The sequence below is a fragment of the Perissodus microlepis genome, chromosome 6 (genome assembly GCF_051167445.1).
Source record: "Perissodus microlepis isolate ML-2025 ecotype Zambia chromosome 6, ASM5116744v1, whole genome shotgun sequence".
Taxonomy (NCBI): domain Eukaryota; kingdom Metazoa; phylum Chordata; class Actinopteri; order Cichliformes; family Cichlidae; genus Perissodus; species Perissodus microlepis.
The window spans coordinates 16,422,849-16,542,277 of record NC_140466.1 but is presented as its reverse complement, the minus strand read 5'-3'; the positions used below and the strand labels follow the sequence as shown (position 1 = coordinate 16,542,277).

Below are 119,429 nucleotides of genomic sequence, written 5' to 3'. Positions count from 1 at the left end.
AAGATTTCTATTGTTCGTGCAGAGAAATTGGCATCTTATTAGCACCATCTATATAAACTACTGTTTCAAGGTTTGCTGCCAGGAAACCTTCCCAAGACCAGACAGCTGCGTTCTCAAGGGAAAGTTATTATTGTTGTTGCTCTCCTCTGTCAGTTTACACAGAAGTTTGGGGGCTTTTTTTTTTTTTTTTAACTTTTCTGTCATCATTCAGGATTTCCCCTTTTCGTCTGTCAAGCATTTCATATTCGAGCTCATTAAATCTAAGCCTCCAGCCAAGATAATTCATGCATATTAAATATGATCAATTAATTAAACTCTTATTTTACTCACTTTATCATGGCAGCTGAGATTGTGATTTAAGAAACACAGGTTATCGGAAACATCGCGATTTTAAAGCCATAGTGATTTGAATTCATGTCGTTTAAACTCTTGTCATTGCTTTTAGTGGTCTGCATTTTCAGTAAATTGCTTACATCAGTAATTGCTTTCCGGTAGGTCTCCAAGAGGCATGGGAAATCTGAAAATTTGATCTAAATACTAAACCGCTTAAAAATGGGTTGGAACCTCTACAGTTATTTTAATTGTGGTGAGAGCTCCTGACCCAATGCTCAGGACAAAATGTAGTCTGGTGCCGAGTTTGTTTGTGTAAATGAGCAGTCACAATGCTCCACACGTCATTTTGTTTTAAGTTCACCTTTGCAAAGTAAAGAAGTAAAGAAAGTGGACCAACCTATTGTTAGATATACAAGGGGGAGTTCATTTTTCTTAGCTAAAGTTCAGTTTTACATCTATAATCTATTGATATTAATTATACAATCGATACACGGAGGAGGAAATTCCCGTAAAAAAGAACCTGTTTGGAAGTCATGTATGGGAATGAAAACTTTAGTCCCTTATTTTTGTACCTGCCTACAGAGAAACTTCATTGGAAGCAAAACTCATGTATTCATACTTTTTCTCAGGAAAAAGGAAGTAAGGTTATCTGCACTATTTCATGCTGGGATCAAATAAAACAGAATATGGTTTATCTTTTTCTTTTTTTTCTTTTTTTCTTTTTTTCTTTTTGCCTGTCCCGTTTGGCTCTTTTGCCATCAGAATTATTGTCTAAAGGCGAAGAAAGATGCCCAACGGATTTACTTTACCAAATGGACCATCCCAGCCTTGCCGTAATGGTCTATTTGATTCACCTTTTATTGTTTATTTTATTTTATTTTCACTTGCTAAATACGGGACAGACTTAACTGGGGAAAAGAAAGGGGAGAAAGAAAGAGGGAAAGAAAAACAGCGGGGAAGAGGGACAGGGATAAAGGGCAAAAAACAACAAAATAAGCAGACAAAAAATACATATATCAATCACCTGGATCACCTGTTGAGAAAGAAAAAAGAGAAAACAAGCAGAAGAAAGAAAAAAAAGAGCAACATAATAAACAACATCACGATGATCTATGGGAATATAACAGTAAATACTAAATATTAAACATTATTGTGCAGCACGTAAGATCGACAGCGCACAGTGTGCTTTGAGGTAGGAGCCAAAAAGGGTGTAGTTTGTGTGTGTGAGTCCCCGTGTGTACACATGAGCATGAGCGCGCTTGTATTAAAAGGTTCCTTCATGTAATGATCTGCTAGAGGGTGTGGGGAGCCACAGCCCAGTCCTCCAGGGCATGAAGCAGGTATGGAGGAGATCAAGACTCCAGACATCCAGAGGCCCTCAGAACACAAGAATATGGTTTTTCAATATTTAAGTAGAACTTTATTGTAGTAATTTTGAAAACTGTGGTGTGATTAATTGTCAGTAGTTTCCTGTTGATGGCAGATAAAAAGAAAATGTGTAGAAAATAGCATTTCAACACAAAATAATTATTTTGTCAGGCTTAGAACAAAGAACGAGTGAGAACAGCTTAAAATTGAGATTTAAACCCTTAAACTTTAAATACTGAAGACCCTAACACAAACTTAAAATCTAAACCTAAAGTAGGCCAGTGAGCCTTTTTTTTACTGAGCGCTGGTGCGGCAGTTTCTTCTGCGTCAAACAATGTGGGTTTTACAAGCTCATCTCTTCATCTGCGCTTAGTTAATGCTGGTTGTGTTCTTCTGTGGTATTGGTTTATGTGGCTCTGATCTCTTCAGCTAAATGCTCCTTGAGCAGCCAACTCAACTATAAATCTCACATTTTAAGTGGATCTTGAATCTAGAGGAGAATTTTGCCACATCACGGCTTGAGCAAAGAGTAATTGGTGTCTGGAGAGTTTTAATGAGACAGTCATTAAGGTTGCTTATGCTCCTAATGATACTAATGTGGTTGACGTCTGTTTGCATAGAGCGTAGCACTGGTTAAATGGAACTAACTGCGCTGCGTTAAACAAGAAGTGAAACAGGAAAACAGCGCAGCTTTCTAAGATAATCATCCTTCCACTTCTAAAATTGTTTTAACACATTTTCATCTGCTTAGAAACATCCATTACATACTTTAAAGACGGTAAAACTGAATACTAGTAGACTAGGTGGCAGAGACTTTGTTGCCCAGAGAAGTGCAGACAGAAACTGAGTGAGACTGACGATAAGCCTCCATCACTGCTTCAAATCCCCGCTTCTTACTCTCTGCACCAGTTTAGACATTTTCAAGACAGAGTGTGTGCTGGGAGTGAAAGTTGGCCACTGAAGACCTTTGACCGTGACTGACACTAAACAAGGGAATGACGCTGGTTGTGATAGCATCAAAGAGTCCACTGTTTAGATTAACAGCTCTTCAAGTGACCCAGATCTGTGTGATGATGTTTTAACAACATGGAATTAATGTCAGGAATGTAACATGTTAGACGACAGACAAGGACTACATGGTCTTTAGGTGATGTCACATCCTGCTGCTAATGTGCCCTTTAGAGACACAGCACAGGCATTCCTTGCATTCTCGTCAGTGGAGTAGAGTAATTATACATCTTGTTTACATTCTGCAGCAGCTGTGAGTATGTTCACATTTCAAAGTAATGAAGTTACTTTTTGTTGTTTTTGTGTGTAGAGTTACCCACTGAATTATTTTCAATTCTGGGCCAGAAGAGGAACCACTTGTATTTTATCTTGCTGTTATCTCACCCGTCTGTAGTGGAACCCCCTGCAGACAAGCCATTCTCCCTTTTTTCTCTCATTATCCCGACCCTTGTGATGATATGCTCAGGTAATGCATAGCCAGGAAGCAGCCACACGCTTGTCTCATGCTCTTTCAAAATTACCTGGCCAACCTGTACTCCACTTGTGTTTCATTGTTTTGGTTTGTCCATGACAAGCAGACCTTCAGCTGAGCAGCACTTTTTTTGCTTGCATGCACACCTGTCATAGGTGTTTCTTAGTTAGGCAAATTTCTTAGTTAGGCAAACAAAACTTCTCACTAGTGAAGTTAAGCTTCAGCTGTCAGGCTGAGGTGAGCTTTCCAAGCTTTGCTACTGAAGTAGCTTCTGATCTTTGATCTTATTTTGAGGGTTCATTTGCATATCTCACTGCACTTTATTGTTGGACCATTAGATCCTTAAATCTCTGTGAATCCTAGGCTGCATCCTTACCTCTAAGGTAGGAGCATAACATAATTCTGATCACAGACAATCACATTTTATGTTTTTATCTATGAAACTAATATGAGGAGATTAGAATTGTACAGTACTGTGGTTCAAAAGTCCTCAAGCCATATGTTTTTATTTTGTTAAAAGAAGAAGAAGAGGGAAACAGATTTGCTGCATTCAAACTTGAAGCATCTCCAAGTTTCCTTAATTAATTCCCATAAATTCAGAAATTTAATATTTCGTTTATTATTAAGCAACAAGTTGTTTGTGCCACTTATAACTTCGACCTCAGGGTTTATTTTTTTAAACTCTGCCCACTGCTTTTGCAATCATGATGAAATCTGACATACAAATTCCTTCTGTTTAGTCCAAGCTCAAAGCACCAGAACTTCACTGAGCAACATTCTTGGATTTTTTTCTTTCTTTCTTCCAGCTTGTCTTGCTGGTAATTTTGGATCCAATCAAAAACCAGAAGTTAAATGACCAGTGAGCCAATCCATGCTGTCATCAGAGATTCTTGTGAAGCAAGCTGCAAAGTGAGCGTGTCCTACTACTTTGTGTAAACAAACTGTGTTGTTCAGTCCTGCTCCTAGACAACTGGAGCCATTACCAGCCACCGCAAAAACCCAAGGCTCTCTGCTTATTAAAGACTGCCTTAATCCACAGTCAGCTTCATAAGCCCCTCTACCCCTTCCTCTCCGTCCCTTCCTCCCTTCTCCCTCCAACCTCATTCTTTGTGGGTTTGGGGTTGGCGTCACAGAGATGGAAGCCAGCTCTTTCTCCCCCATCTCTCAAATTTTCCTTTTCTTAGTACTCCCTCTGCTTCTTCTCCATCTTCTCTCCTTACTTCCTCCCCTCTTTCCCTTTCTCGGGACTAGGCGTTCACATTTTTTGAAACGGAGACTTTGCCAAAGCTCATGTCACACTGAAACAATGAGAGTTGATTTGAGAGAAAACACAGGAAGTCAAGATGTATGGACTCCAGCAGGCCTGTGCCAGCCAGAGTGCGGTTTGTTGGTACGACCCAGCGGGTGATTTACCTCACACAGGGAGAACCCACTGAACTGAACACACACAGTAAAGTTCACCCAGACACTTGCCAGAACAATAATACACACATACTGGCATTCCAAATCCTCTACTTCCTTTTATTTTCCAACTGAACTTCAAGAAAGCAGCTCATCATAAATGGTCCAGAAAATTCCTGTTTTTTTCCAAACGTCTTTAACTTCAGCATGAGGCAGATCAGGATACCACGCAGGAAAAATTCAGAAAAGAAACAAGTATGGGAAGCAGACATGCATTTTATAATCAGTGTTTGTGGGGGTGTGTGTGAGGGTGGATTAACTCATCCAGACATCTACAAAGGAGGGTCAATTGAGCCTTTGTAGATACCACTTGAGAATGATCCTCTTTAGCTCATTTAGTTGTTGATGGTATCTGTTTATAGAGATCTAAAAATGAGTGTGGGGGGAGATGGCCACACTCCATTTATCAAAGCGAGGAACAGAAGAAAGAAGCATGGAGGCAAGGGAGATATACCAGTGTTTGACCATAACTATTTACTGTGTGTTCTGATCCTTACATGGGGCTTTCCACCAAAGGCCTTTCAACATAGCAACATGAAACAAATTGTGGAAATGGGAGTTGGGAAGAGAACAAGAGTAATCATTAACACGAAGGAGTCTCAGAGTCAGCAGGGAGCACACTCTGTGTAAATGGCATATCCTCCCATTCTGCGGTTTAATGTGAATCATTAGGAAGAGTTTGCAAAACGAGTTTTTTTTTTTATTGTAGCTGCTGTACAGTCACAAAGAGCGAACCTGCAAAAACGGCACATTGTGCTTTTCCTCCTGTCTCCTCCTCGTCTTTTAATTCCTGGCACTGTGGCTTCTCATCAACCATAGCTCCATATTTTGCACATATGGCAAAGCTGACCTCTTGCACTGAGGCAAGTCAAGCCAACAAGCACAAAGTTGTTTGTTTTATTCGGTGAATGCAGCATTAAAGAAACATCTGTTTATTTCACTTCATGCTAAGCTCGATGGCTTTTGATTGAGAGCCCACCACCAACAGATGCCATGCAGCAGGCTCCTTCAAACACTTTGCCAGCAATCGTGACAGTCTGCAAACATTTGCACTCAGAGACACTCAAAAATGTATTAAATCCATTTTAAAAGTTGAACCAAACACATCAGCTGATAATTATGTTATTTAACAGGCCAGCTGTGGTCTGAGATGTATAAAGACAATGTTATTATGGAATCCTGAGACCAACAAAGCAACTAACTTTGTGGGTCTCATCCTGTTTGCTAAACTTTTTCAGCAAAATGTCAGTGTTGGCCCAATGCTATGACAGTAGTATATGGAGTATAGGTTAAAATTGGCTTTGCTCTGCCTGTTCCTGCCGCTGCACACAAACATTGCAGTAAAAAAATAAAAACTGCACAGAAGGTTATGTGCAATCATAACACAAACAGATAACGATCAAATGGCAAAGAAATTGGTAAGTGACACACGAGAAGATTAAGAGAAGAAACTTCTACGAAAGTAGGAGAGGAAATGCCTGGAGGAAAGTGAATGAGCAGTATGTAATGAATTCTTTCCATGGAGGGAATTTCCACATGCATGTAGGTTAGTATTAGACTTGTCTAAATTGTATATCTTCTGTGTCAGTATCCCCCCCCCCCCACCACCACCACCACCACCACCACCACACACACACACACACACATCTGAATTGCCCTTCCTTACAGTCTTGACTATGACAAATCCACAGCTATGCAGCAATGGTAATTAAAAATCACATGCTAATGGATTAGGGGCAAATGACTATGTGACCATAAACTTGGCAGATGCTCTCTGTGGCATTGTGGCTTCCAGTAAAGATGCCGTCACCAGACTGTTATCAACACATTTTTTTCACTTTTTGGCGCTTGTAGGTTTGTTTGCACTGCAAACTTTACGCGTCAAAGTTATGTATTTATCTTCTAATTTTCCCTGTGTAGTTATCGTATTTCAAAATTCTCTGCAACTTGTTTTTCATTTTTTATAAAGTGATAACTTTCACTGGCAAAGAGTCTGACTGGTTGTTTGAATGTGTTTGCAGATTTACTTCTTGTCTCTATGAAGTGATATGACGACTCGCTGCCTTCGGTACAGACTTGAGAAAATGGATGAGGGAAGTGTATGAGGATAATTATAGCACCCTTTGTGTGAGTTTGTATGATCATTTCTCTGTCTGTCTGCTTCTGATGGCTTGTTTTGATGTATACAGTGTCAGCTATGAGTGTTCATGTCCTGGAATGCGTATGACTAAACCTGTATTATGCCACGGTGACACACACACACACACACAGTAGCATCAGACACACCTGTTCACACCACATCACCTCACGAAGTGTCTGATTTTTTTGGTTTGGTCTCTTATCAGGGCACAAGACGGCTATTATCTAAGTCTGCATGAATTCTACACTATAAAGTGTTAAAAGAGGTGACTAAAAAAACCCCTCCTTTCCTCCGCATTTACATTGCAGCGTATACATACATCATGCATGTGGCAGCATGGCTGTATATGTGCTTTGATGTATGTGCTTTTGACCGTGACAACAGGAAACCACAGACTAATAATTCACACAGTGGGTGACAGAAGCTCTGCAATGCCCAGTGCAGATACACGATCTCGGCTGAGAGGGTGCCGCTAACAGCTGCGTCATTTCCAGGAACAATCCGACCAGACCGTTCAACTGCCACCTGCCAGGCCTTTATCATCGCCTCACTGGCCTACATGTAATATTGTGCGTGTGTTGTTGTGTGTGGGACAGAGAGAGTGTGATGGACATGCCGGGTGAGGGGTGCTGAAATGTGTCAACTGGTAAAGGGAAAGTGAAGACATGACTAACATAGCATCTCTTCACTGTAACGACAGGTTCTACTAAATGTGTACGAGTGGGCTGGCGATCAAACCATCAACATTGCAAGTGGTGAGAAAAAAACCCACACATATGCTCATATGCATATGTGTTAATTTCCATAATGAAAGTCATGCAAATAATAACATCTCCACAGAGTAGACAAATTTTTAGAATATGAAAAGTGACTTGAAGTTCATTTACTTAACAAAATATGTGATATAAACCCTCAACTCTTCTTTGGAATACACTTCATGTAATTGGATATGTCTTTTCTGAATTCATATTATAATACAAATTCGGTGCCAATTTGAACAAGATGACTTTTCCTGATTTTGATTAGATGCAGCTGGGTTGTTTCTCTTGCACAGTCCTTGATCCATCTCCTCATAAATCTGTCCCCTCATAATCTTCCTTCGGCCTGCTGCACAAACAATGTAGATGTAAAAAGAATGAAGGCTTTGTTTAAGTTTGCTTAAGCGTAGCTTAAATCTTAAATCATCACAGCTTTCTTAGAGCTCAGAGAGACTAATCTTCTCACATGTCTTCAACCACCGTTGAGCTTTGGGCCCTAACGCCAACCAAAGAGAAAGACCAGATTAAATCTGAAGTGCACTAGAAGAAGAAGAAGGGGAAAAAAAACTTGTCTGCATCTCGCTCACCCTCAGTGGTTGCAGATTTAATTTCATGACTGCAAAACAAATTTACTGAGGAGCTGTTCGTATGGCAGAACTTTGACTGATTTCACACATGTTGAGATCCTTGAAACCATTGCAAAACAGATCTCTTTGCAGGAGGTGCTTTTATTCTCTTTTAGTAGTTTTTCAAGTTTTCTAGACTAGACAGTGATGGCCTGCATACAGAAAACAAGCGTTTGACTATTTAAAAAAGTTGTCAGAAAGAATTTAACTTGATTTAACACAACTTCTTTAGACTCTGTTCGAATTCGCCCATTTACTTAACTCAGCAGCACTTTTATTTATTTATTTTTTTCTGGCTTAACCCCAATATATCAGTTTAATTTGTGGCAAATCATATAAAACTTTTCATCTGTAAATGTGGTCCTACTTTAAACCAGCTACTTGGGGATAGCAAGCGCCACTATGAACAGTCATAGTAAGGACAGCGACATATCCATGCTTGGCCTACACAGTGTATCTCTTATCATCCCTGCTCTGCAGTGATAACACGTCGAGCTCCAGACACCAACACCACACAGACAGGAGACGCTGACGTTAGGATGTATACTCCACACACAAATGGCACGTACCCTCACACGTGCAACGATAAACTCCAGACATAAAAGATTTAACTTATTATTTCATATCAGAACAATCACTTAATATCCTTTATTACAAATAATTTTTAACAAGCCATTGTTGACCTTGACCAAATCTAGATTTCATTAACAGCCTGACACGATGGGGGTTTTAAATGTTTTCCTGCAGACTTTGTGGCCTTTAAAGGAAATAAAGTATTAATACATTCAAGTCTCCCAAAGCGGCCGCTGTGTAATCTTAAAAATTAAGAAATACATTGTTTGTATAAATAGTCTGATATCAAGTCACGCAACTATAAAACAATAGCAGAGCCACACACAAAATAAGTTTCCTGTCTCATGATTCCCTCAGTCGTTCCAGTCTGCCAGCTGCACTGATAACTCTGTTTAGACTGGTTATTCTGCAGATATGTGTGTCTGACGTGAAGAAAAGTTGTGCTCATGTTTGTTTTTGGTCATTGCTGGTGAGCCGGTGAGAGATGGGGGTTTATTTGAGAAAGGGTGAAAGGAGATACGTAGAGTTTGAAAGCGAATGACATATAAGTGAGGTATGCTGGGTCATGCAGAAATAATGTCTAGAGTTTGTGCCCATAGTTCACTGACACGTTTTGTAAAAAATTTGCTGAGATTAAAAAGAGAAAGTGTTCAATTAATCTATGGAATATAAATAACATTTAGACAGTCAGAACAATGTTTACCTTAGTGATATACTGGGAAAATGTTGTAGTCAACTTCCAGGTTTAATCATCACAAAAGTAAAATTTGAGCCTTAGTTACTTCAACCAAATCATTTGTTTACCTGTCTGTGCTTTGAGCCTACGGCAGAAGCTGACGCATGCAGTTTAACTATTAAAGAGTGTGAACTAAAAAGACGCACAAAAACGGATGAATGCAAATAAGAGGCTTAGTAATGCATTGATGTTTGCCTGGGCAAAACAGGCAAGAGCCTGTTCATGCTGGTTGAGCCAATAAAAAAACCATCTGTCTTGAATTCAGTGTGACATAACAGTTTGAGAAATGTTAATGTTCAACAAAGTCAAACACTAACCACATATAGATCGTGCATTAGGTTGGACAGAGTGAACACGTGCTGGCAAGCACCCCTTTATCCTTCTTTTTTCTATTATTATTAAATAAAAAACTGAAGCTAAATTTATAATGTGACATGTAAGAATGATATTTGATACAGGCTGATCCTTCATTTTGAAATATACTGTTGAAATGAGGAAACATTTACAGCTGCAGTAAAAATGGATTCTTGGAACGTGTGGAGTGAAACAGAGTCCAGTTTGTCACAGAGTTAGCGCCTCTCACTCCCCGAGGAGACGTCGTTCTCTGACTAAATGCTTAACAGAGGCCAGGTCTGGAACTCCAGGTGGGTCAATTATGGTCAGTTACAACCATATCTCAACAGCAGCACACTAAACACCATGGACATACACACACATCACACACAAATAGCCAGTCTTTGTCATTTGGACTTAATTATCTGCATGTCTTTATGTGCGAGTTGATCTGATTAGTGTCATATGCACCTAGTAAAGTTAAATTTCATTTATATAGAGTCTTTCAAGATAAATATCCAAAAGTGCTTCACAACAAAAATGCTGGAACATGAAATCAAAAAATTGCCACAAAGCAAGTTTTAAAAGATGAATTTTTAGCTGCCTTTTAAACGAGACTATTGAGTCCACAGATCTCAGGCTCAGAGGGAGAGAGTCTGGGCGCCACTTTTACAAAAGCTCTGTCGCCTTTAGTTCTCAACCTTGTATGATGGGATGGGAACGAATGGATGCAAAGGTTCACTGACGTATGTGATAAAGTCAAAACCAGAATCTTAAAGTGGACTCTCAAGTCAGCGGGGAGAGAGTGCAACTGAATTAGCAAGGATGTGACATGTGAGTACTCCTCGCAATGGCATCCCGAATAACCTCAGACGTTCCAAGGATGCTTTGTTAAAACCAATGAACAATGAATTACAACAATCCAGATGTGATGACATGAAGGCATGGATAACAATTTCCAAATCAGAGTGCGATGCAATGGAATACAAGTTGGCAATTTTTAGCGCTGTTTGTTAAGTGGCAGTCCTATAAGCATGCAGATGAACACTCCCTACTAGAGACTTTAAACAGATGTAACATTCAAATGTCCTGAAATGGGGCAACATAACTGTCAAACATGCAGTTTTATATCCCACTAACCACTGAAATTTAAGCTAATTTAGATAATGCTTCATATTAACTGCCCAAATATGTGGCTGGAGGCTTTATCAAAATGGCTTCTCAGTGGAGAGACATGCTTTTAGAAGCACATCTGTCCTTACTTAATGTTATCAATCATTTTGCTGCCTTGACAACAGGAAGCAGTCTGTTGGTTCACAGTCTGATGTTCCAAGTTGGAGATTGATGACAATTCCGTGATGACCACTGTGTGAATGACAGCTCAATTTGCTTTAGCAGCTCTGACAGAAGAAGAAGCTGAACGAGATGGTACACTCAATCCTGTGAGGTGTTTTTCTTTTAATCGGCAAAATCAGTGACAAGAAGCACATCAGTGCACCGCGCTCTTGCACGGTCCTGCTTCTGTAAATAGACCGAAAAAGAGGAACAGGGTGCTGGTTGTTTTGTTTTCCACAGTTCTGTGTGGCATAAAGTTCTCTTTAAACAATATTCTCTGTGATACTTTACACAGAAATATGTCTCTACAAGCCTAAAGTTTGAATCAAGATAGCCTTGACTATGTAAAATCTAATTTTGGCAAAATACGTTGGCATGAGCCCCAGCCATCCTTGCAGTGGAGCAGACAGAGAAAACAATATGTTGGAAAAATCACATAATTGCATTATCCAGAGCTGGAATCTAGAATTTGTTTAATCTGAATGTTGCATTGCCAGTTGCATTGTCAGTATAAATTAACTGGGCTTTTATTTCTCAAAAGAAGAACGTCAGAAGTACCTCCTCCCACTCTTCAGTTGCAAGAGTACCAAATGAAATGTGTGTTCATTAGCCACAACAAACTATCCCCAGCAGCTCCACCGTCTACTCTGATTGTTTGCTAAAAGTTAATATGTTAGACAGTAACAGCAGATAAAGTAGGAAACAAAATACAGATTTCGTGGGCCAGGAGATGGGTGTCACATGCAAGGAAAGCAAGTCAGAAACTTTTCTGTGTGGACTAAAAGATTTCTGGTGACGCTCTTTTTATTGGATTCATTGACAATGACAAAGGATAAGCATGGAATGATGTGATCATGCTGTTGACACAGCTGTTCTCTCTTTAAATCTCCATTTTATGTTCATAATATTCAAGCCAAATTAGAGCAGATCTAATTTCTTTGTGTATTCAGATTTGGTGACACACTTTGTTACACCTCCATCACCTCAAGCTTCTGACCTAACTCTGCAGCCTTTCTTTATCTGGTGTCAAAGGTCAACAGCCAGTGGTCAATGCTGTCTATCAGAGGCCAGACAGAAGTCGAACAGAGTTCGAAAACACTAAACTGCGTCTAGACATCAAACTAAACCAAACGTTACATTTGCTGGCCTCTGCACAACTTTTGTGTGTTGCGCGTAAAAGGTCATTAATCAAAAACAATGCAATACAGCGTCAGGCCCCAGGGAGACTCTTGAAGTTTTCTCACATTTAAATGTTTGACATACAGTACATAAAGAAAGAGTCCCGGAAGCATTAAGCTCTCCCAGACACTGAGTAAGAAAGCATTCATCATGCCGTGATGCCAGGTCCCAGGCTGTTGCCGTGTTTACTCAGATTATGGTAAGTTTCCTTTTTGCCTGGCTGAGAAACAAGCTTTCCCACACTCGTGAAGCATGAAAGGGCATAAGGGCACTTTCTTTCTTTTTTAACCTGCTTCTAATTAGTGTGTGTGACTCATCGGAGAGGATGGGACAATAACCGTGCTGCTCATATGCAGGCATGCACTTGAAATGAAGTATGCAAACACACACTGGTTTCAAGCTTTAAGATGAAGATAAGATTAAATGCAACTCAATTACAAAACATAGTCAGCAGCGATTCAGCAGTGATGATGAAACTAATCTCGACATTTCATTTTAACTTAAAGGTCTCATTTAGCCGGGTACTAAAAGCTGAAGGAAATAAACGCATTCTTTGGCTGCATCATTCAAAGCTGCTTCAAAGCCAGTGCTGTTCCATAAAGCATTAAAACTGTTCACTTCCTTAAAATCGCACATCTGACATCCATCTAACTCTAAGCAGATTGGTCCCAAAGGAGTGCAATAAAACATCTGAAATCAAACAAAATTGCTGCTGTCATTCAACTTAGTGGCCCAATAAACAACACCACAACTGATGATACTGACAATAAAGCCAGAAACGACATTAAATGCAGGAAATGAAATGTGAACAGAAAGCAGACATTTTCAAGCGAAATCCTCCAACACTCGCAAACATTCAAGAACTTACACTTTCTTTTATTCTTAATGGAAACAAACAATCCAATTTGTTATTCTATAATCTTCCTATTGTCAGTGATCTAAATTCTTTCTGACTTACACAGTCGGTGGCGCTCATCCTCCATTTGTTACTGCTTCCATAACAACACCCACATGTATAGCTCCATTTTTTTTTCCCATTAAGGCTAAACTACGTTTTACAAATGCTATTCGGAAATGAGCAGCCTATGTGCTGAAATTCGGGGGACTATTTTCCCCTGTGGTTAAATACTCATTGGGTAACTTATGCATGACCCTTATGAAATAAATAAATAAATAAATAAAGGGACGTCATCCAGCTCTTTGGCTGTTATTGATCACTTTTGAATAGCTTGGAGATCAACGTGGAAAGCAAGATATACCGTATGGATTTACCTGCACGGCAAATTTTTGTGTTAAGGGTGAATCTTTTATGCTATTTTTTCTAGCAGTGGCTGAATAAATATACATAAATATACATTCACTGGCCACTTTATTAGGTACAGCTTTTTAGTACTGGGTTGGACCCCCTTTTGGTTTTGAAACGTCTTTAATTCTTCATGGCATAGATTCAACAAGGCGCTGGAAATATTCCCGACATTTTGACAGCATCAAACAGTTACTGCAGATTTGTCACCTGCACATCCATGATGGGACTCTTCTCTTCTTCTCTTGGCATGATTTGAGCTTTGTGATTATCCTGCTAAAAGCAGCTAGCAGAAGATGGTTATGCTGTGATCATGCAGGGATGGACATGGTCAGCAAGTAAAGGGCCCAAAGTGTGCCAACAAAAACACCATTACACTACCACCAGCTTGAACGACTGTTGCAAGGCAGGAGGGACCCATGCTTTCATGTTTATGCCAAACTATAACCTTGACACCTGAATATAGCAGAAGAGACTCCTCGGACCAGGCAATGCTTTTCCAATTTTCTGTTGTCCAGTTTCATTGCTCCTGTGTAGTCTTCTGCTGCTGTAATCGATCTTCTTGAGGGTTTGCTGTATTGTGCATTCAGAGATGCCCTTCTGCATACGTTGGTTGTAATAAGCGGTTGTTTGAGTCACCTTCCTGTCAGCTCGAAAGAGTCTAGCCATTTTGCTCTGACCTCTGGCAAGTCATCAACAAGCCATTTCCAGAGAACTGTCGCTGACTGGATATTTTCCTTTTTTTCTGACCATTTTCTGTAAACCCCAGAGACGATTATGCGGGAAAATCCCAGTTTTTTGTTTTTTTTTTAACATTCAGACCAGCCGGTCTGGCACCAACAACAACCATGCCACATTCAGAATTGCTTAACTGATGCTCAGTTTGAACTTCAGTGAGTGGCCTTCATCATGTCAAAATGCCTAAAGGCACTGAGTTGCAGGTGATTGGATGATTCGAAATTTGCATTTAACAAATAAGTAGGCTGTTCGTGTGTACTTAACAAAGTGTCCAGTGAGTGTATGTTATATAATAGGACTTGTTTAAAGTTAAAAAGAGGGAGGGAAAAGCTGCATTGTGGTGCATTGGAGAGAGGTGGGAGGGTGGGGTGTCATTAACAAGGAAAAAGAACAGGGGGAGTGCTGATAGGAGTAATTGAAAGCACCCAAAGTACTGCAGAAAAAAAAATTTGTTTTTCCATGTCCCTGGAAACATAAGCAGCACACATATATGCATGCTGTAGTTCCTGGAGATTCACCAGTTCACTGCATAACTGCAAAATGCCTCTGCACTATTCATAATGTCTCTGCTTAACTCTGGGTTAGCAACATTTGTTAAGAGAGGGGTTTTTTTTAATCCGAGGGTGTGTGCTGTGTGACCACATCATTTCTAAGAAGTGCCTTGTTTAAATATTACAGTTGTGAGTAGATTAAAAAAGTATGAATGTGGGGGTGTTTGGGTTTTTGCACTGCATAGTCATCAGGAACCAAAGAAAATGTAATCTTAAGGAACAGCTACAGGCCACCTAGCTAACCAAGTCAAGCGTTAAGAAACTCCACCCAATACATGTCAATACACACTCAAACATACACACACACACACACACACACACACACACACACACACACACACCACAGCAATCCTGCAGGACCTCAGGACAAAAGATGTAGTAGGGGATCTAAATTCACAGACTTCTCGACTTCTCAGACACACAGCTAAACTGTCCCTTGAAGATAGTACTGTGCAGGTGTGTGTGTGTGTGTGTGTGTGTGTGTGTGTGTGTGTGTGTGTGTGTGTGTGTGTGTGTGTGTGCGTGAGTACACACATAAAAGTGTAACAGTGTTTCATTATGTGGATTTAGAGTACATTAAAAGTTATAATCTATATGCCAGCGAGTTGAGTGCAAGGGCTTACTATAAAATAAAGGGAAAAAAGCAGACAGAGGTCCCCATTTACTTTTTATTGCCATCCACATGGGAGGAACCTCCACAGCCAGAACCAGATGGGGGGTTTAGTGTGCATCTTAAACCCACTTTAAGTTTCTGCTTTTCCCCAAACCATAGTTCATTATGACACAGTGAAGGAAAGATAAGAAGTGAAACAAGACTTCTAGTGATATCACGCAGAATGAGCTCATCGTTTTTTATTATAGGGTCCCTGAGGCCAATAAATTACACCTCAAGTATCAACGCAGTGCTTTTCTGCAAAAGGGTTACATTTTTAATAGCAGCTGACTTTTTGCTCGAGTGGAAGTTGAGCACAAGAGACAGAGCAAGAGAGAAACAGAGCGGCTGAGCCTTTAACCTGCCTCTAGTCATAACATCACGTCTTTGTCTTTACACACAGTGGTCTCAGTCATACAGGGTCCTGCTGCCAGCCTGCATCATTTCTTATCTAAGATTGCCTTCAGCACATGCAGAACAGGGCAAAACATGAATTTATTGTTGTGTACTGTAGGCCATTTACAGAGGGAAGCACTGGGGCAAAACTGTCTAATACTTCTGAAATATAACCTGCTTCCTTAATCAGAACCATATAATTTTAACAGGCTTAGACTAGTCAAAGCTGCAGCTGTGTTGCGTAAGTATGTTATATAAAATGTCTTCTTTTAAACAGATTAAAATTTACTGCCATATTTTTTTTCACATTAGGACGTTATTTATATTATAACACTGAAGTATGTTTTGCATATGTGATTATAGCGCCTAAGTGTATGGAAAATGTATTTCTACAAGACATTTTGTTTAAATAGAAGGTAAAATAAAAAACCTATATAGTCTATAATAACTTAGATGTGCTGGTGCCTAATGGAGGCAAACTAATCTTGCTGTTTGTACTGAGTTCAATCTATTCTTTTTTTTAACCGTTAGTTGATTTCAGTTTATACTGAGTCTCCTGTGGTTAAATGTAATTTGAAACACGTTGTCAGTTTTCTTTTTAAGGTATTAGTTCTTCAGTATTGTCTTTCAATGCTAGTTTATACAACTGTATAAAAGTCTTTAGCAATGACTCAGTGGAAAGACAATACTTGTTGAATATCTACTGAAACATTTGAAGACATAAATGGAAATAGAGTATATATGCAAAAACATAGATAGTAAAAGTCTAGGGAGCTTGAAAGTCAGCTTTAGGTATGATCACCTTTATTTCTCAACATGGCCTGTACTTTCATAGGCAAGCTTTCTTATACTTTCTTTAAGTAGTCTTCAGGAATAGTTCTCCAGGCTTCTTGTATTAAATTCAAAGCTCTTCTCTGGATGTTGGCTGCCTTTTGTTCTGTTCTCTGTTAAGATGATCTCACGCTGCTTTAATAATGTTGAGGTCCAGCCTCTGGGGAGAAGCAGGGTAAGAAGCAGGGTACACCTTGGATGGGTCTCCAGTCTGTTGTTTGTCTGTTGTTCAAAAACCATTCACACTCACATTCACTAATTAAACTAATCCCACTGACTGCATGTCTTGAGACTGTGGGAAAAAGCCAGAGCACCCAAAGAGAACCCACGCACACATGTGGAGAACATGCCAGGTGAGTGGATTTAAACCCAGGACCTCGCTATGATGACTCAGTGCTAACCACCACACCACTGTTCTCCCATGTTCCATTGTGTGAGCGTGTGTGTTTTGCTTTCTGTCCCAGTTTGCTTTTACTGGACTGACAGAATGTTTGGAATCATTTTCATATAAAAAATATATTATATTGGCTCTCAGATCCTTCCCAGACGGTTTTGCATGGTGGATCAAATTATTATTATTATTTTTGCATTCTGAATTCTATCAGCTTTGACATTTAGACTCAAACTGACAGTCTCCACTGTGGTTTACAGATGGCTGTAGATACTTTATATCCTATATATGATGACGATTTGAACCAGAAATGTCAAATTCAGATTCATCATTCCATAAGACCTGTTGCCATCTCAGCCTTTTCCCCCTGTTTCCCTTCCTTAGCAGTTCCTTCTTCACATCCACCCTTTCACCGAGACCATTTCTGTTGAGGCTGAATCAAACAGCAAATGCAGAGGGGCAAGATGCACCTCTCACGTCCTGTGTCAGGTCTGTGCTGGATCTTCTTCTCTTTCTTAAGTACATGACTTTCCGATACTGTTCATCTGCTGTGGGTAGTTTTCTTTTAGGCCTGCCACTTTTTTTGTCATTCACTTGTGCAGTTTCCTCATTTTAAAGAATTACATGGAAATCTGCCTGTGTGAAAGTAAAATATAAATAAATGAGGGATGGCTCGAGACTTTTTCGTGGTGCTGTACTTCAGTACAAGTTCTTGTGGTACTTAATTACATACGTACTTCAATTTCTAAAATATATGAGAGCTTTATGTGCTGACTTTTTATAGTAAGCTGTATCATAAAATTATTCATATGTGCAACCTGTTAAACAGATAAGCAGTGAAAAGAAAGTTCAAAAATGCAGCATTCACATATTAATACAACAACACTAATGACTATCATAGACAGTCCCTCTCACAGGCTCCTTTCAACATAATGAGCTTTGCCACTTTTAGCACTTTCACTAAATTTTATAAGTTCATTTAGGTCCACGTGTAAACGTTTGTAACACAGACATAATCGGCCTTCTCTCACGTGCAGCTGGTGACGCGGGGGCACCCTCTGCTGTCAGAGCAACTCTACACAGCAGAAATGTCGCCGCTCCGTTGCTCGTTTCCTATTGGCTGCGTGCAGTCATGTGACCAAAACAGAGTCATGGCGGCCTCTGTTGCAGTCCGGTCGAGCATGGGACTGACTTTGAGGCTTTCTCGAGTTATCCCGGACTGTAGCACGTGTCCACTGTTCAGGTTAAAGTGTAATGCGAAGAATGTGGCTAATTTACAAAGGAGGGGGTCCTTTGATAGTCTCCGGACGATAAACCGACACTTACAGACGAGTACAGGTGAGTGATGCAGCCTGCTAACATTTAGCCTAAAGCCGGTTTTCCTGTCAGGACTGTTGATTTACGATAAGTCTGAATAAGTGCTCATAAGTTTTCTTCTTGGTGAAGTTTCAGTCATCGGCGATGCCAGCCAAGTTTGGTCAGTAAAATTAGCAGTAATCTGCCTGGAAAGTCGGTTCAATAACACTTGCGTAACTTCGTTTCTGCAATCGCAGTTAGGGATGTGAAATAGTGATGGGATTTCCGGCTCTTTTTAGAGATCCGGCTCTTTCGGTTCGGCTCACTAAAAAGAGCCGGCTCGGCTCACTAAAAAGAGCCGGCTCTTTCGGCTCCGAACCGGCTCTTCAGGTTGTTTTGTTGCTTTAATTAATTTATTATTAACAATAATATAAAATTATGCACACAAGGAATTACTAACGTAAAAAAAAGTGGTTTTATTTATATATGTTTATATATAAATATATGCGGTGGCCCCTAGAGACAAAACACATACAAACTCCAAAACACATTTCTAGCATGAACTGAACTTCCAAAGCAGAGCTACTAGATCACTTAAATTACACAATTGAAAGCATGTGTGTATTGTTTGTGTATTTATACACAGGCACTCATATATATTCAAATAATTTAAAAAAAAGTTCATTTACCTGTTACTACCACACACCAAATCCGGTCGTTGGTACTTGCTGGCTTGTGTAGCCACAAGATAACAAAAGCTCAACACTGCGCCCAGCATCCTGGAGCACTTCTGTTGTCTTTTGTACGTGTTTTGAGTTTTTATGTGCTTCTGAGTTTTTACGTGCTTCGGAGTTTGTACGTGTTTTTACGTGTTTTGGAGTTTTTACGTGTTTTGGAGTTCGTATGTGATTTGAAGTTTGTATGTGCTTTGTCTCTAGGGGCCACCGTAAATGTACTTTTATTTATTCACTCCACATAAAATGTAATAAATAAATCATATAATACAAAAATCAGCTATTCACATTTCAACTTTTAACTATTTAAATTTTCAGCTTTTTCCTTTTACAAATTTAAAGTGAAAACAACACAAAACACTGCAAACCACAACACAATTAAATATAAATTATAATATGAAAACAAAAAGAACATGCATATTCTCTGTCATATGGGCCCGCATGAATAAACTTTCTGAATCCTTTATCATCTGCAACCAAAAATAGTTGTGGATGATTACTATACCTTTCTAATGTGACGTTGTTGTCCCTGGCTCTCTTTCTCTCTCTCTCTCCCTCTGGCTCTGTTCCTGTGCTACTGAGTGTAACTACCGCCCCTCCCCCCTCTGCCCAGCGTAAAGTAGTGATGGTAAATTTGATTCTTTTTACTGAATCGAGTGTTAATGAGTCACTCACCAAAGTGAATCGGGTTTTTTGAGTCATTTGATTCACTGAGTCAGTTGACCAGAGAGTGCAAAAATTTTACATTTTCACTCAAACCTAATTTGTTTCCCTTTTCATGTAAATCCCACTGCTAAGATGAATGATTCAAAAAAAAAAAAACAACTATTTTATAGAGAAAAAAAAGAGCAAAAACATTTCTAAAATTAAGCAATTTCCTATCAAAATTGCTTAATAAACATTTATTTTGTTTATTTGTATTTTATTAGTATTTTCCTTAAGTGTGTCAAATATATATTTTCTCATCTAAATGTCCACTGCGCTGTGAGCCAGGGGGCGGTAATGCGCCTTAACATTGGTTGCCAACCAAGAAGAAGAAGAAGCTGTGAGTCAGGAGGGAGGGGGTGAGTGAGTGATTCGTTCGCTCGCTCTATGATTCAGCACAGGAGGGAGGGGGTTAGTGAGTCCTGAGTGATTCGTTCGCTCTTTGATTCAGCACAGGAGGGAGGGGGTTAGTGAGTGAGTGATTCGTTTGCTCTATGATTCAGCACAGGAAGGGAGGGGGTGAGTAGCTCAAATGTGTTGTTAGCATGTTAGCAGCGCGATGCTACTCTGAACCGAGGAGCTATTTTCTTGATGTGAGCTTCTACTCAGGGTTTTTCTTCCAGTTCAGAGCAGAAATGCTTTTGTTACGAAACTGGCTGTTGTTTTTTTCCTCCACAATTTTAATTATAAGCTAGATATATTTCTACTAATGGAATTAGTTTGCTAACAGCAACAGGGATGAGTCAGTGAGTCAGTTGGGCTTGTGAATCATGATTCACGAGTCAGTAAAGTGATTCTCGAGTATTGAACGATTCGTTCACGAATCGAACATCACTAGCGTAAAGCACAAGGCTAGCGTGCAGAGTGAAGCAGAAAAAAAGTGCGAGAGAGAGGGTGAGAGAAAGAAAAGAAAGAAAAAAAAAACCCACGTGACGGCTCGCGATAAGGAGCCGGCTCGCGTCGTTCACGTCAAAGAGCCGGCTCTAAGAGCCATTTCGTTCGCGAACGACCCATCACTAATGTGAAACTTGGGTGCAATAAGTAAATCAGTCCCATTATCAAAGTGAAGGAGCTGATGTCACCTTTGAATACTCTCACAGTAATGGTGGCTGTGTTGCTCTTTCCCCAGGTCTTTACCACAGTGAGGAGGGGAGCTCCAATGCAGAGGACCCTGAGGATGTGTAAGTCAGCTGAGGCTTTTATTGTGAAATAACAGGGTACGGTGAACTGCACATAAATGGATGCATCGTAATACTTTTAATAAGAATTGTTATCACAGCTACTTCTGTCAAAAACTAAAGCCGAAGTTGTAAATGGAAAATTAAAACTCACAACCAAGGCAGCGGCTGGATCCAGTTTAAAAGCACCCTAAACCATTAAAGAGTGCTTATGTGAGTTATTAATTTGAGAGCACATACTTAAAAATAAGCAGACCTTTTGTTGCATTTAAAGTTATTCTTATTTAAAAATAAATAAAATGCCAGATAAGATTAAAAAAATAGACCTCTGATACTTAATAGATAAAATCATTTATAGATTTTCAGACTTCATTATTTATATATATTTTGTATATTATAAGTTGAGAATGGTGGAATAAACACTTAAATTATGGCCAAACACACATAAATGTCCGTTTCTTTGAAAAACAAAAAACAAATTTACTTTAAAAGCTCATGTAATCTTGAATGCATCACAGACATGAAATGTTGTATCACCTGTTTGTTTGTTGCTTTTAATAGTTTGATGTCTTCTGTTCAGTGTCAACGTGGTGTATATAGATCGGTCAGGCCAGAGGATCCCTGTGAAAGCTAAAGTGGGAGACAATGTCCTCTACCTGGCTCACAAGCATGGCATTGAACTGGAAGGTGAGGGTCGTTACAGATGAACTGTAGATGAACACCATTATCCTTGCACCATTGTCATTGAGATATTTGTGTCTTGTAATATTTAGGAGCCTGTGAGGCGTCTCTTGCTTGCTCAACATGTCATGTTTATGTGAGTGCTGCTCATTTTGACAAACTGCGAGAACCTGAAGAGAGGTAGGACTGCTACCAGTGCCATCTTATTTAACCATGTCACATTAAGTTTGACAAATCTATGTGATGCAGTTCGAAAGAAAATCATTATTATTGACACATATATCCATTCATAGGGAGGATGACATGCTTGACATGGCGCCGATGCTGCAGGAGAACTCCAGGCTGGGATGTCAGATCATTCTCACTCCAGAGCTTGATGGGATTGAAGTCACCTTGCCCAACGTCACCAGGAACTTCTACGTGGATGGCCATGTTCCCAAACCTCACTGACAAGTGAGATAGGGTGTTCAGAAAAATTGGAGCTTTTAGCTTTGCACTAAGCACCATATGTTCTGGTTGAGTTTGGGAGGGGGGTACAACCATGAAGAAAAGCATGACAAGGATAGAAAAGTCCGTACCAACTCCCAAGATGTCTTAACAACTGACTAATTCTACAGTTAACCACTGACAGGACAGTCCTAGGCAGAGTCAGACACTACATCTCACAGGTGATGTTACTTCGGGGGAGAAAAGATGTTTAACAAATCCTGTATTTTTTGTTTTGTTTTGTGGGGGGTTGTGGCGTCTTCTCAGGCCAGCTTTAAGACACAATTCAATCAAACTGTTCTTTTTTTGGAAAAAAAGAGAACTGCAGGGGGAGACTTTATTTAACAGAGTTAAATCTTTGTGCTGATTAATGGAACATTCCTTGTTACAGCTCAAATACGCACAAGTATCACAAGATTGTTGTTATTGTTTTGGCTAGTCCATTATTATCAATATATGCATAGCATTTACTTTTGTGTGCACCATGCTCATTTATACATTTTTGTGTCTATGATGTAGAAGTACATGCTCACTGCCATAATCATCCTATTCTGCAAGGCAGAAAAAAGCCATAAACAGTCATGTTTGCCTGATTCTTAAACACGTGCTCCTAAGAAATCAAAGCAGAATTTATACTGTTGAAACTTGTTTTGCATTTGCTCCAAACATTTCAGAAACATTCATGTGAATTGCATTTCAGATAAAAAAAGTGTTTTCTTTGTAATTGTCAGTGATTAAGGCTTGATTAGAGGATCTGGTCCAGCTGGATCCACAGCAGGATGGTGGAAGTATGTCTGCTTGGAAGCTGGTGATCTTCATGTTACCATAGTTTAAGTTTACCACATCTACCTTTTACTCAAGTCTACTGTACTTGTCCAACTTACGCACAAGTGAATTGTGTATTTTATGTCTGATGAAATACAAATATTTTAAGTTGTGCAATAAAATCTGTTTAAAAAGCTATTTTGAGTAGTGAACTCATTACCTGGGCCTTCCCAAAAAGGTCATCGTGCCCCCTCAGCTGAATTCGACTGATTTCAACTTGAGTCATCCAGGTTATTGCTGCCCAAGCTGAAGTTAATTGGTTAACCAAAGCTCAGTGCTTCTGCAGCAGTTGCAGAAAATGGCATAACTGGGAAGGATAGTGAGGTTGGAGTGGTTGAGCCAAATGCAAGTCGGACTTCAGGAAGTATCCCTATGAATTTGGAGCTAAAAAGAACCAAAGTGCAAAAAAACTCAACTCGCAACCATCAAGCATGTGGTAAATTTAAATGTGGCTCTTGCTTTTGTACACATTTTATTTTATAACCTAATGTGTGTGACTGCTAGTGCAAATGCACATCTGTGAAAGGTTTTAATATAGGTTGTTAAAAGTGAAATGACGACTTCAACCAGATAGCCCCCTGTCAAAGTTGGTTACCTGGTGATGACCTTAACTCTTTAGCCAGCAACCTTACAATAACAACTCAAAGGCCACGACACTGACCTTATCACTGACTCACCAACAGTTAAATAATCATTACTGGCTGCATGACTAGCTAACAGTCATTGCGGGGGAAAAGAAAAAGGTTTTTCCACTCGCGTATCCAGGCAAGTAGTAGCTACAAAATGAACAGGAGTTAGGAGTGGCAAAGCTTTTATACCCAGACAGGCTGTAATCTAGCAAACGGAAAACACCCGCGTACCTTCTTCTGGCCCCAGAATCTGATCCAGTCATAGCAACCAGCTTCAGTGGTTCGAGTTCCCCAGCAAATCGACACGCTTAATTTTTTATTTGACAACGGATTGAAGATCACGGGTGAGCGTCGAGATTGGTACTCCACATGAATGTCAGGTAGAGTGGGCTGAACGCATGTAGTTAGAGTTAGACCACGAGTTTTAAACGTGTTCATCTCATGCCTCATGATAAAGACACTGTTAGCTAGAGGCCATCACAGGTCAAAAACATAGAAGACAAAGATCGATTATGGCAGGAGGTGAAGGTGATGCACGATTACAGATAATGGTTCGGAATATGCAATCATTTAACTTGACGGGTGCTTACTGAGATCTGATACTGAGTTTACATGAAGTGAGTCATTGCCTACAGAGTTTATTTAAATATAATCACAATGCTAAATTGTAGATCTGCTTGCATGCGCTGTAGAATTATGTATTTTTGATGAAACTTTTAGGCATTAGTTAATTCATGGCCTGTAAGAGGAAAAAAATCAGTGATTTCAAAAGCATTCATGTTAACGCATTAGTGGGATTTGCTGCTGCGCTCGCGACGGCCCGACGACCGCGAAAAATTTAGGCTACTCGACGTTCTAGAAGGCAGGAAGTGCAACATTTGACGTTCCCAAACACGTTTAAACGCCACAAAAAAGTTTTGTTACAGTCTTTCCGGTGAGTTGAACTAGTTACATTTTTTTAAGTTGTTTTTTGATACAAAAACAAACATAGCATTAGCTTATCTGCTGTAACTGCATGCATATAATTGGCCGCATTAGCTCAGTTTTAGGATAGCCTTAGGTAGCATGCATGGACCATTCTGCAATGGCATGACATTTTCTGTTTCACCTATGTGCATTAATCCATGCACAAAATACCAAAACATACGTTTGCTGTGTAAATTACAATTTTTTTTCTGCGACAAAATGTAATTTATAAAAAAAAATTATTGATCCAAATATAACAGTTAAAATAGTGTTGCGCCTATCTTGTCTGGAAAAGGAAGAGAAAAACAGTTAGTGACAATAAAGAGGATGTGATGAATGATTGACTCCGGTGCTAACACCAAAGGTAGACAAATGTCAGACCTCTTAATATAATTTGTACATTACATTTTTTTCTGACCAGATTTAATGTGTCGCTCTAATAAAACCCTGTTACCCAGTGTTACCAAAAGAACCTCCTTGACTTTGACTCTTACAATTGACTCCTAGTATCTTTTTCTGAGCAGAATGTGTGTATAAAAAACAGCATTTCTGTGATCCTGAGTATTTATGTCATTTGTTTGTCATTTGTATTACATAATGTATAAATAAAAGAAATAAATAATTATCTTGATAATTAATCTTGTGTAATATCATACGGTTACTGTATCAATTTTAATAACATGTTTATAAATTACTTTCTTAGCTCGCAAGAAATCTTTTTAATCTGTTTCCCTTGTAATAGACTTAATTATTATATGAATTGTGTATTTAAAAATATGTAAGAAAAATAAATAAATAAAAATAAAAATTTGAAATTAAATAGTGAAATTACTACAAAAAAGTGTGACTATTGAAAAGCTGGGCAAGGTAGATTTCAACAGTTGTTTATTTGAAATTTATTGAGTATTTATTAATGGTCAATAATTTATTAAAAATAAAGTGTTTTTCCTTAAATACGCAACAGAAAATTACATAGCGTCCAATTTAACCATTTTTGAACCCTAAATTGTCTTCCAGTTATATGACCCACATATTTAGGCCAAATGACACTATGCTATTATTTTACGTTATATAAAATATTTAGCTGCTTGCAGTCAACTTGTTGCTTGTGGACTATTGATAGAAACTAATATCTTTTAATGACCTGTGGTAGGAAGCATATTTGTCATGTCAGAGGTGTAAAGGGCTGAAGGTACAATATTTTGTAATAGAGAAAAGATGAAGACTAGAGGGAAAGTACAGGGAAAATATGCACAGATTTACCTCTGCTAGTCCTAAAGCTGTTTGTTCCTATTCATGTTGCAGACTCTGCCTCAGTATGAGTACGAAATCAAGGATGCAAGCTGACTTTATCCAGGGAAACCAGAGCAAAGTGGAACACGATTCACCCCAGTCTGCACTCTTCTACCTTTTCCAAGAAGTTTCCAAGCTTGTATCCCCTATCCACAACAGTTTCCCAGACTCAGATCTACCCAGTGAGTCACAGATTAAGACATATAGCCAGGATCCTTTAGTAATTAAAAAAGAAGAGGGTCCACATTCATTTGAAGCCTCTGCTAGTTCTGTCCAGGATACTTTAGAAATGAAAAAGGAAGGCGATGCACATTCATTTCATACCTGTAATGGTTCCTGCCACCATAGTTTGTCTTGTTCGCTGCCATGTAATGAGCTGAAAACGGTAAATGAGGAGTGTCAAAGCAGCAATGTCACAACTACATCACAGCGTGAACGCAATAGTCCCTGGAAAGTGCTGAGCCTGATCAACTTGCAGTGTGAAAAGCTGCTTCATTTGGAAAATCTTGAGGTGTTAGACCCAAGTTCAGCCTCATCTGCCACAAAATTAGGCTATTCAACAGTCACATTATCCACTGCAGCACCAGATGTTACAGAAGCTGCAATTGAAAGTGACACTCTAAGTGGTGAATGCATGTTAGGCCCATCTCCTCGTCTCTTTGAGAGACAAGAAATCACACCCTCTGTCAGTGCTGATGAAAAAGTGACAGGAAGACCCACAGGAGATGGATTTAAACTACAGTGCTGTGTGAAAGACTCCGAGATGGGTGTTCAGCTTGAAACTGCTGAGACAACAGACACTGACAGAGCAGACTCGCCAGGAGACAGTACAACAGCATCTCTGCATCCTCAACACAAGAGCAAAACAGAAGTTAACTTCACTGTCAACACACAAATTGGGTGCAGCCAGGAGTGTGAGAAGGATTGTTCTTCTAGCAAACAGGATATTTTAAATGCACCCTTTTTTGAATATGCTTTATCACAAGCACACAATGCATGTCTTAATACTAAGCTAACTTGTAATTCAGATGATGAGACTTGTACTACTCTATCAAAGCCAGTACTGTCACTAGATATTAATGCAAATCTTACTTTATCTGTGGAAGCCCAATGTGACAGCAGGCTGCCTCCTCTGAGCCCCATCCAACTTTGTTCACAATCACCATCACTTACATTCAGCGCTCCAGAGAATTCTCTCTTAGGTTCAAAACCAGATGAATGTGCAGATGCCCCCATAGATGGAGACACCCCTCCAACTGCCCCGATAAAATCTTCTTTACCATCCAAAGCAGAACTTTGGACAATGCAAAAGGAGGATCACGGTTCATCTTCGCACCAGTGGAGAACTAAGACTCCTAGAAAACAGCCTCGTCCCAGTCGTAGTGTTGATATTCAAGACCCAGACTTCCAGGGAGTGACATTCAGGATGGACACGGAGCTAGACGAAAGCAGGGAACAGTGTCGGCTTCTCATAACTTCAAGATACAGGTAGACAAACACATCTTCGGTACACGCCATGCATTACAAAACGTGGTAGGAGCTTACATGAAATCCTCTCACATTATTGGTGTTTTATCCGTGTGTACCCACAACAGCAAGGAACTCTGCAGGAGTGTGAGAAAACCCAGGCTGAGGACACGGTCATCACAGAAATCATTTAAAACTAGCAGCTCAGACGAGGAGAACGGCCACACAAGCAGTGTTTTAAGTGAGTACCCCCTAACTATGTCCTCAAGCAAGCTGCTCGTTTATTTTACTGTTTTTCCTGGATCATCTAACAGAAGATGCAGAGAAGAGTTTACAGAGTATTTTGCTTGTTTTAATTTGATTTTTCAATGTTAAAAATTAAGCTCAAAGTACAATTTTTTTTTTAGCATATTTCAGTGTTATTTTGTTTTTTTAATATAATAATGTGCATTAAAAAAAAGAAATTCTGAACAAGTGTTACAGGTCATGTTGGCATCTCAGTCTTAACACAGTTTGAGACTGGATTTGTAAAAATTTTATTTAGTTATCTAATACAGACACACTGCATTTTTAAACTTTAACTAAATTAATATGAGGAAAAAATAGATTTTTTTTTGTGCAGCCCAAAAGTGTGTCTTAGAAAAATTTTGTCTTAGGAGACTTTATCCAGAATACAACACTAAACTAACCCCAGATGGTGAAACACTCAGCAAAACATCCCAATATATTAATATTGGAAATAAAAATATATAACTTTTTGTAAGAACAAATAAAATATGTAAAATACAGTATATTAAGTAATTGTAATATTTTAATGTTTAATTAATTATGAGTTATGAATAAAAGTATCTGCAGCATTAGTGTTATAGAAGTGCATGTGTGTGTGATACCCATAATCTCCACTAGAGGACACCACCACCTTAGAAATATGTAACTCAACAGGGTCAGACAGGTGTGACTGTTTCAAACAAGTGTTTAGGAAAGTGTGGTTTAAATAACTTAATACCAGAACGTGAATGTCAGCTAAGACAAGAGAAAAATAAGCTAAACTTTAAATAAATGTACTTATCATCAGGTAAAATCTGAGTGCTAACACTATTAAAAAATACTCTAAATAATTTTTCATAATTCATAGCTTTAATTTCATTCAATTTCATTCATAATTTTTCAAATCTTTTCTTCTCCTATACAAAGTTTCTTTACAAATCTATAACTATTTGACATTTGCGTATGTTTCATTTTTGGTAAAGTGGGAATGTCAGTGCGCTGTATTTCCAGCATTTAAAGACCAAAGAGCCAATCTTCTCGACAGATATGCAGCCTTGTTCTCATATATTGGTCAGTTAACAGAAAATGCAGTATAAATGTTCCAGTGAAGTTGTAGATTGTAGTTGTATTTTTAAAAAATATAAATGTCTTTCGCTCAATTGAGGTTATTGTCTGGAGTCAGTTATTGTTTAATAATTTGATAACGTTTTTGAGGCGTAGAATTACAAATGTATCTTTAACCTCCTAAGACCTGAACTCTTTCATGGCATGCATTTTTAATTTCTCTTTGCTATTTGGACTGATTGGGAGCTGATAAATGTAAAAATAAAGAATCATCTTTTTACCTGATGTAGTTTCCGAGAGGAGGATATCAGGACCTTGTAGAGCAAAATTTAGTATTGTGGTCTAGACAACCCAAAATGTGATGTCCACATATGTGGACACCAGGTCCTAGGAGGTTAAATGATTATTGCAAATGTAGTCGCAATGTTTGGTTGCATTAAAACACTTCCTTAATTCAGATAAAAAAATATGCTTGGCAATAAGTGATTTAAGCACACTCAGTTCAGTTTTACTGCTACTTGCTTAATCTTTCATTTCTGTTTCACTAGAGGGTAAAGTTTGTGCATCATGCTGCACCAGGAAGACCCCCATGTGGAGAGATGCCGAGGACGGGACTCCACTGTGCAATGCCTGTGGGATAAGGTAGCTCGATATTCAATATTCAATGTCTTAAACACTGAAGCTGTGCATTAGGGCTGATCACAATAATCAGTTGGATTATTGTGATTTTTAACAGAGTCTTAAATTTTCTTTGAGTGCTCATTGATGATGTTGAATTATAGCTTAAAGGAATTAATATATTCTAACTTGTATTTTGTGGAAACCTGTTCCAAATCAGTTTGTGTTGATGTTTACTTATTTTGCCAGCATTTTTCATCATGTTTTGAGCAGTCAGTTGCCACAACACTGTGCAGTTAAACAAGTTCAGGCCTCACAAACAACAGAAATGATCAACTTATTTTTTTTCCATTCTCACAAGAGTCTGACTGCATCTTACAGAAACTTTACTTCATGCATGACTTCCCAGACTAATGCATTAATCTCATGATTGCATGAAATGGTATGTTAGTACTCACTGGCTTATAATTTCTCTTTCAGAAATAAACACAGGTTAGCTTTCGAAATAAGCAGTAGTGCTGGGCTCAAAAGAATGTGCAGATAATCTACTTTGGAAAAGTATTAAATGTCCATGCTTGTAAAATGCCTTGTAGTATTATTATAAATCAGTCATCTGCCTATGATAATTTTACTAAATAGCATTTATGCACCTGAGCATTAAAGGGCAAATAGTTGAACCACCACTGCATTTTTTTTTTCTTACTTTTGAAGGTATAAGAAGTACAGGGTGCGCTGTGTCAACTGCTGGCATATCCCTCGGAAAGAGGGCAACTCCAACTCGTGCTGCCTCAAGTGTGGAAACTTTGTGAGGCTGACCTCAGCTCAGCGGAAACACACCACCTAGGGAACTTGCACACAGCACAGGTTTTTATGCCCACATATGACAGAGCTTTGCACAGACGCACACAACAGTTTGAAACAATACTCGCTGCTCTCGTAAATCTTTACAGTTCACTACAGATATGACTACCTCTTACCTGACTCAAGGTATTTAAATTCGTTTTACTGTTATAGCACTGTACCTCAGACAATAGTACACATTTACCTCTATGGCTGTGTGCATCAAAAAAAGTAATAAAACAACAACTTGTAAAACATTTAAATTTGTATGGAGTAAAAAGTCTTTTCTGTACTGATCCTATTTCTGCTCCTTAATTTGTATTTCGCATGTGTGATGGAGCTTAGAAGGTTTGCTTTTTGTTTTTTGTTTTTTTTCACCAAGAGGGATATACTGAGGACGCACAGACTTTGTAGCAGAGCTGAGAATCCTTTATACAAATAAATGGGATACTGAAGGACCACTGTCAGAAAGTGACGCATTCAGTGGAAAGTTTAGTCGTGAAATTTTTCATCGAAATAGCTTCAGTGTCGCTTACATATAATGGTCAGTAGTACCCGACAGCTGTAATAGAAAGTTATTTCTGTACAGGCCCTGAGCTCAGTGCTGTTTTTCACTGTTATTAACTGTAAAACACTCCTACTGCTCCTAATCCTGACAGCGACAGTTCAGTTACTAAGTTCATCAGATACATTTAGTTGAACAAGTTAAATCAAGCTATTTATTTTGTTGTCTTTGTTGTTGTTTTTTCTAATTGTGGTTGTAATAAGTGGTCACTTTTCTTTGGTATTTATTTGGGCCATTGTTTCTGAGCATTATTTTATTTGGCTTGTTAAATCGGTGTGTAGATTTCCTTAGTATTGCTGGTTTCTGTGAGATGGGGAAAAGGGGTTTTGTGTGTGTTTGCATGGGTTTTTGTTTGTATTAAATTCATGAACAAACCTGTGTCTCCCCGTTCTTCATTTAAGAATTTAGCTTAGTATTGCAGTGACTGTAAAATGATAAATTGGTTTCAAATGGGTGCACATATCAAATTAAAGTACAGTGAGAGGGAAGAAATGTTCAGTAATGAGGCTTCCCACAGTTCCCTCAGCCCACCATGCACTACAGGCCTGCTGGCCAAGTGGGTGGCCTCGCACGGATTGATACAGTGCAGCTATTATTTCAAAATGGATTACGTCTTCTTGAGTTGGCTCTCTTGCCATGTGCTAAACCATCCAGCAAAGAGCAATACTGAAGGAAATGAGCGCTATGTAAGCCAAGGACATAAAAGAGAGCTCAAGCTCAATGAAATTCATATGCCTGCTCTTATTTTACATTACACATGCTCCAAAACGTCTCACCTGCTGCGGTCATTTAAACATCAGCTATAATCAATAATGAATGAATGTACACAAATCAAATTTTATGGTACTTGGCAGCCTGTCCAGCTTTGTACTTCTGATACTCGAGTGCGGTTCAAAGACGAGCCTTAAGCATTTACTCATTTACATTTGCTTAAAGACCTCTGTGGAGATTTATTCATTTTAATTGTTGCTGAAACATTATGGGTACATAAAATACGGCTAATTGTTCAATTAGCAGATAGTAGATAAAATGGCTAAGCCTGGCTCTCCAACCCTATTGTGCAATGTTAAGGGTGAAATACTTTTTCTGTTTTGCTTTTGCAGTTTCACTTTAATTAGAAGGCATTGTTTTACTGCTTAATGTATACTAGAGATGGCACGATACCACTTTTTTATGTCCGATACCGATACCGATATCATAAATTTGGATATCTGCCGATACCGATATGAATCCGATATAGTGTATTTTTTAATCAATAAAACGTTTTTTTAATATCTTGCTGAATTTTGTATAAGTTTATACTCAAGTTTAAATAAATAACAACACTAAAGCTATTCTGTTATACCTGTATGTAAAAAAAAAAAAAAAAAAAAAAAAAAAAAAAAAAAAAAAAAATACACTGCGCCCAAAATATTTCATAGTTCAGCAAAACCGATCAATCTAATAAACTTAAACCTACTCCATCCTCCCTATTCTGGTATTTTAAAGAGTACTTAGCAGAAATATTAAGCAACCTAACTAATAGGGTTGCAAACTCCCAGCAAAAAAAAATAGGGAACCACCCTCCACCTCATGATGCTTAATCGATGTAATCAAATTTAATTTGATGCAGGGGGAAAAATGCACAGAAATAAATTATTTTTCAAGAATAATTAAATAGATTCAACATCTTTCTTCAACAGAATTGCAGACTGCACAGATGGTATCTTCCCAAAGGAAAAAGTACTATAGCTTACTAGGGTATATTAGACTTAACAGTTACTATATACAGTAATGGACTACTATATATTTTACATCAGATTAAAACTTTGGGTGTAAGATTCAGATAATTATTTATTAAAAGCTAGACATTTTAAATGAGAATAAGAAAGAAAAGTATGTCTTTGTGCCCCCTTTTCCCTGTTCATGCCCTATCGGCCCCCCTGGCTAAACTTTGCTAGATCCGCCCCTGCACAGTTACCAGCTAGGTAGAAAAGGATCCTGGTGTAGAAAGTAATATTAAATAAATTCTAACAACAGCTTATCAAGCTTAATAGTGCTGCTGTTGTTCAACCGCTGGTTTCCTCTTTCTGGTGAGAAGTGGGCCAAAAACTAAGAAGAGAAACGGACTCGCGACAGAAAAGCCGATCAGCTGATCATTAAGCAGTTTCACGATTGAAGTAGCAGCAGGAGAGGGAGAGAGAGAGAGAGAGGCGGTCACTCCATATATCTGTTGTTAAGCTTAACAAATGCTTTACAAACATTCAAAGATGAACTTACACACTTTCTTTACTTCTCTCTGGGATAACTTGCTCAGAGATGAAATGCTGGTTTGGTAGCGAAGCTACAAATACACACAGCTGTTCTATCACGTGATGCATACTGCTGCAACGTGCTACGGTTATGAGCCGAGTGTGTAGCAAGTTTTGTGGGGTGCTTTTTTGATATTTAATGGATCGGATTACATTTTTTATTTCTCGCAGATATCCGATCCAGTAATTTGGGTCAGTATCGGACCGATACCGATACGTAATATCGGATCGGTCCATCTCTAATGTATACCATTCATCAAATCTAGCAAATGAAATGTTTTAAGTCTTTTTTTTATAGTCACAAAGTTCTGTACACAAAAAGGGTACAGTAAATAAGAACACGAAGTGGCATAATATCCAAGAAAAAGAACAACTTAATCGGTACACATGCAACGATTACTGAGTCAGAAAACTGTGTAGATCCCCAAAAAGTTTAATAAATAAATAATATGCATCATGGACGTGCAGTTTAAATGTACTTGAAAGCAAATCACAACAGTAAAAAACAACATATAAAGAAGGAAGAAAAGAATAAAAAATAAGACCTGTATTTAAAACAAAACAAACAACTATAGTTAAAGCGTGTATACACTGGAGAAAATATGCATGAGTTAGAGTAATTAGTGTAACCACGCCTTCAGTATCATCATTTAATTTCTCTATCTTTGATTAAATAAAGTGTTTTTCCCCCACAGCTTCAGGTTTGTGGATACCTGCAGCTGTGTTAAAACAGACTGCGTGAGGAGGAGGAGGGGGAAGTTCGGAGTGGGAGGCTCAAAAGTCAGGATGCAGTCAGATGCGTGACTTTTTTTGTGAATGAAAGGAAACGAGGGGGTCTCCACTTTCTGTCCTAGACAGGCACTGAATCTCGCCCGCTGGGGCCTACCGGACAGTCCGGATCATGACGCTGGACAACAAGCCCATGGATGAGGCGGACATTGAAGTGGGGGGCCAGGCGGACTGCAGAGAAGTTGTGAGGAGGACAGATGTATCAGTGTTCGGGGAGAGTAATGTAGACTTGGAGCGACGGCCTTCATCCTTTTCTCCTGGCGTGCAGGGAGAGGACGACTTTGAAGTCCGACTGCAGGAGGGTCCCGGAAGGAGAATTACCTCGGTGAAGCCTCCGTACTCTTATATCGCTCTCATCACCATGGCCATCCTCCAAAGCCCCAAAAAGAGGCTCACTCTCAGTGAGATATGCGATTTTATCAGCCAGCGCTTTGTTTATTATCGGGAGAAGTTCCCTTCGTGGCAAAACTCAATCCGTCACAACTTGTCTTTGAATGACTGCTTTGTCAAAATGCCCCGGGAACCCGGGAACCCAGGCAAGGGGAATTACTGGACTCTGGATCCCATGTCGGCGGATATGTTTGAAAATGGGAGTTTTCTTCGTCGCAGGAAACGCTTTAAGAGGCAAAGTTTATATTTGGCACCGATGAAAGGCTCCAGGGCGCAGGAGCTCACTTTGATGCCCGTTTTTCCTCTCCTCGGAGTGCGCAGGGTGGTCTCTAGTCTCCAGAGTCCCGATTTGTACCGAGATCAGGATCTAGAAAGTGGTTTCGAGTCCCGGGTTATCCCCAACAGACCACCTGTAAGCAGCGTCACACCTGCGCTTTCCTCGATCCTCTCCAAAAATTTCCCTTCTTGTCAAAACCTTGAACATTTGGACGCCGGATGCTGCGCCGCTGTGCGATCTTTGCCTCCGACCTCCTGCCTCCTGCATCCCGTTTCACTCCACGGAATGATACCCAACTTCACTCTTTCGCAGCTGCCTACTTTTCCCGACGGGATCTTTAAGATTTCGTCTAGTTTAATTTAATCTAATGATGTGCGCCTGCACTGAGACCGACAAGGCTACCAAATACTGAATCTGATTCCCTGAAGTAAATGCTTTCAACACGGATGTTTTTAAAATCTTTCAGTGTGTTTGGAATAAAATGGATCATTTTAATTTCGTGTGTGCACTTTTTATTACAATTATTTATTACACCGGAATGTGTATAAGATTAAAAAGACCATATCAAATGAACCCGGTTCATATAAATGCATTCAGCTATGTTTTTAATTATTACTGCTTAATTTTAAATCTTTTTTACGACTGAATACAACTAAAGTCTAGACTTAAATGACAAATTTGCAGGATTTTAAATAAAATTGTGAAAACAACGAGAAATAAAAAAAAATAAGTTTAATATTCTTAATTTTACTTGATGATGATAAATCATAAAGAGACTGTTTAGGCTTATACAAATATTAATGACAATATCCATCGTTGTGTGGCAAATGGGCCATTTGATTTTGTATCATTTTAAGATAAACGAATACGTATGTTTCAATAATTTAAATACACTGATTATTCTGAACACCTACAGTCTGCGCCTACAGCGTTCACAGTTCAACTGTCGATCTATCTGAAGAACAGGATGATCAGTTCCCGGTGTTGTGTCATGTATAGATTATTTTGTGGTGGGTGACTGGTTTGCTACCTAGAGAATGAAAGAACACAAGACATCTGGGTATGGGTGTTATTCTTCCCTTTTCTGTTTAGCTTTGGCCGGTTTGAGTGCATTAATATTCGCTCACATCCTACTGCAAACCAGGCCTTCTTTATTAAAACCACGTCTTCATTTTTCAAAACACTTCTGTCAGGCGAGCTAATAGTCACGTTTTTGCTTTGTGGTGTACTCCAGCCTGTACACAGCAAGAATATTAGATTCACTCAATCATCGGGCTGCTGGGTATTATTACAAGTTATGCCTCGTCTTTATTTAGAAGTTCTCGGTGGTGTTTGCTGTGGTATGCAGAGATGAGTTGTGGAGGAGGGCTGATTTCCCAGAAGAAAGCTTCGGATCCAAACACACACACACACACACACACACACGCGCACACACACACACACACACACACACACACACACACACACACAGCAAAATAGGAACAATTATGATTAAAATGTGCAGAATTATCAAGATCAAAGGCCCTTTGGCACTTTCTTTCTAGAGAAATGCAGAAATATGTATAAACCATTTCATTATTGTAGGTCTGAGAGGAGTTAACCATTTAATTTGCAAATGTGCAACTCATCAAAAGAAAAGGCATGTTTGCGTGTATGCTGTGTTTGAAAAATGGTGGCATTGGTTCTTAAACTGACATATAAAACTGACATATAAAAAGCACCATGCGTCAGTAAGAGATTAGAACAAATTTCCTCCATATCCTGCCAATATTAGTAATGCATATAGTCTCTATAAAGAGTGCATAAACCTAACCTCTACACTCAGATCTATAACAATCATCTATTGTTCTATTTTTGTAATTGTACTCGTTGTTGAACACTTTAATTCTAAAGGTGCACAGATAATTTACAGTATTTGTGAAATAAAATAATAGTTTTACAAATTTCAGGAGTTTTGCTCATGATTTTAAATTCTTGAAGATGAAAGAATGTGATCAACATGGACTGGACAAGTTGCTCTTAGGAACTATGTTTCTGAATCCATGACAGGTAATCTCTACTAAGAAGTTTGATGTGTCCCATAAATGGTCTTTTACCATGTTTTAACATCTGTCTTTAACTAAAATCACCCTCAGGGTACAGTCTGCTTTTCATACTCAGTTCTACAGAGTTTTATTCGGCTACAGCTGTGCAGCAAGTGGAAGACTTTATTGAAGGAGTGGAATTTAATGAGTCAACATTTTACTTATTTCAATTTACTATTTATTCATTCTTGAATATGATTAACCTTTCATCTCCTTTTCTCTTTTGTTTCTTGCAACAGGCGTTCGCTGAGGACAAAGAAAGTGATGTTAATATTTGCAGTAAAAATAAATTAATAATCCTCTAGGCTCTTTGTGATGCTCCATAAATCCTCAGTTCTTTTTAGCAGTAAGAGACAAAGTGGGTTTGGACTTGAAATGTGATCACAGCAACAGCACGCGATGAGAGAACGCCACAGAAATAGTCCTTGTTGTCCTGTTTTTGGCTGCTCTCCCTCAGTCACTCCTAACCCTGTTCAAGGAAGGATTGTTATGGCTCCATTTGTTTCACGTCTCCTTTCAAACTGCTGCACTTTCTCGATAAACAGCAGAGAGGATATTTCCAGCACTTTCAGAAGGATGACAGCAAATATCTGCACTGCTAAAGCTTCTGTGGCATCTTTCAATAAGTGGAAATTTAGTTTCAATTCATTTTTTATTTATTTTTCCTTTCTTTCTTTCTTTCTTTCTTTCTTTCTTTCTTTCTTTTTTTTCTTTCTTTCTTTCTTTCTTTCTTTCTTTCTTTCTTTCTTTCTTATCTGATGCACATTTCCCTTGGCATTCTGTCTAACGGCCAGCAGGGGCTCCTCTGGTTGCAAAAAGAAGTCTTAAGAGAGCATGACCTTACTGCACTTTCCCGATCAGTTTATGCTCTCAGTCTCCTGTTTCCAGTCTTACCCAAGTGTTGATTTTGCAATTTAAGTTCTTTTGAGTAAATGAAGGTATGAATTTATTTATCATGAGTTTTTCTTTAGTCAAATGTGGTTCAAAACACTACAATGGTAACACGACGTGAATGTTCAGCCTGAGGATTCACACAGTACTTCACACACCTTTGGCATAAGTGTATATGTAGTCTATGTGAAGAAGAAAAAGAAGAAGAAGAAGAAGAAGGAGGATAAGAATGACAATGAGGAGGAGGTTAGGCACTTTTTTCCAAAGGTGTCACCACAGTAGATGACACCTGTCCACATGTTTAGAATAGAATAGAATAGAATTCAACTTTATTGTCATTGCACATGCACAGGTACAGGGCAACGAAATGCAGTTTGCATCCATCCAGAAGTGCTTTAGTGATATAGATATATTACAATATATATTAGCAATAATATAGATATGTAAGTATATTACAGAAATGGGTCTATTATGGTATGTTATAACGTACACGGTATGAAGTATGTTGTGAATATTCTATAACTATAGGTATGTACAGGCTGTAGTGAGTACAAGCTATGTACAGGCTATGAACAGGATATAAATATGAAAAACTATACAGAATATGAAATAAATAACTTTACAGAAATCTGAGATATACAGTTATACAGAAATGTGAACTATGCAAGTTGTAAACAGTTGTAGGGTTAAAAATTATCGTATGTACAGAATGATTATTTACAGAGCTATACAGTAGTGCAGTTAAGATAAATTAGATATGTGGATAATTTCTACAGTATCTATATAAAGTGCTAGTGGTTGTGAGTGGTGGTTCAGTCCATGTTATTATTGTGTGTTTGAGGGTACAGTTGTCCATTGTGGGTGTGTGTATGTTCAGTCCATGTGTTAACGTGGGTCAGATGTCAGGAGGCAGAGTTCAGGAGTCTGACAGCTGTGGGGAAGAAGCTGTTCCGGTACCTGGTGGTCTTAGTCCGGAGGCTCCTGTAGCGCCTCCCAGAGGGCAGGAGGGTGAAGAGTCCATGTGATGGGTGACTGGGGTCTCTGATGATTTTCCCAGCCCTTTTCAGACACCGCTTCCTGTAGATGTCTTTTATGGCAGGAAGTGGTGCTCCGGCGATGCGCTGGGCAGTTTTCACGACCCTCTGCAACGCCTTCCGGTCCGAGGCAGAGCAGTTCCCGTGCCAGACTGTTATACAGTTGGTCAGGATGCTCTCGATGGTGCAACGATAGAAGTTCACCAGGATGTCTGAGGACAGGTGGTTCTTCTTCAGAGTCCTCAAGAAGAAGAGGCGCTGGTGAGCCTTCTTGACCAGCTTGGAGCAGTTGGTCGTCCAGGTGAGATCCTCGGAGATGTGGACTCCCAGGAACTTGAAGCTGCTCACACGCTCCACAGCCGTCCCCTTAATGTGGATGGGTGGATGTGGGTCAGCATTCCTCCTGTAGTCCACAATGAGCTCCTTGGTCTTCTCTGTGTTAAGCAGCAGGTTGTTTGTGTCGCACCACTCAGCCAGACGATCCACCTCCTCCCTGTAGGCGGCCTCATCGTTGTCACTGATGAGGCCAATCACCGTGGTGTCATCTGCAAACTTAATGATGGTGTTGGAACCATCAGCAGGTCTGCAGTCGTGGGTGAAGAGGGAGTAGAGGAAGGGGCTCATCACACAGCCTTGTGGTACACCGGTGTTCATTGTGATGGTAGATGAGCAGTGGTTATCCAGCCGGACATGTTTAATTTGGCACAGATTTTTTTCTGGATGCCCTTCGTGGTGCAACCCTTCCACTTATCTATTATTAAACATAAACTTCTGCATCACCTATAAGATAATGTCTCCAGTCAACTAATTATGTTTCATATAATAAATATGTTGATACCAAAGTACTGTAGTACATACCGCAGTACTGAGGCAGTATATCTTTGTTCCAATTACCAAGAAATTAAAGCTGAAAGCAGCAATTATGAAGACTTTGCATCTTTGAAATTGTGCATGAGAGAAACTTCACGGGCAGCATTTCGATGCCTTCAGAGCAGGACTCTTATTGGCTGCTGCATAAAGAAGACAAGCTTGTTTCCAGGTTGGAGATTGTTGAACTTAACTCCATTATGATCACTAACTGCTTCCACTCGATAGCCGCCCACATTACGGGCGTTGCAGTAGATGTGGTCTTTGGAAATTTCAACCATTTCACACTCAACTGATACCGTATTAAACAGTTCACCAAATTTCCAGTTTTTGCCATGACTACCACTATACAGTGAGAGTGCATACGATTTACTGCTTGGTAAGAAACAAGGTTTGCAGCAAAAGGAAGTATAAGCATAAACTGGGATAATCAGTCTACCACTCTCTGCTGGAATACCATGGCCTGGCCCAACAGCAAATGTGGACCAGTTTTTTATTTCACTCAGTTCGTCCGTCAAATCGGTCACATCGCTCCAGGTTTCTCCAAGATCCTCACTTGTGATGAAGCAGAGACGGGTCCTGTTGTCACAGTTTTCTTTCTGGTACATTTCAGTGATAGCGTCTTCAACACAGATGAAAAACAGGAAAAGTTTGTTGTTGACCTTGCCATACACCGAGCAGGGGTTCATTGGACGGTGTCCTTTGATAAGTGCCTTTTCCACCTCTTTGAGCTCTGACCACTAAAAGAGAGATTGTTCAGGAGTAAACAAAACAGAACAGTTCAAAACAGGAGCGTAATTAACAAGTAATTTAGAACTGAAATGGTTGATTATCACTATTACCTCAACCGTCTTCTTAGAGGATCCCTCCTTGATCTTTCCTGTTCTCATAACCAGCTTTTCTCCGCTGGCATCATCTGAAGTCTTCCTCTGCTCTGCAAAGGCAAATAAAGTTTTACTTTCTCTCTCATACAGAAGAGCAGGGATCCTGTAAACGTTTCCAGCAGTTTCATTAGATGTAAAAAGAGTTTGCTTCTGCAGCTGAGCTTTTGGTAAAGGTACGGTGAACATGGTTGGTGTCCTTGCATGCAAAATGACCATGTAATAAAGGTCTTGCTGGTTATATCTCTATGACTGTCAAAGTTTGTCTGATGGGGATTTTATAAGGCTGGTTTGTACGCAGTGTGACTTTTCATTTTCTGAAGAAATTATTAACATTTCAGTGAGCTGAAGTCTCCACTTGTTGAGAAAGTCAAGTCCAAGGAAGGAGGTGGTTCCGGAAAACAAGCTTAGATCAGAATTAACATAACCCGTCTCTGTATGCAACTACCTCAGCAAACAGACACAACCCAGGTAGCATAAATTAAGCATTACTGGTTGGATGTGTGAAAAGCAGCCACTTGTTCAAGTTCTGGCTTGGGTCATTTTTTGTATTTGCACTTTCATTTTGAGTTGGAAAGGACACCACACTTCCCTGCCAGTCTGAATTTGTTTACACAAGCTTCCCAGCAGATTAAAGTGTGCTAAAATTAATTATAATTACTGACAGCTTCCAGTCAAGAGCCTTTGTCACTGTGAGCATTGCAGTAGCTTGGATTGAGGTCTTTTTCACCATGAACCTCTGTCATTTCACATTTACCTGATCTTGCAATGACCATACTGCGTTATTTGACATGTACTGCCCTCGTCATCACTGGAACTACAACGAATATCAAGTAATCAGTATAAAGTGGCACAATCTGTTTGAATACCAGTGATTACAGTGCTCTCTACACAGACCAAAAGGCTTTTGCTTGTCTTCTCATACACATCATGTACACCCATGTGTATTAGGCTATGGTAGGGGTATCAGTTTAAAAGAGATGGCATCAGTTTGTCTATAAAAGAAGCAGCACCATGCATCAGTAGGACATTGTAACAAATCTGTCCCAATCCATACAGTCTCTATAAATAGTAAATGAACCCAAACTTTGCACCAAAATCTCAGCAATCGTCTGTTCTTCTATTCTAAAATTGTACCCAGTGTTAAACTCTTTAATTCTAAAGCTACACAAATTATTTATGGTATTTCAATATATCAGAATATACAAATACTGAAGCTTTGTTTACACGTTTACATATCTTTAAGATGAAAAGATGTAATACACAAGTTGCTCTTAGGAACCATGTTTCTATATTGATCCATGACAGGTAATCTCTACTAGGAAGTTTGATGTGACTCATAAATGGTCTTTTACCATGTTTTAACATTCGTCTTCAACCGAAATGACCCTCAGAGTACAGTCTGCTTTTCATACTCAGTTCTACTGAGTTTTATTCGGCTACAGCTCACACATACACTCTCAGCCCTTGTAAAAAAAAAGTGTGTGTATATTTCATGGTAGCCCAATAAAGTCAGCTGGTAAAGTCTGAGGAGGAGCCTTTGAGATGTGAGTCCTGTGACAGTAAATATGCTGCAGCATTTCAAGCAGGAGACCCCTTCCATTAAAACCTGCACTAGACAGATGATATACAGCAGCAGGGCCACAAACTCATATTTCATTTATACATCTGTGCAGCAAGTGGAAGAGTTTATCGAAGGAGTGGAAATTAGTGAGTCAAAATTTTACTTATTTCATAATTTCAATTTACTGTTTATTCAGTCTTGAATATGATTAACCTTTCATCTCGTTTATTACAGGAAACAGGAAATCCTGTTCAAGGAAGGATTTTTATAGCTTTATTTGTTTCGCATGTCTCCCTTCAAACTGCTGCACTTTCTCGATAAACAGCACAAAGGATCCTTGGAGCACTTTCAGAAGGATGACACCAAATATCTGTACTGTTACAGATTCTGTGAGGAAGGACATTTCTTTTAAATTTGTTCTTTAAATTTTCTTTCTTTTTATTTTTCTTTTTTTAATATCTAACATTTCCCTTAGCATTGTTTTTTTTTGCCCTTTCACTGTATTTATAAAACATGGATGTCATCTCCAGCTCTCAGGAGAGAAACATACTCCAAGTTCCTGATGTGCATTCTGTCTAATGGCCAGCAGGGGCTCCTCTGGTTGCAGAACCAAGTCTTAAGGGATCAGTTTATGGTCTCAGTCTCCTGTTTCCAGTCTTACCCAAGTGTTGATTTTGCAATTTAAGTTTCTTTGAGTAAATGATGAGATGAATTTATTCATCGTGACTTTCTTTTAAGTCAGATCTGGTTTTAAAAGACTACAATCGTCGACACACAATTGTCAATGTTCAGCTTGAGGTTTCACACAGCTTGACAGACTAGTGGCTCATGTGCCGAGGTGGGAAGTAACTAAGTAAAAATACTAAGTAATTATGGTCACTTCAGATGGCTGCCCCTCCCTGAGTCCATTTCTGCCAGAGATTTCTTCCTGTTCAAAGGGAGTTTTTCCTCCTCACAAAAATGATTTGACTTGAACTGTATTGTATTACAGTTTTTGCCCGTTGCTTGAACACTATAAACCCATGCTTAGACTAAAGTAACACAACTTGAAGCTTTTGTTACCATACCTCAAACACATGTACCCATACCTTAAACAAAAGCGCTGCTTTGCACCCTAGTTGCAATCATGCAACACACTTACTCCTTTATGCAACACACATGGTCCTGCATACTACACTCTATTTCATACATAAGACACTTCGTTCACAAAATGAAATTTCAGGGTTCCATTTGCAAAACCCATGTATCAAAAATACAAAACACATCGGGTAATTGCAATCACTCAAATACACACCTGAAGGCACTTACTTGCAAAACTGAACACCAATTAGCCAACTACAAAAAGCCCTCAGTTCAGCCAATTCAAGAACTTTGCAAGCATGGATGGAGGGAGAACAAGAGGAAGAGGAAGAGGAGGAGGAGGAGGAGGAGGAGGAGGAGGTCGTCGTCGTCGTCGTCGAAGTCGAAGAGGCCATGCACGGACCCATATTTCTGATGATATAAGAGCAACTTTAGTGGACCTTGTCATCAACCATGGCCTGACTATGAGGGAAGCTGGGCAGAGAGTCCACCCACATCTAAGCCGCTTCACAGTGGCATCTGTAATAAGAACATTCCGACTAGAAAACAGGTATGTCTTCACCTCTCTACCTTCTACTCTACTCAGATGGTTTTTATAGCACTGTTCTACAGTATATCACACGACCATATCAAGTGTACAGGGTATTACAGTTTTTTACAGACGCTAGGACACATTTCTCAATACTTAGGTCACTTTCGCAAAACTCCTCACACAGTGAGCACAACAGAAGTCTATGTGGGTTAAACGGAGGATCAGTTATCATTGTTTTGGTACAAAATGCATTCAATGACTACATCTCTCAAATTTCATGAATTATTTTCTCACTCAGACACAACAACTGCCAAAAATCTTTGTACGTACAGGACATTTTGCATGTACTTACATGCTGTTTTCAAAACTGTTAAACTTATGGTCAAAACAATAACATAATGCAAAACTGAATAAGACAGCAAAATTCAACAGCAATATTTTATTGAAACATATTTTAAATCTAAAAATGCAGTTTAACCAGCCACAGCTGATTCTCATTGTAGATGAACATCTACACAGGTGTTACTCCTTCAATTTCATTACAAAAGGAGACAACTGCTGAATAGGTTTGTTTTGTGATGTAAACATGGACCCAGCCAGAAATGGAGAAGTGGCTGAAAGAGGAAGAAGAGTGGCTGGGAGGGGGCGAGGAATACATATGCGTGGAGGAAGAAGAATAAGAGGAAGATCAAGAGCTGTAGTCTCAGATGAGATCAGAGCTACTGTAATTGATCATGTAGTAAATCATGGTCACTCAATGAGAGAGGCTGGTCAGAGAGTGCAGCCAAATCTGCAACGCTCTACAGTGGCATCTATTGCTAGAGTTTTCCGGCAAACCAACAGGTAACTTGTATTCTGCAAGGGCATTTGCACATTTCAGAAGTAAATAAGCTTTTTTTAATTGTTGTTGCATTTCTGCTTAGGACTCAACGGTTACCTCACACAGGAGGGAGAGGACGGATGTTCACTGATGTGCAGGAAACTGCCATTGTTGATATGGTCATCAGAAACAATGGGATAAAACTCACTGAAATTAGACACAGAGTCTTGGCAGACAAAGTTACTTTTGCAAATATTCACAGTGTAAGCATAACAATTTCTAGAGTCCTGAAAGAACATCAGGTCAGGATGAAACAGTTGTACACTGTGCCTTTTGAGAGGAACTCTGAACATGTCAAGCAACTCAGGAACCAGTATGTCCAGGTAAGATCACAATAAAATACAGATCTGTTTTTGAACAAAACCAAACACACAAAGACAATTTTTACAAATTTACTACTGTAACAGCTTATGTTGCCTTGTGGATTTATGTTAGAGAGTCATGGAGATTGAAGGCAGGCAAACACACCACATTTTCATCTTTGTGGACGAGGCAGGTTTCAACTTGGCCAAAGCACGGCGACAAGGGAGGAATGTGATTGGGAAGAGAGCCACAGTGAATGTCCCGGGCCAGAGGGGTGCCAACATCACAATGTGCGCAGCAATATCCACTGATGGACTGCTGTTACACAGACCACTAATTGGGCCATACAACACTGAACGGCTCCTTGCGTTCCTGCATGATCTCTATGGAAGGGTTGTGCTAGGTGAGGAAAGGGATGCGGAGAGAAGGAATCAGCCAACATTTATAATTGTATGAGACAATGTGGCATTTCGTCACTCCCGTGCAGTCACAGAGTGGTTTGCAGCCCATCCCAGAATGGAGTCTCTTTTCCTCCCACCTTACTCTCCATTCCTCATCCCCATACAGGAATTCTTTTCCTCATGGCGGTGGAAGGTTTACGACCATCATCCACATGATCAAATGTCCCTCCTGGATGCCTGGAGATATCAGCAGAAGATTGCCAGGGATGCCTGGGTGTATTGCCCTAGATGACATAAGATGTGATGTGGATGAGAACCTGTGGCCAAATGGAGAAGACAGAGTAGATTAGCGTTACTATTGTATGTGTATCAGTGGATGGTGTGTATACAAATTCTTGTATTTTGGGATTACTTGGTGCAAAAAAATAAAAATACATAAACAAATATTAACGAATTCTGCATGATGTCTGATTCATTCCAGTAACATATATTGATATTATAAACGTAGATGTGTCCTTGTTTTACACAAAACACTGTGTAATGCTACATGTTGTTAGTGTTTTTTAGGTCATTGTTTTGTGGGTGACAAAGTGTGTTTGTCGGCTGTCAACCTTTGCTAGTGTTCTGGAAGAATGAGTTTATTTGAGACCTGAATAAAGTTTTTTGGTAGTTGTAGTGCATTTTGAATGTGAAATGAACTGCTTTGCCAAGCTGAAGGTCAGTTAGGAGAATTGTGTGAAGAGTTTTGCAAAAGTGACCTAAGTATTGTGAAATGTGTCCTAGCAGCTGTTAAAAAAAAAAAACACACACACATCCCTGTAATGCAGGGTACTAATGCTCCTTTTGCAGCCAAAGTGGTAGTTTCTGTGAAACATACCATGATTACTTATATTGAAGTACAATGGATGATACAGTAAAGTACTGTAAGAAAAATAAGCAAAGCGATGACAATATGTGGTTGTATTTCTCTAGAATGACTTGAAGACCTTCTGGGGGAGGATGCCAACGCCTGTTCACACAACAGCAGGAACTTGCCGTAGTGGACCTAGTGAGGGCAGACGATGCCATCCGTCTCCACCAGCTACGAAAGCAAATACTTGCAGACAGGCAAGTGTTCAACAACATAAACCATGTGAGCATTACCACCATCAGACGCATGTTCTGTGGCCAGACCCCAACAGACGGCGGGATCCATGAGCCCACGTATGCACAATTGTCATGATTTTTTGTGTTTACAGTATAGTGTTTTTGCTATTACTGTATTATGGTTTTGTTTTTTTTTTGCTTTATCTGAATTCATGGTGCTGCAATGTACAATATTGAGTAGGCCTATTTGCTTTTTTTGGTTGTTTGAAAATGTGTCTCCTGAAAATATGCCTTCTGAATAAACGATGAAAATCAAAGACTGCAGTGTTTTATATAAAGTAGACTAGTGTGTTCCCCCTGATCTGTAAGTGTTTGCATATGATGCAAGTATGTGTCATTTTGTCAACAGTTACATTTTAACAAAGAAATGTTAGGTTTTGACAGCAGAGTTTAGGTTTTGAGAGTAGAGTTTGTGAGATTATAATATTATTTTATGCCATGTTAGACCCCTAATTAAAGATTGTGAATTATTATGTAGTTTTAGTTTGCATTATTCTCCTGAATTAGAAGGTGATAACTCTTGCATTTGTTAAACTGATTTGCATTACATTAGACTGCTGATTGATTGTGAATGAATGATATTGTTTTATGATGCATTATACTGCTGAGTTATAAGAAATAGTGTTCGCAGAAAGTCATCGCCTTATTTGTCTGATTAGAAGAGAACAGAACATACTGGAGAGGTTTTCTGCCCCATCTCAGCAGGAGCAGATAAACAGGGAGCCAAGGTCGTAGCTTAGGCGCCGTGTGAGAGAAAGAATGTGAATGTTTAGGCTTTTATGATTAGGTGGGGGCCACTAGAGGCTATAAGAGTTTGATCAATGCTCCACCATTTTGAGATCTGATGCTGTCTGCGTACGATGTCCATCTCCCACGCGTGTGATCATTAAAATCATCGTTTGACTCAACCCGGCCGGACCAGTGTTGTTATTGTGGTTTTTCCTCTTGTATCCATCCCCAATATTTGAATCCGTAACAAGTTTCAATTTGGCACAAATGTGAATGGTATATTTCCCAGTGTTGTGTCATGTTTACTTGTGTTTAGAGTTTTGGCACAATGAGCGAAGTTTTGCAAAATGTGTTCAAGCAACGGGCAAAAACTGTAATATGATATTTGCAACATTAGGTATGTTTTCTTCAAGGAGTGAATAACTAGATTAAAACTTTTGTTTAAATTGAGCATCCATGTTTAATACTCACTGAAAACAGGAGAAACTGTTTTCTGTTTCCTTCAATTTATTAAAGTATTTTTTAAAGTGTTAATCCTACAAGCTTCTCAGTTTTCTTATTCATTTTTCATGCAACAAGCAAATAAAGATTTTTACATACAAAGCAACACTTACTGCTTTAAGTCATGCACATATACATATGAATCTATTCATCTACACACCTGAATAAAAATTATTCTTTTTATATTTTTCTTTTCTTTTCTTCAGTTTATTTCTTGGTGATGTCCTTAAAGCTAAAGACAACAGAGGCTATCTGCTCATGTATTTTCTGCTGCCCACACTCAAACAGACATGCAAAGCAGCCATCACCAATGTAAGCCAGGTCTGAGTAACCACTGGGTCCATCATTAATGATGCAGGGTTCGCTCCATGCCTTTGGATCACGTGGGGATTTGTTCAGATACACACCAAGATCAATCCTGCGCGATTTACTGGTTGGGTGTGTGAACAGCAGCCACTTGTTTTGGTTTGTTTCACTTTGTGCAGTTCCACTTTGTTCTTGAGCTGGAAAGGAGACCACACTTCCCTGACATCCTGAGCAGCACTTTGTTTCTGTAAGCTTAGTGCATCTGAATTTGCTAAAGGTAAAACCTTTATTCACACTGACAGCTTCCACTCGAGAGGAGCAAAAACTTCGAGCATTGCAATAAATGAAACTGGAGCCGTTGTCTTCATAGACCTCTGCCATTTGACATTCGCCTGATTCTGATTGCAACGTTTGACCAAATTTCCAACTTTTATCAGGATCATCACTATACAGTGAGAGTGCATATGATTTACAACAGCAACTGAACGAACGTGCAACTGGTTTACAACAGCAATGCATGAGGCAAGTACTTCTGCAATAAGCATAAACTGGGATAATCAGTCTACCACTCTCTGTTTGAATCCCATGGCCTGGCCCAACAGCAAATGTGGACCAGTTTTTTTATTTCACTCAGTTTGTCCGTCAAATCGATCACATCGTTCCAGGTTTCTCCGAAATTGTTACTTGTGATGTAGCAGAGACGGGTCCTGTTGGCATAGTATTCTATTTGGTCACGCTCAGTGATCCAGTCTTCAACACAGATGAAAAACAGGAAAAGTTTGTTGTTGACCTTGTCATACACCGGGCAGGGGTTCATTGGACGGTATCCTTTAATAAGTGCCTTTTCCAGCTGTTTGAGCTCTGACCACTAAAAGAGAGATTGTTCAGGAGTAAATAAAGCAGAACAGTTCAGAACAGGAGCGTAACTAACAAGTAATTTAGAACTGAAATGGTTGATTATCACTATTACCTCAACCGTCTTCTTAGAGGATCCCTCCTTGATCTTTCCTGTTCTCATAACCAGCTTTTCTCCACTGGCATCATCTGAAGTCTTCCTCTGCTCTGCAAAGGCAAGTAAAGTTTTACTTTCTTCCTTATACAGAAGAGCAGGGATCCTGTAAACACATTGAGCAGCTTCCTTAGATTCAAAGACAGGTTGTTTCTGCAGCTGAGCTGTTGTTGAATGTCCACAGCCCATGTTTGCTATCCTTGTGTATAAAATGGATATTAAATTATAAAGAAGCCTTGCTGGGTTTATCTCTGCGGTCCTAGAATTTGATGTTGCTTTGACTTTTATAGGCTGGCTGTTAGAGAGTGTGGATGAGGGAGGGATCTTTGTTTTTATCACAGATCGATGGTCATTTCTGAGGAAATGATTCACATTTCCCTGAGCTCCACCCCCCGTTCCCTTAACAAAATAAATAGGCAAAACCCGTCTTTCATCATGCATGGGAGAAGAAGAACATATATCACAGAAAATTTACAATAAAAATCATGATTTAGGAAGTAAAAAACATCATAACACAAACACAAAACATTTAAAAGTAATCCTGATATTATATGGTTTTTGAAGTCTTGATGAATAGAAAAGAGAAATCAAGCATAGAAGATTTAATAGAAGGTCAAAATGATGGTCAGACTTCAGACTGAGCTGGAATTCAATGAGAAGAGACCACTAAGTGCACTAACTCAGAAAAGTCCTCAGTTACTTAAGTTATGATACCAAAGTAGTAAATATTTAAATACTAAAGCAGTACCTCTTTGGTGTCTTTTAACCCAAAAAATAAATCACCTATAAAATATAATACCAATAGAATAAATAAATCAATTAGAGCTGTGCACGCTTTGCATTTAAGGGAGCTTGAAGATGGAGTCTCTTTCCTTATCAGGGATTCTGCAGATGTGTTCTGGAGAAAGAGGCATTTAAAGTTGTTTTTCATGGATGTGATCCTGTATTCTCACAATGGGTAACTGGGCGGGATTAATGACAGTGAGAGCTAGAGAATGTGACTCTTGGCTGGTCTTCAGGTTTCATTGGAAGCCAAACATCATTGTTCATTTCTGATAAAGTCATTTCCTTCTCAGTAAACTAACCTTCCCCCCTGTTATAGGGGTGGCTCTAGTAATGCACTTACATAGAAAAAGCATAGCAAAATGTGCTTCAGTGAATGGGTGAATGAGGCAGGTTGTGTAAAGCGTGCTCAGGCAGAGTAGAAAAGTGCTAAATAAGAAAAGGTCCATTTATCATTCCCTGTTCCTGAGAAACAGAAATTAAATCACCATGCAGGAGAAATATCCCAAAAATAAGTTCAGACTAAACATCTCTGAATCCAAGTTTGGTTGTTTTTTTATGTCATTGCTTTGTTTGTTTTTGGCACAAACACAGGCAAAAAAAAGATTAGCACCATATTGTACATTTTTTATAGTTTTCAAGAACAGAACTGGAAGTTTCTGTCAGACAGAAAAATGAAAAAATCATTTATTATAAATACGGTATAAGAAATGCTGAGCAGTCTGAATATGAAATGCTGTAATGCGACTCTGTAGGTCAGTCAGTCCCTGTCTGCCTTTAAACAGTCTTAAATTTGAGCCGATGGTATCCTCCACCCAAGAAATTAACCAGTCTCTTCTGTATTTCCTGCACCAGTGGATGTGGAGGCTCAACAACCAGAAAATGATGCCAGAGCATCGAGGTAACCAGATTATTCTCAACCAGGTATCTCCTCCTATAGCAGAGCTGTGGCTGGATTCATGTCCATATAGACAGTCAGGCACTAATTCTCTCCACTACACCTTCCCAGTTTTTCAACTGGAAATCATCATTGCCCAGCATCTGTGTGGTTCTCAGTCATCCAGGTCATGTTAATCTAAGATATGATCACAATGGATCACACTCATAAATTTATCATTTGTCATGAGTCAACAATACAAGTCAGTTGATTAGGATGTGTGTATAATTACATATTTTTTGCTACATTCCCAAGTACTTGAGTAACAAAATAGCTGATTTTCCCAGTGGAGGCTCCCTCCCTCAACATTCCTTATTTATAACCGTTTTGTACGATCAGGATTACTCCTTTGCACTGCGAAAATTGTACGAGTTTCTCTCTCGTAGCAGTAATCTTCTGACCCTTTTATAAGCAGTCCTCCATTTTCAGAGGTTCAGAGATAATGGGAAAAACTATATAATTGCACAGTAGCACTCTGAAGCACCTGCCAATCAGTTTTCCAGCATTAACTGAATCTAAGCAGAGGGTATATCACTGTAAATTTGAGAATTTACCCTGCTACTTCTATAAGCAGTTACATTATTAAACAATGCTACTATTACTCAGTCATATATGATCATACCATGTAGTGGCTCCACTTTGTTTTACAGATACGGCAGTATCTTTCATGAGCCGGTTCTCTTCTTCTCCAGTGTTCATTTCTCATATGTCAAAAATTTTAAGACTTTTGGTCATGTTATGTAACAGCTTTGATTTTTAAAAGCAAGACTGTGAGCTACATTCCTAAGTACTTCAGTAACAAAATATCTGATTCTCCCGGTGGACGCTCCTTCATAATCCCTCTTTCGTAACCTGTAGGTCTGTACTCCATGATCGGGTTTACTGCTCGGCTCTGCAAAGGCTACAGGAGTCTCTCCGACTTTTTCACAGATTAGAGCGGGAATCCTGTGAACCCTGATTTTCTTTTATAAATCTCTTTATTGACTCCTATATTTTTTTTTTCATTATTGACAGTTTTATTTTATTTACAGTGTCCAGGTTGTTGTTGTTACTGTAACAACAAATAATATCAATAATATTATTATCTATGATCTACTTTAATGTGTTATGCAAAGCACGTTTAAACCTTTTGCTTGCTTTATATTGTTTTAACCTTAAATTCACTACAGTTATTTGTTTATTAAAATATTCATTGTGGATGTTGAACTCACAGTTTGGAGTTGGTGGGAAATAAATGAGCAAAAGAACAGATAGTTTTACAATAAAACAGGATATGTTAACTATTTTTTATTATTTTCTGCAATAAAATCAAATACATTCACAACCATTAATATGATATTTGCAACGTTAGGTATATTTTCTTCAAGGAGTGAATAACTAGATTAAAACCTTTGTTTAAATTGAGCATCCATGTTTAATACTCACTGAAAACAGGAGAAACTGTTTTCTGTTTCCTTCAATTTATTAAAGTATTTTTTAAAGTGTTAATCCTACAAGCTTCTCAGTTTTCTTATTCATTTTTCATGCAACAAGCAAATAAAGATTTTTACATACAAAGCAACACTTACTGCTTTAAGTCGTGCACATATACATATGAATCTATTCATCTACACACCTGAATAAAAATTATTCTTTTTATATTTTTCTTTTCTTTTCTTCAGTTTATTTCTTGGTGATGTCCTTAAAGCTAAAGACAACAAAGGCTATCTGCTCATGTATTTCCTGCTGCCCACACTCAAACAGACATGCAAAGCAGCCATCACCAATGTAAGCCAGGTCTGAGTAACCACTGGGTCCCTTATTAATGATGCAGGGTTCGCTCCATGCCTCTGGATTACGTGGGGATTTGTTCAGATACACACCTAACTTGACCCTGTGTTTCGGACTGGTTGGGTGCGTGAACAGCAGCCACTTTTCAAGGTTCTGGCTTGGGTCACTTTCTGTGTTTTCACTTTCTTGTTGAGCTGGGAAGGAGATCACGCTTCCCTGACAGCCTTTATCTGTTTCCACAAGCATGTTTTCCGGTTGGAGAATATTGAACTTAATTCCTTTATCATCACTGACTGCTTCCACTCGATAGCCGCGCACATTACGGGCGTTGCAGTAGATGTGGTCTTTGGAAAGTTCAGCCATTTCACACTCAACTGATACCGTATTAAACAGTTCCCCAAATTTCCAGTTTTCACCATGACTACCACTATACAGTGAGATTGCATATGGTTTACTACTTGGTTTGATCCCAGTATAAGCATAAACTGGGATAATCAGTCTACCACTCTCTGTTTGAATACCATGGCCTGGCCCAACAGCAAATGTGGCCCAGTGTTTTATTTCACTCAGTTCGTCCGTCAAATCGGTCACATCGCTCCAGGTTTCTCCGAGATCCTCACTTGTGATGTAGCAGAGACGGGTCCTGTTGTCATATTCATCTATTTGGTGACGCTCAGTGATAGCGTCTTTAACACAGATGAAAAACAGGAAAAGTTTTTTGTTGGCTTTGTCATACACCGGGCAGGGGTTCATTGGACGGTGTCCTTTAATAAGTGCCTTTTCCACCTTTTTGAGCTCTGACCACTAAAAGAGAGATTGTTCAGAAGTAAATAAAACAGAACAGTTCAAAAAAGGACTGTAATTAACAAGTAATTTAGAACTAAAATGGCTGATTATCACTATTACCTCAGTCGTCCTCTGACAGCATTTCTGCTTGATCTTTCCTGTTCTCATAACCAGCTTTTCCGCACTTTCATCCTTTGAAGACTTCCTCTGCTCTGCAAAGGCAAGTAAAGTTTTACTTTCTTTCTCATACAGAAGAGCAGGGATCCTGTAAACACATTGAGCAGCTTCATTAGATTCAAAGACAGGTTGTTTCTGCAGCTGAGCTGTTGTTGAACATCCACAGCCCATGTTTGCTGTCCTTGTGTATATAATGGATATTAAATTATAAAGAAGCCTTGCTGGGTTTATATCTGCGGTCCTAGAATTTGATGTTGCTTTGACTTTTATAGGCTGGCTGTTAGAGAGTGTGGATGAGGGAGGGATCTTTGTTTTTATCACAGATCGATGGTCATTTCTGAGGAAATGATTTACATTTCATTGAACTCCACCCCTCATTCCCTTAACAAATTAAATAGGCAAAACCCATCTTTCATCATGCATGTCAGGAAAACAACCAGAATGAAAACCTTTAATAGCTGTTATGTCTGAATTTTATTATTTTGTACATACAGCGGTATAAAAAACAATGTTTGCCCCCTTCCTGATTTCCATATTTGTCACACTTAAATGTTTCTGATCAAACAAATTTAAATATTAAAAAAAGATAACACAAATATAGATAAAATGTATTCTCTGGATGAATGTATTTATTATAAAGGGAAAAGAAATCCAAACTACATGGCTGTGTGTAAAAAAGTGATTGCCCTCTAAACCTGGGCCACCCTTAGCAGCAACAACTGCAATCAAACTTTATTGATAATTAACAATGAGTCTTTCACAGTGCTGAGGAGGATTTTTTTGGCCCACTCATCTTTGCATAATTGTTGCAATTCAGCCACATTGAAGGTTTTCAACCATGAACCACCTTTTTAAGGTCATTCCACAGCATGTTAATCAGATTCAGACCAGGACATTGATGAGGCTGCTCCAGTCCTCACTTTCGTACTCTTAAGCCATTATGAGGTGGAATTACTGATGTGCATGATGATGAGATAGCCTTTATTTGTCAGTTGCAGGTCTTTTACCCACAACCGAGATGACAGACCTTGCCGACCGTACATACAATACACAAACATCACATTGGGGAGACCGGTCAGGCTAGGTAGCGAGGAAAAAAAACATCGAAATGTGCAACACAAAAGGATAATACAGGAATGCACAGGTATCAACACACCATAACACAATAAACACAGACAAGCAACATGGGAAAGTGTTCCAGTGTGTACATCTGATCTGGGACTGCTGCAATCTTTCGACTGCGCCTCCAGCTGACCCGATGTCCACATCATGGGGGAGGTAAGCGTTGGAGGTGGCGTTGGATAGGGAGGGTGATGCGTCAGTGAGTGCTTATCAGTATCAGTATATGTATGTGTGTGCGTGTCCATAGTTCAGCTGAGACAGTGTCCTTCGCCCCGCCAGGCTAAGTAAACAGTCTTCCAGCCAATCCAGGTGGCCATTCATGGAATGGGAAGGAACAAATTCAAATTCAAATTCAAATTCAAATTCAAATTTTATTTGTCATGTACACAGTCATAGACAGTACGATATGCAGTGAAATGCTTAGACAACTGCTCGTGACCTAAAGAAAAAAAAGGAAAAGGCTATGAATAAGATAGGAAATAAATATGAAAAATTAAAAAGGGTAAATTTAACTAGGAAGGAATAAAATATAAAAAATTAAGGTTAAAAATGAAATAACTGTACAACACAAATTAGAATGAAGGGTAAATTTAACTGGGAAAGAATAAGATAAAATATATAAATTAAAGTTGAAAATAAAATAACTGTACAACAAAATACACAATACACAGTATAGAACTATATAAGAATGTATGAAGAAATATAAATATATATATATATATATATATATATATATATATATATATATATATATATATATATATATATATATATATATATATATATATATATATATATATATATATATATATATACACAATAACAGCAGCTGTACAAGTATTAACTGGAAATGAATATAGTGACCAGTGTTGTGCAATCCACATTATGTCTTGTGCAGTGCAAATATGCTTAAAGTGATTTAAGTGATGAAGTGAAAACAATGTCCAGAATGTCCAGTGTGTGTGGAAGAACTATATGTGTGGGTCAGTACTGTGTGGTGGTGTGATTGAGAGACCGTATCGCCTGCGGGAAGAAGCTCCTCCTCAGTCTCTCTGTGTTGGTCTTCAGGGAGCGGAATCGCTTTCCTGACCTCAACAGAGAGAACAGTCCGTTGTTGGGATGGCTGAGGTCCTTCACGATCTTCCTGGCCTTGGTCCAGCACCGCCTGCTGTAGATTGAGTGCAGGTCAGGGAGCTCGGAGCGGATGGTGCGCTCAGCTGACCGCACAACCCTCTGTAGAGCTCGTCTGTCCTGCATGGTGCTGTTCCCGAACCAGGTTAAGATGTTTCCCGTCAGGATGCTCTCTATGGTGCACGAGTAAAAGTTCCTGAGCACCTTGGAGGGCAGTTGGAAGTCTCTCAAGCGTCTGAGGTGGTAGAGACGCTGATGGGCCTTTTTCACCACGGTGTTGATGTGACAGGACCATGACAGGTCCTGCGTGATGTGAACTCCGAGGTATTTGAAGCTGTCCACTCTCTCCACTGGGCACTCGTTGATGACGGGGGTCTGGTAGTTCCTCTCCTGCTTAGTGCTGAAGTCCACTATCAGCTCCTTTGTCTTACTGACGTTTAGAAGGAGGTTGTTCCTCTGGCACCAGTTCTCTAGATTCCTAATCTCCTTCAGGTAGGCCGTCTCATTGTTATCAGAGATCAGGCCCACCACGACGGTGTCGTCAGCAAACTTGATGATGGTGGTGGAGCTGGTAGTGGCCACACAGTCATATGTGTACAGAGAGTACAGCAGGGGGCTCAGAACACACCCCTGGGGGGCTCCAGTGCTGAGAGTGTTGGAGGCTGAGACATGTCCGCCCATCCTTACTGCCTGTGGTCTGCCAGTTAGGAAGTTGGAGATCCACTGACACATAGATGAGCTGAGTCCCAGATGCTCCAGCTTGGTGGTGAGTGTGGAGGGAATTATGGTATTAAATGCAGAGCTGTAGTCTATGAAGAGCATTTTAACATAATTCCCCCTTCTAGTGTCCAAGTGAGTAAGTGATGTGTGGAGGAGATGAGAGATGGCATCGTCTGTGGAACGATTTGGATGGTAAGCGAACTGTAGTGGGTCCAGTGTGTCTGGTAGTGAAGAAATGATGAAGTCTCTGACCAGGCGTTCAAAGCACTTCATCACTACTGAGGTGAGGGCTACAGGGCGATAGTCATTGAGAGAAGCAGGGTGGGGTTTCTTCGGGACAGGAACAATGATGGACTCTTTAAAGCATGTGAGGATGATTTTTCTTTTGCAAACAACTAATGAGAATTTCAAGCTGTTTTTAACACTCCGACACTGGTCTCTCAATCTCCCGTTAATAGCTGCGAGTTTCTCCGTGATGTTATTAGCCGTCGATTCTGTGGTCTTGTCACTCTTTTTGCTCACATAGCAGATTCTGAGACCTCACGACCGCAGCCAACTGATCCGAGATGTAGCTTCCGCCCAGAGATGTTGTTCTCAGTTGATTCTTTCCTGATGTAATCCAACATACATACGCTCAAAGGTGTTATTCTGAGCATTCACTGCAGTCGTAAGCGCCTCCAAGCTCTTAACCATGCTGCCTTCAGTGAGCCCTTTCTGAGAAGTCGCACCTGTCGTTCCAATCCCAGCGGGCAGCCTTGTGGGGGTTTGAACAGCCGGTTCCACTCTCTTAATTCTCCGATAAGCCAGGGCCAAGCCATCTCCGATCAGCAAGAACCCTGTTATCATGGTTCCGAATAGGTAGATGTCTTCAGCGTCCTCGATCGACAGTCCCGCCAGGCACTGTCCACTCATACAACGTGATCATTGTCCTGCTGCAAAACAAAAGTGCGCTTCAGCTTGAGGTAACAAACAGACGGCTGGATATTCTCCTTCAGGAAAGGAGAATTCATGGTTCCATTCAAGATTTTGGGGATCATCAAGATGTTTTCTGGCAAAACTGAGACGAGCCTTTATGTTCATTTTGCTCAGCGGTGGTTTTTGTCTTGCAGCTTTTGCTATGCCATTTTTTTCCCACTTTATCTTATGGTAGAGTCATGAACACTGACCTTAACTGAGGTAATGGAGGCCTACTGTTCTTTGGTTGTTGTTCTGGGGTCTTTTGAGATCTCTTGAATGAGTGGTCTCTGAGCTCTTGAGGTAATTTTGGTTGGCCGGCCACTCCTGGGAAGGTTCACGACTGTTCCATGTTTTTGCAATTTGTGGCTAATGGCTCTCACTTTGGTTTGCTGGAGTCCCAGCAGCTTTAGAAAAGGCCTTATAACCTTTTCCAGACTGATAGATCTCAATTAGTTTGTTTCTCATTTGCTCCTGAATTTCTTTGGACCACGACATGTCTGGTTTTTGAGGATGAAGGTCATGATTTAGGAAGTAAAAAACATCATAACACAAACACAAAACATTAAAACGTGAGTCTGATACTATATGATTTTTGAAGTCTTGATGAATACAAAAGATAAATCAAGCATAGAAGATTTAATAGAAGGTCAAAATGATGGTCAGACTTCAGACTGAGCTGGAATTTGCTGCTGTTTGCTTCTCCACTCTCCCCAAAAGCAACGCTTCACTGTTTTGCCAGTTAGATCTTGCAGATAATGCACACTCGTACAGCTTTTGCTGTAACATATGCACATCATTCTGACTAACAATAAACACAGTTAGATCATCAGCATAGGAAAACTGGCACACTGATATGTTGGCATCTGTAGCAAAGGTTAACCCTGTAAGACCCTGCCTAAGTTGGCTCAAGAGAAGCTAAACAGCAAAAGCATACAACATCCCAGATAATTGATAACCTTGCCTAATTTCTCTTCACAAAAGGATTGGTCTACTGAGTCCCCCTTTGATCTTCAACAAAACAGCAGCATTCCAATACAGTAGCTTCACCCCTGAAAGAAAATTTTCTCCAAACCTAAAAGCTTCAAGTGTCCTAAACAAATATAAGCGATCCACCCTGGCAAAAGCTTTTTCTTTATCTAGGTAGGGGAGAGGCCAACTAGGGCAGAGATTTAATTGGGCAGTCTTGCTGTGTCCATGTAATCACAAGAATCAATAAGGTGAAAGCTGATAGCAATTCTTATTATTATCATTATTATTATTATTATTATTATGCGATATGAAAAGAAAAGATATTATGAACAGCTGCTTCAAAAACATAAAAGTAATATTAAGGCTACCTGGAGTGTATTAAATAGGATAATAAAAAATCAACATAATATATGTTCTCCAACACATATTGTAACAAGAGGTAATGTAGTGATTGAGAATACTGAGAGCATAGTTAATGAATTTAATGATTACTTTGTTAATGTAGGTCCCAACTTGGCAAAAGAGATTTCTGTACCAGGAGGAAATTATGATAAAGTAGATTCTACTTCTTGTAAATGTAACTCAATGTTTCTTGGTGGAGTCTGTGAGAGTGACATTGTAGAAGTGGTGAGTAAATTCAAGAGTAAAAAATCCATGGATTGTGACGACCTTGACATGTCACTAATTAAAGAAGTTCTTCATAGTGTCCTACAGCCGTTAACATATATTTGTAACAAATCATTTCAAACTGGAATTTTTCCAGATAAAATGAAAATTGCCAAAGTGATCCCACTATATAAAACTGGTGATAAACAGATTGTGTCAAACTATAGACTGGTATCTTTACTGCCTCAGTTTTCAAAGATTCTTGAAAAACTATTTGCAAACAAACTAGATTCTTTTATTGATAAATATGATTTATTGAATGATCATCAGTATGGGTTCAGAAGAAATCGCTCAACATCTCTAGCTGTGATGGAATTTATTGAAAATATTGCAACGGCTGTGAATGAAAAACAGTTTGGAATAGGTGTGTTCATTGATTTACGTAAAGCCTTTGATACGATAGATCATTCTTTACTTTTACGGAAGTGTGAAAGGTATGGTTTAAGAGGTGTTGTACAATTTTGGTTAAATAGTTACTTGAATAATAGGTTCCAATATGTGAGTATTAATAACATGAAATCTAAACTTAGAAAAGTAACTTGTGGAGTTCCGCAAGGATCTGTTTTGGGACCTAAGTTATTTTTACTTTATATAAATGATATTTGTACAGCCAGTGATACTTTAAAATATGTGATGTTTGCTGATGATACAAACTTATTTTGCTCTGGAAAAGACATAAAGAAATTACTGAAAACAGTGGAAACAGAACTCATGAAGTTAAATAGATGGTTTGTATTTAATAAACTATCATTGAATGAAAGTAAAACAAAATTTACGTTATTTGGAGGTAGTAAAAGTAATATTAAAGTAAAATTGAATTTAAATAATGTTGAAATTGAAAGAGTATATGAGACAAAATTTTTAGGAGTAATTATTGATGATAAACTTTGTTGGAAGCCCCACATAGAACACGTGAAACGAAAATTATCCAAGTCTATTTCTATTCTTTATAAAACAAGAGATTTTTTGAATAAGAACTGCCTTTATTTATTGTATACTTCCCTTTGTTTTCCTTATATGACCTACTGTGCAGAAATTTGGGGGAACACATACAAAACATATTTGGATTCAATATTTGAATTGCAAAAAAGAGCTATTAGAATAATAAATAAAGTTGGATATAGGGAGTCCACCAACCAGTTTTTTGTAGGATCATCTATGTTAAAATTCATGGACATTATATATTCTAAAACTTTAGAAATGATATATCGTGTGATGAAAAAGAATGTTCCAATTTGTATTTTAAGTATGTTTCAACTAAGAGATGGAAAATATGATTTAAGGGGGTCTTATAAGTTTGAAATGCCTAAAGTGAGAACCAATGTTAAGTATAGATGTGTGTCAGTTTTGGGAGTGAAATTATGGAATGGACTTAATGATGAACTGAAGATGTGTTTTTCTTTGTCATTCTTCAGGAAGATTTTAAAAATTATTATACAAGGTTATAGAAATTTGGTTTGTTAAAAATTTTTTGTGTTGATTTAATTTCTTGATTTATCATTGATTTCTTTTCAAACTGTTATACAACTTATTTATCAATGCTATTTATTTTCTTGGTTAAGGATTTGATTATTTCTATGGGGGTAAGGGATAGGATAAGTATAAGCCATAAGGCTTCAGCCTATTCCTTTTTCGGTTTCTGTTTGAGTACTTTTATGTAAAATTATAATCTGTTGTTGTTGACTGAAATAAAAATTTCAATTCAATTCAATAGTCTTTATTTCACAAAAAACATTGAGGTGACTGTTGTTCTGACAAACATGATACTCCTCTGAGGTCTTTAACCAATGAAAACATTTATTATGGATCATTACAAGGCAGATTTATTAAACTTATTTAAACATTTTATCAGTGACTGAGCAGTTTAATTAATGACTTATTACAACAACAACAACAAAAACAACAAGTGATTCAGCTGAAACCATCAAACTTTAAACATGCTGTTGAGAAATCTTTATTAATTTCTGTTGCTGGGAATAGAAAAAAAAGAGTGGATATTACAGAAATATCTTTTATTTTCTACATTAACATTGCATTCATACACAACCATTATTACAAGACGAACATGACTTTAAGAGAGAAACAAAGCACTTAATGTTTATGAAGATATGCATCAAGACGTTTATGAAGATAATCACTGAATATTTAATTACAGTCTTATATTAAGATTCACTAATAAATAAACAAATAATAATAAATAACAGATCCTACTATAATAGTTTATTTCTCATTTGAACATACAAACCAATAAATGGCATACAAAACACTTTTTTTCTTTTTTCAGTTATTTGACATCTTTTCAATGTCTTCCGGGACGTCCTTGTAGTGAAAGACAACAGAGGCTATCTGCTCATGTATTTCCTGCTGCCCACACTCAAACAGACATGCAAACCAGCCATCATCAATGTAAGTCAGGTCTGAGTGACCACTGGGTCCCTTATTAATGATCCAGGGTTTGCTCCATGCTTTTATGTGAGGTGGATATTTGTTCAGATACACTCCTAACTCAACCCTGTCTGTCAGACTGGTTGGGTGCGTGAACAGCAGCCACTTTTCAAAGTTCTGGCTTGGGTCACTTTTTGTGTTTGCACTTTCTTGTTGAGCTGGGAAGGAGATCACGCTTCCCTGACAGCCTTTATCTGTTTCCACAAGCATGTTTTCCGGTTGGAGAATATTGAACTTAATTCCTTTATCATCACTGACTGCTTCCACTCGATAGCCGCGCACATTACGGGCGTTGCAGTAGATGTGGTCTTTGGAAAGTTCAGCCATTTCACACTCAACTGATACCGTATTAAACAGTTCCCCAAATTTCCAGTTTTCACCATGACTACCACTATACAGTGAGAGTGCATACGATTTACAATGGGAACTGAATAAAACATGTAATTAGTTTACAACAGCAACGCGAGAGGGAAGCACTACTGCGACAAGTTTAAGCATAAACTGGGATAATCAGTCTACCACTCTCTGCTGGAATACCATGGCCTGGCCCAACAGCAAATGTGGACCAGTGTTTTATTTCACTCAGTTTGTCTGTCAAATCGGTCACATTGCTCCAGGTTTCTCCAAGATCGTACCTTGTGATGTAGCAGAGACGGGTCCTGTTGTCATAGCATTTTCTTTTGTACGTTTCAGTGATATTGTGTTCAACACAGATGAAACAAAGGAAAAGTTCCTTGTTGGCCTTGTCATACACCGGGCAGGGGTTCATTGGACGGTGTCCTTTAATAAGTGCCTTTTCCACCAGTTTGAGCTCTGACCACTAAAAAAGATAAGTAAATAAGTAAATAAGTTCATGTTATAATCAACATGGTTATAACATGGTTGGTTATGACATGGTTATAACATGGTTGGTCATAACACGGTTGGTTATAACATGGTTATAACATTAAATCAAATAATGCAACAGCACCATTGCCTTTAGTCAATAGTCACATATCCCACAATTATATATTATTAGATATTATTCTTTAACATGTCAATGTTGTTGAAACAGGAGCTTTAGTGACCGTCATACGGTGTTGTTCAGTGTTGTGAACGTCAGCTCTTTCAGCTGCTAGTGAGTGAGGCTGTGAAGTTGTGTCTCAGCTGGAGGAGGCGAAAACGGCACTCTTCCAATCGATACTGTTGCAAGCGAGTACCTAATCCGATATTAATGGTTTTTCCAGTATCGACTAGTATCTCCGAGTATAAATTTTTTTTGACAACCCTAATTGTGACATTCATGGTTTGGTTCTGACATTAAACTGGTCCGTGACACAAAAAAAGGTTGTGGACTGCTGTGTTGCTCTTTCTTTATTGATTTCTTTCATTGCTCTTGGTTGACATAGTTAGATAACAAATACGTAGAAAAATGTGTAAAAACAAAAAAAATAAACATGTACATGTTAATAATTAATAGCGGATGAGTAGATGACATAAAAGCAACCAAAGCAGATCATTTGTCAGAAGTCTGTCAAGTGGTGAAATTTGGAAGAAGAATCTCAGCAGTTTATTTTTGATTTTGTTGTTTTGTGGCCTGGCTGTGGCCCAGGATACTATCAAAACCAATGCCATGACAGAAAAATTAAATTCTTTGGAAATCAAGATGATGAACATTGAAAGCAAGCTGGAAAACTACGAAAGTCGCATCCTTCAGCTGGAGCAAAAAGGTAAAGAATAAAGCTGAAGCAGACGTTTTTGGGGTTTTTTGTGATTTTCAACATCTGGAGAAATAAAATGATGTGAAGACTGCATATCTGAAATAAACATGTTTTTGTTTTGTTTTTTCTTAGAGAGAAACACGGTCATATTCAGTGTTGGAATTGGAGTGGATTCACCATTTGGGCCCTTTGACACAGACGTAACTATGATCTACGATTACACATTTGTAAATATTGGAAATGCCTACAGCCCAGTTACAGGTAAGATTCTTCTTCACATTTTTGTATTAGTGAAGTAAATAAAGCCAAAAAATGTGTCATGTGATGATGCATGTTTACATTCAGTAATAACATTTGCAAATTCGTAATACTGAAACTTTTTCGATAATTTTGAAAAAATGAAAGAGATTTAAAGATATTACAAGTGTTCAACTGAGGTGTTTCTTGCATTTATACGTGTAAAACTTGCTTCTTCAGAAAATGACAAAAAATTAAAGGAGTTTACTTTTTTTTTTCTCCAGGTGTCTTTACAGCACCTGTTTCAGGTGTGTACTTCCTTTCCATTTTCTCTCATTCTGGAGGTCGCCATAGAACATGGCTGCATTTATACAAGAACAATGAGGTGATCTTACACATCCATGATCACCAGTCAACTGACACAGCTGATAATGGAGGAAATGCGGTGTTCCTGCAGCTGCAGCAGGGTGATACAGTGTATGTGCGTTTAAAGGCGGGTACACATGTCTATAAAGCCAGCACAGTAACAACTTTCAGTGGATTTTTGGTCAAACAAAACAGTTAAAAAGAGACGTACATTTCTTTGAAATTGTGTTTGGCTGCAGTGGTTCTTGTGTGTGCTCCAATAAAACACATTTAAATCATACCTACAGCTGAATATGGGGTTTACTTCACTTTTGTGTTGTTAAACGATTTAATGCTTATCAAACTAGTAAAAGACTCTTTAAATGTGGCGTGGAAATGCTAGTAAACTTGTTTTTGATGTATTTGTAACTAGTAGATGAACAATATTATGTTTGGAAACAGTTCACGGGGAATATTCATAAAGGCCAACTGAGACATTTTTTCTACCGCTCTTTGAAACCAGGATTGAACTGAAACATTATTTTGTTCATCTCCGTCTCAGAGAAAACCAGCAACAGCTCAGAGTTACAAGATGCAATCTTGACTTATTTACAAAAGTGGCTGTTGATGTATTGCAGTTGCCAGAAAATGGCAATTCCAATATAACTGTTTATCACTATTACCTCAACCATCATCTTCGATGATTCCTCCTTTATCTTTACTGTTCTCATAACCAGCTTTTTTCCGCTGACATCATCTGGAGTCCTCCTCTGCTCTGAGAGATTACATATGGATCAGAGACCTTTCATATGAAAACACTAAACACAGCACAAGCTTCAGAAAGACACTCACTGAAACAATCAATCTACTGCTATGATGGTCTGAGTGAGCTGCCCGTAGGTTTCCAGTGTTCCCATGTTCTCATTCGCATCCACCCCGTCCTCCTCATCTCACCTGAACAGCTCACCTGAACCTGATCCCTGGCAATCAGTGAGACAGTATTTAAGATGGTAAATCTCTTCTCTGTCAGTTTATCAGCTAAGTTAAGTTGGTAACAGGCCTTCATGAGCTGTTTGCAGTCATGCTATGTCAAAACACCTCACCAAGAATCCCTTCCTTGCATTTTTCAAGTTCACGTTTGCCTTATAAATAAAGCTTGTGTTAAATCTACCAGTTGTCTCTGTGTCTGGTCTGCGCTTGGGTCCACACTCACGTACTGGCCTCCGGGCTCCTTTGACAACTGCACTGTTTTTCAGGACTATGAGCATAACTGCACAGGTATTGCTGTTGGTTGGACAAATAATAGTTGCTTTGGAATTATCTACTGATCATTCTCCCCTTAAATGGGTCCTAATTCCCAATTCCCCTTTTAATATAAATATTTTTGTACTAGCATTCCAGTACACACTTGTACAGAGTTACTTGTTTGTGGTTAATACTCAAACTGATATTGAAGCAAAAAGCACCAATGATCGAGGCTTTGCATGTTTGAATTTGTGCAAAAGGTGAACTTTGCCTTTCAGGCATGTTATTATGAACGCATGGATATCTGGATGTTTATTGAAAGCTGCACAAAGAAGTAAATATATAATTTCCTATGCATCTATGGAACTGGAGAAAACTCACTGATTATAAGTCTTAATGTTACAGAACATGTAGTGATGATGATGGATGAGGATGTTTGTCATGTCAGTTGATTGTGCTGTAACCAAACTCAGTACTGATGTGTTCAAGCAAGGAAAAAATGGGCACAGTTTGGAGAGTGTGTATTACACAGTAATAATTTATCATTAGTTTTGAGGGTAACCTTTTCTTTCTGAGGAGAAAGGCTCACACTTACAAGTCCCTTATTAATAATAAATATACAGTGAAAGTCAGATGTGTTACTTGTATTTTTATTAGCCTTCACCAAAGTCTCCAGCTTCCCTTCTCAGGGAAGACACACACTTTTATTGACTTTGTGCTGTACCTTCCTAAGTAGTAACAATGAAACTCCTCTTTAATTATTGTGTACACTACAGCTGTGTTCTGGAGAAATACACACTGAAAGCTGTGAACAAAATATTAATGCTGGGCCTACACTGTTATGGTTTCCAAATCACTGGATGTTAACTCTCCAGTAGCCTTCCTGACTTCACTGCAGCTAAAAACATCACAGGTTATCTGTTTAATTTCAGTTTGCTTCCCACACAATGAACATGCAAACCAACCATCATCAATATAAACCTAGTCTACCCACTGGGTCCAGGGTTTGGTCCATGATTTTGGATTGTTCAGACAGATAACTAGATATCACTTTGACTTGTTTATGCAGCCACTTGTTTATGTGTGGATCACTTTTTATTTCCAGTTTCATTTTGAGCTAGAAAGGAAAACACACTTCTCTGACCTCCTGCTCTGGACCTGTTTCTGCAAGCTTTCCACCAGTGCGTGCCAACAATCGTTATCGTCATCGTAAGCATAAAGTGAAGCTATCAATCTGGTGTCCTCTATTTGGAGCCCATGGCCTGGCTCAGCGATGGATTCAGACCTGGGTTTCCTAAATAAATTAAATACATTTAAATTTATAAATATGTTTTTAATAATGCTAAAAAATTAAGCTTGCCTATGGAACCTGTTTACATTATACCCTGAACACTGCATATTTTTACAAAAGGCTCTCATCATCTTGCACAATAATATATAGCAATATTGTGCAATATGCTGAGGCAAGCATATTTTTTTGTTCTGTTTTTTATAACTTGAAAAATACCTTGTTCAGCTCAAAACTCATAGCAGGCGTTGGCTATTAATTTTTGCCAGACGACAATGTGAGAAAGTGGGACTCTTGTGGAAGTGGAATTCAGTTCTGCTCAATATCAGTTGTATTTGTAGCCCTGTCTGAAATTATTCAGGCTTACAGGGTAAAGAAAAAAAAAGTCTACTGTTATAAAAAATGGTTAAAATATAAATAGTTGATAAAAGGTTTAAAAATCATATGCTTTGGTACAAATGTAATTTCATTTACAGTTAAGAGTCCAATAAATAAAAGGGTTTCATGATTTAGAGTTCATTTTCTGTGCAGAATAAATATGTCGAGGTGTAACCTAAAGTTATTTACTCATCTAATGTCAGTTATCTTAATGTTGTATTGTCATTGGTTGTTGTGCTGACGAGCCAGTCAATGTCACTCTGCTCTGTTATGGGGGCGGGACGAGTGGTAAGCTTTGTGTGAATCTGTGGGAGCGGGCACAGAAGCTAAGTCCGAAGAGAGAGATGTCGTAAGGCAAACGTGGTGTGGATTTTGCATCTACGTGTATCATTGAGGTCGACTACCCGTGGTCCTGATATTACTTATTTGTGATCTGCAAGAGGTAAATGAGACTGTGTGCCTTGACATTTGTACTGTAACTATTCGTTACAGTGATAAAATGGCGTGATATGTGATGCTAACTAGCGGCTTGCTAATTAGCGCAGCTTACCGCGTTATGTGCTGTGATGCCATGCTCTATGTTTAGCTCTGTGATTTTCAGTCAAAGCATGCTAATGCTAAATCGTTATGTGATAGCATTTGTATTGCAGCTCAAGTGTTTTAATATGTTTAGAAGCCGAGGGACGCTCTGAAAGGAGAGGGAGAGAGAGGTTTCTGCCCGTATGGACCCTGCTGTTTTCTCACCCCTGACTGTCTTCACTACTGGTGAACTAACTGCCCGTTTCTGATTGCCCCATTAACAAACTCATTGGACTCGTGAGTACTAACTGGAACTAAAGTGCACGTATTTTGTTTATGGCTCAGTTTGAGTGAAGCGGCCATCAGTTTTAGGCCTCACCGCACCCGAACTTCGAATCAGTGTGGACAGGTTAAAGTGTGTGTGTGTGTGGGCCCACTGTTACAAATTTGGTTTAAATTGAGTAAGTGTGTAGTTGTAATCAAAGTTATTATCAAAGGTTGAAATTCATCACTTTTAAAGGTGTGAGCTGTTGTAACTGAAATAACAGTTGGCACCTAAGAAAGAGGTATTTTGTGTTGATAATCTTTTATTGAAAACCCATGTAGTCACTCTTACAGTATTTTGTTTGTTTATTTGAATTCAATTCATTTTATAAAAGTAACTGTTTATTTTATTCATTTCTTTTTGTCTAAATAAATACCCGGTGAGGGATAAATTTGTGTAAAATACAGTTGTGGTGGTCCTTATTAATTCAATTAGAGGGTATCAGGTATCATTATTAGTAGCACTACGAACCCAGGCCCAGTCTCATTGTACTATATACTCTAGCTTTACCATAGCTACGTGGGACCTGGGTTACATATATCTTTATAAACTTATTAATAGAGCCTTCCACAACAGTCCCACCATCAAATGTAAACCCTTGTAAAAATTAGTTGACTACCCCTGCAAGGTTAAATCAATTAAATCGAATAACCGGCCACTTAAGTGTTTAAAGAAGGAGAAAATCCATCCTGCTGTTCACGCTGGAGTTTTGTGGTCCAGACTACAAACTGATGTAGGACAATGAATAACTGTCATTAACTCAATCCTAGCTAGATTGTGACATGAAAAAGACTAACAAGAAGTTGTGGTAGTTTGTAATACCTGAAAGACAAATCTGTACCAGCTGCACAACTCTGTGCTGCCCTAAAAAAAGAAAGTGAACTCTGCCGTCCCTCCCTCATGCTTCACACTGTCAAAATTTATGTTAAGTCAAAAAAAAAAAATACAACGCAACACAACTGCATCTCCTTAAAGCACCCAAGTTAAGTTTGTTTGCTTTGTTTTTTTGCATGATGTGAATTCAATTAAAAAGTCTCTTGCAGGCTTTTGTTTGGTTTTCTTTGACTTAAACGTGAATTTACTGGATTTTTTTTAGTGGCTCGTAGAGCGTAAACTTCAAATCCAGCATAACTGATGTAATCAGTTGTGTAAATATTTTCTTAGTTAATTTTCTCAGTGTGAGAGCTAAATCTGTTCACACTGATAATAAACTTCAGTTCTTCAATTAATGTAAAAATATAACTTTAAGTGGCAGCTGCTTCTCTACCAGACTCTGCAAAGACATCCTACCATGCTCCCAGTAACACTTTAAAACTATAAATGAGATACAATAACCTTTATTTCACTAGTTGGGCCCACGTCCTCATTTTAGGTTTGACAGCGTTTTAGTAGGTAAAGGTGAATGCTTGGACATGAATTGAGCTGCGGTTTGGGGAAGGCCTCGAAGGGGACTGGCGACGGCTCCCAGGCCTGGCAGATCGCCATGGACTAAATAGAAATGAAGAAGTTAAAGAATTGAAAATAAGGGAGGGAGAGTGGGGCACGTAAACGAGAATAAACAGCTTGCAAAACTGGGGGAACTTATATAGATGACAACTGGATCTCCAAATGATTCTGATCACTGCTTTTTGTGACTCCGACATGACTTTATGTCACACCCCAAGTTTACTCTTTCCTGTGTTTGTTCCAACTATAAAAATCTCTGAACAGTTAAGCAATGCGTTCTTGGAAGACTGCTTTAAATGACCTTCTCTCTATTAAACTTTAGTTTAATGATTTGAGTGAGATCCCAGCAGTTCACTTATTTTAACTGATTATTTCAAGTAAATCAACAAACTGATGCAGCATTTGGGAGAGTTTAGAGTGAATGGTGTCTGACGCTGTGTTGACAAGCCTCTCATCTGAGTATGCAGCAGAGGACCACCCTGGTTGACTCAGCTCTCTTCAGCTATTCCCTCCTTCCTACGTAAGCTTTTAAACGGAATTGGAATTGGCTGCCTTGTTTGCTCATTTTGTCTGTGAGCATCATGTTGGAGCTCCAAGTTGTTTATGATGGATCAAAGGCTCCTGCATCAAATTAAATCTTTATTACCATACTACTCCCCCCCCCAAAAAAAAAAAAAAAAAAACAGTCACCACTGGTATTATTCAATCAGTCATTTCATATGGAATAATTTCTTTGTGAATGTACAACATGTAGGCTCTGATTTGTCCACAAGTAAACATAAAAGAAGTGAAGGAAGGAAGTGAAGAATGATTTAACGCAGCCCCTCCAAGGAATGCACTGTGGACAGAGCCTGTGTGGGTGATGGCATGGAGGTGATGCACAAAGAGCATCAGGAGCTGCAGTAGATAGCCTCGCTGTTAACTCTTTAAAGCCGGTTGGAGCAGGCACGCTCTGTTTTGCGTAACGTTTTTTAAATCCCGATAGCTCTGCAACCACGTAAGCTAGCGCAATAATTTTTTTGCATATGAAACCGGAGGAGTTGTACTTACATCTTATACCATCAACTTGTCCTAGGTCAGTTTCCTTCCACATATAGCTTTGCAAAAACTGCATAAAAAGCACTTGCAGCAACAAAAACATAATATTCCAGAAACACGCTTTGCCGATCCGATCAGCTGTTTGTAACACTTCCTACGTCCATCAGGCGAACTATGCATGTCCGCCATGACCTGCCCGATACCGGAAGTGACGTCATTTTGCGGAAATGTAGTTGTTTTTTTTATTTTTTTTACCATTAGGGCCTCATGAGCCTATACTGGTGTTTTTAAAAGTTATGTTTGACTTTATGACTTTCTGTGTCGTTTCTGGGATGCTTAGGACTCATATTGCACTGCTGGAAATAGTTTATTTTGATGCATATGCTGCTTTTTTGCAAATTTGCATTATAATATTTATTTTCGTTTTTCCTGCAGTGTATAAAAATTGGTGTATTTCAAAAATAAAACTATGAAGACACTTAAAATAAATTTCCTGTGGTGGGAAACTATTTTGTGCAACTTTTTTGTATTTACAGTTTTGAGGGATAAGCCTCTTAAATTTCTCTAACTAGAAATATATGTTAAAAAAAACAAAAAAGATTTTCAATGTTTTTGTAGTTTATTGCACTTTTTTGCAATTTATGTAATTACTATGCACTTAATGCAGACATATTATTAAAATTTGGGCTATAATTGTTGTATTGATGTATATCAACTTGAAATGCTCCCAAAAATGGCACTACTACATGTAAAAATATAATATAAGCTCTGGCGGACTTGGTTCTATGGTAGGTCTTAAAGGGTTAACGTGAGCAGTATGGCAAGATTCACCCAGAGTAGCAACACTGATCAATCAAGGACATAATTAGTGAAGTCCTCTTGTGAACCTGAGCATTTTATTTCTCATTAAGCTGGTGATTTAAATTTGATGCAATGAGTGAGGGCTGGATGTGATTGAGCACCATGCACGCTGCAACCACAAGATACTCTAGTTTCAACCCTAAGGCATATGCTAAAGCGTTATCCTCTTATTAGACTCCAGTGGGGACCCGTGTGTGCCTACATTGTTGATCAAAGCAGACAAGGAACATTTTCAGCCAAGGAACATTTTCTGGACTTCCAAAAAATGCAGGTGAAAGGTAGTTCAGACTCACATCAGTCCTTTATATACAGTCTGTGAACAACCTCAGCATTACATCCATCAGCCACACAGTTAAACCCACTGGCAGGTGAAGCAAACAACAACAATCATCTCGTAATGTTCTGCTGGGAAGGCTTGCTTCTGAGATTTAACCTGGCTGTCTCACACATCTGGGTGTGTCCACAATCTGAAGGGTCACTGCTGTTTTAAAAGCAGATGCTTTTAGTCCTATTGTGATCTATGATGTTTTATTTGCCAATACTGATACACTGCAGCTCCTGTTTAATGTCATGAAAAATCCAGTTTGTCCAGTTTGTGTTTACAGACAGGAAAAAACTGAATGCTTGATATTTAATGCAATCTCAAAATCATACATTAAGTCTAATATTTTCTAAAAGATGTCCAGTTCATTCATTTGTAGCATAGCCTAATACACCCAGAAAAAAAAGCAATATTAGTAGAGGCATGCGTGCCTATTGTGAGTCTGAATCCCATGTTTCAGAGGAGTCTGTTTTCCGAACTCTTTAAAGCAATTAGTGATCCACTTAAGGCCGACATAAGATTAATGCCAGAAGAGCCGACGAGCAGAGCTGTGGAACTAATCTGTAATACATCCCTGTGTTACTGACAACTTGTAGACATGAGGGAAACTGCAGGCCAGAGTCATCTGTACAAGCTCACCTCAGCCCCTTTGAACCATAATCCCCCTCGAACATTTAGACACAGAGCAGAAAGGATCGCCGAGTGGCACAAAGTCATCAACTACACAATGCTGAGATTCACTTCAAAACAATGAGAATATGAAACAAGGGCAGAATCATGCACATGTGTGAATAAAAAGACCAAGTTGAAAGGCATAAAAGACTTATATGTCCGAGCATATGGTTGCCAGATTTTGCAGCAGACTTCTGATCGCACAAATAAATCCTTTTCTGGTCTTTGAGTGAGGATGGATGAATGGGAGGTGGATAACGATGTGAGGGAGTTTGTTTCATGTCAGGGGACCGCCGACGGTGTATGAGTGTGAGCACGCTGTGCGACAGCTCCATTCACAAAGATATGCTTTGAATCTGATGTATGGACCTCAGTTAATGCAGCAAAGAGGAAACATCCTTTCTGATCCATTATGCTGCAATAAAATGTTTCTGAAATCATGAAAGCAAAATGAATGATAGAGAAAGATTCAAAAGCAATCAGAAGGTCAACTTCAGGCAAAAACAACAAAATGGCACAACGCAGGACACAATAATTAACGCATAAATAAAATACACAAGCTAAAGCTGCGTGCAAGAAACACAGTGAGAAAATGTGGTGTTATACTTTTTCATGTGTGCACAGCAGTGAACGAGCCGGGATGTGGTGGGTAAGATGTCGTAAACATGTTTGCAAGAAGTGATTTGTGGGTCTCGCACAGATTATGAATGGTGGCAGCAAACAAAAATGTTGTTTGCTTTACTTACAGCAGGAAACTGAGCAAGATAAATCTCAGATAAACTGATCTCATCTTCACATGCATGTGACACAAATTTGAGCAAACTGGCAGAGATTTCTGGCCACATTTACATTTTGTTTCACTTTTATTGAGCAAAGTATTCATGGACACTTTTGTCTGTGAAGGTTCTCAGTCGAAAAGGACAAGACACAGGACAAGACTCAGCAGTCCATCTGCATCTTAAGGATAAAGGACACTCTTTCGAGGATGCCAATGTTCACATTTTGGACAGAGAGGACAGATGGTTTGAAAGAGGAGTGAAAGAAGCCATCTATGTCCACTGTGAGCGACCATCTTTGAACAGAGGCGGTGGTTTACGACACCAACTCTCTGCCATCTATAATCCAGTTTTGAGATCCCTTCCCAGACGCCTTAACGCCCACTCACATCCTGGGCCATCTGACCTCAGGAATTCGCATGATAAGGTGGGGCCAGGTTTCACAATGAACACACCCGAAACTCTGGCTGATTGGGACCCACACCCAGTTTCACACCTTGGCTCAGGCGATTAGAGGATCATCAGGGGGTCCTTTTGTCCCTCTGTGGGGGGATACTCCCACTAGGTTTATATCTGGGACTCTCCACCATTTGACCTTAGAACTGAAGAAGCTTCTCGGATGAGAGGTGAAACGTCTTCAAGTAACTTAAAGAAGTCCAGACGCTTTTCTTTGCAAGCTCCTTTGACCATGGACACTTTTATGAAAGGCATGTGTGCGAAAAGCTGCAGTTTCTTTCATGGCCACTTGAGGCTTTATACGCATTTGTGCATTAAGGCTTGATGCACAATGACCAGGGGTTGGTTTCATTTTGCTCAGTTTTTTTCTTTTTTCTCTCACAAACAGAGATGGGCAGTAACGCGTTACTGTAATCCGATTACTTTTTTTGAGTAACGAGTAAAGTAAGGGATTACTATTGCAAAAACGGTAATTAGATTACCGTTACTTTCCCGTAGGAACGCTGCGTTACTGCGTTACTAAAACCGTGATTTTTTTGCGAGAATGTCTCATGACAGTGACGTAAGCAAGTGTGACGTTTGTGACAACAGCTGTGTGCAGATCAACAATGGATCATATATCGAGTGCGGGAGAGAGTATGAGCGTGCAGCGTTTAAAGCGTGGAAGTACTGACCTTACTTTGAGTTTGATTCCATAAAAAGTGACAAAAATATTAGTGTCCGCTGTGCGTGGGAAGAAAACTTCTTTCTACAGCGAAAAAAAACCCCCTAAACTTCCAAGCAAGCACCGAGTGCGCTATGACGTAATGGGAAATTCACAGAGAAACTCGCGGATTCTTCCACTGACCTGCATCAGGGTAAACCTCCGCCTGCCCTACTCCTGCTTTACAGGTGAAAATAGAGCAACAGGACCGCTAGTCTTTGACTTTATTTATTTTCTGCTGTGTTTTACTTGCATCTATTTGAAAGACTGAGTGTAAACACAAAAACTATTTTATTTTATGTGCTGGAATGTGCAGAAAATAGGTTTAAATGTTAAACAAATTTCTTCCAGTCAGAGAATGTTGCATATAATTTAATGTTTGCTTGATGCATAAAGTTAAAAGATTAAAACTAATAAAACAAGTTTTAAAAAGGGACTTTTCCATTTGATTACATTTTGTATGATGGAAATATGCAGAAAAAGTATAATTGGGCTGAAAGATTTATCACTTTATCACCTATTCAGGTTGTAAATCGTGTTTTTAAAAAGTAACTAAGTAACTAAGTAATTAATTACTTTTGAAAATAAGTAATCAGTAAAGTAACGGGATTACTTTTTGGAGGAAGTAATCAGTAATTAGTTACTGATTACGTTTTTCAAGTAACTTGACCAACACTGCTCACAAATACATCTTTTTTAAAGTCTGTTTCTTGCTTTGTTTTTACCATATCTCACGTAATATCACAGTAAATTAAAAAGACATGTTGTAAAACTAAATCAAGAAGCTCCCCAGCTCTGCTGCTTCCTTATCCCAATTCTGGCTCGAAAAACAAAGCAACATGCAAAAACACGAGGCTCCAGAACAAATTGTTGCGGCATTGCACAGCAAGCATCTGCTAAAGGCAGACAAACAAAAGTGCTTATTGTTTTAATTGCTCACCATACTGTGTTCATTCATTGCGTCAGCTCTCGTGATTTCTTTTTAAGCCACCAGAGATGTTTCATTTTCAGGGATAAAGAAAAAAAACTGCATGTGAGACGAGGTTTGAATCAGCGGAGAGATTAGAGAGAGTAAATTGTCTCCTTAAAAGTGCTAGGCGTATCTGCAGGTTGTGCAAGTGGGTAACTATTTGTGACAATGTGTTCATGAAAGGTGAAAACATTTCAATATGCCGCCCCCAAGTGGGCAAATACTGCAGCTGCTGTGTTTGCCACGTCATCCTGAGAAGTATGCTCATTTATAAGTTATACACTTTTCCTTCAGCTCTTTGTATAGAGCAGCCTCGCCTTCACGTTTTTCTGCTCTAGATATTCTCCTGAGTTTGCCCTGCTGGACAGAGAGGATACTATTGAAGCTGTTTGCTTCCTCACCCAAAATATGAGTGATGCATACCGATATGCCACACATGCACTAACTTTGGCCACACACATACTTCATCATGCTCTATATTCAGATTTTAAGTATTTGCATGACAGAGGATTAGATCTTTAAAAGAATTCATTCACTTCACCAGCATTTATTGGTTTCCAACTTGTGTGCGAAGGCTGAGTTTAACAAGTCAGAAAGAACAACAAGTACTGCAGAGCCAGGTGGGATAAAACCCATAGCACCCAATAACTAGAGCATCAGTGAAAATGCATTTTAACGGTTCCAGGTAACACACCTCGCCATTGTTGTTCACATGGAGTCAACATGAAGTAAAAGCTGTGTTTGATTTTGCCTTTCCACACTCACTTATTGTCTCATTATGAGGGACAAATGATCCAGCGGGGATGAAGACAAACCAAGAAAAGGCCCCGCATGCACAAGATTTAATGCGAACAGGGTGTATACAAACACAGTGTATTCTTCTTCATGCTGCGTTTTATGACCAGGAGTGGTCGGTCATTTAAGAGGGCAGTTTTAATGTCACGTTGTGTAACTAGCCACATCTTTATCCTGTTATAACTTTATTAATTTGGCTTCAGCTTTCATCCAGAGTTTATAGGCCTTCAAAATGCCTGAATCTCAGAGGTTGGTCTTGTTGAACAGAGCTCACCCACTGTGAGCTATGTAAACAGCTGTAAACCACACACAGACACATACTCACACATGCTGCACGGGAAAGAAACACTGACTCCTCAGGACCTGGGGGGGGGGGGGTGAAAGCTGAACCTCAAAGGAAGAATTTGCAAATATCATGTAATGCATTATAAGATCACCAAATAAAGAAACCAAACACTGCAAATCAGGGAAGGAAAGTATGACATGTTTGTTTCAAAGTTGGGCTTCAAATTCAAGGGGAAAAAAAGAGTATTTGATTTGAAACGAGTTCATTAGTTTCAATAAAGTAGTTAAAGTAGTAGTAGAAACACACGGCGTTACAGTAAGAGAAAATGAAATGAAATTTTTTTTTAAAAGTTGTGCAAATTCTTTTGAGAACATTTTCATTACCCTGAAAACAACAGATTAAAGAAAATGTAACACCTATAGAGTCCACAGCTGTTTCCCCTTTTTTTTTTTTTTTGTCAAATGTGTCAAATACATTTAACGTTTTTTCAACTATCAGGAGATTTGGGGGAAAGTGAGTAGAGGCTTCTGGCACACGCTCACCTTCTTATACTGATATTAATGCCAGAGGAATTCCTGTAGTGACATCCTATAACTGCAACGCAGTCCAATTCAGTGAGCTCTTTAGTCTTTCACTAATGTTTGTAAAAGCAGACTAAAAACACCTGAATTCAAAGATTGAGAGGTGTGGCCCATTACTTTTATCCATGTAGTGTAAGTTCTCAACAATATAAATTTTAGAGTATTTTTAGTGGCTATTAAACAATGCAAAGAAATGACTTTATACTTGGAACCAGTATTTTGTTTCTCTGTATGTAAAACCTGTTTCATTCCCTCCCCTCAACACCTTCCTAACAGACACACATTTACTGGACATGTTTTGACAGGTGGTCATCACTGGTTTATACCGTAGGCTCTAATTGCAGTCTGCAGGAACAGCAGAAGAGATGGAAAGAGAGCAAGTGTTAGTGAGTATGTGGCTGTCTTTGTGTTATGAATATAACAAGATGAAAGACAAGAAAGACCAAACACACACACAGGAAATTTAGAAAGAGCAACTGAACATGAATCACAGACAGAATAAGTATTATTTCAGTCACAGCCAACACAGTTGTCAGTGAGTGCCATGACCAAAATCCTTTTCATTCCCTTCTGTCTATTTCATAAACTAACTTCTTTATTCCCAGCACATCTGGCAGACAGATGTCTATCTCGTCTTACGTCTCTTATTTTCTCTCCCTCGCTCCTTCTTTTCCCTTTGGGCAGGCCTGGTGTTAATCACTCTCTCCTCCACCTGGCAAGACCACCCACATACTGAGCAGTGATGCTCAGCCCACCAGCAGAGTATGTGTGTGTGTGAGTGCATTACAAATTCATACTAAAGACTTGAACTTACTTGAATTTACACAGGAGCAACAGTAACAGGAAATAGCCAAAAACTAAATTATTTGTGTGGAGATTTCACCAGTTTCAAAACTCAAATCCCCCTGTATGTAAACATTGGAGAAGAAAGAAAAAACAGCTGTAATATATTCTGCCCTAAAATTGAGTGAAAGCATATGAATATGGATTTGAAATGTTTTAAAGGAAATAGGGATGCCCAGCTATGATAAAAAAAATAAATAGGGATATGCGAGAAAAAAGAAATGGGCAAAATGCCCTTTTAATTATTAAAGCCAGAGTCATGGACGTTGCTAAAATCTATGCATTTGCTGCCATCTAGTGGTCAAGAGACCAAAGCAGAGACAATAATACTGTTATTGTACTCAAGTATTTTCTAATTAATTCTAAGTAATTTCACTTTTTGTTTTTAATCCAGCTCAGTTTTAGTTAGTGCAGTGACAGTTTGCTTGTTTCAGTTTCATATTTCAGTTTTGAAAATGTTTAGTAGTTTACAGGGTTCATAACTACGCTGATAATGAGCCTCATCCTCCTTTTGTTCGGACTTTTCCATGGTCATCCACCCGCGTGTACACATTACATCAGAAGAGACACCACAACACAGAGTTAACACTGCATTACAATAAGAAAAAAAGACCTGGTGCTGGAAAAAAACGGAGGGAATAAGATTAGTGCTGTTAAAGTCAATGAGCTGTCAAAATAGGCTAGATGTTCTGCAGACCCTGTTCACACAACATAGCTGACTGAAGAAAAATGTAAAATATTATTTACCTTACCATAAACTGACTTTAATATTGTTTAATTTGATTTTAAATAATATGCTCAACTGTGTGCCAAAACTGAGGATCAAGCTACAATTCAACTCACGAGTCTTACTTTAATCGGTGTAATGTTTTCTAACTTGGAGACCCAAAACAGGCTATGTTAGCTTAACTTTAACAGCAATGAGTAAAGGAATTGGGGGTCGGACCCTTCGTGTTTTCAGCCTAAGAGAGATATCAAGGCACAGATAACTTAACCACCTCAACTGCTATACCAAAATAAATCCTTGAGGGTTTTATTTATGTTGTTTTTAGCCTGTTTGAGCTTCAGTCAATATTAGCTAATATGCCTGTTAGCTAATGCACTATAAGCTAACAGGAAGTTCGGAGGATCCAGTGCAGGTCATCTACCCCCGAGCAGGACAACCAGAATGTCCCCAGGGTGTAATTACAGACAACCCCAGGTAAGTGCTTTTAATACTTTGGCAAATTGCGGGTCAAAATAAGCATTGGTGGTCGAATGCTGTTCTCCAGAGAGAGAATATTTGTTTGGTGTCTTGTTGTGCTTGCTATGCATCGCTGACTCATTTCTTCTTTCTGCATCAAGTAAGGAATGTAGTGAAAGTTCCCAAGAGGTTAAAAACACCACTGAAAAAATGCCATCAGACCTGAGTTGGGACACTTGGATTATGGAGCTTCTGGACCAAGAGAGTGGATGGGAGCATGTGTTTAACAAGTAAGAGAATAACGTCCCCCAAAATGTTTATACTTCAAAGCTCATGCATACATGCACATCCAGTGCTCAGCGTCTAATTGTGTGTTTGTGTTTTTACCTTTTTTGCAATAGCGTAGTGAAACATTTGGGCGGTGGAAAAATAATGGAAAATAAAATTCAGACTACAGACGGCTTCAGGTGAGTACACGTGGTGCACAAGGACCAAAGCTCACCTTCTCAACCTGGACAAAATGAATTGTTTTACACTGATACTGTAAACTTTTGTTTGTGTGTCAGGTTTCCATACATTTTAAACAGCTGCTGCATCTGTAATTCTGTCCATCCAGAGGAGAGTCAGCACTCTACATCAGATCCTTGGCTCACCTATAATGACGCACAGGTGCTGCACACAACTGGATCTGCAGCTTGTGAGGAACAGCAGCACTCAGCCTACATCCTGTTTTACAAGATTAACGTAAGAAGACACAGCATCTCATCCTGAAGTGAGAGAATGGCACGCCAGCTGCAGCCTAATCCAATCTCTCTTCTTTTCTTTTTTCGGTGCCCAGACACCCTTCAGTTTCATCATGTCATCCCTAATAATAGCTGTAGAGTTGGATGGAGGATGAAGACAGTAGAGAGCAAAAGAAACAGGTAAGAGCAGACAGGTAGTCAGAGTTAACAAAAACTTTTAAAGCCAGTGTAGCTTCTGTTTTGAACACATTTATTGATGACAATTTTACATAAATAAGCAGTGTGTTATACTGTTATCAGATGTGGAGTCTCACTAACCACTTTAATAGTGACTTGTGTCCCAAATACTGTTTATTTGTCTTAGTTACAGATAGTGAAATAAAAATGGAAAATGATTGTTTCATAATTGTATACTCAGCTTGGTCAAGACAATAATTCGAGAACGAGGGGCAGGATTTTGAATTGATGCCATTGGTGCATCTACTAAAGTTCTGGGGTCAGTTTGAATATCAGTGACCTTGACCTCAAGTTCAAAGGTCAAGTTTTCTGAAAATCTTGTGAATGCTACAACTCTGACGAGAAGTAAGTCTCCTAGGTCTTTAAATTTGTATATAGGTGAATCTACTAGGAAGCTGAAGGGTTGCACTGCGGGCCATCTGTAGAGGTGTAGAGTCAACAACCTGTCTCTGAACGTGGACAAAACAAAAGAGATTGTTGACTTCAGGAGAGCACAGTGGGATCACTGCCCACTTAACATGAATGGATCCTCTGTGGAGGTCGTCAAGAGCACCAGATTTCTTGGTGTCCACCTGGCGGAGAACCTCTCCTGCTCCCTCAACACCAGCTCCATAACCAAGAAGGCCCAGCAGCATCTCTACTTCATGCAGAAGCTGAGGAAAGCCCATCTCCCACCATCCATTCTCACCACCTTTTACAGTGGGACTAACGAGAGCATCCTAAGTAGCTGCATCACTGTCTGGTATGGTAACTGCAGCGTATTGGATCGCAGTACCCTACAACGGATTGTGAGAGCAGCTGAGAAGATCATTGGAGCCCCTCTCCCCTCCTTATAACAACCGCTTGCTGGAGGACCCCACACACCCTTCAAACACACTCTTCACCCTGCTGCCTTCTGGAAAGAGGTCCCAGAACATCCGGGCCCTCGCTACCAAACTACGGAAAAGTTTCTTCCCACAAGCCGTCAGACCCCTGAACACTCAGTGACTGCACTGGCACACGCACACCTACACACACGTCACTACCAAGCACTTATCTGCAGTATCTCACACTCATACACATACATACAGACACCAAGTTACTTTTGCACAATACTCAGCATTTTGCACATTTCCATTGTCTTGTGTCTGTATCGTCCTGTTCTGTCTAGTTTTGCACTGTTTTGTCTTGTTTATTTTTGCAGTTTATGCACACTGCACTTTATGTAGTCCTGGGTTTGTCCGTATATGTCATATATAGCACCAGGGTCTCGGAGGAACGCTGTCTCATTTCACTCTGTACAGTACCTCTGCACGTGGTTAAAATGACAATAAAAGCCACTTGACTTGACCTGTTTTTGTAGCAGTTGCTTGGAGACGAGTACCATACAGTTCAAATGAGCATACATTTCAAAATATGCAAATTAGCCCCATACATCATAATGATGATGTTTGCTGTTCAGGGTATGAACATTCTATGCTGAAAGTTTATAAATATACAACCTTTGACTGCTTGTTTTCAGTTGAACTTTTGCAAAGCTGAGGAGATTTTCGCTGCGATCACCTCAAGTCCAAAGATGTTTAAACTTCTTTTTCACAGAAAGGTAAGTTTGAAGAGACTCGCAGCACATTTCTCTGAATATTTTCTTATGGTAAATAAGCATTTTTGAAGCTTTTACGGAAGCTTCTTGGATGATTTCTGTAAAACCTGAATTTTGAATCCAAATGAAGGATTTTGTATTTTCATACCATATACTTTGTTTTATGCCATTACTGATGTTGGTTTTCTTGTTTCTAAACAGAAATCACACAAACAAAACGTGGCAGAGAAGGAAATTCCTTCTACGTCTCATCAGAGGTAAAGAAATGCGCCACTCTTTAATGCTGCTGGAGATATTTATAGCAGTGGTTTAGTTGGAGCTCTTTTATTTCCCTTTTATTGGTGTTTTGTAGTTACACCTTTTTTACTACTTCTAGTCTTGTCTATAATTTATATTGATTCAGAGATTAGCGTTTGAAAATGTAGAGTGTAAATGTACAAAATACATGATTTTGTTCCATTACAGTTATTAATTTTTTATCTGCAATCTCCAGCATGTACTCCTTGTTAAAAATTTCCACTTTGAAAAATAACATTTACACTTTTGTCCTCATCAGCATCCCGGATGCTTCTGTTGCTGAAAATGGTCAAAAGAAGAAGAGAAAATGGAGACACCTCTGCTGTTCCTCGGTTTGCTTTTACACAAAACATATGAAATGCACATTCTCTTTAAATTGCACTTGTTAATTTAAAGTGACTTTACTTTTTTAATAAACGTATGTTTGTTCGTCCTCTGCAGCAAACTGACAGTGATGCAGAGGCAGAGACCAACACTGTGAAGACACAAAAAAAGTGTCGCTGGTTTCTTTTTAAATTCTGGAAGGTATGTTTTATGGAAAGAGTCACTGTCATCAAGCATTTACTCATCACAGTTAAATGAGAAGAATTAAGAGAAATTTAGCACAGCTATGTCCTCAAATTAAGTTCAAAGATGTTTAAACGTTTGTTGTTTTTTTTTCACAGAAAGGTAAGTTCGAAGAGACTTGCAGGATGTTTCTCTAAATATTTTTTATGGTGAATAAGCATTTTTGAAGCTTTTAATGAAGCTTCATGGATGATTTCTGTAAAAACTGAATTTTGATCAGAACCAAATGAAGGATTTTGTATTTCATAGGACAAACTTTAAAACTCAATTTAAAGCATGAATAAATTGTTTTTATTTTATTTAAAGATATTCCTATATATCTGCTTCATGAGCTGACAGCTCACTAAAGTGATAAATAATATGAAATAATACCAAATTTTCTAACTGGACACTTTTCATGGAGAGACCCACTTGGTATGTTTGTTTTATGCCATTACTGATGTTGGTTTTCTTGTTTCTAAACAGAAATTACACAAACAAAACGTGGCAGAGAAGGAAATTCCTTCTACGTCTCATCAGAGGTAAAGAAATGCGCCACTCTTTAATGCTGCTGGAGATATTTATAGCAGTGGTTTAGTTGGAGCTCTTTTATTTCCCTTTTATTGGCATTTTTCTTCCACCTTGTGTATTTACATCTTTTTTACTACTTCTAGTCTTGTCTATTATTTATATGGTTGCAGAGATTAGCGTTTGAAAATGTAGAGTGTAAATGTATAAAATACATGATTTTGTTCATGTTGGTATTCCATTACAGTTATTCACTGTTATTAGCAATCTGTATTAGCAAAATGTACTCCTTCTTATAAATTTCCACAACATTTACACTTTTCTCCTGATCAGCATCCCGGATGCTTCTGTTGCTGCCACACCAGCTAACCCTGAAAATGGTCAAAAGAAGAAGAAGAAGAGAAAATGGAGACACTTCTTCTGCTGTTCCTCGGTTTGCTTTTACACAAAACATATGAAATGCACATTCTCTTTAAAATGCACTTGTTAATTTTACGTGACTTTACTTTTTTAATAAACTTATGTTTGTTCGTCCTCTGCAGCAAACTGACAGCGATGCAGAGGCAGAGACCAACACTGTGAAGACACAAAACAGGTGTCGCTGGTCTCTTTTTAAATCCGGGAAGGTATGTTTTATGGAAAGAGTCACTGTCATCAAGCATTTAAATGAGAGCAATTAAGAGCAATGAGGCACACAGCTATGTCCTTTATATATAGCAGGTAAGAAGCACCACGGAAAAGATCCCAGCAGACCTGATTTGGGACACTTTGATTATGGAGCTTCTGGACCAAGAGAGTGGATGGGAGCATGTGTTTAACAGGTAAGAGAAAGACGTCCTCCAAAATGTTTCAACTTCAAAGCTCATGCATACATGCACATACACTGCTCAGCATCCTGACATCTTTCCTAATTTTGTGTTTGTGTTTTTACCTTTTTGGAGCAGTGTAGCATGCGGTGGAAAAATAATAGAAAGTCAAACTGAGACTATAGACTGCTTCGGGTGAGTACACGTGGTGCACAAAGACCAAAGCTCACTTTGTCAAAGTGGAGAAAATGAATTCTTTTACACTGATACTGTAAACGTTGTGCGTGTGTGTCAGGTTTCCAAACATCGGAAACACCTGCTACATGAACTCCTGCCTGCAGAGCCTCCTCAACATTGAGGAGTTCATAAGAGACATCAGGCGTCAGGAGGTTTTGTGGAGCACAGATCCAGAAGCTCAGCTCTTAAGGTGCGCTACGTCAACCTTCTACTTTCTTCAAAAACCTGAAGAACAAAGAGATCTAACAGCAGAAATGTCTGTTTACCCTTTCCTTTCTACAGAAGGCTCATTGATGTCAGGGACTGTCATGAGTCAACAGATTATGGCCTTAAAGATCACCACCTAAGAGCTTTTAAGAAGGCATTCAGCAATCAAGCTCCTGAATACACCGGCAGTGCACAGAAAGTGCGTCAGCTATTTGGACATTTCGTTTTTTGCTTTACCTTCTGATTTTGATGTACTGTTTTAAATCTCTCTGCTTTTCTTTCAGGACGCTCATGAATTCCTAACATTGTTCCTCAATGAGGTCAAAAGGCTCACACCTCACCTGGAGAGGAACGCAGCTCTCCTGGGCCAAAGTTATACCTGCCCAGTAGAAGACCATCACATTTTTAAAATGGAAAACATGAGGACATGCAAGAGGTAAGCCTGTCTTTCAGAAACGCAGAGCTGGTTGCAATATTTTCATATACCTCTTTTCCACCTACCTGATCTTTACTTTAACTACGTTACTCCTGAAATGTGTAGCTGCGGTCACCAATCATCACAGCAAGAGGAATTCACCAGCTTGTCTCTTGACCTGGTTCCAGAGGGGTCTGTTATAAACATGTTGGAGACATACTTGAAGGTAAGATCACAAATTCCAATAGAGTTGTAGTGTCAGCGATCTTAACACACCTTTTTTGTTAGTGTTTGTGTGTATGTGTGTGTGCATATGTTGAGATTTCTTTCTAACATAAAGCCTGTTTTCTCTGTGCTGTTGTTCAGGAACAAGAAATAGAATTTCGCTGTGATTGTGGAGGGACGGCCTCAGAACTGAAGTCGTCTTTTGATACACTGCCAAGGTGAGTAAGGTCACATCAGAATTGATCGACTGACCAGGTTTCCAAACTGTGGCGCATCAAATATCAGAGTTTTTCGAGACAATACTTGAGCAGTCGTTTTCTCCCATCTTCTGTTTGTGTTTGAAACTCATTCTTCTTATTTTCTACCTTGTTTGTTTTATTTTTTTTCTTTTCTGCCAGAGTTCTGATCTTGCATCTGAAGAGGTTTGGCTTTACACAAACCTACAAGATTCAGAAGGTGGATGACCCCGTCAGGCTGCAGAGGGACTTGGTGGTGCCATCCAATCAGGTAAAAACAGACTGCAGAACGTCTCAGGCTACGTCCACATTAGCCCTGATAGATTTGAAAACTCCGTGTCCACACTAGCGTTTTCAGTCATTTTCAAATAGTTGTGCGTCTGCATTGAAACGGCCGAAAACGCTTACGTTCCAGTCCTGCGCATGCACAAAAGTGAGTGAGAATAACAGAATTTGAAGAAAAGCTATCCGGAGCATGTACAAACTGATATTAATCTTTTTTAGGGCTGTCAAAGTTGAGAGCAATCAAAACAACTGCTGTATAATGCACTCGGCTATCTTTGTTTAATTGCTCACATGACTGCATCACATGACTAAAATGCGTCATCGTTTTAGAAAGTCTGCATTTTCGAGTGTCCACACTGCGACGGGACAGCTCCGTTTTGAAATGTATGCGTTTTCGAGAGCGTTTTCAAGATGCTGTGTTTTTCCTTGAGGAAAACGCCATCTCAGTGTGGACGGGAGGTCAAAGCGGAGAGAAAACGATGTGTTTTCAAACGAAAACGCATTCGTGTGGACGTAGCCTCAGCAAATCAGCTTAATTATGGCACTGATGTGAGACTTTATGAAACTAACACTCTTTGGATTTGTTCCTTCTCAGGGTGGTGGCTGTTATAGTCTTGTCAGCATCATTAGTCATTATGGAGGCACAGAGTCAGGTAAAACAACAGACTTGTGACAAACAGAAAATGAAAACTTGCTACTTTTCAGTGAAGGACTCACACACAAAAGCTTTTGATGTTCTAAGAAGCACTAAGTCAAAATCACTGTTTGCTTGAATCAGTTGACTTCCAGAAGTTGGATTCATTTGTCTTAATGTGATTTCAGGACACTACATCTGTAGTTCTGTCCATCCTGAGGAGAGTCAGCACTCTACATCAGATCGCTGGCTCACCTATAATGACGCACAGGTGCTCCACACAACTGGATCTGCAGCTTGTGAGGAACAGCAGCACTCGGCCTACATGCTGTTTTACAAGAGAAACGTAAGAAGACACAGCATCTCATCCTGAAGTGAGAGAATTTTTAAATGTCCTGTTACCTTGTTAACCAGTTTTGTCTTCATTCTCAGTTCTGAAACAGGAAATGGAAGGAAGGAAGGAAGTTAAGGTCATCATCATGCTGAGAAGAAACAACACTCGTCCCAGCCCACCATCGCACACTGGAGGACAAGTACTGGTAAGTATTGCCCTCAGGAGGAAGGGTCCTCCCAGAGAGCCTGGTTCCTCCCAAGATTTCTTCCTCCAGGAGGGAGTTTTTTCTTGCCACCGTCGCCCCACATTCACTGGTCTCATCAGCAGGGACATTTTTAACATCCTAAGACCTGAACTCTTTCATGGCATGCATTTTTCATTTCTCTGTGCCATTTGGGTTGATTGGGACCTGATGAATGTAAAAACAAAGACATCAGATTCGGACTATCTTTTTTTTGTTTCTCAAAACAATGAGATCCACATATGAGGACGTTCATTTTAAATTTCGATTGAACAGTGGCAGTGTAATGTCCTCCCTCATAAGTGGATATCAGGTTTTTGAAGAGCAAAATTTTGTATTTTGGTCTAGACAACCCAAAATGTTATGTCCACACATGTGGACACCAGGTCCTAGGAGGTTAAAACAAATCTACTAGTAGTGCACCACTACTAGAGATCGTCCTTTTCTGGACCAGTGTTTGGCTTGCTCTCTGGCAACAAATTAGTGCTGTCAGTGTTAACGTTATTTTAACTAATGACGTTTACGCTGACATCACTAATTTTATAGTTATTATTATTAATATTATTATTAATTTATTTGTAAAAGAAATTAAATTAAAAAAAACAAAGAAATTATTTAATTCTTTGTTATTTTGTTTTATTAAAATTAAAATAACAACAAAACAAAAATAACTAATAAAAAAATATTAAAAGTATTCAGCAGTGTTTTGTGAAATTTGTAATGACCCTTAGTTAAGTTGATGTCACAGAAGTTTCTGAATCATTTAGATTGTTCAACAAACTGATTCACTCAGGTAAAGATGGTAAGCTGGAGCAATGGTACCCTTGGAGTTCAGTTTAAGTTTTCAGACAAACATTCACTCGATCAGTTGCAGCTTCTGCTTTTAAATAAATGATTTAGCTGCAAATGTTTAGCTGCAGGTAGCAAAGTCCAAAAGTGACAACATTTCCACTGCAGTCTCTCCAGAAATGGCTTATAAAATTTTGACCAAATTAGACATTTATCCTTGGATCATTGACAACCCTGTAGGGTGAAAATCTTTAATTGTACCTTTTATAACATTTTAACAAGTTACTGTCTCCTGCTGCATGTTTCCTGTTTTGGCTGAACTTCATCAACTCAAAAAACTCACCGTGCTGTGGTGTACTAAATGACCTCATGTACAGGACACACTGAAGGCAGGTTTGCAACGTTTAATCAACAAAGTCAAGATCAGTTAACAACAGCTGAACTAAAGACTTTCTTTTTCTCATTGATAAAATGAGGTCCATGCCAATGTGCTCAAATGGGACCTCCATTAATGGTGAGGGGCATAAAGGTGCTTTTTAAATGACCAGCTGGTTCACCAGCTGACACCACTGGACGCACACCATCGGCGCACATCCAAAAATGCAAGATGGTGGTGCGCACAGATACAGCGGCTCTATGCTCTCCACTTACCCAATTTCACTGTGCAAGAAACTGCACAATGACAATAAAAAGCTCTAAGTCTAAAACAGTTTCCTGGCCAGTAAAATCGGGCAATTATTCGCTCCAGAGTTTTATCTTATTCCAGGTGACCAGCCATCGACTTGTAATGAGCCAGCTAAAACAATAATTTCTCAGTGGCTCTTCTGGCACCAACAAGTGGGTGTGTTCTTCCATCGTGCAAGTGTCACGACACACTGAACATGGTCTGTCCCTACTCGTTACAACATGTGGAAATGTCAGTGCTATGTCAGGGCGCACTATTTGACTATCAGCTCTCATCATTTGATCAAAGGGCCAGTTGCATAATGCCATTATCTTCTGTGTAGCGAATTGCTGGAACGGGCAACCCAAACGCCACGTGTTCCTGTTGGTGGTGTGTGCAGGCCTACATACTGCCCTATTGAGCTACTAAACCCCGACCAATCAGTTTTCAGATTTAAGGGGTGTGATGGCCGTCAGCTAACTGCAGCCGTTACTCTATGCATTTTCCCCCGATATTTCTTTTCCACCAGTACTATGGGGTATTTGTGAATATCCATGACTGACCCGGCCAGCTGGTCTTTGGACAGGGTCACGGCAGTTTCAAGATTAAAAAAAAATCCCTTTCACTGACAGACTGAAGGAAAGCTCCTCAAAAATGGAGGGTCTTCAAGCTCCTCAGTGGCAGGAAAAGGTTTCCCGGACCCAGTGTTGTATATTTGTTTCCCAAAAGATTGAAATAGTGGAGAGAAATCAGGTTCTGAAACCATCCAGAAGACAAAGTCTCCAACTGGTTTGTGGAAGTCCAGTTTCTCCAAATTAATCAGCGGGTGAAATGTCTCTTCATGGATGGTTTTGATTCTGTTGTTGTTCACAAACAAAGCCCTCAAAGCAGCATATGAAAGAAAGTCATCTTTCATTGTTGTCTCCAGCGTGTTAAAAGAGAGATCGAGCTCAGTGATGACTTTTGAAGCGGCTGCAGGGACTTCTCGAAGGTTTTGACTCAAACGGTCGCAGGATGTTGTTCATAGTGGTGACACTGTTGACTGGTGATTGACAAGCACTGAGATACTAACATGACAAACACAAGAAACATCATGACTTATTCTCCTGAGTGCCTGCAAAACACAAAATCAAACTCAAAGCTTTTCTCTCAGGTGCTGGTGTGGCACAATCTAATGATAAAAAAAGGTCATGCTAACAGCTTTTGGAGCACAGCTGCACAAAATAACAGCTTTTGGAGCACAAAATGCATTACAGGTAAACCCAGTACCCAAACATGTTAACAAGGATAAAGAAAAAATCTGAAACAAAAGCAGGTAGTGTGGTGATTTATGTTGTGAGGATGCTTTCACTCCCATCAAAGTCACCCAGTGTTGAGAACCCAAATGAGCCCAGAAACCTCAAGTGGCTGCAACCAACAGCGAACGCCAAGAAGTGCATGCTGAGCCAGAAACATGCAGAAAACCCAAAAGAGGCAAGACAGCACATCTTGGTCCCACTCAGGCAGTACGAACACCTGGAAAGAGGAGCCCACAGTTCAGACCCAAGGTCACTGGTAAGGACACCAGCCAGTTTTAAGTCTAGTTTCATTTTAGTTAGTGTTATGGCCTGTCTAAGGGTGGCCAGACCATAATATAGGGGTGATCCACCCCTGTCTGACCCCAAGCAGCACATCACACAACCAGTACAATTTTGATGGTGATTTATTTACAGTGATTGAATTCTAACAAAGGAAAGGAGCGAACTATAGCTTCGGGGTGGACCCCAAAACAACAAACAAGAGGGACCGTATCAAAAGGATGTACAAAACTTATTTATGAAAAGAATAAAACCAAATGACAATGTCTTATCTCCCTAACTAACAAAAACATAAGAAAAGGGTAATCAAATAAAAAGGCAGTCCACCCCTACATGCTCCTGTATGAAGAAACAGGTAACACAAAGCCTGCCGGTTGAGGTCCATGGCGGTGTCATCTCATATGTTGTCTCCAGGTCATTAGCCAATCTGTATGGTCCGTCCCATGGATGCACCAATCACGGAAAGGCACCTGCACACTCAGATTTACATATGAGACAACATTACAACAACAGTCGTAACATTAACTAAAAATGTTTTTCATCATCTCGTTTTAACTTCTGGTTTAGCTTCAGCTAACTAAAACTAAATGGACCTTGGAGATAATCACATCTTAATAGAGTGAACCATAGACTGTATAAAAGATAGGACCATTGCAACTTTACTGCAGCACTTCACCCTTTCACATAGTCCCAGCTCTTCTCTGTCATGTTTTATGGTGCTGCAAATGTTTTCAGTTGGTGAAAGGTCTGGACTGCTGGTGTCTTGTTGTGCTTGCTATGCATCCCTGACTCTTTTCTTCTTTCTGCATCAAGTAAGGAATGTAGTGAAAGTTCCCAAGAGGTTAAAAACACCACTGAAAAAATGCCATCAGACCTGAGTTGGGACACTTGGATTATGGAGCTTCTGGACCAAGAGAGTGGATGGGAGCATGTGTTTAACAAGTAAGAGAATAATGTCCCCCAAAATGTCCCGAACTAACAAAAACATGAGAAAAGGGTAATCAAATAAAAAGGCAGTCCACCCCTACATGCTCCTGTATAAAGAAACAGGTAACACAAAGCCTGCTGGTTGAGGTCCATGGCGGTGTCATCTTATATGTTGTCTCCAGGTCAAGGAGACAACATATAAGATGGATAGACAGACAGATTTCAAAATAGCCAGCTGGAATGTTAAGGGGTTGAATAACGGGATTAAGAGGAAGAAAATGTTAACATATCTAAAGTTATCAAGAGTTGATATAGCCTTTATTCAAGAAATGCACATGTGCAAGTCAGAAGCCTTAAAACTTAAATGTTCCTGGGTAGGTAAAGTCTTTTCCAGTCCTGGAACTGATAAAAGTAGGGGAGTGTCGGTTCTGATTCATAAAGCAGTTAGCTTTGCTGAAACAAAAGTAATAACAGATAAGGAAGGTCGATTTATATTGGTTTATGGACAACTACTGGACACACCAATAATTTTATGTAATATCTATGCACCTAATGCGGACATACTCGCCTTTTTTCATAACCTGTCACAGTATCTTTTGGAATTAGAAGGTGCACAAATAGTGGTAGGAGGAGATTTTAATCAAATACTGGATCAAGACCTAGATAGATCACTTCCTAGGAGAGGCACAGAGAGTAAATCTGTAGTTGCCATAAGGCAGATGACCTCAGATTTAGGTCTGAATGATATTTGGCGGACAATGCATCCAGAAGGCAGGGAATATTCCTTTTACTCTCCGCCTCATAATGTTTATACTAGAATCGACTACTTTCTTATTTCTGAAGCCTTAGTGAATAACTCTATAGATTCAAGTATTGGTAATATAGTATTCTCGGACCATGTGCCAATTTTTCTATGTCTTGGAAATATTTTACAGATTCCTCAAAGCCGCAGATGGCATTTAAATGTGTCCTTAATTAAAGACTCTGGGTTTATTAAATTGATAAGAGATGAAATACAATTTTACAAACAGACAAATAATCGAGAGGACACTACATTGGCTACTTGGTGGGATGCTATGAAGGCATACTTAAGGGGGAGGATAATTTCTTACGCTTCCTTTAAAAAGAAGGCAGCTAACAAGAATATCATTACGTTAGAAGCCAAATTAAAGGCACTTGAGGCAGTACATTCCCATACAAAAGACAGAGTTACGTTGAATAAAATTGTTCAAGTTAAATATAAGTTGAATGTACTGTACAACAGAAAGGCAGAATACGCTTTATTTCGCATTAATCAAGCATATTGGGAAATGGGAGAAAAGCCGAGTCGTTTATTAGCATACCGTCTTAAACAGAAAGACAGTATGAACCATATCCCAGGCATACGACAATCAGATGGGGTTATTTCAACTTCTATTAGACATATAAATGATGGATTCAGGGCCTTTTACAATAATCTTTATTCTACACAAGGGAGTTTAGATGAACAGAAATTCAAAGCATTCTTTACTGATTTAAACCTGCCACAGCTTTCTACTACTGACCAGCAGATTATAGATGCTCCAATTACAGTGGAGGAGATTACCCGTGCAATTAACAGTATGCCACTTAATAAAGCTCCAGGATTAGATGGGTTACCATTGGATTTCTATAGAGCATTTGAGGATATGTTAAGTCCCCTGTTGCTCGATGTTTATAATGAGGCGTTCAAAGTAGGCTCATTACCTCAGTCAATGCACTCTGGACTTATAACATTTATTCTTTAAACTGGGAAAGACCCTTTAGACCCAAGTGGTTACCGCCCCATATCTTTGCTGAATTCTGACCAAAAAATCTTGGCAAAGGTCTTAGCGGGTCGATTAAAAGTAGTAATGGTGAAAATAATTCATGCAGACCAATCTGGTTTTGTTCCAAACCGCTATGGTTCAGATAATATTAGGCGGTTGGTTAATTTGCAAAATTATGTATATGATTCAGTACATCCAACAGTGGCCCTATCGCTGGATGCTGCAAAAGCTTTTGATTGTGTTGAGTGGGATTATCTGTTTAAGACATTATAAAAGTTTGGTTTTGGTGACAATTTTATTAGGTGGATAAAGATATTATATTTTGGCGAGCTCAGACAAGGAGGAGACGGAGGTATCGTTTGGTCTTGCTTTCCGTGAGCTAGCCAGGGAGCACAGCCGTTTATTAACATCTGCAGAAGAACACTGCCGCTAGCTAACTGCTCAGCACGGCAACAGAACAGCAACAACAACACACAGGGCGCCCTCTGACCCCGGAAGGACACACCGTCGCAGCCAGAGGGCGTCACCCGTCACTATGGTAACATAAACAAAACATCACAAACAGAACCCCGAACAGCCCTGACCCGCTACAATATGATTCGCCTTCAGCGCGAGTATTGACGAATGGGCTCATATCAGACCTATTCCTTTTACAGAGATCCACAAGACAGGGTTGTCCCCTTAGCCCCGGTCTTTTTGTAATTGCTATAGAGCCTTTGGCACAAAAACTGAGAAATAATGTAAATATATTTGAAATTTCGATGGGTAATAGTCAACATAAGCTTCTATTATATGCAGATGATATGTTGTTACTTATGACCCAGCCTGGGAAGTCAATTCCAGCCCTATTAGAATGTGTAGAAAGCTTTACGCTGCTTTCAGGGTATCGCGTCAACTGGGATAAATCAGAGGCAATGCCTATGTCAGGACACTGCCCCCATACTTTATTTAAACAGTGGGAGTTTCGGTGGTCCGTGAATGGTTTGAGGTATTTGGGGATACAAATGACCTCGGATTACACTAAGATGGTTCGAGCAAATATGGAGCCAATGTTGGAAAGAATAAAAATGGAATTTGGTAGATGGTCCAGAGTACGTCTCACAATATGGGGTAAAATTAGTTGTATTAAGATGATGACTGCACCCATGATCTTTTATATTTTATCTAATATTCCATTACACATTCCAGATAAGTATTTCAAAGATCTAGACTTTTTAATCCGGCACTTTCTTTGGGGTAGCTCACCGCATCGTTTAAGTATTAAGAAACTTCAAGCGAGTGCAAAACAAAGAGGTTTTTCATTGCCTAATTTCCAATGGTATTATTGGGTGATGAACGTGAAACAACTTAGAGCTTGGTTACCTACTGCACCAGTTAAACCCATCTGGTCCCGTATAGAGACGGAAGTTAATGGCGGTATTTCTCCTTGGAGGGAGCTGTTTGATACCAGTCTTAAAACTACCCATCCTATAATTGCAAAGACATTGTGGTTTAAATTACATAGGGCAGGTCGCTGGGACTTTATTAAATCACCTTCGGCAACCTTATGGAGTAATAAAAGAATTTTAATTGGAGGGACATCGGTTGACTGGTTACAGTGGCGTAAAGCAGGCATCCTTAATGTATCAGATTTATTTGACTGTGGGACTAAATGTTTTTTAAGCTTTGATAAAATTGTAGAGTTATATAAGTTGCAGCGTAATCAATTCTGGAGATATGTCCAAATACATAGTTCATTATCGAAGTGGCTGGGAACCCCCTTGAGTTGTCTTGTGGGCAACCCTATGGAAGTCCTGCTCTCAAGATCACCCTTGGGTAAAGGCATTACCTCTAAGATTTATCACTTATTGCAAGAACGGTCAGCTGACCCTCTCCTTAAAGTTAAGGGCTACTGGGCCCAGGACATGGCATTGGACATATCTTCAGTTGAATGGGATTCATGTTTTCAAAATGTTAATACTATGTATAAAGAAACAGGCAGTAGATTTATTCAACTTAAGATAATCCATAGGTGGCATCGAACACCGCAACAATTGTATAAATGGAACCTGGCCTCTACGGACGAATGTTGGAGATGTGATGGTCAAAATGCTTTGATTTTACATATCTTATGGAGCTGTTCGGCACTTCGGGATTGGTGGGAAAATATAATGGAGGTAATTTTCAGTGTTTTAAAAAGGAGATTTGGTATCTCACCAAAACTGTCCATACTTGGTATAACCACAGAACTTTCTGATGGAGATTTTTCCAGTTATACAAAAAGATGGATTATTTTGGCTCTTACTACGGCCAAACGGGTCCTGCTAAGACATTGGCGGAAAAAGAACCCCCCTCCCTATGAAGAGTGGCTAAAGACAATGGCTAAGTTGGCGTCTTACGAAAAAGTGACTTATGGTTTATTAGACAAATTGCCTCAATATGATTGTATTTGGTCCCCCTTTACAAGCTGGCTTTCTGTAACTTGAAGAACAGAGGAGTAATGACAGAGTGGTGGTGTGGGGATTGGTGTGCGAAGAAAGAATAGGATAACTTCCCTTTGTTTTGTTTTTTGTTGTTGTAGTGTTTTGTTTTGTTGTTGTTTTGTTTTTGTTTGTTTGTTTTTTAAACTATTTATTTATGTAGTTATCCTTAAGCTCTGTTATTGAAGTTTAAAATGAAATAAATAAAAATTGTTGATGATAAAAATAAAAATAAAAAGTTTAAACTTCAAAGCTCATGCATACATGCACATCCAGTGCTCAGTGTCTAATTGTGTGTTTGTGTTTTTACCTTTTTGCAGTAGCGTAGTGAAACATTTGGGCGGTGGATAAATAATGGAAAATAAAATTCAGACTACAGACGGCTTCAGGTGAGTACACGTGGTGCACAAGGACCAAAGCTCACCTTCTCAACCTGGACAAAATGAATTATTTTACACTGATACTGTAAACTTTTGTTTGTGTGTCAGGTTTCCATACATCGGAAACAGCTGCTGCATCTGTAATTCTGTCCATCCAGAGGAGAGTCAGCACTCTACATCAGATCCTTGGCTCACCTATAATGACGCACAGGTGCTGCACACAACTGGCTCTGCAGCTTGTGAGGAACAGCAGCACTCAGCCTACATCCTGTTTTACAAGATTAACGTAAGAAGACACAGCATCTCATCCTGAAGTGAGAGAATGGCACGCCAGCTGCAGCCTAATCCAATCTCTCTTCTTTTCTTTTTTCGGTGCCCAGACACCCTTCAGTTTCATCATGTCATCCCTAACAATAGCTGTAGAGTTGGATGGAGGATGAAGACAGCAGAGAGCAAAAGAAACAGGTAAGAGCAGACAGGTAGTCAGAGTTAACAAAAACTTTTAAAGCCAGTGTAGCTTCTGTTTTGAACACATTTATTGATGACAATTTTACATAAATAAGCAGTGTGTTATACTGTTATCAGATGTGGAGTCTCACTAACCACTTTAATAGTGACTTGTGTCCCAAATACTGTTTATTTGTCTTAGTTACAGATAGTGAAATAAAAATGGAAAATGATTGTTTCATAATTGTATACTCAGCTTGGTCAAGACAATAATTCGAGAACGAGGGGCAGGATTTTGAATTGATGCCATTGGTGCATCTACTAAAGTTCTGGGGTCAGTTTGAATATCAGTGACCTTGACCTCAAGTTCAAAGGTCAAGTTTTCTGAAAATCTTGTGAATGCTACAACTCTGACGAGAAGTAAGTCTCCTAGGTCTTTAAATTTGTATATAGGTGAATCTACTAGGGAGCTGAAGGGTTGCACTGCGGGCCATCTGTAGAGGTGTAGAGTCAACAACCTGTCTCTGAACGTGGACAAAACAAAAGAGATTGTTGACTTCAGGAGAGCACAGTGGGATCACTGCCCACTTAACATGAATGGATCCTCTGTGGAGGTCGTCAAGAGCACCAGATTTCTTGGTGTCCACCTGGCGGAGAACCTCTCCTGCTCCCTCAACACCAGCTCCATAACCAAGAAGGCCCAGCAGCATCTCTACTTCATGCAGAAGCTGAGGAAAGCCCATCTCCCACCATCCATTCTCACCACCTTTTACAGTGGGACTAACGAGAGCATCCTAAGTAGCTGCATCACTGTCTGGTATGGTAACTGCAGCGTATTGGATCGCAGTACCCTACAACGGATTGTGAGAGCAGCTGAGAAGATCATTGGAGCCCCTCTCCCCTCCTTATAACAACCGCTTGCTGGAGGACCCCACACACCCTTCAAACACACTCTTCACCCTGCTGCCTTCTGGAAAGAGGTCCCAGAACATCCGGGCCCTCGCTACCAAACTACGGAAAAGTTTCTTCCCACAAGCCGTCAGACCCCTGAACACTCAGTGACTGCACTGGCACACGCACACCTACACACACGTCACTACCAAGCACTTATCTGCAGTATCTCACACTCATACACATACATACAGACACCAAGTTACTTTTGCACAATACTCAGCATTTTGCACATTTCCATTGTCTTGTGTCTGTATCATCCTGTTCTGTCTAGTTTTGCACTGTTTTGTCTTGTTTATTTTTGCAGCTTATGCACACTGCACTTTATGTAGTCCTGGGTTTGTCCGTATATGTCATATATAGCACCAGGGTCTCGGAGGAACGCTGTCTCATTTCACAAGACACAAAAAAAGTGTCGCTGGTTTCTTTTTAAATTCTGGAAGGTATGTTTTATGGAAAGAGTCACTGTCATCAAGCATTTACTCATCACAGTTAAATGAGAAGAATTAAGAGCAATTTAGCACAGCTATGTCCTCAAATTAAGTTCAAAGATGTTTAAACGTTTGTTGTTTTTTTTTCACAGAAAGGTAAGTTCGAAGAGACTTGCAGGATGTTTCTCTAAATATTTTTTGTGGTGAATAAGCATTTTTGAAGCTTTTAATGAAGCTTCATGGATGATTTCTGTAAAAACTGAATTTTGATCAGAACCAAATGAAGGATTTTGTATTTCATAGGACAAACTTTAAAACTCAATTTAAAGCATGAATAAATTGTTTTTATTTTATTTAAAGATATTCCTATATATCTGCTTCATGAGCTGACAGCTCACTAAAGTGATAAATAATATGAAATAATACCAAATTTTCTAACTGGACACTTTTCATGGAGAGACTCCCTTGGTATGTTTGTTTTATGCCATTACTGATGTTGGTTTTCTTGTTTCTAAACAGAAATTACACAAACAAAACGTGGCAGAGAAGGAAATTCCTTCTACGTCTCATCAGAGGTAAAGAAATGCGCCACTCTTTAATGCTGCTGGAGATATTTATAGCAGTGGTTTAGTTGGAGCTCTTTTATTTCCCTTTTATTGGCATTTTTCTTCCACCTTGTGTATTTACATCTTTTTTACTACTTCTAGTCTTGTCTATTATTTATATGGTTGCAGAGATTAGCGTTTGAAAATGTAGAGTGTAAATGTATAAAATACATGATTTTGTTCATGTTGGTATTCCATTACAGTTATTCACTGTTATTAGCAATCTGTATTAGCAAAATGTACTCCTTCTTATAAATTTCCACAACATTTACACTTTTCTCCTGATCAGCATCCCGGATGCTTCTGTTGCTGCCACACCAGCTAACCCTGAAAATGGTCAAAAGAAGAAGAAGAAGAGAAAATGGAGACACTTCTTCTGCTGTTCCTCGGTTTGCTTTTACACAAAACATATGAAATGCACATTCTCTTTAAAATGCACTTGTTAATTTTACGTGACTTTACTTTTTTAATAAACTTATGTTTGTTCGTCCTCTGCAGCAAACTGACAGCGATGCAGAGGCAGAGACCAACACTGTGAAGACACAAAACAGGTGTCGCTGGTCTCTTTTTAAATCCGGGAAGGTATGTTTTATGGAAAGAGTCACTGTCATCAAGCATTTAAATGAGAGCAATTAAGAGCAATGAGGCACACAGCTATGTCCTTTATATATAGCAGGTAAGAAGCACCACGGAAAAGATCCCAGCAGACCTGATTTGGGACACTTTGATTATGGAGCTTCTGGACCAAGAGAGTGGATGGGAGCATGTGTTTAACAGGTAAGAGAAAGACGTCCTCCAAAATGTTTCAACTTCAAAGCTCATGCATACATGCACATACACTGCTCAGCATCCTGACATCTTTCCTAATTTTGTGTTTGTGTTTTTACCTTTTTGGAGCAGTGTAGCATGCGGTGGAAAAATAATAGAAAGTCAAACTGAGACTATAGACTGCTTCGGGTGAGTACACGTGGTGCACAAAGACCAAAGCTCACTTTGTCAAAGTGGAGAAAATGAATTCTTTTACACTGATACTGTAAACGTTGTGCGTGTGTGTCAGGTTTCCAAACATCGGAAACACCTGCTACATGAACTCCTGCCTGCAGAGCCTCCTCAACATTGAGGAGTTCATAAGAGACATCAGGCGTCAGGAGGTTTTGTGGAGCACAGATCCAGAAGCTCAGCTCTTAAGGTGAGCAACGTCAACCTTCTACTTTCTTCAAAAACCTGAAGAACAAAGAGATCTAACAGCAGAAATGTCTGTTTACCCTTTCCTTTCTACAGAAGGCTCATTGATGTCAGGGACTGTCATGAGTCAACAGATTATGGCCTTAAAGATCACCACCTAAGAGCTTTTAAGAAGGCATTCAGCAATCAAGCTCCTGAATACACCGGCAGTGCACAGAAAGTGCGTCAGCTATTTGGACATTTCGTTTTTTGCTTTACCTTCTGATTTTGATGTACTGTTTTAAATCTCTCTGCTTTTCTTTCAGGACGCTCATGAATTCCTAACATTGTTCCTCAATGAGGTCAAAAGGCTCACACCTCACCTGGAGAGGAACGCAGCTCTCCTGGGCCAAAGTTATACCTGCCCAGTAGAAGACCATCACATTTTTAAAATGGAAAACATGAGGACATGCAAGAGGTAAGCCTGTCTTTCAGAAACGCAGAGCTGGTTGCAATATTTTCATATACCTCTTTTCCACCTACCTGATCTTTACTTTAACTACGTTACTCCTGAAATGTGTAGCTGCGGTCACCAATCATCACAGCAAGAGGAATTCACCAGCTTGTCTCTTGACCTGGTTCCAGAGGGGTCTGTTATAAACATGTTAGAGACATACTTGAAGGTAAGATCACAAATTCCAATAGAGTTGTAGTGTCAGCGATCTTAACACACCTTTTTTGTTAGTGTTTGTGTGTATGTGTGTGTGCATATGTTGAGATTTCTTTCTAACATAAAGTCTGTTTTCTCTGTGCTGTTGTTCAGGAACAAGAAATAGAATTTCGCTGTGATTGTGGAGGGACGACCTCAGAACTGAAGTCGTCTTTTGATACACTGCCAAGGTGAGTAAGGTCACATCAGAATTGATCGACTGACCAGGTTTCCAAACTGTGGCGCATCAAATATCAGAGTTTTTCGAGACAATACTTGAGCAGTCGTTTTCTCCCATCTTCTGTTTGTGTTTGAAACTCATTCTTCTTATTTTCTACCTTGTTTGTTTTATTTTTTTTCTTTTCTGCCAGAGTTCTGATCTTGCATCTGAAGAGGTTTGGCTTTACACAAACCTACAAGATTCAGAAGGTGGATGACCCCGTCAGGCTGCAGAGGGACTTGGTGGTGCCATCCAATCAGGTAAAAACAGACTGCAGAACGTCTCAGGCTACGTCCACATTAGCCCTGATAGATTTGAAAACTCCGTGTCCACACTAGCGTTTTCAGTCATTTTCAAATAGTTGTGCGTCTGCATTGAAACGGCCGAAAACGCTTACGTTCCAGTCCTGCGCATGCGCAAAAGTGAGTGAGAATAACAGAATTTGAAGAAAAGCTATCCGGAGCATGTACAAACTGATATTAATCTTTTTTAGGGCTGTCAAAGTTGAGAGCAATCAAAACAACTGCTGTATAATGCACTCGGCTATCTTTGTTTAATTGCTCACATGACTGCATCACATGACTAAAATGCGTCATCGTTTTAGAAAGTCTGCATTTTCGAGTGTCCACACTGCGACGGGACAACTCCGTTTTCAAATGTATGCGTTTTCGAGAGCGTTTTCAAGATGCTGTGTTTTTCCTTGAGGAAAACGCCGTCTCAGTGTGGACGGGAGGTCAAAGCGGAGAGAAAACGATGTGTTTTCAAACGAAAACGCATTCGTGTGGACGTAGCCTCAGCAAATCAGCTTAATTATGGCACTGATGTGAGACTTTATGAAACTAACACTCTTTGGATTTGTTCCTTCTCAGGGTGGTGGCTGTTATAGTCTTGTCAGCATCATTAGTCATTATGGAGGCACAGAGTCAGGTAAAACAACAGACTTGTGACAAACAGAAAATGAAAACTTGCTACTTTTCAGTGAAGGACTCACACACAAAAGCTTTTGATGTTCTAAGAAGCACTAAGTCAAAATCACTGTTTGCTTGAATCAGTTGACTTCCAGAAGTTGGATTCATTTGTCTTAATGTGATTTCAGGACACTACATCTGTAGTTCTGTCCATCCTGAGGAGAGTCAGCACTCTACATCAGATCGCTGGCTCACCTATAATGACGCACAGGTGCTCCACACAACTGGATCTGCAGCTTGTGAGGAACAGCAGCACTCGGCCTACATGCTGTTTTACAAGAGAAATGTAAGAAGACACAGCATCTCATCCTGAAGTGAGAGAATTTTTAAATGTCCTGTTACCTTGTTAACCAGTTTTGTCTTCATTCTCAGTTCTGAAACAGGAAATGGAAGGAAGGAAGGAAGTTAAGGTCATCATCATGCTGAGAAGAAACAACACTCGTCCCAGCCCACCATCGCACACTGGAGGACAAGTACTGGTAAGTATTGCCCTCAGGAGGAAGGGTCCTCCCAGAGAGCCTGGTTCCTCCCACGATTTCTTCCTCCAGGAGGGAGTTTTTTCTTGCCACCGTCGCCCCACATTCACTGGTCTCATCAGCAGGGACATTTTTAACATCCTAAGACCTGAACTCTTTCATGGCATGCATTTTTCATTTCTCTGTGCCATTTGGGTTGATTGGGACCTGATGAATGTAAAAACAAAGACATCAGATTCGGACTATCTTTTTTTTGTTTCTCAAAACAATGAGATCCACATATGAGGACGTTCATTTTAAATTTCGATTGAACAGTGGCAGTGTAATGTCCTCCCTCATAAGTGGATATCAGGTTTTTGAAGAGCAAAATTTTGTATTTTGGTCTAGACAACCCAAAATGTTATGTCCACACATGTGGACACCAGGTCCTAGGAGGTTAAAACAAATCTACTAGTAGTGCACCACTACTAGAGATCGTCCTTTTCTGGACCAGTGTTTGGCTTGCTCTCTGGCAACAAATTAGTGCTGTCAGTGTTAACGTTATTTTAACTAATGACGTTTACGCTGACATCACTAATTTTATAGTTATTATTATTAATATTATTATTAATTTATTTGTAAAAGAAATTAAATTAAAAAAAACAAAGAAATTATTTAATTCTTTGTTATTTTGTTTTATTAAAATTAAAATAACAACAAAACAAAAATAACTAATAAAAAAATATTAAAAGTATTCAGCAGTGTTTTGTGAAATTTGTAATGAGCCTTAGTTAAGTTGATGTCACAGAAGTTTCTGAATCATTTAGATTGTTCAACAAACTGATTCACTCAGGTAAAGATGGTAAGCTGGAGCAATGGTACCCTTGGAGTTCAGTTTAAGTTTTCAGACAAACATTCACTCGATCAGTTGCAGCTTCTGCTTTTAAATAAATGATTTAGCTGCAAATGTTTAGCTGCAGGTAGCAAAGTCCAAAAGTGACAACATTTCCACTGCAGTCTCTCCAGAAATGGCTTATAAAATTTTGACCAAATTAGACATTTATCCTTGGATCATTGACAACCCTGTAGGGTGAAAATCTTTAATTGTACCTTTTATAACATTTTAACAAGTTACTGTCTCCTGCTGCATGTTTCCTGTTTTGGCTGAACTTCATCAACTCAAAAAACTCACCGTGCTGTGGTGTACTAAATGACCTCATGTACAGGACACACTGAAGGCAGGTTTGCAACGTTTAATCAACAAAGTCAAGATCAGTTAACAACAGCTGAACTAAAGACTTTCTTTTTCTCATTGATAAAATGAGGTCCATGCCAATGCGCTCAAATGGGACCTCCATTAATGGTGAGGGGCATAAAGGTGCTTTTTAAATGACCAGCTGGTTCACCAGCTGACACCACTGGACGCACACCATCGGCGCACATCCAAAAATGCAAGATGGTGGTGCGCACAGATACAGCGGCTCTATGCTCTCCACTTACCCAATTTCACTGTGCAAGAAACTGCACAATGACAATAAAAAGCTCTAAGTCTAAAACAGTTTCCTGGCCAGTAAAATCGGGCAATTATTCGCTCCAGAGTTTTATCTTATTCCAGGTGACCAGCCATCGACTTGTAATGAGCCAGCTAAAACAATAATTTCTCAGTGGCTCTTCTGGCACCAACAAGTGGGTGTGTTCTTCCATCGTGCAAGTGTCACGACACACTGAACATGGTCTGTCCCTACTCGTTACAACATGTGGAAATGTCAGTGCTATGTCAGGGCGCACTATTTGACTATCAGCTCTCATCATTTGATCAAAGGGCCAGTTGCATAATGCCATTATCTTCTGTGTAGCGAATTGCTGGAACGGGCAACCCAAACGCCACGTGTCCCTGTTGGTGGTGTGTGCAGGCCTACATACTGCCCTATTGAGCTACTAAACCCCGACCAATCAGTTTTCAGATTTAAGGGGTGTGATGGCCGTCAGCTAACTGCAGCCGTTACTCTATGCATTTTCCCCCGATATTTCTTTTCCACCAGTACTATGGGGTATTTGTGAATATCCATGACTGACCCGGCCAGCTGGTCTTTGGACAGGGTCACGGCAGTTTCAAGATTAAAAAAAAATCCCTTTCACTGACAGACTGAAGGAAAGCTCCTCAAAAATGGAGGGTCTTCAAGCTCCTCAGTGGCAGGAAAAGGTTTCCCGGACCCAGTGTTGTATATTTGTTTCCCAAAAGATTGAAATAGTGGAGAGAAATCAGGTTCTGAAACCATCCAGAAGACAAAGTCTCCAACTGGTTTGTGGAAGTCCAGTTTCTCCAAATTAATCAGCGGGTGAAATGTCTCTTCATGGATGGTTTTGATTCTGTTGTTGTTCACAAACAAAGCCCTCAAAGCAGCATATGAAAGAAAGTCATCTTTCATTGTTGTCTCCAGCGTGTTAAAAGAGAGATCGAGCTCAGTGATGACTTTTGAAGCGGCTGCAGGGACTTCTCGAAGGTTTTGACTCAAACGGTCGCAGGATGTTGTTCATAGTGGTGACACTGTTGACTGGTGATTGACAAGCACTGAGATACTAACATGACAAACACAAGAAACATCATGACTTATTCTCCTGAGTGCCTGCAAAACACAAAATCAAACTCAAAGCTTTTCTCTCAGGTGCTGGTGTGGCACAATCTAATGATAAAAAAAGGTCATGCTAACAGCTTTTGGAGCACAGCTGCACAAAATAACAGCTTTTGGAGCACAAAATGCATTACAGGTAAACCCAGTACCCAAACATGTTAACAAGGATAAAGAAAAAATCTGAAACAAAAGCAGGTAGTGTGGTGATTTATGTTGTGAGGATGCTTTCACTCCCATCAAAGTCACCCAGTGTTGAGAACCCAAATGAGCCCAGAAACCTCAAGTGGCTGCAACCAACAGCGAACGCCAAGAAGTGCATGCTGAGCCAGAAACATGCAGAAAACCCAAAAGAGGCAAGACAGCACATCTTGGTCCCACTCAGGCAGTACGAACACCTGGAAAGAGGAGCCCACAGTTCAGACCCAAGGTCACTGGTAAGGACACCAGCCAGTTTTAAGTCTAGTTTCATTTTAGTTAGTGTTATGGCCTGTCTAAGGGTGGCCAGACCATAATATAGGGGTGATCCACCCCTGTCTGACCCCAAGCAGCACATCACACAACCAGTACAATTTTGATGGTGATTTATTTACAGTGATTGAATTCTAACAAAGGAAAGGAGCGAACTATAGCTTCGGGGTGGACCCCAAAACAACAAACAAGAGGGACCGTATCAAAAGGATGTACAAAACTTATTTATGAAAAGAATAAAACCAAATGACAGTGTCTTATCTCCCTAACTAACAAAAACATAAGAAAAGGGTAATCAAATAAAAAGGCAGTCCACCCCTACATGCTCCTGTATAAAGAAACAGGTAACACAAAGCCTGCCGGTTGAGGTCCATGGCGGTGTCATCTCATATGTTGTCTCCAGGTCATTAGCCAATCTGTATGGTCCGTCCCATGGATGCACCAATCACGGAAAGGCACCTGCACACTCAGATTTACATATGAGACAACATTACAACAACAGTCGTAACATTAACTAAAAATGTTTTTCATCATCTCGTTTTAACTTCTGGTTTAGCTTCAGCTAACTAAAACTAAATGGACCTTGGAGATAATCACATCTTAATAGAGTGAACCATAGACTGTATAAAAGATAGGACCATTGCAACTTTACTGCAGCACTTCACCCTTTCACATAGTCCCAGCTCTTCTCTGTCATGTTTTATGGTGCTGCAAATGTCTTCAGTTGGTGAAAGGTCTGGACTGCTGCTGGTGTCTTGTTGTGCTTGCTATGCATCCCTGACTCTTTTCTTCTTTCTGCATCAAGTAAGGAATGTAGTGAAAGTTCCCAAGAGGTTAAAAACACCACTGAAAAAATGCCATCAGACCTGAGTTGGGACACTTGGATTATGGAGCTTCTGGACCAAGAGAGTGGATGGGAGCATGTGTTTAACAAGTAAGAGAATAATGTCCCCCAAAATGTCCCGAACTAACAAAAACATGAGAAAAGGGTAATCAAATAAAAAGGCAGTCCACCCCTACATGCTCCTGTATAAAGAAACAGGTAACACAAAGCCTGCTGGTTGAGGTCCATGGCGGTGTCATCTTATATGTTGTCTCCAGGTCAAGGAGACAACATATAAGATGGATAGACAGACAGATTTCAAAATAGCCAGCTGGAATGTTAAGGGGTTGAATAACGGGATTAAGAGGAAGAAAATGTTAACATATCTAAAGTTATCAAGAGTTGATATAGCCTTTATTCAAGAAATGCACATGTGCAAGTCAGAAGCCTTAAAACTTAAATGTTCCTGGGTAGGTAAAGTCTTTTCCAGTCCTGGAACTGATAAAAGTAGGGGAGTGTCGGTTCTGATTCATAAAGCAGTTAGCTTTGCTGAAACAAAAGTAATAACAGATAAGGAAGGTAGATTTATATTGGTTTATGGACAACTACTGGACACACCAATAATTTTATGTAATATCTATGCACCTAATGCGGACATACTCGCCTTTTTTCATAACCTGTCACAGTATCTTTTGGAATTAGAAGGTGCACAAATAGTGGTAGGAGGAGATTTTAATCAAATACTGGATCAAGACCTAGATAGATCACTTCCTAGGAGAGGCACAGAGAGTAAATCTGTAGTTGCCATAAGGCAGATGACCTCAGATTTAGGTCTGAATGATATTTGGCGGACAATGCATCCAGAAGGCAGGGAATATTCCTTTTACTCTCCGCCTCATAATGTTTATACTAGAATCGACTACTTTCTTATTTCTGAAGCCTTAGTGAATAACTCTATAGATTCAAGTATTGGTAATATAGTATTCTCGGACCATGTGCCAATTTTTCTATGTCTTGGAAATATTTTACAGATTCCTCAAAGCCGCAGATGGCATTTAAATGTGTCCTTAATTAAAGACTCTGGGTTTATTAAATTGATAAGAGATGAAATACAATTTTACAAACAGACAAATAATCGAGAGGACACTACATTGGCTACTTGGTGGGATGCTATGAAGGCATACTTAAGGGGGAGGATAATTTCTTACGCTTCCTTTAAAAAGAAGGCAGCTAACAAGAATATCATTACGTTAGAAGCCAAATTAAAGGCACTTGAGGCAGTACATTCCCATACAAAAGACAGAGTTACGTTGAATAAAATTGTTCAAGTTAAATATAAGTTGAATGTACTGTACAACAGAAAGGCAGAATACGCTTTATTTCGCATTAATCAAGCATATTGGGAAATGGGAGAAAAGCCGAGTCGTTTATTAGCATACCGTCTTAAACAGAAAGACAGTATGAACCATATCCCAGGCATACGACAATCAGATGGGGTTATTTCAACTTCTATTAGACATATAAATGATGGATTCAGGGCCTTTTACAATAATCTTTATTCTACACAAGGGAGTTTAGATGAACAGAAATTCAAAGCATTCTTTACTGATTTAAACCTGCCACAGCTTTCTACTACTGACCAGCAGATTATAGATGCTCCAATTACAGTGGAGGAGATTACCCGTGCAGTTAACAGTATGCCACTTAATAAAGCTCCAGGATTAGATGGGTTACCATTGGATTTCTATAGAGCATTTGAGGATATGTTAAGTCCCCTGTTGCTCGATGTTTATAATGAGGCGTTCAAAGTAGGCTCATTACCTCAGTCAATGCACTCTGGACTTATAACATTTATTCTTTAAACTGGGAAAGACCCTTTAGACCCAAGTGGTTACCGCCCCATATCTTTGCTGAATTCTGACCAAAAAATCTTGGCAAAGGTCTTAGCGGGTCGATTAAAAGTAGTAATGGTGAAAATAATTCATGCAGACCAATCTGGTTTTGTTCCAAACCGCTATGGTTCAGATAATATTAGGCGGTTGGTTAATTTGCAAAATTATGTATATGATTCAGTACATCCAACAGTGGCCCTATCGCTGGATGCTGCAAAAGCTTTTGATTGTGTTGAGTGGGATTATCTGTTTAAGACATTATAAAAGTTTGGTTTTGGTGACAATTTTATTAGGTGGATAAAGATATTATATTTTGGCGAGCTCAGACAAGGAGGAGACGGAGGTATCGTTTGGTCTTGCTTTCCGTGAGCTAGCCAGGGAGCACAGCCGTTTATTAACATCTGCAGAAGAACACTGCCGCTAGCTAACTGCTCAGCACGGCAACAGAACAGCAACAACAACACACAGGGCGCCCTCTGACCCCGGAAGGACACACCGTCGCAGCCAGAGGGCGTCACCCGTCACTATGGTAACATAAACAAAACATCACAAACAGAACCCCGAACAGCCCTGACCCGCTACAATATGATTCGCCTTCAGCGCGAGTATTGACGAATGGGCTCATATCAGACCTATTCCTTTTACAGAGATCCACAAGACAGGGTTGTCCCCTTAGCCCCGGTCTTTTTGTAATTGCTATAGAGCCTTTGGCACAAAAACTGAGAAATAATGTAAATATATTTGAAATTTCGATGGGTAATAGTCAACATAAGCTTCTATTATATGCAGATGATATGTTGTTACTTATGACCCAGCCTGGGAAGTCAATTCCAGCCCTATTAGAATGTGTAGAAAGCTTTACGCTGCTTTCAGGGTATCGCGTCAACTGGGATAAATCAGAGGCAATGCCTATGTCAGGACACTGCCCCCATACTTTATTTAAACAGTGGGAGTTTCGGTGGTCCGTGAATGGTTTGAGGTATTTGGGGATACAAATTACCCCGGATTACACTAAGATGGTTCGAGCAAATATGGAGCCAATGTTGGAAAGAATAAAAATGGAATTTGGTAGATGGTCCAGAGTACGTCTCACAATATGGGGTAAAATTAGTTGTATTAAGATGATGACTGCACCCATGATCTTTTATATTTTATCTAATATTCCATTACACATTCCAGATAAGTATTTCAAAGATCTAGACTTTTTAATCCGGCAGTTTCTTTGGGGTAGCTCACCGCAGCGTTTAAGTATTAAGAAACTTCAAGCGAGTGCAAAACAAGGAGGTTTTTCATTGCCTAATTTCCAATGGTATTATTGGGTGATGAACGTGAAACAACTTAGAGCTTGGTTACCTACTGCACCAGTTAAACCCATCTGGTCCCGTATAGAGACGGAAGTTAATGGCGGTATTTCTCCTTGGAGGGAGCTGTTTGATACCAGTCATAAAACTACCCATCCTATAATTGCAAAGACATTGTGGTTTAAATTACATAGGGCAGGTCGCTGGGACTTTATTAAATCACCTTCGGCAACCTTATGGAGTAATAAAAGAATTTTAATTGGAGGGACATCGGTTGACTGGTTACAGTGGCGTAAAGCAGGCATCCTTAATGTATCAGATTTATTTGACTGTGGGACTAAATGTTTTTTAAGCTTTGATAAAATTGTAGAGTTATATAAGTTGCAGCGTAATCAATTCTGGAGATATGTCCAAATACATAGTTCATTATCGAAGTGGCTGGGAACCCCCTTGAGTTGTCTTGTGGGCAACCCTATGGAAGTCCTGCTCTCAAGATCACCCTTGGGTAAAGGCATTACCTCTAAGATTTATCACTTATTGCAAGAACGGTCAGCTGACCCTCTCCTTAAAGTTAAGGGCTACTGGGCCCAGGACATGGCATTGGACATATCTTCAGTTGAATGGGATTCATGTTTTCAAAATGTTAATACTATGTATAAAGAAACAGGCAGTAGATTTATTCAACTTAAGATAATCCATAGGTGGCATCGAACACCGCAACAATTGTATAAATGGAACCTGGCCTCTACGGACGAATGTTGGAGATGTGATGGTCAAAATGCTTTGATTTTACATATCTTATGGAGCTGTTCGGCACTTCGGGATTGGTGGGAAAATATAATGGAGGTAATTTTCAGTGTTTTAAAAAGGAGATTTGGTATCTCACCAAAACTGTCCATACTTGGTATAACCACAGAACTTTCTGATGGAGATTTTTCCAGTTATACAAAAAGATGGATTATTTTGGCTCTTACTACGGCCAAACGGGTCCTGCTAAGACATTGGCGGAAAAAGAACCCCCCTCCCTATGAAGAGTGGCTAAAGACAATGGCTAAGTTGGCGTCTTACGAAAAAGTGACTTATGGTTTATTAGACAAATTGCCTCAATATGATTGTATTTGGTCCCCCTTTACAAGCTGGCTTTCTGTAACTTGAAGAACAGAGGAGTAATGACAGAGTGGTGGTGTGGGGATTGGTGTGCGAAGAAAGAATAGGATAACTTCCCTTTGTTTTGTTTTTTGTTGTTGTAGTGTTTTGTTTTGTTGTTGTTTTGTTTTTGTTTGTTTGTTTTTTAAACTATTTATTTATGTAGTTATCCTTAAGCTCTGTTATTGAAGTTTAAAATGAAATAAATAAAAATTGTTGATGATAAAAATAAAAATAAAAAGTTTAAACTTCAAAGCTCATGCATACATGCACATCCAGTGCTCAGTGTCTAATTGTGTGTTTGTGTTTTTACCTTTTTGCAGTAGCGTAGTGAAACATTTGGGCGGTGGATAAATAATGGAAAATAAAATTCAGACTACAGACGGCTTCAGGTGAGTACACGTGGTGCACAAGGACCAAAGCTCACCTTCTCAACCTGGACAAAATGAATTATTTTACACTGATACTGTAAACTTTTGTTTGTGTGTCAGGTTTCCATACATCGGAAACAGCTGCTGCATCTGTAATTCTGTCCATCCAGAGGAGAGTCAGCACTCTACATCAGATCCTTGGCTCACCTATAATGACGCACAGGTGCTGCACACAACTGGATCTGCAGCTTGTGAGGAACAGCAGCACTCAGCCTACATCCTGTTTTACAAGAGAAACGTAAGAAGACACAGCATCTCATCCTGAAGTGAGAGAATGGCACGCCAGCTGCAGCCTAATCCAATCTCTCTTCTTTTCTTTTTTCGGTGCCCAGACACCCTTCAGTTTCATCATGTCATCCCTAACAATAGCTGTAGAGTTGGATGGAGGATGAAGACAGCAGAGAGCAAAAGAAACAGGTAAGAGCAGACAGGTAGTCAGAGTTAACAAAAACTTTTAAAGCCAGTGTAGCTTCTGTTTTGAACACATTTATTGATGACAATTTTACATAAATAAGCAGTGTGTTATACTGTTATCAGATGTGGAGTCTCACTAACCACTTTAATAGTGACTTGTGTCCCAAATACTGTTTATTTGTCTTAGTTACAGATAGTGAAATAAAAATGGAAAATGATTGTTTCATAATTGTATACTCAGCTTGGTCAAGACAATAATTCGAGAACGAGGGGCAGGATTTTGAATTGATGCCATTGGTGCATCTACTAAAGTTCTGGGGTCAGTTTGAATATCAGTGACCTTGACCTCAAGTTCAAAGGTCAAGTTTTCTGAAAATCTTGTGAATGCTACAACTCTGACGAGAAGTAAGTCTCCTAGGTCTTTAAATTTGTATATAGGTGAATCTACTAGGGAGCTGAAGGGTTGCACTGCGGGCCATCTGTAGAGGTGTAGAGTCAACAACCTGTCTCTGAACGTGGACAAAACAAAAGAGATTGTTGACTTCAGGAGAGCACAGTGGGATCACTGCCCACTTAACATGAATGGATCCTCTGTGGAGGTCGTCAAGAGCACCAGATTTCTTGGTGTCCACCTGGCGGAGAACCTCTCCTGCTCCCTCAACACCAGCTCCATAACCAAGAAGGCCCAGCAGCATCTCTACTTCATGCAGAAGCTGAGGAAAGCCCATCTCCCACCATCCATTCTCACCACCTTTTACAGTGGGACTAACGAGAGCATCCTAAGTAGCTGCATCACTGTCTGGTATGGTAACTGCAGCGTATTGGATCGCAGTACCCTACAACGGATTGTGAGAGCAGCTGAGAAGATCATTGGAGCCCCTCTCCCCTCCTTATAACAACCGCTTGCTGGAGGACCCCACACACCCTTCAAACACACTCTTCACCCTGCTGCCTTCTGGAAAGAGGTCCCAGAACATCCGGGCCCTCGCTACCAAACTACGGAAAAGTTTCTTCCCACAAGCCGTCAGACCCCTGAACACTCAGTGACTGCACTGGCACACGCACACCTACACACACGTCACTACCAAGCACTTATCTGCAGTATCTCACACTCATACACATACATACAGACACCAAGTTACTTTTGCACAATACTCAGCATTTTGCACATTTCCATTGTCTTGTGTCTGTATCATCCTGTTCTGTCTAGTTTTGCACTGTTTTGTCTTGTTTATTTTTGCAGCTTATGCACACTGCACTTTATGTAGTCCTGGGTTTGTCCGTATATGTCATATATAGCACCAGGGTCTCGGAGGAACGCTGTCTCATTTCACAAGACACAAAAAAAGTGTCGCTGGTTTCTTTTTAAATTCTGGAAGGTATGTTTTATGGAAAGAGTCACTGTCATCAAGCATTTACTCATCACAGTTAAATGAGAAGAATTAAGAGCAATTTAGCACAGCTATGTCCTCAAATTAAGTTCAAAGATGTTTAAACGTTTGTTGTTTTTTTTTCACAGAAAGGTAAGTTCGAAGAGACTTGCAGGATGTTTCTCTAAATATTTTTTATGGTGAATAAGCATTTTTGAAGCTTTTAATGAAGCTTCATGGATGATTTCTGTAAAAACTGAATTTTGATCAGAACCAAATGAAGGATTTTGTATTTCATAGGACAAACTTTAAAACTCAATTTAAAGCATGAATAAATTGTTTTTATTTTATTTAAAGATATTCCTATATATCTGCTTCATGAGCTGACAGCTCACTAAAGTGATAAATAATATGAAATAATACCAAATTTTCTAACTGGACACTTTTCATGGAGAGACTCCCTTGGTATGTTTGTTTTATGCCATTACTGATGTTGGTTTTCTTGTTTCTAAACAGAAATTACACAAACAAAACGTGGCAGAGAAGGAAATTCCTTCTACGTCTCATCAGAGGTAAAGAAATGCGCCACTCTTTAATGCTGCTGGAGATATTTATAGCAGTGGTTTAGTTGGAGCTCTTTTATTTCCCTTTTATTGGCATTTTTCTTCCACCTTGTGTATTTACATCTTTTTTACTACTTCTAGTCTTGTCTATTATTTATATGGTTGCAGAGATTAGCGTTTGAAAATGTAGAGTGTAAATGTATAAAATACATGATTTTGTTCATGTTGGTATTCCATTACAGTTATTCACTGTTATTAGCAATCTGTATTAGCAAAATGTACTCCTTCTTATAAATTTCCACAACATTTACACTTTTCTCCTGATCAGCATCCCGGATGCTTCTGTTGCTGCCACACCAGCTAACCCTGAAAATGGTCAAAAGAAGAAGAAGAAGAGAAAATGGAGACACTTCTTCTGCTGTTCCTCGGTTTGCTTTTACACAAAACATATGAAATGCACATTCTCTTTAAAATGCACTTGTTAATTTTACGTGACTTTACTTTTTTAATAAACTTATGTTTGTTCGTCCTCTGCAGCAAACTGACAGCGATGCAGAGGCAGAGACCAACACTGTGAAGACACAAAACAGGTGTCGCTGGTCTCTTTTTAAATCCGGGAAGGTATGTTTTATGGAAAGAGTCACTGTCATCAAGCATTTAAATGAGAGCAATTAAGAGCAATGAGGCACACAGCTATGTCCTTTATATATAGCAGGTAAGAAGCACCACGGAAAAGATCCCAGCAGACCTGATTTGGGACACTTTGATTATGGAGCTTCTGGACCAAGAGAGTGGATGGGAGCATGTGTTTAACAGGTAAGAGAAAGACGTCCTCCAAAATGTTTCAACTTCAAAGCTCATGCATACATGCACATACACTGCTCAGCATCCTGACATCTTTCCTAATTTTGTGTTTGTGTTTTTACCTTTTTGGAGCAGTGTAGCATGCGGTGGAAAAATAATAGAAAGTCAAACTGAGACTATAGACTGCTTCGGGTGAGTACACGTGGTGCACAAAGACCAAAGCTCACTTTGTCAAAGTGGAGAAAATGAATTCTTTTACACTGATACTGTAAACGTTGTGCGTGTGTGTCAGGTTTCCAAACATCGGAAACACCTGCTACATGAACTCCTGCCTGCAGAGCCTCCTCAACATTGAGGAGTTCATAAGAGACATCAGGCGTCAGGAGGTTTTGTGGAGCACAGATCCAGAAGCTCAGCTCTTAAGGTGAGCAACGTCAACCTTCTACTTTCTTCAAAAACCTGAAGAACAAAGAGATCTAACAGCAGAAATGTCTGTTTACCCTTTCCTTTCTACAGAAGGCTCATTGATGTCAGGGACTGTCATGAGTCAACAGATTATGGCCTTAAAGATCACCACCTAAGAGCTTTTAAGAAGGCATTCAGCAATCAAGCTCCTGAATACACCGGCAGTGCACAGAAAGTGCGTCAGCTATTTGGACATTTCGTTTTTTGCTTTACCTTCTGATTTTGATGTACTGTTTTAAATCTCTCTGCTTTTCTTTCAGGACGCTCATGAATTCCTAACATTGTTCCTCAATGAGGTCAAAAGGCTCACACCTCACCTGGAGAGGAACGCAGCTCTCCTGGGCCAAAGTTATACCTGCCCAGTAGAAGACCATCACATTTTTAAAATGGAAAACATGAGGACATGCAAGAGGTAAGCCTGTCTTTCAGAAACGCAGAGCTGGTTGCAATATTTTCATATACCTCTTTTCCACCTACCTGATCTTTACTTTAACTACGTTACTCCTGAAATGTGTAGCTGCGGTCACCAATCATCACAGCAAGAGGAATTCACCAGCTTGTCTCTTGACCTGGTTCCAGAGGGGTCTGTTATAAACATGTTAGAGACATACTTGAAGGTAAGATCACAAATTCCAATAGAGTTGTAGTGTCAGCGATCTTAACACACCTTTTTTGTTAGTGTTTGTGTGTATGTGTGTGTGCATATGTTGAGATTTCTTTCTAACATAAAGCCTGTTTTCTCTGTGCTGTTGTTCAGGAACAAGAAATAGAATTTCGCTGTGATTGTGGAGGGACGGCCTCAGAACTGAAGTCGTCTTTTGATACACTGCCAAGGTGAGTAAGGTCACATCAGAATTGATCGACTGACCAGGTTTCCAAACTGTGGCGCATCAAATATCAGAGTTTTTCGAGACAATACTTGAGCAGTCGTTTTCTCCCATCTTCTGTTTGTGTTTGAAACTCATTCTTCTTATTTTCTACCTTGTTTGTTTTATTTTTTTTCTTTTCTGCCAGAGTTCTGATCTTGCATCTGAAGAGGTTTGGCTTTACACAAACCTACAAGATTCAGAAGGTGGATGACCCCGTCAGGCTGCAGAGGGACTTGGTGGTGCCATCCAATCAGGTAAAAACAGACTGCAGAACGTCTCAGGCTACGTCCACATTAGCCCTGATAGATTTGAAAACTCCGTGTCCACACTAGCGTTTTCAGTCATTTTCAAATAGTTGTGCGTCTGCATTGAAACGGCCGAAAACGCTTACGTTCCAGTCCTGCGCATGCGCAAAAGTGAGTGAGAATAACAGAATTTGAAGAAAAGCTATCCGGAGCATGTACAAACTGATATTAATCTTTTTTAGGGCTGTCAAAGTTGAGAGCAATCAAAACAACTGCTGTATAATGCACTCGGCTATCTTTGTTTAATTGCTCACATGACTGCATCACATGACTAAAATGCGTCATCGTTTTAGAAAGTCTGCATTTTCGAGTGTCCACACTGCGACGGGACATCTCCGTTTTCAAATGTATGCGTTTTCGAGAGCGTTTTCAGGATGCTGTGTTTTTCCTTGAGGAAAACGCCGTCTCAGTGTGGACGGGAGGTCAAAGCGGAGAGAAAACGATGTGTTTTCAAACGAAAACGCATTCGTGTGGACGTAGCCTCAGCAAATCAGCTTAATTATGGCACTGATGTGAGACTTTATGAAACTAACACTCTTTGGATTTGTTCCTTCTCAGGGTGGTGGCTGTTATAGTCTTGTCAGCATCATTAGTCATTATGGAGGCACAGAGTCAGGTAAAACAACAGACTTGTGACAAACAGAAAATGAAAACTTGCTACTTTTCAGTGAAGGACTCACACACAAAAGCTTTTGATGTTCTAAGAAGCACTAAGTCAAAATCACTGTTTGCTTGAATCAGTTGACTTCCAGAAGTTGGATTCATTTGTCTTAATGTGATTTCAGGACACTACATCTGTAGTTCTGTCCATCCTGAGGAGAGTCAGCACTCTACATCAGATCGCTGGCTCACCTATAATGACGCACAGGTGCTCCACACAACTGGATCTGCAGCTTGTGAGGAACAGCAGCACTCGGCCTACATGCTGTTTTACAAGAGAAATCTAAGAAGACACAGCATCTCATCCTGAAGTGAGAGAATTTTTAAATGTCCTGTTACCTTGTTAACCAGTTTTGTCTTCATTCTCAGTTCTGAAACAGGAAATGGAAGGAAGGAAGGAAGTTAAGGTCATCATCATGCTGAGAAGAAACAACACTCGTCCCAGCCCACCATCGCACACTGGAGGACAAGTACTGGTAAGTATTGCCCTCAGGAGGAAGGGTCCTCCCAGAGAGCCTGGTTCCTCCCACGATTTCTTCCTCCAGGAGGGAGTTTTTTCTTGCCACCGTCGCCCCACATTCACTGGTCTCATCAGCAGGGACATTTTTAACATCCTAAGACCTGAACTCTTTCATGGCATGCATTTTTCATTTCTCTGTGCCATTTGGGTTGATTGGGACCTGATGAATGTAAAAACAAAGACATCAGATTCGGACTATCTTTTTTTTGTTTCTCAAAACAATGAGATCCACATATGAGGACGTTCATTTTAAATTTCGATTGAACAGTGGCAGTGTAATGTCCTCCCTCATAAGTGGATGTCAGGTTTTTGAAGAGCAAAATTTTGTATTTTGGTCTAGACAACCCAAAATGTTATGTCCACATATGTGGACACCAGGTCCTAGGAGGTTAAAACAAATCTACTAGTAGTGCACCACTACTAGAGATCGTCCTTTTCTGGACCAGTGTTTGGCTTGCTCTCTGGCAACAAATTAGTGCTGTCAGTGTTAACGTTATTTTAACTAATGACGTTTACGCTGACATCACTAATTTTATAGTTATTATTATTAATATTATTATTAATTTATTTGTAAAATTAATTAAATTAAAAAAAACAAAGAAATTATTTAATTCTTTGTTATTTTGTTTTATTAAAATCAAAATAACAACAAAACAAAAATAACTAATAAAAAAATATTAAAAGTATTCAGCAGTGTTTTGTGAAATTTGTAATGAGCCTTAGTTAAGTTGATGTCACAGAAGTTTCTGAATCATTTAGATTGTTCAACAAACTGATTCACTCAGGTAAAGATGGTAAGCTGGAGCAATGGTACCCTTGGAGTTCAGTTTAAGTTTTCAGACAAACATTCACTCGATCAGTTGCAGCTTCTGCTTTTAAATAAATGATTTAGCTGCAAATGTTTAGCTGCAGGTAGCAAAGTCCAAAAGTGACAACATTTCCACTGCAGTCTCTCCAGAAATGGCTTATAAAATTTTGACCAAATTAGACATTTATCCTTGGATCATTGACAACCCTGTAGGGTGAAAATCTTTAATTGTACCTTTTATAACATTTTAACAAGTTACTGTCTCCTGCTGCATGTTTCCTGTTTTGGCTGAACTTCATCAGCTCAAAAAACTCACCGTGCTGTGGTGTACTAAATGACCTCATGTACAGGACACACTGAAGGCAGGTTTGCAACGTTTAATCAACAAAGTCAAGATCAGTTAACAACAGCTGAACTAAAGACTTTCTTTTTCTCATTGATAAAATGAGGTCCATGCCAATGTGCTCAAATGGGACCTCCATTAATGGTGAGGGGCATAAAGGTGCTTTTTAAATGACCAGCTGGTTCACCAGCTGACACCACTGGACGCACACCATCGGCGCACATCCAAAAATGCAAGATGGTGGTGCGCACAGATACAGCGGCTCTATGCTCTCCACTTACCCAATTTCACTGTGCAAGAAACTGCACAATGACAATAAAAAGCTCTAAGTCTAAAACAGTTTCCTGGCCAGTAAAATCGGGCAATTATTCGCTCCAGAGTTTTATCTTATTCCAGGTGACCAGCCATCGACTTGTAATGAGCCAGCTAAAACAATAATTTCTCAGTGGCTCTTCTGGCACCAACAAGTGGGTGTGTTCTTCCATCGTGCAAGTGTCACGACACACTGAACATGGTCTGTCCCTACTCGTTACAACATGTGGAAATGTCAGTGCTATGTCAGGGCGCACTATTTGACTATCAGCTCTCATCATTTGATCAAAGGGCCAGTTGCATAATGCCATTATCTTCTGTGTAGCGAATTGCTGGAACGGGCAACCCAAACGCCACGTGTCCCTGTTGGTGGTGTGTGCAGGCCTACATACTGCCCTATTGAGCTACTAAACCCCGACCAATCAGTTTTCAGATTTAAGGGGTGTGATGGCCGTCAGCTAACTGCAGCCGTTACTCTATGCATTTTCCCCCGATATTTCTTTTCCACCAGTACTATGGGGTATTTGTGAATATCCATGACTGACCCGGCCAGCTGGTCTTTGGACAGGGTCACGGCAGTTTCAAGATTTAAAAAAAATCCCTTTCACTGACAGACTGAAGGAAAGCTCCTCAAAAATGGAGGGTCTTCAAGCTCCTCAGTGGCAGGAAAAGGTTTCCCGGACCCAGTGTTGTATATTTGTTTCCCAAAAGATTGAAATAGTGGAGAGAAATCAGGTTCTGAAACCACCCAGAAGACAAAGTCTCCAACTGGTTTGTGGAAGTCCAGTTTCTCCAAATTAATCAGCGGGTGAAATGTCTCTTCATGGATGGTTTTGATTCTGTTGTTGTTCACAAACAAAGCCCTCAAAGCAGCATATGAAAGAAAGTCATCTTTCATTGTTGTCTCCAGCGTGTTAAAAGAGAGATCGAGCTCAGTGATGAGTTTTGAAGCGGCTGCAGGGACTTCTCGAAGGTTTTGACTCAAACGGTCGCAGGATGTTGTTCATAGTGGTGACACTGTTGACTGGTGATTGACAAGCACTGAGATACTAACATGACAAACACAAGAAACATCATGACTTATTCTCCTGAGTGCCTGCAAAACACAAAATCAAACTCAAAGCTTTTCTCTCAGGTGCTGGTGTGGCACAATCTAATGATAAAAAAAGGTCATGCTAACAGCTTTTGGAGCACAGCTGCACAAAATAACAGCTTTTGGAGCACAAAATGCATTACAGGTAAACCCAGTACCCAAACATGTTAACAAGGATAAAGAAAAAATCTGAAACAAAAGCAGGTAGTGTGGTGATTTATGTTGTGAGGATGCTTTCACTCCCATCAAAGTCACCCAGTGTTGAGAACCCAAATGAGCCCAGAAACCTCAAGTGGCTGCAACCAACAGCGAACGCCAAGAAGTGCATGCTGAGCCAGAAACATGCAGAAAACCCAAAAGAGGCAAGACAGCACATCTTGGTCCCACTCAGGCAGTACGAACACCTGGAAAGAGGAGCCCACAGTTCAGACCCAAGGTCACTGGTAAGGACACCAGCCAGTTTTAAGTCTAGTTTCATTTTAGTTAGTGTTATGGCCTGTCTAAGGGTGGCCAGACCATAATATAGGGGTGATCCACCCCTGTCTGACCCCAAGCAGCACATCACACAACCAGTACAATTTTGATGGTGATTTATTTACAGTGATTGAATTCTAACAAAGGAAAGGAGCGAACTATAGCTTCGGGGTGGACCCCAAAACAACAAACAAGAGGGACCGTATCAAAAGGATGTACAAAACTTATTTATGAAAAGAATAAAACCAAATGACAGTGTCTTATCTCCCTAACTAACAAAAACATAAGAAAAGGGTAATCAAATAAAAAGGCAGTCCATCCCTACATGCTCCTGTATAAAGAAACAGGTAACACAAAGCCTGCCGGTTGAGGTCCATGGCGGTGTCATCTCATATGTTGTCTCCAGGTCATTAGCCAATCTGTATGGTCCGTCCCATGGATGCACCAATCACGGAAAGGCACCTGCACACTCAGATTTACATATGAGACAACATTACAACAACAGTCGTAACATTAACTAAAAATGTTTTTCATCATCTCGTTTTAACTTCTGGTTTAGCTTCAGCTAACTAAAACTAAATGGACCTTGGAGATAATCACATCTTAATAGAGTGAACCATAGACTGTATAAAAGATAGGACCATTGCAACTTTACTGCAGCACTTCACCCTTTCACATAGTCCCAGCTCTTCTCTGTCATGTTTTATGGTGCTGCAAATGTCTTCAGTTGGTGAAAGGTCTGGACTGCTGGTGTCTTGTTGTGCTTGCTATGCATCCCTGACTCTTTTCTTCTTTCTGCATCAAGTAAGGAATGTAGTGAAAGTTCCCAAGAGGTTAAAAACACCACTGAAAAAATGCCATCAGACCTGAGTTGGGACACTTGGATTATGGAGCTTCTGGACCAAGAGAGTGGATGGGAGCATGTGTTTAACAAGTAAGAGAATAATGTCCCCCAAAATGTCCCGAACTAACAAAAACATGAGAAAAGGGTAATCAAATAAAAAGGCAGTCCACCCCTACATGCTCCTGTATAAAGAAACAGGTAACACAAAGCCTGCTGGTTGAGGTCCATGGCGGTGTCATCTTATATGTTGTCTCCAGGTCAAGGAGACAACATATAAGATGGATAGACAGACAGATTTCAAAATAGCCAGCTGGAATGTTAAGGGGTTGAATAACGGGATTAAGAGGAAGAAAATGTTAACATATCTAAAGTTATCAAGAGTTGATATAGCCTTTATTCAAGAAATGCACATGTGCAAGTCAGAAGCCTTAAAACTTAAATGTTCCTGGGTAGGTAAAGTCTTTTCCAGTCCTGGAACTGATAAAAGTAGGGGAGTGTCGGTTCTGATTCATAAAGCAGTTAGCTTTGCTGAAACAAAAGTAATAACAGATAAGGAAGGTAGATTTATATTGGTTTATGGACAACTACTGGACACACCAATAATTTTATGTAATATCTATGC

The 119,429-nt window shown here is 39.4% G+C and overlaps 7 protein-coding genes, 4 long non-coding RNA genes and 2 pseudogenes across 13 annotated transcripts; 9 read left to right on the top strand and 4 right to left on the bottom strand.

Annotated features, from left to right (window-relative positions):
* Nucleotides 1-18,315: 18,315 nt before the first annotated feature.
* On the top strand, nt 18,316-23,227 carry fdx2 (ferredoxin 2). Its single transcript, XM_084931091.1, has 5 exons — nt 18,316-18,522; nt 21,049-21,100; nt 21,678-21,784; nt 21,871-21,958; nt 22,072-23,227. Exons 1-5 carry the CDS (start codon nt 18,336-18,338, stop codon nt 22,226-22,228), a joined length of 591 nt encoding a protein of 196 aa, XP_084787217.1. The 5' UTR covers nt 18,316-18,335; the 3' UTR covers nt 22,229-23,227.
* Nucleotides 23,228-23,324: 97 nt separating this feature from the next.
* zglp1 (zinc finger GATA like protein 1) lies at nt 23,325-31,156 on the top strand. Of its 2 annotated transcripts, none has more exons than XM_084931090.1 (5): nt 23,325-24,062; nt 25,990-27,465; nt 27,573-27,685; nt 29,325-29,418; nt 30,106-31,156. In XM_084931090.1, exons 2-5 carry the CDS (start codon nt 26,003-26,005, stop codon nt 30,236-30,238), a joined length of 1,803 nt encoding a protein of 600 aa, XP_084787216.1. In that variant the 5' UTR covers nt 23,325-24,062; nt 25,990-26,002; the 3' UTR covers nt 30,239-31,156. The 2 variants fall into 2 exon arrangements, with proteins under 2 accessions (XP_084787216.1, XP_084787214.1); XM_084931088.1 differs by having other exon boundaries at nt 23,325-24,098.
* Nucleotides 31,157-33,880: 2,724 nt separating this feature from the next.
* Nucleotides 33,881-35,041, top strand: LOC146385411 (forkhead box protein D3-B-like). Its single transcript, XM_084929985.1, has one exon. The coding sequence runs from the start codon at nt 33,992-33,994 to the stop codon at nt 34,907-34,909; it is 918 nt and encodes a 305-aa protein (XP_084786111.1). The 5' UTR covers nt 33,881-33,991; the 3' UTR covers nt 34,910-35,041.
* A 4,500-nt stretch (nt 35,042-39,541) lies between these two features.
* On the bottom strand, nt 39,542-40,492 carry LOC146385410 (sialidase-3-like). The gene is made up of 2 exons (XM_084929935.1): nt 40,265-40,492; nt 39,542-40,162 (listed from the first exon to the last, which is right to left on the bottom strand). Exons 1-2 carry the CDS (start codon nt 40,490-40,492, stop codon nt 39,542-39,544), a joined length of 849 nt encoding a protein of 282 aa, XP_084786061.1.
* A 6,797-nt stretch (nt 40,493-47,289) lies between these two features.
* On the bottom strand, nt 47,290-49,035 carry LOC146385409 (sialidase-3-like; annotated as a pseudogene). Its single transcript, XR_014800509.1, has 2 exons — nt 48,716-49,035; nt 47,290-48,613 (listed from the first exon to the last, which is right to left on the bottom strand). The product of XR_014800509.1 is annotated as a sialidase-3-like (transcript).
* A 2,762-nt stretch (nt 49,036-51,797) lies between these two features.
* LOC146385408 (sialidase-3-like) lies at nt 51,798-53,431 on the bottom strand. The gene is made up of 2 exons (XM_084929984.1): nt 53,151-53,431; nt 51,798-53,048 (listed from the first exon to the last, which is right to left on the bottom strand). Exons 1-2 carry the CDS (start codon nt 53,376-53,378, stop codon nt 52,137-52,139), a joined length of 1,140 nt encoding a protein of 379 aa, XP_084786110.1. The 5' UTR covers nt 53,379-53,431; the 3' UTR covers nt 51,798-52,136.
* A 7,600-nt stretch (nt 53,432-61,031) lies between these two features.
* Nucleotides 61,032-62,290, bottom strand: LOC146385407 (sialidase-3-like; annotated as a pseudogene).
* A 543-nt stretch (nt 62,291-62,833) lies between these two features.
* Nucleotides 62,834-63,719, top strand: LOC146385406 (complement C1q-like protein 3). Its single transcript, XM_084929934.1, has 3 exons — nt 62,834-62,926; nt 63,050-63,178; nt 63,439-63,719. Exons 1-3 carry the CDS (start codon nt 62,863-62,865, stop codon nt 63,717-63,719), a joined length of 474 nt encoding a protein of 157 aa, XP_084786060.1. The 5' UTR covers nt 62,834-62,862.
* A 13,038-nt stretch (nt 63,720-76,757) lies between these two features.
* LOC146385405 (uncharacterized) lies at nt 76,758-78,655 on the top strand. Its single transcript, XR_014800376.1, has 3 exons — nt 76,758-78,204; nt 78,348-78,476; nt 78,588-78,655. It is a non-coding gene; the product is annotated as an uncharacterized LOC146385405 (long non-coding RNA).
* Nucleotides 78,656-84,046: 5,391 nt separating this feature from the next.
* Nucleotides 84,047-86,215, top strand: LOC146385404 (uncharacterized). The gene is made up of 4 exons (XR_014800508.1): nt 84,047-84,224; nt 84,405-84,513; nt 85,123-85,507; nt 85,594-86,215. It is a non-coding gene; the product is annotated as an uncharacterized LOC146385404 (long non-coding RNA).
* A 7,944-nt stretch (nt 86,216-94,159) lies between these two features.
* LOC146385403 (uncharacterized) lies at nt 94,160-96,094 on the top strand. Its single transcript, XR_014800507.1, has 3 exons — nt 94,160-94,328; nt 94,428-94,605; nt 94,700-96,094. It is a non-coding gene; the product is annotated as an uncharacterized LOC146385403 (long non-coding RNA).
* Nucleotides 96,095-108,757: 12,663 nt separating this feature from the next.
* Nucleotides 108,758-110,690, top strand: LOC146385402 (uncharacterized). Its single transcript, XR_014800506.1, has 3 exons — nt 108,758-108,924; nt 109,024-109,201; nt 109,296-110,690. It is a non-coding gene; the product is annotated as an uncharacterized LOC146385402 (long non-coding RNA).
* Nucleotides 110,691-111,852: 1,162 nt separating this feature from the next.
* LOC146385401 (ubiquitin carboxyl-terminal hydrolase 37-like) lies at nt 111,853-114,682 on the top strand. The gene is made up of 5 exons (XM_084931086.1): nt 111,853-112,754; nt 112,840-113,196; nt 113,337-113,413; nt 113,594-113,702; nt 114,312-114,682. Exons 2-5 carry the CDS (start codon nt 113,089-113,091, stop codon nt 114,387-114,389), a joined length of 372 nt encoding a protein of 123 aa, XP_084787212.1. The 5' UTR covers nt 111,853-112,754; nt 112,840-113,088; the 3' UTR covers nt 114,390-114,682.
* The last annotated feature ends 4,747 nt before the right edge of the window (nt 114,683-119,429 follow it).

Excerpts from the sequence above, each read along its gene's own strand:
- fdx2 (XM_084931091.1), top strand. The coding sequence starts at position 18,336 with ATGGCGGCCTCTGTTGCAGTCCGGTCGAGCATGGGACTGACTTTGAGG. Across the intron at positions 21,785-21,870 it reads GCATGGCATTGAACTGGAAG|GAGCCTGTGAGGCGTCTCTT; the intron begins GTGAGGGTCGTT and ends TGTAATATTTAG. Across the intron at positions 21,959-22,071 it reads CTGCGAGAACCTGAAGAGAG|GGAGGATGACATGCTTGACA; the intron begins GTAGGACTGCTA and ends ATCCATTCATAG.
- zglp1 (XM_084931088.1), top strand. Across the intron at positions 27,686-29,324 it reads CCACACAAGCAGTGTTTTAA|AGGGTAAAGTTTGTGCATCA; the intron begins GTGAGTACCCCC and ends CTGTTTCACTAG. Across the intron at positions 29,419-30,105 it reads TGCAATGCCTGTGGGATAAG|GTATAAGAAGTACAGGGTGC; the intron begins GTAGCTCGATAT and ends TTACTTTTGAAG.
- LOC146385411 (XM_084929985.1), top strand. The coding sequence starts at position 33,992 with ATGACGCTGGACAACAAGCCCATGGATGAGGCGGACATTGAAGTGGGG.
- LOC146385410 (XM_084929935.1), bottom strand. The coding sequence starts at position 40,492 with ATGTTCACCGTACCTTTACCAAAAGCTCAGCTGCAGAAGCAAACTCTT. Across the intron at positions 40,163-40,264 it reads CCTCTAAGAAGACGGTTGAG|TGGTCAGAGCTCAAAGAGGT; the intron begins GTAATAGTGATA and ends TCTCTCTTTTAG.
- LOC146385408 (XM_084929984.1), bottom strand. The coding sequence starts at position 53,378 with ATGGGCTGTGGATGTTCAACAACAGCTCAGCTGCAGAAACAACCTGTC. Across the intron at positions 53,049-53,150 it reads GCTGTCAGAGGACGACTGAG|TGGTCAGAGCTCAAAAAGGT; the intron begins GTAATAGTGATA and ends TCTCTCTTTTAG.
- LOC146385406 (XM_084929934.1), top strand. The coding sequence starts at position 62,863 with ATGATGAACATTGAAAGCAAGCTGGAAAACTACGAAAGTCGCATCCTT. Across the intron at positions 62,927-63,049 it reads CCTTCAGCTGGAGCAAAAAG|AGAGAAACACGGTCATATTC; the intron begins GTAAAGAATAAA and ends GTTTTTTCTTAG. Across the intron at positions 63,179-63,438 it reads TGCCTACAGCCCAGTTACAG|GTGTCTTTACAGCACCTGTT; the intron begins GTAAGATTCTTC and ends TTTTTTCTCCAG.
- LOC146385401 (XM_084931086.1), top strand. The coding sequence starts at position 113,089 with ATGTGTAGCTGCGGTCACCAATCATCACAGCAAGAGGAATTCACCAGC. Across the intron at positions 113,197-113,336 it reads TGTTAGAGACATACTTGAAG|GAACAAGAAATAGAATTTCG; the intron begins GTAAGATCACAA and ends GCTGTTGTTCAG. Across the intron at positions 113,414-113,593 it reads TCTTTTGATACACTGCCAAG|AGTTCTGATCTTGCATCTGA; the intron begins GTGAGTAAGGTC and ends CTTTTCTGCCAG.